Genomic DNA, 139,127 nt, shown 5'->3' with positions numbered 1-139,127 from the left:
TTTGAATAAAAGTGAGTTTATGTACAGCATTTTTATGCCATATGGATTTCCAAAAGTATACTTTTTTTATTTTTCTAACAGACTCTATTATACCTGTTGCATGACAAGGTTCCATCCAATGCTGACTGTATCGTTATACTCAAATCCCCGATATGATTGGTCTAAACTTTTGAAGAAGTGCAGATATACAAGTTTATTGATCTGAAATTAAAGCTGGAGTAATTCGCTATTTTGAATGAATTAACGGACAAATACATAGTATTGCAGCCAATTGACTTGATAACGCAAAACATGAAATTGATTCATTTGTGGTTATAATTCGATGACAAATATTTCATGCATGTCCAGGACACGAGCAAGGTAACATTTATAGATACAAAAGGAAATGTCTGCAAGGTGGTGACGACAGGGACAATTAGACTGTTACAGGAAAATAAAGAATATTTGAATATGACAGACACTTAGCAACAGAGAATTAATAAAAGGGCTCTATATCTTGCACTTGAAATAGTAGATTACTTGGAACTCTTATACTATATTTGAACTTTAAGTTGGACATGTATACAGAGTGAACATGTTGATTCATATTACAAATTAAAACCAAGTGGCAATAATTTTGGGCTGCAGAAAACGCATATAAAAGAGAATGAACCAATCAAAGCTACCATTACTTGAGAAAATTATATGGTATACAAATCGCTAAGTATTTTCATTTGGTCAAATTGTGTCTAACTAGTCAATGCATAATGTCATTAACTTTTCCATCATTGTGTCATTTTTATTTATGTAATATAATTTATATTTACATATAGTGTTGATGAAGTTTAATGTGATGAAAATAAGTAGAATTTGACCTTAAATGACTTCATATTTTTTCCAACGCTTTGTATGTACCTATATTGTTTGGTAATAATTCTCCCTGAGTAAAAATAACATTTTATACTTACGATTGTTCTATCACCTGCAAACAGCACAACAGCTGTGATCTGTACCAGCATGAGAACACTCAGTGCCACCACATACTGCAAATTAAAAGTTAACATGGTGGTTGTGACGAATGAAAACAAAACGATTAGTCCATGACACAAAAAAGATATTTAGTGGTGAAGTTAGTAGTCTATAATCCCGAAAAACATTATCGGTGCAAATTTTATTGTTCCAGATGCGCTTTTCTACAAAAAGTCTTCTTATCGCCCTTTGCGATGCCAAATATCTAAAAATCTAAACCTTATAAAAATGCTGATCGAACTAAAACGGACATTAAGTATACACAGATCCAGATAAGGAATCTTAGTCTAACATGACAGCGCTATATTTCTACTTTCAAATTTGAATTCATAGCGAGTCGACAATACACAATCAAACAATCGAATTTTAAGACCAAGCCTGAAGAAAACCTTAACCTGAACTTCGCTATCTGTTTCTTTGTTCAGTGGACCGTAAAGTTGGGGTCACAACTTTTATTTGGCAGTAAAATTTGAAAGATCACATAAAGGGGAACATATGTACTTAGTTTCAAGTCGATTGGACTTCAACTTCATCAAAAAAAAGCAGGACGAACGGACGCACGGACAAAGGAACGATACGACGAACAGATGGACGAACGAACGGACGAACGGAGGCACAGGCCAGAAAACATAATGCCCCCTACTATCGTAGGTGGGGCATAAAAGATTAGAGGAAAAAGAGGAAAAGCATGAATAGTTACATCCTCTTTTATCGGTGAATTTCGTTTCCATATGACCAATTATTGTAACAATATATTATATATTATAATCAACATAATAAATATTTGAGTACAACCATTGCATTGACTTTAGCGAATTCGAATGCATAAAAAAACAAGCGTGCAAGGGTCAAAGATATAATACTGAAAATTTACATCTACAGTTTTGTAAGCGCAGTTTGGGTGTGCGATCATCTACGCCAAATTTTATGGTATATGGGGAATTTGGAAGATTTCCACTTGAACTGCAGATTAAGTTAAAAATGGTATGTTTTTGGCACAAGCTAGCAACAAATGATAAAAAGCTATCGAGTAAACTTTATAAGTTACTTAGGTACATGCATGAGCATGAAGGTTGTAATTTTAAGTGGTTTAACTATGTAAAGTCTGTGTTTAATGATTGTGGCTTTTGAGAACTATATAATTTTCCGGAGCAAGTTGATTATAATTATATTAAAATTATTGTAAGGCATCGTCTCCAGGACCAGTTTATTCAAAAATGGGTCTCAGATATAAACAATTTATCAAGGGGGGAATTTTATCTACTGTAACAGTTTAAAGAAGAGTTTTGCTTGGAACCATATCTGTTGAAATTAAGACGGGGTCATAGAATAAACATATGTAAATTAAGGGTATGTAATACATAGTTTCCCATCGAAACAGGAAGATGGAGAAATGTACCATGAAATGAGAGGATTTGTCTACTCAGTAAATAAAGGCAACAGTAGTATACCGCTGTTCAAAACTCATAAATCCATGGACAAAAAACAAAATCGGGGTAACAAACCAAAACCGAGCGAAACGCATTAAATATAAGAGGAGAACAACGACACAACACCGAAACGCAACACACAGAGAAACAGACTAATCATCAGACAAAACACCACGAGAATAACAAATGTAACATGAAAACCTTAAAGCTGGTCTTGGAGATGTATACCACTATATATGTAAATGTACCAACTGTGAAGTTAAGGATTTAAGGAAGAAGTTCATACCTCCATATTATTTAAAATATCCATATGAAAAAAAAGTACTTGGCATGCTTAAATATAGTAATAGTAATGTGCTGTCTAAGCTGTCAATTTTTATTCAAAAGGTAGAAAAGATGCTTGTCTAATTTTAAAACTGTAATAAACACAAACTTATTTTTGAAGATGTATAATTTAAAAATGTATTCTGTTTGTATTATGAACTATGTTGTAATTAATATTGTGTATATAAATATGCTCCTGTCACGCAGTCTTCCGCGGCTGAGTTTTCTCTAATAAACTAGGAAAAAATGTATGATATTTATAAGGTAATCTGGATGTCCCTTGATAACATTTAGAATATAGAATTATCTTTCCTGACATTCGTACGACATTTGTAATGAGGTCGTGCTGAACTAATAAATCCATTGTTTTTAATTTAATTATCAACTTTTTCAAATATACAAAACGATTTATTAACGTATTCCACGATAGATCAGCAGGGCAAACAAATTCATATTAGAATGCAAAATTAGGATAATTGTGATATATCATAATGTTTGCTGTTGTCATAAATCATATGATTGCCTTTCAAAGTAAATGTGAGCTTTTATTTTATCTTTTTAAAACCTTTTTCCTTTATGGACAAAATGACTTTTTTCAAATTAAAAGAAAAAACTACACTTTGTAAAATAGCAGTATTGCACTATATGAACTCATCATAGATACCAGGCTTTATATTGAATTATACTATGACCAACGCGCTTTTCGTTTACAAAAGATGCTTGGTTAAAAATACATAAAAAGGCCAATTAGAGTTATATCGAATTGAGATTCTAAAATTTCGAACAATTTTACAAATCCAGCTAAAGAAATCCATTATTTGGGTAGAAAATGTAAAACTAAAAGTGTTGTTCAGAGTTAATTTATAATTAAGGCGATATCAATTACAACTCATGTCAACATAAAAGTTCTTATTACTGGGATAGTCAAACACATATTATTCCACTGCATCATGTTGATTTTGAAAGCGAAATCAACATTTGATTGGTGAAAATATCCCTCGCGACGTCGAACAAAACTTAATATTCCCTTCTGAGTATCATTGTCTTATGCGATGTTACCCACGGTCAATGATTTAAAAAGAAAATGATCGTTTATGTATAGAATAGTAGTGTCTTTTTGAAAATATTTCAGATCTAAAACCTTAAAATCGGTTCTGATTACCTTTGTACATGTAGAAAAAAAAAAACGGATAAGAAACCAATTATTTTAACTAATATGTCACCGTATAGCGGGTTATTTTCGCGGGGTGCAAATTTTCGCTTATTTTCGCGGATAGAACAAAATCGCCAAAATAAGTTCCGCCAAATTAAAGGTGTACATACAAAGATATGAATACAAGTTTTTAATCCGCCAAAATAATAACCGCCAAAATATTTCGTATACATTGTTCAATGAAAATCGCGAAATTTTACACCCGCGAAAATAACCCGCTATACGGTATGTTCAGAAGTTAATAAAGGTTTATGCAGCGGAATAAAACATTCATTTCCATTGCCTAAACCTTGTATGAAGATTTGTTAAACCTCGAAAAGTCATATTTCCCTCGGGCGCTCCCTTCGTATTTGACTATCCTTATATATCCCCCAGGCACGGAAAATAATGTATAATGACTACCTTAAATTACAACAAAGTTATATGTTATTGATTAAAGGTCAAAACAAACTGTATATAAAAAAAGAAGATGTGGTATGATTGCCACTGAATAACAGTTTTCTCGTATGAATTGTTTTACATTGTCATGTCGGGGCCTTTTATAGCTGAATATGCGGTATTGACTTTTGTCATTGTTGCAGGCCGTTCGCTAACCTATGTTTATTAGTTGCTATGTCATGTTGGTCTCTTGTGAAGAGTTGTCTTATAGGCAATCATAGCATATTTCTTTTTTATATGTATGCAACTGTCACTGCATGTTAATCCCTGTTTGCTGCTTCTTAGCATTTAAAGCTAAACTATTATGATAAAAGATTTCCTAATGATAAAAAAAAAATTAGAAAAAATATGCATCAATAAGTACCGTCATTGTCAAACGCCTTGACTTACGAAACGTTCCGACTAAACCAAGAACTGCAATTACAGAGATAACCACACCAAAAGTCAGGAGAAAATATCCACATGCTCTTACGAATCCTTCATAATTCATATCTTTCAGTGGTTCTGACATTGTAACATTTGGTGGGTTTATCATTTCTACACCTGGATACTTGTTGATAACTGAAAAATTTAATAGGAAAACAAGTTATTGCTTAATTGATGGATAGATTTTGTCATCATATAATGATAATTCTGCTTTTGTAGATACGTCAACTACGACCACACTTTTTTGTAAATTTGTGAACAAGAATGCATCATTTTACGGTAATATCTCAGTATATTCTCGCTTTAAAAAGAGAGGTAAAACGCAGCTAGGAAAAATTAACTTACAATGCCACCGCAAAAACAAATCAACTCCTTCATAAATACAAGGAACATATGGCGAAAATGTAAAATACGATATATTATACGTGCACTTATTGATCCTTTAAATAAAATTTTGTTGAAAGGTAATCAATTGACCACATTTGTGAAATCTTTAAGGTGGTAGACCTAGGTTAAGGAAAATAACTCTTAAAATCATCAGTACGTTTGTGTCAGCCATTTTCATAAATATGTTCTAAGCTTCTAGGATACATAGATTATTTTCAATCTGTTTCAGGTAAATGCTTAAAATACATTAATAAAACTTGACTATTACAAACGCATCACTGAATTAAAGAGTCATCTCCCTGGACCAAGGTCTACCCCCTTAAGTAAAGTTTTTTTTTGGTACAAAAATGTTTCTATTTTTAATTTTGAACATAACTAAATACATATTGCTATTTTTTATACACTAATAATATCCCATATTGCTATATATCTACAGCTTTGATAATTTATTATACTACTTCTTTTTGATACTGTTATCTTGGAAGAAATAATTAGTTATAAAAACTGGCTGTGTGATATCTTTGATAAGCTACAAGTACTCTAATTTTGGTACTCTGTTTCTATTGTTTTAATGTTAGTTGTTTGTTGTGCTTTTATAACGATTTTTCAGTTAGGCTACTGATTTTCGTAGTTTGTTCTTATTTTGTACTGAAAAACCACTGTTCCAGATTAGGGACATGGTTATGCGTTAACAACATTTTTAACCTGCTACATTCCTTATATGAGTGTTCTAAGTCAGGAGCCTTTACAAAGAACGGACACCCAATACTTTGGCAAGGGTTTTACTGCCTGTCGTAAGAAGACGATGAATTCCCCGGTCAAGCTTAGAGGTTTTTTTTTCTATACAACGTTCATCAAAAGATACTCAGACCATGTTCATTAATATTTCGTGTATGCTTAGCAAATGTTATAAGATGCCCTTTTTATAAAGATTCTAGATACTGACGTTGTAAAACTTTTTAATAATGTGTTACAGTGCTAATCTGAGTTAACCTTCGATTGTCTATATGCCATAATATATTAAGCTATATACAGATAAGTGTATGGCATTCAGTTTGAAAACTGACGTTTTATAACTCCTTAACTATGTATTAAAGTGATTATGTACAATGACATTATAGTGTCTATATGCCATATTACGTTACGCTATATACAGATTAGTGTATGTGATTCATTTTGAAAACTGCCGTTTAACATCTCAATATATATATATATATATAGTGTGTTATAGTGCGTTGACTTTAGAGTGTCTATATGCCATTAAATATTTAGCTATTTACTTTTAAAAAAACCTCACATAAATCATCAAAATTAAAAAAAGAACAAAAAGTAATTAATCTCAGAAAATTGTTTTGCTATCATCTATACAGTAACAGATTGCATTTTGTAAAGATATTACATGTAATTGTTTTTGAACGGAATTCCATGAACAATCCACCTCAGTTTTAGGCGGCGTTCGTGTTGCTCAAACGTTAGTTTTCTTTGTTTGGTTTTGAACACTGCTTTGTGTTTGTTGTGTTTATGCTTTTGGTTTCACCATTTGATTAGGAACTTTCCTCGAAGTTCACTAGTTTTGGGATATAACTTTGTAGTATTAGCGATGGCATGTCTTTTTTTTTCTTGTACTCATAATATTGGTTATCCCGTTGGTGCTGCCGACTCTCCATTATGAGTTATTATTGCCAAGCAATACCACCATCAAGAACTCGTTACGTAACTATGGACCTCAGAAACTAATTTATTCTCGGTTTAATCATTGCATAGAGGATCTTTTGAGAAAGGCAGTTATCATAAATCATAATGTCATTATTTTACTTCTATAAGTCATCATTCTTGCTCTTTGGTGTGATCCAAGGCTCCGTGTTGCAGACCGTACTTTTATATATAATAGTTTACTTTTACAAATTGTGACTAAATGAAGAGGTGTCTAATTGACACTCATACCAATCGATGTTTTATATCTATGACTCATTTTAAGGCATATAATTAATGAAATACATTGCACCAAAAATAATATAAAGATTTCGAAAATAAATTGATACACAACAATAAATCAGGCCTCTTTATATAAAAGATAAATGATACCAAATCGTAAATGGAAATTAACATACCGTTAAAAACCATTTACACAAACCTTTAATCATGGTTCTTATGTTGGTTTTAGCTTTATCGAACTTTGGATTGAATTTCTCATCCATTTTATCAATTCCAACAATAAGGTAAATCCCACCGCATGCTGTAACAACTCCAATTACCTAAAAGTGACAAAAACAAGTTGTTTTACACACGTTAAAGTTCATGACGGTTTTTTTACAGATATTCAAAAGTTATTTCAAATTTATATGATTACCTGCTTTGACTTTAGGGTGACTAATTTTCCTTATCACTTATTCCTATTGGTTATTGGAAGGCTTACGGAAAAATGTTTTTGTTGACATTTTCATCATGCTTCAACTTAACTAATTGAATTCTATGTTTCTATTTCAAAGAATACTGGTATTTTTTTCTAGGGAAATAAACAAAGTTAAGGACTCCAAGGTTTAAGGAGTGGAAGACCAGCAAAACTGACAAAATAAAACGTTATCAACAAACGAACGAGTGAAATACATCTTTTTAATTCCTGACTTGGTGAGGATTTTTTTCTGAAGAAAATGGTGCGTAAAACCTGAATGTATCCATAAACTCCATAACAATTACAGTTGTTTATTGTTCGGTTTTATTGTGAATGCACAACAAAAAAATAAAACTATATGCATCACTGACGTAAAACCTTACTGATGAAAAAATAATGAAAAAAAAAGGTTAGTAAATTTGATGAAGAATTTAGAATAACATAATTACAAAGAGACACAAAATGAAAACATTGATGCAAAACATCTCTTATGTCCAAATCACATCTTTCTTGATTTCATTTTGCTCAGTCTGAAGTATCGATGCAGTGTTTTTATGAGCTTGTTTGTCTTTACTTAGTTTTTGGTTTTATGCCATATCGTTGTCAGTTTATCTACAGCTCAGGAGTTTTGAATGTCATCCACCTCTTATTTTGTATATAATACCTTATATAAGGTATTATGTCTTAAGTTAGATACAGACAATATTTATTCAAAAGTGTTTTTTTAATTGAATTTAAAATTACCTCTATTATAGATATTTTCACATTTCATTTTATACTTACTAGTATTATAATATTGCAGATATAGACAAATTTTGCACATATATTTTCCATTATGACCACACCGATGTTTATATTTTGACTATTTAACACAGGTACACTTCGATTAAATATCTGTTATATTCACCCCTGCATGTGTCTGTGATTCGCCAACGTAACCTTTTTGATGTTGTATTAAATAAAGATAACGCGGTCTTTTGTGACAACAGTAAACGCAGACAGGAGGTTTTGTGGCTTAATAAATCTATATCTTTCTGTTGATCCCAACAGTTTTGTGACTGATTAAGGTTGTAAGTTAAATGAATTCACTTATCTGAAAAACGTTAAAGTATAAACTTCCTTTCGTAAAGTTCGGACGAAAAACAATTATCCGAGATTTTAGGATATCAAAAGGATAATTGTATTCTAGAAAGAAAACTATTTAATGATTTTTCACTTTTAATTGTTATGGAATTGCCTGACATGTGTCATTGTATATAGTGTAAACATAATACATCAATTATGATATGGAAAATTCCATTTAAAATAGAAACTTAACACTTTTTTGAAAGTAGCGTAAACAGAACAGCAAAATTCATCTGATATATTATTTGCCTGAGGGATTTGGAACCTCATTTGTTTTAATAGTCTCTAAATTTATCGACGACAAACATACGGAAGTATGTTATAAATCATGTTGGTGTCGATGCACGTAACAGGTAGTGGATGCCAAAAGCCTCCCCATTTTTTTTTTGGCTTTAGAGACAACAAACGAGTCTGAATTAAGTCTGACTGACTCCAAAATTTACAATTTTGTTGTTTTAAGGATGAACACCTCTGAGGAGCCAAAAATTTCTAGAATTAAACTTTTTTTCTTAACCTGATTTTTAGGTTTATAAGACTGTAACAAAACAATTGGTGAAGAAAAAATCATATGGTGGTGTGCTTCTTTTTTTACTACGGCCCTTTGCAAATGCCCAATTTTGATGATTTTCTCACTTTTCATCGATTTTTACCTATTTTTGGGCTATTCTCGTGAAAAAAATCACAGTTCCACAATTAAACTTTTTTTCATACTTTCCATAAAGATGAAGTGGACCAATCTGAATAAATTTAACTTACAAAAACTATAGGTAGGTGTTAATATAAGAAAGTTTTATCATATTATGATGCTTTTTTGTGTAAAATTTACCATACTGCCAATTTTGTATTTTTATGATTTTTCTCATTTTAAAGAACAAAATGCATATTAATTCAACTTTTTTGTTATAAATGATTGAAAAAATACATATCTTAGAAATTTGAAAAGACCAAAATGAGATGGGATGTATATTATTCTTGTAAAATCATTTTTTGTATCCCTCACCCATTTTCTCAAAATTTTGACTAAAAATACTGACTTGAATGGTCGTAAAATTTGAAAACTGGATTATTCAAAAACCGTTCATGGTAAATACACAATTTTTTCACAGAGTTATGTTTGATTATAATATTTTTAAAATTCATTGATATTTTCCACTTCTATCATATGTTTTGGAAAAAATTTAAGAACGAGATTTCAACGAGACTGAACGAGACTGAAAAGTCAGAAGAATACATCCTTAATATTAATTTTCATTGTAAGTAACTACATCGCATGCGTTTAACTCCATAATAATAAACATATAACAACACTTTCTACCCAAAATGACTATATTTAGTGTGCATTGGTCAAGATTTTTTTTAAATTTATATTAATATCACTCAACTCCATTTGTTAAGGTAGAAAAAAAAAAATTGAAAGCATCACATTAACAATGTTGAAGCGAAATGGCAAAGGTAGTTAAATGTTATCTTAGTCTTACGGATTCCACCATTTGTTAAAGACGTATTATATAAATATCTCAAACTTCATAAAAAGAATCTATAATTCAAATACCTTAATGACTTATAATTCACTAAGAGCAGCACCTACCTAGTGGTAGTTATGTCAATTAGTAGCATTAATCTGTGTAAAACATTTGCAACATGGCTAACATAAATCTTATTGCCTGTAAAAAATATTCGGCCTATTTTCTCGAGAAATGAATTGATGACATTTGTAATTATTTCAATTATTTTTAATCTCTAATCTACTCAAGACATAACACCTATTTGCAGTTTAAGATATATATTATAATTGATCTATTAATCTGTATTTGAGATCGATATGTGAATGCCAAAAATATGATGAGTGACATTTGGCAGCAGTACAATCTTGGAGTGACTAACAAAAAGTAGAAATAATTATACAGAGAAAACATTACTTAGGATGATGAAATATGGCTAATACTCTGTTCTAAAAACAATATCAGCTTTATAAAATGAACAAAAACATCCCCTTAACATGACAGAAATTGACTACATATTAAGCTCAGAGAACTCGAATAAAACTGTTCCCAAATAAGGGTAAGCAGCTATTTCTCAATTGACATGCTCTTGACACGTAAATATTTGGTGTTAAGTCCAATTCGGTAATAGGTACTTAAAAGAGGGCAGAATATATATAACAGTTTAACGTAACAGACGCAATTATGATCAGGTTTGTGATTTACAAAAGTTTAAATCCTTGGTCCAAAAGAGACTTTGCAAGCAGCAATCCTTTATCGTAGATATCATGATAAAACATGTATATACTTTGAGATAAATGTTCTATATGCAGGAGCTACTTTCATTTTTCAATAAAGTAATGGAAAGTACACAATAGGAAACTTGTGATAATTTTATTTGACGTTAGCTTACTTTCCAATTAACCCCTTATTGCTAGTGTCATATGTGAGTCAAAACTTGAAACACACGTTTCTTTCATTTCAAGTTCACTTGGTAATATGCGATCAATATATGCATCAATGATTTAATTATTCAGTGAGAGGAAATCACGAATATATTGGAACGGTATGGAAAAGACATGCCTAAATTCTGCCTATAGCAAATAAAGATTCAATCAGCAAATACGAGTACTAGTAGGTGTAATATTTAGTATAATAACAAAAATACCGAACTCTGAGGAAATTTTTAAACGGAAAACCTTAAAGCAAATGGCAGAGCATAAACGCATCAAACGAATGGATAACAAATGTCATATTCCTGACTTCGTACAGACCTTTTTTTATGTAGAAAATGGTGGATTAAATCTGGTTAGTAGCCAGATTAACTTCTCACTTTTATGAGAGGTTTAGCGAAGCCTTACAAATATTTTGTTAGAATTGAATATGCGTTCGCCATTGTTTGTTAGACCAATATCTTTCATTTTTAAATTAGAGCTGAGGTATGATTGACATTGCGACACAATTCAAGGACAATTTCTAAATAACCGTGCTATATCATCTTATTTATTTATCACTAAAATCAGAACTTATAATGATAGTTTCAAAACAGATCGGCAAGATAAATCATTACAGAAGCAATAAGTTGATTAATATATAAAATGAAATGGTTAATCATTTGATTTCAGGGGAGCAAAAATGAAACAGTTAAAAGATTGCACATGAGAAAGTAAAACGAAAATGCTTTGCAAGTTCTTAATTTAATAGCAACTTGTTAATAAATTTATAAATCATTTTGACGTATCAGCTTTAAAGTCAACTTCTCAGATACTTACTTAATAATCTTAGGTTAACAGGTAGTTGACAATTCCTTTGCACACCTTATATTAATATTTGCTGATTTAAATATGACGTACGTTTGACTCATAACGCTCTTTAATGTATCGTATTATTGTTTAAATAATGCTTTTACTTTTAAAATATTTTTAATCGTCTATTTGAAATGTCATTTTGTCCCTTGTATTGCTGTTACACATCACAAAGGTGATAAAATGTGTTTCAAATAGTATGCAGTTCTGTTTTTTTTTCTTACATGTTCATTGAAAATTGTAGTTTAAGTTAAATTTCAAGTTAAAACAGAGATTTTAACAATAACATTTCGCACTAGTCTAGCAGTTTTAGTGTTGCATTTTTGTAAACTTCAATGAATATTTAACATATGAAAACACAGTTGATATATTCAGTATAAAAACAAAAAGCAATTTTAAAATTATACAGAAAGCTACCAGTAAATTAGAGGAGAATTAATAGTCAAATAAAAACATTTGCTGACTTTTAATTTCAGTTGATACAATTAATTTATCAAACTCAGAGATATAATATTATTATGATTGTATGTAACGTTTTCATGTATGATCGCTGTTTATCATGACGTCACAAAAAAAAAAAAGTCAGGAAAAGTGTAAATCGAGTAAGAATTATAGAAATCATCTATAATACTAAAATTACGAGGTCCAATTTGTCAGCCGTCACCACGTAAAAACGACGAATCAAAGAATTCAACTTTATATATAACTAATATAGTACAAAGGTGTAGATTAAAAAATACACCACTCCAGGCTCTTTTGTTTTCCACGTAATTAATATTGCGAATAATTAGGAAGTGTATTCATGATTAATATGTATATACAACTCGTCTTAACATCAACCCAACAATGTTAGATCTGTAAATTTGCTTTCGCAAATTTTTGGTTCTTCCCTCGCCGGGATTCGAACCCATGCTTCTGTGATATCGTGACACCAAATCGCCTGCACTGCAGCCGTCCCGCTAGACCACACGACCACCTGGGCTCTCAAAAAAAGAGCTTTCGGTGGCCATATGTTACCTTTCCACGTCAGTTTTAATCTAGCGGCGTACTACAGTACATGATATATAAAGCATGAAGATGTTATTGTTACAGATCAGCTAAATTATCTATAGTAAAGGATCCTACAAATTAATGTAAGATACAGTCACAGAAAATAGTTATATTCATAAGTACGTCTGAGTCAGTGACAACCCTACAACAGATGTATGCATCGGATCGCCATCAATGATGGTGATACATGGCTGTGTACATAATGTATATACAACTCGTCTTAACATCAACCCAACAATGTTAGATCTGTAAATTTGCTTTCGCAAATTTTTGGTTCTTCCCTCGCCGGGATTCGAACCCATGCTTCTGTGATATCGTGACACCAAATCGCCTGCACTGCAGCCGTCCCGCTAGACCACACGACCACCTGGGCTCTCAAAAAAAGAGCTTTCGGTGGCCATATGTTACCTTTCCACGTCAGTTTTAATCTAGCGGCGTACTACAGTACATGATATATAAGGCATGAAGATGTTATTGTTACAGATCAGCTAAATTATCTATAGTAAAGGATCCTACAAATTAATGTAAGATACAGTCACAGAAAATAGTTATATTCATAAGTACGTCTGAGTCAGTGACAACCCTACAACAGATGTATGCATCGGATCGCCATCAATGATGGTGATACATGGCTGTGTACATAATGTATATACAACTCGTCTTAACATCAACCCAACAATGTTAGATCTGTAAATTTGCTTTCGCAAATTTTTGGTTCTTCCCTCGCCGGGATTCGAACCCATGCTTCTGTGATATCGTGACACCAAATCGCCTGCACTGCAGCCGTCCCGCTAGACCACACGACCACCTGGGCTCTAAAAAAACGAGCTTTCGGTGGCCATATGTTACCTTTCCACGTCAGTTTTAATCTAGCGGCGTACTACAGTACATGATATATAAGGCATGAAGATGTTATTGTTACAGATCAGCTAAATTATCTATAGTAAAGGATCCTACAAATTAATGTAAGATACAGTCACAGAAAATAATTATATTCATAAGTACGTCTGAGTCAGTGACAACCCTACAACAGATGTATCCATCGGATCGCCATCAATGATGGTGATACATGGCTGTGTACATAATGTATATACAACTCGTCTTAACATCAACCCAACAATGTTAGATCTGTAAATTTGCTTTCGCAAATTTTTGGTTCTTCCCTCGCCGGGATTCGAACCCATGCTTCTGTGATATCGTGACACCAAATCGCCTGCACTGCAGCCGTCCCGCTAGACCACACGACCACCTGGGCTCTCAAAAAAAGAGCTTTCGGTGGCCATATGTTACCTTTCCACGTCAGTTTTAATCTAGCGGCGTACTACAGTACATGATATATAAGGCATGAAGATGTTATTGTTACAGATCAGCTAAATTATCTATAGTAAAGGATCCTACAAATTAATGTAAGATACAGTCACAGAAAATAATTATATTCATAAGTACGTCTGAGTCAGTGACAACCCTACAACAGATGTATCCATCGGATCGCCATCAATGATGGTGATACATGGCTGTGTACATAATGTATATACAACTCGTCTTAACATCAACCCAACAATGTTAGATCTGTAAATTTGCTTTCGCAAATTTTTGGTTCTTCCCTCGCCGGGATTCGAACCCATGCTTCTGTGATATCGTGATTAATATGTTATATACACGGGTCATAATAACAGGGTTCACACTACTTAATTGTCAAATTGTTACCTATTGTAGCCTTTTAATCAGTAAGACCTTCTAAGACAAGAATACAAATACTAAAAATCTGGAATAAAAATAAGGCGTATAGGTACAGTTTTCAATTTGTTAGCGGGCATGACGTAAAACAGCGAATCAAAGAATTCAACTTTATTGATAACTAATAAAAGAAAATGCTGTTGATTAGAAAATACTCCATTCCAGGACCTTTTGTTTTCCAAATAATTAATATTACCGATAATTGATACATTCCAGTTCGACGGGTTCAAACAGAAACATTTGAAAGCAGAGAAAACTGTGTATCTTATAATCGGCATGACTTTATCAGATGTCAATACTAATACTAAAATAAGGCTTGCGCATAGTTATATACTTTAATTCAGTCACGGACCCCCGATATTACGGGTTTGTTCTAGTTGTATCAATCTCTTCAAAAGTCAATATTTATTTGTTACTATACTGAATGCAAATTTATTATATTATCTATTCATTGCACGGCATTTGTTAATTTTCACTAACATTAAATATGCCCACAGCATGTGTTAAAATCAAGAATTGGTGTTTATGCCTAAAATTCACACCGCTGAACCCGAAGTTTGCCGTTCGAGAACAATTTTAAAACACTTGCTCTTGTTGAAGTTTACCGATTCTTATTTTACCCGGGTGCCACATGTAAAGTAGTATATGTTTACCCTCCTAGAGCACCTGAAATCTGGCCCTGTTTTTGGTGGGGTTCGTGTTGCTTAGTTTTCAGTTTTCTATGTTGTGCATTGTGTATTATTATTTGTCTGTTTTAGCCATGGCGTTGTGAGTTTATTTTCGATCTATGAGTTTGACCGTCCCTATGGTATCTTTCGTCCCTTTTTTCTAAATCATTTTCGTCGTTTTTTAGTGTTATTAGCAAATCATCTTTATTCGTATAGTCAATGCAAGCATAAATTAATGATTTCTCCTACATTGTAACCAAAAAGCCAATTAGTGCATATCCTTATTTTCCTGTGAAATAGAAAACGAAAATCCATGTGCCTGTACCGCCTTTCTGGATTTTCTTTCATCAGTAAAGTTTAAACTCAAATATGTAATAGTCAGTAAAGCAAAAGTAAGTAGAATATATATATTATCAAAACGACTTGCATCAAGTTGCTGATTTGGCTAAGATCGACTGTGATAAAAGGAGTTGTAAACTATAAATAAATGAAATAGACTTCATTTGTTTTATCAGGGCCTTTTATAGTTGACTATGCGGTATGGGCTTTGATCATTGATGAAGGCCTAAGGTGACCTATAGTTGTTAATTTCTGTGTCACTTTGGTCTTTTGTGAATAGTTGTCTCATTAGCAATCATACCACATCTTCTTTTTTATATTTATTTGTTAAAAACCATCATTATAAATGATTATATAAACATTTTGGTAAGTAATCGACAAATCGTTAACGACCATCCAGTTACCAAGATGTTTATATTAATTTTAGGTATTTGAAATCACTTCAAACAGGATAAGTAATTGTAGTAATACCATGTTTAAGTATTAGATTACGAAAAAGAGACTTTTACAGGATTAAACAAACATAGAATGACAACAAACAGTGGTCCACTATAATTTGTCTTCTAAAACGTTCAACACGTCAGATCATTCAGCTGTCTAGGTGGTCAAATAAATTCTTAAGTTGCCAAATGAGAGCAAGGGAATTGATACTTTTTAATATATTTAGTTTGATTTAAAAAAAATAATTCAATTAATGCAAGAGCGAACGTTTATGGTATGTCCATTTTTTTTTTAATATTCTTCCATTTGACTTCATTTCAAGTGACATCCTCGGGTTTTTAAACTTCTCAAAGCAAAAACAGAAGTAACTTACTTCATTCAAAACGTAGAAAACACCTACCCTAATTGCTGTCTCATTTTACTTTCATATGAGTATGGTTAGTACAATAAAAGGTTAAGTAGGTATCAATCTGTGGTCAAATATGGAAAGAAATGCATCGTTTTGCAATGTGTAGGATTTTAAAAAAAAATCTATTCTCAACACATAAAAATATCATTTGTATTTAAAGTAGATTATGATTTTTCCCACAAAGGACTTGATTATAAGTAAAGAATAGATTAGATGTTTAAATGCGTGACACAAAAACCATACATGCCTTAATTTGTTTTTACATAAATGAGGCCGTTAGTTTTCTCGTTTGAATTATTTTACATTGTCTTATCGGGGCCTTTTATAGCTGACTATGTGGTATGGGCTTTGCTCATTGTTGAAGGTCGCATGGTGACCTACAGTTGTTAATGTTTGTGTCATTTTGGTCTTTTGTGGATAGTTGTCTCATTGGCAAAAATACCACATCTTCTTTTTTTTATATTATACAAAACTCAAATCAAAAGAATAAATAATTTAACAATCATCAAATATAGCAGGTGCATGTGTTTGTTTGCCGGACGCAGTTCTCGTCAAATATATACTTAATTAAACAATACTTTAAGTGAAAGTGACAAATTGTAATTGAGGGAAATTCACACATCATTTACATTCAAAACTGGAGTAGAAAATTCGGCTTAACAAGTCCAAATTAGACAATCAACATCAAGTCATTCGTATATATTCCACAGCAATGTATTTCACATAGATGCTTACCTATTCTGTTTTAATTTTTATAGGTTTTGTTACTTTTTTTAAAGACTTTGTTAACATTGCATGCTTATCAGTATTCTTCTTATACATAAACAAATTGCACTTGCAAGTATATTACATTTTAATCGTAAAAACATGGTCATAAATCATTTCAAAACAACCTTTATTACTTTATACAAAGTAATGGCTTTTCATCGCCCAAAATAAATTAACCTTCCACAAACCACCCATCATCCCTTCTATTTTATTAATTTTGGAAAATTTATGGCTTTAATATGTACAATAGGATATACTTGCTTACTCTTTTATCATGAAGTTCAACAAAAACGTGGAATAACGTTGCATCGCAGGTAGATATTTATTCATGATAAACAATAAACATATAATGATAGATATTTTAAGACTAAACTAAGGACGCCCAGGTCAATATATTATCGTTGCTTTGTATTTATAACATTCTTTAAAGTACGAAAACATCAATGCTCGTTTGCACATCTTTGTTCGGTATATTAACGTGTTATCGTTGGTATTTTATAACACTTTTAAAGCGAAAATACAAAACAATAAGATTAATTTAACTTATTTTTCTACTTACTTTATTCCTCTCTGGAACAGGCCAATTTTCTGTATCTGTAACTAGATCAAAGAAGATTGGGGAAAGATACCAAATCATTGATCAATTTGAAGCAATGAAAAGCTAGAAAGCAAGATCTAAAGAACGTTATCCTGATGTTATCAAATGTGAAAACATCAGGAAGAAGACATATTTCTCAAATAGAAAAAAATACATCAAAATAGTCGAAGATTTTAGAGGGAAAAATACAGTGTTAATCTTTTATTTTCAATCGACACAGATACAACTTTTCAATTCGTTAAGCCTCTGTCAACCTTAACGGATAGCTCGAAAGCATGCCGAATGGATTTTTTTTCAATCCGTTCATGTCCATTAGACGTACGTTCTTATCCGTAAGACGTCCGTCGTTCATATCCGTTGCATTTACATTTAAAGTACGTTTAATCCGTCGACGTCCGTTCTGTTCGGTGGAAAAATTTTAGCATGTTCAAAATTTTAAAAGGACGTCCAACGGATGAAATGTCCGTTGAACTTCCATTAGACGTCCGTTTTGTACGGTACTCGTCCGTTTCGTTTCCGTTATACATCCGTTGGAGGTTTGGCAGATAAATTCACCAACGGACTTCGAACGGACGTCTAACGGAAAAAACAGATGATAAACTGATCTGAAACGGATAAATGCTAATTGAACATTTCGCGTCAGAAATTCTAATTAGATTTCGTAAGGTTCATGAATTCTTATTAATTCAAAAAAACTAAAGACGCTAAGAAATTTTGAAAGATGTATTAATAGCAAGCTCATTTCTTTTTGTAACAACCATGATTTATTTACCATACTTATACTTATAAAAAGTATTTCTTTGTACAATTTCAACGTTTATATTTGACTGTATAAGTATATATATTCTTTTATATGTGTTGTCTTCCGAAATTTTTAATTGTATACATAAAATGCATTTTTATTTTTATGTATATTTTTTTTCAACTTCTCTGTAACCTTTGTACTTGCATGGTTTTATAGAATAAACTAGTTATCATCATTATTCAATGTCGATCATAGAGTAAGGGCACGTCTTTGATATCTTGAAGCTCTTATTCAGGCAAGACATTGTCTTTTGGCGGCATTTTGAAGAAAAAAACAAGAACAGTTACACAGAAACATTTTGAATATTTATGCGATTTACATGTATTATTATTGTCGCCTTTAATTTTTCCGTATATCTTGTTCATCCGTTTTATCCGGGACGCTTCAGTTAGGTGTCCGTTTAATGCGGTACTCGTCTGTTGGATGTACGCTCGACATCCGTTCTGTCCGTTTCGTTTCCGTTTCTCGTACGTTGCATATCCGTTGTGTGTCCTTTATGCATTCGTTAAGCGTCCGTTTTATTTGGTCAGTACATCAACGGACTTCCAACGGATAACAATTTTGTCAACGGAAAAAGGAGTAGGTCCAGTAAGACCCCTTTTTGGCCCCAAAATAGAGCATTTTTACAAAATTGATAAAATGTAAACATTTAGTTATTTATTGAACAGTAGAATGCGTCTGCTACATAAATACGGGCTGTTTTTTACAATACAATGCACATATATCAGGTACTATCACCATTAAGTCATGTTAAATTACTGAAATCTTCACAATTCTAGCATTTTAGTTAAATTTTAGACGGTTTTCGTGTGAAACGAAAGTAGCCGCATTCGTGTTCATCCTTAATTTTAAAATGTAAGTTGTACTTTATGATAATACATACCATATTTGAAGATTGAGGATGAACACGGATGCGGCCACTTTCATTTTTGACGAAAACCATCTGAAAAGTGACATTTTTCGGCATATTTGGTAGATTTTTCATATTTGAACTTGAATCGGGTCGTTTTTAATGACAAAATCAGTTAAAACCTCTCACATAAACTAATTGATACAAATGAAATAGACACTTTTAAGTCTCTTAAGACACTTAAAAAAGTCTAAAAAGTGGTCAAAATCTTTCGTCAGATGAACCTGAAATATGAGGCCAAAAGTAGTCCTTACCGGACCTAATCCTTTTATTTTCATCCGTTATACGTACGTTCGTGCTATCCGGTAAGGTGTGACCGAGGCTAAGTACTAAAAAAGGACAAAATTTTCAAATTGAAATTTCATGTGCAAAGAGCACAATGGTGTACTCAAATTTAAAAATCAGGTGTATTTTGTGGGATTGCAGCATGCTTAGGACTATTAATATGCAGCAAATTTAAAGTTATCTAGGTTTTTTAATTACAATATAATTTCACATGGTTCTTTTTCTAATAAAATGTTGATTTTGCATGTGGTATTCTGATAACAACGTTTAAAAAAATGCTTTCTGCGGTTGTGTAAAAATGACGCTTAAGGAAGTTCGCTGCTCAGTTTCAAAATATATTACTTTTCATGAAGCTAGTACATATTGATAGGTGTTAAATTGAGGTTTCAAAACAGCAAAATAACTATAAGGGTCAATGTGCTTGTTTTCGAGATATTAGTTATTGAAATTTTGGCGGGAAATGTTCTGTCTTGATTTTTTATAGGTTATCATAATGACATTGACCAGTTACAGTTCTCAAAAACTATTAAAGAATAAATAAGATTTTATAAGACTTTTACAAATGGCATATAAATATACATGTAAAAGTTTAATAAAAAGAAAAATAGGGGCCTATGGGAAAACTGTTTAAAGGCATCCGAATGGATAAAACAAGAGGATTGCGAAAATCTGACAAAAAATTCAAAACATTCTAAGCAAACGTCCTTAATCATTATCGTTGTTAAACTGATGATTTTTTCGATGTTTTTATACAAACCGACACTTTTCTATTGTTTAAGCGTCGTCGGTTTTGCCACTGAATCTCATTTTACATAGACAACGCATCTTCTATTTTCTTTTTCCTCTCAAGCAAATGCAGCATTCTTATTCCATTTTTATTTTTCAAATATAGTTATATTTTTAAAAAGTTAACTTTCCTTGACTCATATTTATAAATAAATATAATGCTTATGTCGGCTATCCCTACAAATAGATATAAAACACAAATCAATTACTTTGGGTTTTTAGGTAAGGCATTTGCTTGTAAAAGGCCTTAGAAAAGATACAGATACAAAAAAATGTTGATGACAAGAAGGTCAAATTAACTCCTTTAAGATGTTAAAATCTTACATTTTGAAAACGTTTCTGGCCTTATTTAAAACTAATTGATTCAATCAAATAGATAACTGTTCATATAAATATCAAAATTATTTTGTTTAGAATAACTTATACAACATATTTATCATTCATCGTCTATATATATCTTGTGTGTTTCTGACACAGCCAGTACTCATTGGGGTTGTAGACCCAAATTTAAAAAGACTCTTGACTATGGTTACGAGTATGCATGATGTCAAAAATGGTTACTCTAATTAGACAATATAACAGAATAGATACAAAAACAATCAAATAAAATATTCACTTCAATGAAAGGAAAACATTGTGGACATCAAAGATAAATAAATTAAGAAATGAAATTATCCCGATAATAAAATAAATGCAGTAAAAGTATGTGTCTTAATCACCAATTTTAAATTCTTTTAATTCTGTAGGGCTAGGCTTTGATACACGAGTAGGTAAATATCGCAGAGAGATTCATTAGATCTAGGGTATTGATTGTCGAGTTCTATAAATATATCTTAAAATTCCAAGGTGCATTAATAAGCTCAAAGATTATAGCATATTATAATTCAAATAAAAACTGTAAAATTACATTCATCTTAATTTCTTTTGTCAAATGCTGTATTATATAGATCACCTTCATTTGGCGTCCGATATACACACCGAAATAGGTTGTACCTCTAGCATATAAAGTTGTTCTTGATATAAAAGAGGGACGAAAGATACCAAAGGGACAGTCAAACTCATAAATCTAAAATAAACTGTTAACACCATGGCTAAAAATTAAAAAGACAAACAGACAAATAGACAAACAATAGTACACATGACGCAACATAGAAAACTGAAGAATAAACAACACGAACCCCATCAAAAACTAGGGGTGATCTCAGGAGACCGGAAGGGTATGCAGATCCTGCTCCACATGTGGCACCCGTCGTGTTGCTAATGTGATTACAAATCCGGTAAATAGTCTAATTCGGTAGGTCACATTCATGGAAGGGAAGGGGATTGTGTAGTTAAGACATAAGGAACATATCCGATATCACTTTGAAACGGTTATTCCAAAACGGTCAACCAACTCGTGATGGCGTCCGTAAAATGTACGAAGGGATATAAAGTTATAATTGGTATTTCTTAAAGTTTGTTGTTTATTACAGAATGCTAACTTTTTGCATAGCTATAGGTACTTATTTATCTCAGAAGATTATCTTCATTTAACCATGTAGTATATGTTTTTTAAAATTCTTTAGAGAAAAATCCATCTCCTCAATTATTCGATTCTTTAACTTTTTGTCGTCAAATCGTATGCAATTTATTTTTTAACTATGATAAATAAAACTTTGATAACGATTAAACTCTTTGCATGCTCACATCCAAATGAGGAGTCATATATCTTGAATCAAAGATAGTATTTCTTTATAACCATCAAATATGCGGTTATTTAATTATATGGAACTTATATTTTATCTTGAATCAAACGGAATTGAATTGTTGTTATGAATACAGAATACCCGAACAATATATTGATGTTGAAAACATTTACCATACTAAGAATGGTTCATGATTTGTCATTATTTACTTACCCTAAAATTAACAATTTTGAAATTTCGTAATGTTATGATTCTTCTGTGAAAGAAAACAATTCGGTCAAACATACTTAAAAGTGATGAATCGTGAGAGAAAAATAAAACGTGTACTGTAAAGTACGGTGAACTTCTAATATTTCTACGTTAAACCAATTTCACTAAATAGTAAAACAAGTCCACAATTTTTTTTTCGTGTAGCCATACTAAAAACAATTAACAAACAAAATTCTTGGTCTGTTCTGTAATATAAATATCACTATTTCTCTGAACTGTGATGATATTATAAAGCTGGGTTTTGTTCGTGATTTACTAACGTTTAACGTTTATCTATCCCAAATTCATTTATTCGGTTTTGATGTTATATTTGTTATTCTCATCGGATTTTGTCTAATGCTAAGTCCGTTTCTATTGTGTAAAATTTTGATGTTGTGTCGTTGTTCTCTTATATTTGATGCGTTTCCCTCAGTTTAAGTTTAGTTACCCAAATTTAGTTTTTTGTCCATAGATTTACGAGTTTTGAACAGCGGTATATTACTGTTGCCTTTATTTATCGCCAAGTAGCAAATTCCTTTGACTATCAATATCGTTTCGTCCCGAGCAAATCCGATCAACCCAATTTTTTTGGTGGAGTTAGTGTTGCTCAGTCTTTCTATGTTGTGTTTTGTGTACGATTATTTACCTGTTTATTTTATTTCATTTTTTAGCCATGGATTTCGTAGATTATATTTGATTTGTGAGTCTTTGTTGTCTCGTTCGCTTTTTTTCAAAAAGTTCATTAGGGTAACAAAAATGTGAACAATTGAAATGAAAAATATTAATTAGATATAAGAATACGTAGTTTGATGGTCAATGACACCTGTCTCCATTCAAGTCACAATTTGTTTTAAGGTTATAAATATGAATTAAAAACGATTCTACTACGAAAATTGATACAGATTAGAAAAAAACAAACAACTTAGTACATACTATCTTCTGTGAAACGAATATTCAATAACGACAACGGATGGCGTCCTTTAAATTTACGAAGGGAGGATTTCAATTTTTACAATTTTCAACTCTAGATTTAAAAGCTTTCTCGTAGACACCAACCCTCTTTCAAAGAAATTATGATAGAATGTACAAGCTCTTGATAATCATGTCAATTTGGAGATATAATCTCCGTATGCAGACGTTGCTGGAATGTTGCTTCATAGAAAAACAGTCTCCAATTTGGTAGCTGACTTTTTGGTCATAAAGTTTTCAAGCTTTGTTAATTGCTTGATGTTAGTCAAAATATGAGGTAGACTTAGCAGTATCTGTTGTATCCGTTATCTCATGTTAGATGGGATAGATGTGTTCAACATTGTTCACATTGTTACGGTCAGAAATCACTTTTAAATTGTAGCCAACAAAAGACACAAATCGATAATAAAATTTAAGTTTCATTATACAAAAGTTTACAAGAAGTATAACACAAATATTACGGTCAACTTAACTGTGAAAATATGAGTCCAATCTTTTATCTTTATCTATATCCGGAAATCTTCTTGAAATCCAATCTGAATATTACGTTCACTACTAAGTACACCATCCAGTATGATGTTGTTTGTAGAATAAAATTGTCAATCCAAATGCTGTGAATACTAATGTCTATTGATGTCTAGGTCTGAAAATTTAACTATAGTGTCTGTATATATACATAGTTGTCACGGAAATCTCTAGACACTCTAAACAAAGAAAGTCATAGAAAGCTACAACGGAAGTTTTTAGAAAAATGTAAAAGTTTTAAATAATGAATCTTTTCTTTGGATCATTCTGGAATCGTTATGTAAGTCAAATGGAAAGATCCAATCATTATATCAGTATCTGTGATTGTTCCAGTGATTTCTTAACTGCACAATTATAAGATTATTTTGTAAACAACTATTTATAAGGCCACACAAAACTAATTAGGCCAAGTTAAATAAATATAATAGTTACAATATCATAGCAATTGTCATTAAATTTAGAATATGTCCTCATATGACTTTCCGGTATGCAGTCAGACTCGTTATAAAAGAGGGACGAAAGATACCAAAGGGACAGTCAAACTCATAAATCTAAAACAAACTGACAACGCCATGGCTAAAAATGAAAAAGACAAACAGAAAAACAATAGTACACATGACACAACATAGAAAACTAAAGAATAAACCACACGCACCCCACCAAAAACTAGGGGTGATCTCCGGTGCTCCAGAAGGGTAAGCAGATCCTGCTCCACATGCGGCACCCGTCGTGTTGCTTAGGTGATTACAAATCCGGTTAATAGTCTAATTCGGTAGGTCAAATTCATGAAAGGGAACGGGAGTGTAGTTACGACGTAAGAATCATATCCGATATCATTTGTGAAACATAACATAAGAAATAGTCGGCAATAAACAACTCGTCAACCAACCAATACAATTATGTTGTGAATCAAAGAATCTTGATAATGTCAGTTTAAGAGAATTTTTGTTTGAATCATAGTGATTTTTTACAAAGGAGAATGTATCCCTCCATACGACAGGATACTTGTATCTACGTTGGCCCTTCTCTTTTATGAAACAAAAAATCCAACCGTTTAAATTTGTCAGTTGGGAATGAGGAATACTTGTAATCATACAAAATGTTCTGATTTTTTATTGTATTGATGTAATTTACTTATAAAAAAGAAGATGTGGTATGATTTCTAATGAGTCAACCGTCCACAAGAGACCAATATGACACAGAAATTAACAACAATAGGTCACCGTACGGCCTACAACAATGAGCAAAGCCCTTACCGCATAGTCAGCTATAAAAGGCCCCGGAATGACATTGAAAAAAATCAAATAAGAAAACTAAAGGCCTTATCTATGTAAAAAATGAACGAAAAACAAATATGCAACACATAAACAAACGACAACCACTGAATTATAGGCTCCTGAATTGGGACAGGCACATACAGAAATAATATGGTGGGGTTAAATACTTAGTCTAGTAATTGTATTGTTTGTTGCATAAACGATTTTAAAATGCAAAGTCAAACATATTTTTCGGAAATTACTTGGTTAACACTTCGTCAAAATGAACATAACAACTTGATTGATATATCTTTTTATATTTGTTACGGAATTGATAATAAATTATTCGAAATTAGCAAGCTTACTGATAATGAATTTTGAAGACGAAACGCGCGTCTTGCGCAAATACAAATTGTCAATCCTGTTATCTATTATGAGTTTTTTCACTTGGTTAGAAATATATTAAGAATGTGCATTCATTATTTGAAATAGATATGTTTAAATGCATTTGTTATATTCAACCATCAGTAATGAGCTCACGAGGTGTATTTTTCACAATTCAACTGTGTATAATGACTCGATAACTGAAAAGTTGCATAGAGTCAACCCGTAATATTCAATAGTTTTCAGAAAATTAGTTTGCTGTCAATTCGTTACTTGTCAGTAGTTTCAGAACTTTTCAGGTTACGTTCATGAATACAGATGAACGTCGACTACTTAACAGTATGAACATACACTGAAAAAATCTTGAAAAAAACCGCGTAATCATTATACGAGTGCAGGGCTTTATGATCCAAAAGGGACTTAAAAATAGCTAAAAATCAACTAAAGATTAACTTTTCTTTTGAGAGAGTTGAAACCTCAGTTTGTTTTATCATGTATAAGCTAACAATTTCAATAGCTAGTTATAGATAATCTCAGTACCGGATCACTGACGTCTGAGCTGCTGATACTCTCGTGAACTAATAGTATACCAGCAGAGGTATCGGTCCAGTATTGGAAAAAATGAAAACAACACGTCATCGATACACGCGTCCGGGACTCTTTTCTTGATTTACTTTTATTCAGAACGTCCATATTTGCCAAGGATCTGACAGAACAATATTTAATTTATATTAATATATAAGTCTGCGAACTGACTAAATAATTAAGAATCACAACAAATGCCACATGAGGAGCAGGAATTTGACAGTTGTGATCCATTAATTTGATTTTGCAACATGCTTTGAAAATTTCTGTTAGGAATTTCCCTCGTAGGTTGGTATTTTTTTTTATTTAACTTTCGGAAGGATGATTTGCTGTTTTACAAGATCAAGTGATCGTGTTTGCATACATATTCAAGAAGCTCCATTGATACACATTGCATTTTATGAAATAATTGTGTTATTGCATTTGTATTCCCTTGAAAAAGATGTGGGTCTGTATGATATGTATTTGGCGAATCATTTCGAATATGTAGTCAAAATACAATATTTTAAAAATTAACTTATAATATAAAAAAGAAGATGTGGTATGATTGCCAAATGAGACAACAGTCAACAAGAGACCAAAATGACGCAGACTTTTTTCTGACTTGTCAAAGGCCGTGTTCACACCAAACGCCGTGTAGAGTAAACATGTTTACAATTAGTTTAGTGAAGTGTACACTGGTTTCACGTTACATTTGTTCACATCTATACACCTTGTTTAGCTACCTGTACATAAGATTTGTTCCCACTTGTAAACTATATGTCATTTAAATGTTCATTACGTAGAACTGAATTCATAATTTTTGGAAAATTTTTCTAGCGGTAAGGGAACAACCATTTGACTTCAAAAAGGGGGGGGGGGGGGGTGGGAATGGAAATATTCCGATCCCCAATTTGATAAAAAAAAAAAAAATGGTCATACAGATGATAAAAAAAGTATTCTCAATCAAGAGTTTCCCCATACATTATAGTGTTAAATATTGAAAAAAAGTATTTGATCACCAGCATCGAAAAAAAAGGAATAAAAACGTACGCGCGAAAAAAAAACTGACTCAGATAAAAAAAAATAACCCTCCCCCTTTTTTTAAGTTAAGTGGTTGCTACTTTATGAAAGCCATTTTTATAATTTGCAGTAGTTTGAATAAATTAGAGATGTCTCGATAACGCATTAGAAAACGTTAGCTGCAACAGCGTGCTTACAGCCGGAAAAAAAGGATTGAGATATTAGGGATCACTACATTTTTATCTTTTCTGTTCGTTTCAAATGGTATTTCTTCTCCAAGGAGTATTTGGTAAAGGAATAGGGTAACGTTTTTTTTTAATTTATTTTACGTGTTATTTAACGGAACTGCGATACTTAACAAATATATCATTTACCTCATATTTTTTTTAGTCATTCATTTGTGCGTGCATCGTTTTTTGAGTAAAGACCAGTGGCGAATATTTCTGTGTACGTCAAGTCGATTCGGGAAGACCTTTTCAAATGAATTAGGCAGCAACTATTTACTTCATTTTTTGTGGAGGGGGAGGGGGCGTGAGCTATTGATTTTTTTTTCAGGACAAATTTTGGTGACAAGTCGAAATTAATTTTAGCATTATATATAGTGGCAGCTGAGGGTAAAACAAACAATTTTTTTCAGGGCCAAAAACTGGAAATATTTTTTGTTTCCAAAACAAAATCCATAGCTCACCACCCCAACCCCTTGCCTTTATGTTTTATACTCAACTATAATAGCCTCCCCCCCTCCCCCCGAAAATCAATTGGTTGCTCACTAATGGGTTCGGCAATGATGCTACTTTGAGTCTTGATTAGGGGTTAATAAAGTACGTAATTTTTTTTTAACAAAACAAAATCTTTAAAATTTAGACAACTAATAATAATCAAAAATATCAATTTTACCCAAAAATAGTTTCCTCCTTAAATATATACACGATAAAACTAAAGTCCTAAATGCCTAGTTTTGTGTACACTTAACCTACACAAGGCCTACATTGACTATCGACTGTGTGTAGGTAAAACATGATTTAAACTACATGTAAACATTGAGTTTTATCAATGGGAACGCAAATGTGTTTAGTTTACGTGTGAGTTACACTAACACAACACCGAATTTAGGTCAATGTGAACACGGCCTTATAATTGGTTTATGTGGTAACACGTGATTTTGTTAATCGGTCAATGACGGGTTGTTCTTCAAAACGATACAGCTAAACGGTATAAATGATTAAATGATGATAAAATATTAGTGTCTTAAACCCTGTGATATATTGTCAAATAAGTCCTATGATATCAAACAAATACCTTACTTGTGTGTCATCGTCTTGATCAAATTATCACAAATTCGTGTTTAACATTCGTATGATTGTCTTATAAATTGATTTTGATGTTTATTTTGATAAAGATTATAAATATACTATGTAACCTTTTTCAACATGATATATTTATCCAAATGTTGAGTGCGTATTTAATGTATTTGATTAATTCTTACAGTAACTATACTTGTTGATGTGGTTAATGAGTGTTTCTCGTTATTTATTTATAAAGATTAGGCCGTTGGTTTTCTTGTTTAAATGGTTTTACACTAGTAATTTTTAGGGTCATAATGTTGAAGACCGTTCTTCGACCTATACATATAAAAAAGAAGATGTGGTATGAATGCCAATGAGACAACTATCCACAAAAGACAAAAATGACACAGACATTAACAACAATTGGTCGTATATAACTACTTTAGAATTGTGAGTTGGATGGAGAGCTGTATAATTGACATTCATATCACATCTTCTTATATCATTATGCATGGACAACGACTATGGCTTTTGAATGTGCTTGTTTGACAGGTGAACCATGACATCCCCTTTCTTTAATTAATAGATAATGTATTTACTCTATATTGAGCTATTACGTATACACTAATTGTCTTGAAAAATATTTGACCATCATTTTCCTTAATATAGCATCAATTCATGCTATACTTTTTTCTAACAATCATGTAAGTACAAAAGTACTGCAATGAGATAATGGAACCCTAGGGGACTATAAAACAATAGCAGTGATAACGAACAAATGCTATTAAATGACAATAGCACAATACATTTCGTTCTTCCAAAATGCTTCTCAGAATTTACCTTCATCGAGAACGTTTAAACAAAATATTTACATGTATTGCTAGATAAATTATAGATCAAATTACTTTCAAAGATACAACTATAAAAGAAGATAAATTATTCCGACCTTAAACCTTTGATATATTGGTTAATCAGGCTTAATATATCAAACAAATACTTTTTCTATGGGTCATCGTTTCGATCAAATTCTCACAAACTCGTGTTTATAGTTCTTACGATTGTCTTATAAATTGAAAGAAATGTTTATTTTAAAAACTTTATAAATATTACAAACTATGTGACCTTTCCAACTATTAAGTGCAATTTGATTCCACTTGTATAGCTCCTTCAGCATTTACACTTAAGTGTATACAATATGATTTAATAGATTGTGTGTATGCTAGATAAACTATATATCAATTAAAATTAATCTATTGAAATTGTTAACTAATCATTGGAAAGGCAACTAAATGGCAACTAATTCAATTATTTGCTGCTGTATTTGATATACCTTGTGCGTGTTGCATTTGGTTTACCAAAATTACATGACAACTGTTATGCACAAAATAGAATCACACTCAAATAGATAAGCCGAAAAAAAAGAACAAGAACTTGTCCAACCCTGTCATAATTCAAACAGTCAGCAATACCAACATATATACAGTAAAACTTCTTTATGTATTTTTTTTATTCTAAATAAGTACCACGATAAGTTTTAATGCAAGAATAAGATTAATTGAATGAAATACGTGAATGAGCCAGAAATCGTAATGAAAACAAAACAAAGCATGCCGGTCTTCCACAATAGTCCAATCACTAACTAAATCTTAAGTTTGTAATGTATTAGTATCAAAAGTTGTCAATGAACTTAGTAGAGTGTTCGACAAAACTACCCTCAACATAGGATTTTTTTAGATGACACAAATCCTTAGATTTAAAATAAAGACATCAAATTACATGATGCCTGATATGGAGCATAATTAACATATAGAGTTGCTGACCTTGAATTATAGTATTCAGCATTCCTCATCTTGTCTTTATTATTTGAAATACAGACTGAACAAGAGATAACATATACATATCAGTCAGGTAAAGACAACTACTAAACGACATTAAACTGATATGGTCAATGTTATATATTTCTTTTTTATATATAGATATATATTTCACAAGGGGTCCTATCCATAAATGCATTTAAACACAAATATTGGTGTATTGCTATAAAATAATATTACTTAGCTTTTTTTACTACTTTCAATGAAAGAATCAATTTTTTATCCGTCCGGAATATAAATACAGTAAAAGAATTTGTCTTCAAACATTTTTGAAATGATTGAAACTGTGTTCACCCCTACTAAGCACATGTTTTTAAAGAAAGGATCGTAAACAAACAGTTGGTTAGTTATTCATTAGTGAAGCAGGGCTGTTTGAAATATTGTGTTCAAGAAAGTTTGTCTAATCTTAAGTTTCAAAAAATTGAGGCAATGCTTTTTTTCTGCTATGCTTTTAGTAATTGAAGAAGGAATAGGTAAATCACAACTAACAAGTTATAAAGTACAAGTTTTAGAACCTTGAAATCATTTAACATTATAAATGAATTAACTATTGAATACATGAAGCCTTAACATAGTTCAGTTTCATAACGACGTCTTTGCTTTTCTGATCTGAAATTATTCGAGAAAAGCTTATGATGATTAAACATTTAAATGATTTGGTCTCATTTACAAAGGTTAATCTGTTTCAAATACAATTCATTGATTTACCCCCTTGTGAAATAAAACAGTTATATATAATTTTTTGATTTAAGAAAGGTCGTAAAATAACGACGGGGGCTACAATGTGTGCGTCTGCAAATTGAAAAAGACATAGTTCTGTTGCACCAAAAAGTTATAGCATGTTCAAATAAAAACTCAAGTATACATTAAAAGCATATGTATTTTCGAACTAAAGAAAATTCTGTTTTTATATAAGTATATATCAACATTATAGTTTATTTTAAATGAAAACTTTAAGTACTTGAATTTCATAAACAACCTGATAAATTTTTATTGATAAAGATCCAAAGGATATACTTTTGAGATAAAAGATAATTGATGTTTGGTCCAATAAAACCTAGGAGTGCATATTTTATTTCACTTTCCTTTCATTAGAAATGAAACCGCATGTAGGGTTTTCCGTTATAGGAGAGCATACATATTTTTTGTATTCATAATAACAAATTAAAAACACATTTTTTTATATAGATTACACTGTTGGTTTTTCAAAGTATTTTTTGGGGCCCTTTATAGCTTGCTGTATGGTTTGAGCCAAGGCTCCGTGTAGAAGACCGTACCTAGACCTATAATGGAATACATTTATAAATTGTTACTTAGATAGAGAGTTGTCTCATTGGCACTCCTACCACATCTTCCTATATCTTTTGATCTGTGCTTTGACACACTTTAAACATGATATCACATAAGTTTAGTTTGAAATGAAGATGTCTATCGAAACCAAAATGAAGTTGAAACAGGGAGTAGTCCAATCGCGTTTTTAACTGCCTGAATGTTTAATTTTCGGCAAAATTTCCTTTTGAAGATAATTCCTTTGTCCACCTTCTTCAATCTTTGAAACACCAGATACGTGTTGGGTAAGATGGTTTTGTTCATTTTCCCAAAATCTAAAAGATTTCAATACTAGATTAGGCTTTATGTTTATTCAATTTCATTGAATGTAATCGTGGTAGCGTTATTGTTCACCTTGAGTGCTGGAGGTCGTATATTTGATCCCCGAACGGTTAACACCTATGTTGGAAAACTGACATTTGCAGCTTCTCCATTAACCATTTTTAAGTAAGGGTACAATTTGTTGGTTTAGAAACAGAATAATTTGTTCGGTTATGGTGATATCCCTTTCTGTGCACTCTTATCAGGTCATCCAGGCCGTAAAAATATTCGTCAACGTGTCATGCATGTTCAAGACAGGTTTCAAATAATTATACCCATTAACCTTTGTTAGTCCTTTTATTGATGTTATATTTGACATTAACAAATTCTGATCACACATCTTCATGTGAATATCAGCTTCTAAATACCTTCTCCTGTTGTCTTGTAAACTGGATGTCAAAAGAAGGGCGAAAGATACCAGAGGGACATCTAAGCAACTAATTTAAAATTAAATCACAATACCTTGCCTAAAAAAGAAAAACGACAAACAGACAACCAAAGAAACATATAGACTAAGCAACACAATCCCTGACAAAAGATGGGGATGATAGCAGACGCTTCGGAAGGGTCAGCAGATCCACTTCCACATATGGCACCCGTCATGATGCTCAAATTATGACAAACCCGATAATAAGACTAATTCGGAAGGTCACATTCGTGAAAAGGAAAATCATGTATTTGTAAATCATGACTTTGTATGCGGTACCACATTGATGGGGTAAAAAATTACTTTCACAATCTTATAAAAGTCGACAAGACCTATTTCATTTCAACATTTGATATTCATCTGAAACAAAAGTTTAAAAAGGGATTAATCAACTGTTCATTTTACCTAAATGAGATACACAGTAAGACAAATATGATCATATTTTTACCAGGGGGTCTCATCATGTCAATTAAGATATAAAATTTAAAGTACCAAAATGTATGATAAATGTCTTATTAATCAGTTTCAATATTTCATTTTTACATAAATCATATATCTGTCATCATCTATATTAAATGATCAGGTGACTTTAGCGTGTAGTTTAATACCAAATCTTAACAAATAACAATATCTGAGCAACCGTAAAAAAAGGAATTTAGACCTTAATACTATAATACTTTGCATACACCAACGTTATGTTAACAGCTAGACACACACAACGTTTAAATCTCATTGTTACACTTGCATTGTTAATAAAAGTCTTATTAATGGATTTATTTACTGTCATCTAATTATTAATAATAGCTTAATTTTTAGTTTACTTTCGATTGTTTTTACATATATGAAAAAAAATAGATAATTAATCTAAAACTATTACTTCATCCTTCAGTGTTGACATTTTTAATTTTTAGTTTTTATGATTTGAAAAATTGTATTTATTGAACCTTGCAAAGATTTTAACTCGAGCATATTTCGAAACAATCATATATCATCAAGCAATCTCAATTACAATTTAACACTGACATTCCCTTTCTTATAAAAGGCTTATGGATTCATTGAAGGCTTATTATTCAAAAATTTCGACGTTGTATTTCCTTTTTTTTTTTAACTATTCGAGATAGATAGAAACACTCTCTTCCAAGAATACATCACGTTAAAATCCATTATTGATATTGAAATTTTGAAATTCAAACTGGTTAATATCAACGATTTTCGAATGATTTAAGCTAAGCAGGAAATCGTATTTTCAAATTGGTTAAAAAAAATAATCTTTTTCTAATATGTGGTACGCACTGGCTACAATTTGCAATGATAAAGTTGATAAAATGAAAATGTAAAAAAAAACATCACATTTTCAGAAAGCTTCTGTATTGACATAACCACGTGGACTAAATGTCAGTCAGTAACAGTACCGAATTAGTTATTGCAGAAATAAGGAATTCGTTATCCCATTTTCTTTTCGTCTAGGCTCATTAGTTGGAGTGAAGTCGGCAGAATGCCTATTAATCACACAGTTGGAGAGCATTGTTAACCACAATTTTATAAAGTTCAATATAGGAAAGTTTATATTTTCTAGGTCATCATCAGTAAGACAAGCTTGTGATTTTGTACGCCAAATGCTCTTTGCCTACATTTGAACTTATCATTGGCTTCCGAATTAAACTGCAAGAGGCCTTAATTAGTTAAAATGTTGCAGAAAATTGTGCACCAAACAATGTTAATAAAACATATGTAACACATGAACAAACGACAATCACTGATAAACAGGCTCCTGACTTGACAGACACATGCATAAATGATGTGGCGGGGTTAAACATGTTAGCGGGATCCCAACCCTCCCCTAACCTGGGACAGTGGTATAACAGTATAACATAAGAACGAACTATAAAAATCACCTGAAAAAGGCTTAACTCATCAGATGGACAAAAATGCAAGAGGACGTGGCCAGGTACTTGTGCATCCCGACAACAAAAAGACACTCGGAACATATCTGAGAGTACTCACAGTTATCTAACAGATAGTTCAAAAACACTAACAACTAATAACAAAATCATGCATCTTAAACTAAACTATCAAACCGTACACATCCAACATCCAATGGATTTAGTGTAAAGGCGTCAGAGGAAACATGACCTAAGAGTCAGTTGCGTGTGCTGTTACTCATCATGACAGTAGTATGATCTCAAAAAGTAGATTTCTTTGGAAGTAAGTATATCAAAATTATTTTACTTCTACGTCTTACGTCTTCTTTAAGGGGGGAAATACAAGTGATACTATGTTACTTTATACATGTTTTATCATCAATTCATCAAAACATCGAACTATAAATGATTCTCGAAATGATCACATTTCAGTGTACCTTACGATCGATTTATTTTATGAAAAGAACAACTGCTTTATTTGGCCTGCATGCACATTAAAAATAAAGTTGTTTTTGTATTGAGATTTAATCTGGCTAAAGAGACATAATCCAGTGTGTACATCACCTATTACCAATGCGTTTTATGTCGTCTGACACTTACGTTAAGTATACATTATGCGTACTTTTCCCATTTAATAGTTAAAGAATAAATTGTTGATAGCTGCATAAAACTCAACAACAAGATAATGCAATTTGAGTTACAGATTGAGTTAATGAATATAACAAAAACAAGCGTTATGACGGAAAGACATCTATAACTCAAAATAAGGTCTTCAAGCAGAATAAATGTGTTTCTAATATATCTACACCTTAATTTTCAACATCCTATTAAAGTTTTCTTCGCATCTTTATTAAGCTACAAAAACTTTCATTGACCATTTGATTCTGGTACTAGTGTTTTGTAGGTTTAATGTTTTTATCAAGATCAATTTTCATTTGTTAATTGTTTTAACTACATTCAGGGTATTATGTTTTCTGATAATTTCCCATGAACAAATATTAAAAACAAATCGGAAATACAAATGACATAGAACTTTGTTGAACAATAAAATTGCACGGAAACATTCCAAAGGTTGTTTCCATTCTCTCTAGGGAAAATAATAAACACAACTTATACAGTTCTTCTGTCATATTTGTTGATGAGCATTACATCTTCCACGTTCTTACGAGCAGTATGTTTCAAATTTCTATCATTCTTGTCAGTGTTGTTTTGTTGACTGATTGTAAAGCCACTGGAAATGATACAGAAGCCACTGGAAATGATAAAGAAGCAACTGAATTTTATATAGAAGCCAGTGGAAATGGTGCAGAAGCCAGTGACATTGAAGTTCTTGTTAAACAAGTCGAAGATTTAAAAACTAAATTGAAAAATTTAAGTAAGTATGAAAAAAAGTTAAACTAAGCATTTAGTTTTGTTCGGTATGTGTTATTTACGAATTTCAAAACCTTATACTCTAAGTGTATTACCTAAAATACAAAAAATCAAAAAGTAATAATATATTTCTGCTGTTAACTTGATTATAAGTAAAACAATATACAATGCAGTTTTATTAAAGTAAAGTAAACCATGAGGGTCGGTTTAGTTTAAACATATTTTATTTGTTAAAGTACAAATTGGATAAGACACAAGTCAAACAGACTTATGAAGTCTTCTCCATTTAATATTTATAGCAATATAATACAAAAATATATGTATGAGCATGCATGTAAAGAATGGTATATCTATTTAGTAAATATATATATAAATATGGATCAAAAGACGGAAAATTGAAGTAAAAGAAAACAATAATAATACAGAAAAAATAAATAAAATAAAAATAAAAATATATAAATGAATAAATTATTTTGTAAACAAAAAAAAACCAAAAAAACAAAAAAACAAAAAGGATAAAAAAGAAAAAAAAAGGGAGAAGAAATCTTACTTAAATGATGATGATGTGTGTGCGATCATGGTTTGCTACCTACACAATTTGAAATCTTTCCGAACTTTTAATAAACTCAAAGACATTTTTGAAAATGGTTTGGTTTTGCTCTAGAGAAAGAAGACAACTACCCGAGGTCAGAAGTTCTATGTTAATTTTACAATCATTTGGAAGCCAGCGAAGACTTTCAAACATTGAATTTCGTATTTCTGAATAGAATATACATTTAAAAAAGAAATGATAGGAATCTTCACGATTAACACCACAGCGACAGGAAGGGTCAGAAATAATGTTGACCCTATATAGATCATAGTTTAAGGATGATGCAAAACATCGAAGTTGGGTGAGAATTATATTCAATTTTCGATTTCCAAATTCATATTGCTTCGGTGCAAATATATTACTCTGAGGATGACGGTTTTTTAGTTCAGTTTTAAATTTATTAATTGATTCCACATCACGAGTTGAATCATCAAGATTATTCCAAAGACGTATGGTTGATGGAATAAAAGAATGATTAGTTAATGCTAGTCTGCAGAATGGAATAATGATGTCATTTCAATTGCGTAGAGGGTAGACCGTCATACTTTGTATTTTTTGGGGAATTAAATTTGACAAATATTCTGGAACATTATTATTTTGAATATTATAAAACATTTGGATTTTTGCTTCTCTCTCTTTTTTCAGCTAATGTTTCCCATCCAAGTTCTGCATAAATAACCTTTGAGCTTGTGAAAATAGGTAACCCTGTAACTATCCTAGCAGCTTGGAGCTGTAATTGCTCCAGTTTATTGACATAACCTACCCCAATATTATCCCAAACCTCACTTGCATACTCAAATAGAGTTTTTCTAAATTTTTCCTGCTCAGTTTATATTTCAACTTCCTCAGCATATTTATATGTTTAGACGTGCTTAAGATAATATTATCAACGTGGGCATTCCATTTAGCATCATTGCTAAATGTAACCCCTAAATGTTTATGCATATTTGTAATAGGTATATTTTTATCATTGAATATAAAGTTCATTTCTGGGGTTTCAACATTAGAAAATAACATAATTTCTGTTTTATCTGGATTAAAAGACATTAACCATTTTTGGACCATTCGTTCAGCTGTTCTAGATCATGGTTTATCACAGTTTCTATCTGAAAAGCATCACGATCCGCACAGCTGAACGATGTGTCATCTGCGAAGAGTCTGCACAGAGAAATAAGTCTTTCTGCAATATCATTTATATATATTATAAAAAGTAATGGTCCAAGGACCGACCCTTGAGGCACTCCAGCTGAAATATTGCAAAGTTTTGAAGAAGATTGCTTGATAACCACCCTTTGTTTTCTATCACTTAAGGGTCGGTTGAAGACAAAACTTTACGACAAAAGAGATGATTTCAGCTTTCCAATTGTGAACTTTCCATTTCTAAGTAGCAACATTCCAGCAGCACGGGGTATATATCTCCCAATTGATACGATATTCCCGTGTTTGCATTTCCTATCATGATTTTCTTGATAGAGGGTTACTGGTCACAAGGAAGCTATTAAACCAAGAGTTCCAAATGGTGAAGTTGAAATCATCCCTTCGTAAATTTTACGGACGCCATCACGAGCTGGTTGACCGTTATGAAATAAACCGTTTCACAAATGATATCGGATATGTTCCTTACGTCGTAACTACAATCCCCTTCCCTTTCATAAATTTGACCTACCGAATTAGACTATTTACCGGATTTGTAATCACATAAGCAACACGACGGGTGCCGCATGTGGAGCAGGATATGCTTACCCTTCCGGAGCACCTGATATCACCCCTAGTTTTTGGTGGGGTTCGTGTTGTTTATTCTTTAGTTTTCTATGTTGTGTCATGTGTACTATTGTTTTTCTGCTTGTCTTTTTCACTTTTAGCCATGGCGTTGTCAGTTTGTTTTAGATTTACGAGTTTGACTGTCCCATTGGTATCTTTCGTCCCTCTATTAATCTTTAAGAGCTTAATCATGTTAATGTGTATACTTGTTTCAGTATAGAACGCTTCTGGACAATTTACGGTTAGCTATACCAAAACCCACTAATGGATTAGTGTATCTATCCCTTTGTCTGTCCGTCGTATCAATTACGGTGTTAACATGTACATCAATTATAAAGTCATTTTTATGAATTTACTGTTTGCAAAGGTATGAATTGTTGTAAATACTAAGAAAATCCCAGACAGATTACCCTAATCGTATTTGGCACAATCTTTGGAATTTTGGCTCATCAATGCTTTCATCTTTGTTTAGCTTTCTTTGCTATTTTGACCTGAGCGTCCCTGATGAGTCTTATGTATTAACTTTTAACTTGCCGTAATGCTCTATATATATATTGTATTGTGCATTTGTGTGTTTGTCTGTCCTGTATGTTCTTGTATTTATCTGTGTTATAGTCCTTTCATGGCATTTTGTCATTTTAATGTTAAATTTAATATTGCAAAACAAAAGGGAGGTTTGGCTGGAAAGATTCAGTTGATGTGTTTGAGCTTTTGCCATTTGCTTATGTTCTTTTTGTTTTGAACTTTGTTTGGAGTTTGGAATTTTTAATATTTTACTTTTGAATAAATATCATAAACATTACTCGAGCTATGGATATTTAAAATAAATTTTTATAACATTTCTAAATAATGAAATTTTCCTTACAGGTGATTACGTTACAAAAGACCAAGATGTGCTTTACGTTACATTGTCAGAGAGTATGAAAGATGTCAGTAATGAGGTGACTGTTATTTTTGACAGACCGCAGATAAACCCCGGAAATCATTATAATCCGAATGATGGAATATACATCGCACCTTTCTCTGGACAAGTCATGGTTTTCTGGACAATTGGCACTAACGAGACCGCAAGAACAGAACTCATGGTTGAAGATAAAGTTGTCGGTACTTTGATGACTGCTGCTAGTTCTGTCACAACCAACAATAGATATGGCAGTTCCAAAACTGTGAAAGAATCTACATCATCGACCGTGGCTGTGACCGATGTTCAAAAGGGAAACCATATATTTCTGAGAACTGCATCACATGATAATCACATTCTCAAAACTCTCTCATCCTTATTGATAAGACGTACGCTTTAAATACAGGAAATGAGTCAAACATTCTACATTGCATTCAGGCAATTTGTATTAACAATTGCGTCTCTAACCAATTTTATCCTCAAACGTTTCAGCTATGTTTTCGATCACGAATTAATATCAAGTGTTCGGGGTTTTTTTTCTTTCTATGACTCCTCGTGACAGATTATCATATTATTTAGTTGTTAAAACAGTTAGTTTTGCGCCTGTCCCAAGTCCGGAGCCCCTGGTCTTTGTTAGTCTTGTACTTTTTTAATTTTAGTTTCTTGTGTACAATTTGGAAATTAGTATGGCGTTCATTATCACTGAACTATTATATATTTGTTTAGGGGCCAGCTAAAGGACGCCTCCGGGTGCGGGAATTTCTCGCTACATTGAAGACCTGTTGGTGACCTTCTGCTGTTGCTTTTTCTATGGTCGGGTTGTTGTCTCTTTGACACAGTCCCCATTTCCATTCCCAATTTTAGTATTTGAGATACTCTGAACAAACTAAGTTTTCAGAGGTCAACATTGATTGAATGATACATGGGAGATATTTACGTCGCTTACTAGTACTTATATCGTTTTTTTTTTGCAACGTGTTGTATTTTGATAAATTTAAAAAAGGGGGGTATGTCTGTATATCCAATTAACCGAATTTGTTAGATTTTTTTAAAAGTTTCTACCTTATTTATAACTAAAAGAAGTAAATGAGGTTCATGAAATAATACCAATTTTCATTGACTATATGAAAAAAAGCTTGTATGCAAACTTTCGGTCCTTAACTAACATGTTATAACCTACAATATTTCAAAAGTTTTTCAGTTAACTTTGTGTTGTCTTTCATTTTTAATTAAATATATTAACTATATCACATCGTTGGTTTTGTTATTGGTAATCGACCTAAGTATTGACTTACAATCAGGAGTTACTTTAAATATACTACATGGGAAATACATGAGTATGAATGAATAGACCACTTTCGAGTTCATCCGTCACCGGCAAAAACTCGTCAATTATACACGCCTTTATGACGTCATTTACCAGATAGAGGGGCTCGCCTGTATCCCTGCACTATTTACGTTCTGCAAGCGTCTTAGTGATCGTCTTTGTGCAGGATAAACTAGAAATAATGGTTGCTCTGTAGGTACTTACTGACATTTCCCTAATGACAGCAGTGTTGATTGTCAATTTTGAGAATTCAATTTGCCGAATAATTCGTACAATATAGAATTATAGTTTTCCAACCACTCGCTCAACATTGGAAGGAAGTGACGACGCCCCTAAACGCACAAATGACGATGATAAAGGCGCGTATAATTGACGAGTTTTTTCCGGTGACGGATGAACTCGAAAGTGGTCTATTGTTTTGCAGTAAAGATCTTGTTGTGGGTTTTAATTTGAATCGCGCAATTCGTGTCTTTATTTTTAACAATCGCAACGTCACTCTTATTTTGTTTGTTATCATCTCTCTTCAAATATTTTCTACGTACAGACTACACAGAAATAATGCAAATGAAAAACAATTAACAAAAATCAACTCAGAATGATATTTCTAGGAATTAATATATGAAAACAATATTCCAATTATAAATTATCAAATCGACTAATGTTTAGGCTAAGATCTTAAAACAAAATAAATTGATCTGTAATATTATAGATCATGATTAAATAAGCACTGTATGATTCTTTTTTTTTATTATTTTTTAGAAGGTATCTGTTCATGAACAATTGTTAATAAGTTTAAATTTAGTGCTGTGTCAAAATTTCATTTACTATGCATTTGGTTCAAAATGTAAGTTTTCTGTTTCTGTGATATTTCTATCCTTTTATATTGCATGGAAAGCTGCAATAAGAGCAAATCAATAGATCTAAGAAAATTTGGTATATTTGCCAATGAGACAACACTCCATCCAAGTCACAATGTAAACTTATCAAAGAATTACTCAATAATACTAAAAGCAGTACAATAATTCGACAGTGGTATACAGATTACAATTAAACAATTTCTAATATATAGCTTAACAAAACGAAATTACAGAAAGAAGAGCTACGCTACTGAAAAAAAGTTTTCCTGCAAAGTGCTCTTTTGCTGATACTTGTCTCAATGACAATCTTACAACATCGTCTTATTCTTTTGTAAAAGCTGATGCGAAACAACGTATGCTATGCATACAAATGGAAAAAATAAACAATCGCATTTTATTGCATAGTTTCAACTAGGTACCGAGATAGTCATCAAAGGTACCAGGCTTATAACTCAATACGCCGGGCACGCGTTTCGTCTACATGAGACTCATCAGTGACGCTTAATTCAAAATAGTTATAAAGCCAAACAAGTACAAAATTGAAGAGCATTGATAATCCAAAATTCCAAAAACGGTTTTGCAAAATAAAGTTCTGCTCAACTATGCCTGGAATAAGAAAATCCTTAGTCTTTTGAAAAATTCATACTACTGTTAACAGGAAATTTTATAAATACGGGATTGATTCTCATATGGAATCCCTCGATACGTTGTTAATTCACTTATGTATTTTGTTTTCTATTCCAATTTCAAATTGATCTAGCGTCACTGATGAGTCTTATGTAGACGAAACGCGCGTCTGGCGTACTTAATTATAATCCTGGTATCTTTGATAACTATTTACACCACTGGATCGATGCCAATGCTGGTGGATGACTTGTCCCCGAGGGTATCACCAGCCAAGTAGTCAGCACTTCGGTGTTGACATGAATATCAATTATGTGGTCATTTTTATAAAATTCCTGTTAACAAAAGTTTGATTTTTTTCCAAAAACTATAAATTCTCTGATCTCAGGAATAGATAGCCGTAGCCGTATTTGACACAAGTTTTGAGAATTTTGGATTCTCAATGCTCTTCAACTTTGTACTTGTTTGGTTTTTACATTATTTTGATATGAGCGTCACTGATGAGTCTTATGTAGACGAAACGCGCGTCTGACGTACTTAATTATATTTCTAGTACCTTTGATAACTATTTACACATACAAATTATTAGCATATAGGTTGAAATTGACATGTTTGTGCATAGAACTTGGTTCAGGTTACCATATTTTTCTCAAAATGCCCTGTACCAAATCAGATATATGTCAGATGTTATCTAAAACTTCGGATTCATTTAATTTCATCGATATCAGTTTTCGTGAATTAAGGAAAACATGCAATTTCGTGGGTATTTGAAATCGCGATTTTGACAAGGTATGTAGAACTTTTGTGTAAAATATCTATTTCGTTGAACCTTTAATTTCGTGCTTTACCATTATACACGATTTCAACGAATATTGGTGTTCAGAGAATGATAATCATGATAATGAATCCACAGTAGTCCGTTTTATGTAATGTTGATGTTTGTTGTAATTTAGTGTTTCTGTTGTTCCGTTGTTTCCCTCTGATGGTTTATATGTTTCCCTCTGGTGTTTTTTTATTAGTAATCCTGATTTGTTTTCTCTCAATCTTTTTTTTGACTTGTGAACAACGGTATATTACTGTTGCCTTTGTTTACAAATATTATCAAACGTTCGATTTGTTTTGCTTGTAAACACATGTTTACAATAAAGTCTAATTAACAAACACAATTGATATTTGTTTATTTAGAATTGTTGCTTCACTAAAATATCCTACTAGAAAAATACTCATAAATAAAGGCAACAGTAGTATACCTCTGTTCAAAACTCATAAATCCATGGACAAAAAACAAAATCGGGGCAACAAACCAAAACTGAGGGAAACGCATTAAATATAAGAGGAGAACAACGACACAACACCGAAACGCAACAGACAATACACCACGAGAATAACAAATATAACATCAAAAACAAATACATGAATATGGGATAGACAAGTACCGTGCCACGTCTTATCTCAAAAATAAGAGAAAACAGAAACGAACAATATTATAACAATGGCCATCTTCCTGACTTGGTACAGGACACTTTTAAAGGGGAATAAAAGTGGTGGGTTGAACCTGGTTTTAAGGCATGCCAAACCTCGCACTTTAATGGCACAGTTAAATATAACATTGAAATGAAAACAAAAAATTACAGGACTACAATACAAATAAAAAGCAGAACATATTAGACAAAGAAAAGCATGATTAATAGATAACAAAAAGCATCAGGTTTAAAATTCAATACGCCAAAAACGCGTCTAGTCCACACGAGACTCACCAGTGACGAAAAAAATACAAAATTGTACAGCACTGAAGATCAAAAGTTGAAAAGGTTTTGCCAAATACGGCATTGTTTGTATGCCCAGGATAAGAACATTCATATTATATAAAACAATTCACACTATTGCAAACAGTAAATTTTAACAAATGAATATGAAAGAGATATACATAATGAAACTGAAGTAAAAACTAATTACAGAAAACTAAACCCGAATACATAACGCCCAGATATACAAGATCAAAAGTTGAAAAGGTTTTGATAAATACGGCATTGTATTATGCCCGGGATAAGAACACTATTATATAGAACGATTCATGCTATTGCAAACAGTAAATTTTAACAAATGAATGTAAAAGATATATTCATAATGAAACTAAAGTATTAACTTATTACAGAAAACTAAACCCGAATACATGATGCTAAGTTCAATACAGCATAGACACACCAGAATCAGTCCAGGCGTTAACGCAATTAAAAATATGACGTCACATACGATGACGAAAAGGCAAACGTTATGCTACATTTGAATTTATAAAATTTAGAAACAGCATAACGTCACACATGAATCCTGGTACTTTTGATAACTATGAAAAACTATAATTTAAAAGTGAGCTAGAATTAGGATTGCTTTAAGATTATATTAAAACTAAATACTGATAATTCATTAAAACAAAATGCATATTGCAATACTTATTAATAGCAATTAACTGTAATATATATATGTCCAGTTTGTTATGAATCCAACTTCAAACGTAATTAATCGTACAAAATTAAATATAATTAATAAAGGCGGTGATTAATTTTTCTATCCGTAACACCTAAATATAATAAAAAGACGTCAACACATTTGACAAAATGAGAAGATGAGAATTACAAATATAACATTAAACATATAAACTAAATACATGAATTTGGGATAAACAAGTACAGAAACACGTCTTATAGTAATACGAATTCACATACAGCAAAACAGTCACAATCGGGAATAAGTCACGTTTGGTAATTAAAAGATAAGACGACATAATGACAAACCACAATCTACCATATGGTAAAAATGTCCTTAGCTAGTTTGGTTAAAGAGACATCATATGGATCCACCAATTCGTGATGGTGTCCATAAAATTTACGAAGGGTCAATTTTAATCTGTCCTCCTCATAACTTGGTTGGAGCAGTTTCTGGAGCAGTTTCATAAGTCATAAATATTTCAGGATGTCTCATGACAAAAAATAACAACCTGATTCTTAATAATTGATAACATACGTTAAGAAGATATTATTTAAAAAGATATTTTGAAAACGGCGATAATCACTTGAACCATGCCCAATCGCCCATTACAAATAGGTTGTTTTTCTGACACGTAGGTAAAATTTACATTGTGTAAATTCTCGCTAGTTCAAAATTAGTTGGAATGATATCAAATGAAGAACAAAATCCAATTTAATAATAGGTGAATTGGTATACTAGTAGAGGTGATTTTTTTCATGAGATAATCAACGTAAATATCGATGTGTAACATCCATCTCCGCTTTAACACAGAAATACATCTAGGGGTTCTAGCAGATTTCATTGTTAAAAGCATTGTGTAAGTATTCAATAAATTAACGGAAACTGTCAATGATTGGACCTTATCACTTAAGTAACAAAAACAGGTCATTGACCATTGGATCCTGGAACCAGTGTTTTGTACATTTATTTTTTATATTGATACCTGTTTTCACTTGTTAGTGTATGTAGCATTTGATATGAGGTAATCTGTGACAAATTTTCCCATGAATGAAGATACAATACAAAACGGATATATAATTTGTGAAAATTGTTGCACAATTGAACTTAAACGGAAACGCTACAAATATGTTTCCCTTCTCTCTTGAGAAACAACAAACTTAAAATTTAGAATTTTTTTGACAATATTTGTTGAGGTTTATTATAATAAGCACGTACTAATGAGCAGTATGTTTCAAATTTTCATTGTTTTTGTGTGGATCGTTTTGTTGAATGATTGTAAAGCAATTGGGAATGATACAGAAGACAGTGCCACTGTCGACCTTGTAAAAAAAGTTCAGGATTTAGAAAACAAATTGAAAACTTTAAGTAAGTATAACACTTTTTTTACTTCTTTTACTACCCTGAGCTCTTATTTAGTAGTTGCGTAATTTAAGACCTTACACTTTTAGTCCATACGACTCTCATACTTATGACATGTTTCGCTAACTATAACCCCAGTTTTAATATACCTTTGCTAATTACTCTGCCTTTTTTATTTTGTAGTGTGGGTCTTGATTAAATATAGGTTGAGTAAAAAATGTATAAGACGTTTGACTGTGCAACTGTTTTTTATATCAACTATATAGTAACTTCCTATGTTGCAATTATTTGTACATATATTTTTATCATAGTCATTGAACATGGATTTTTTTGTAAAATTTCTGGTTTGCATTTAAAAAAAACCAATTCTGATACATCAGCGAAGATCTTTTGAATATTCAAATCTGTATTGATCAATTATTTTATACCGTATCGTTAACATAATTGCAAACCTTTGTTCCACAGCCAACACTAGAGGAAACTTTGGAGCATTACTAAACTAAGGGGTAATTAAAGGAAGTGATATGGGTGAAATCTTATACGACATTGATTGCAAATTTTAGTTCTTTCAAACTAGAAACTCTTTACATGAATATATGTAGGTAACTATTTTCTTGATATTTTGGTTTGATTTATTATTAGGCGATTACATCACAAAAGACCAAGATGTGCTTTATGTTACATTATCAGAGAGTATGAAAGATGTTAGCAATGAGGTGACTGTTATTTTTGACAGACCGCAGATAAACCCGGGAAATCATTATAATCAGAATGATGGAATTTACATTGCACCATTCTCTGGGCGAATTATGGCTTTCTGGACAATTGGCACCAACGAGACCGCAAGAACAGAACTCGTGGTCGAAGATAGAGTTGTTGGTACATTAATGACTGCTGCAAGTTCTATTACAACCAGCAATCCATACAGCAATTCCAAAACTATGAAAGAATCATCATCATCGACCGTGGCTGTTACCGATGTTCAAAGGGGAAATCACATATTTCTGAGAACTGCATCACATGATAATCACATTCTCAAAACTGTTTCGTCCTTACTGATAAGACGTACGCTTTAAACACAGGACATGAGTCAAACATTCTGCATTTCCTTTAAGCATTTTTTATTAACAATTTTTTCGCTAACCAATTTCATCTTCAAGTTCATGTTTTAGCTAATTTTTTCGATGGGGATATCATGACATGTGTCTTATGTTTGCTTTTCGTTATACTCCTACCGTCGACTGATTATCAAAGTGTTTAGTTCAAAACACAGATTTGTTTATGATATACTCTTAACAAACAAAGTATACGGAGGTTTAAAATTGATTGAATGATATAATACATTTTCTTGGGAGACAATGACGTCGCTAGCGTATATCATTTTTTTTTATTGCAACGTTATATTAGGAAACGCTATGTTTTCCACTTATTTTAATTTTGACATGAATATCGATAATGTGGTCATTTTAATAAATTTCCTGTTACAAAACTTTGAAATTTTCGAAAAACTAAGGATTTTCTTATCCAAGGCATAGATTACCTTAGCCATATTTGGCACAACTTTTTGGAATTTTGGATCCGTAATGCTCTCAACTTTGTACTTTTTTGGCTTTATAAATATATTGATATGAGCGTCACTGATGAGTCTTATATAGACGAAACGCGCGTCTGGTGTACTAAATTATAATCCTGGTACCTTTGATAACTATTTAATCATTAGCTGTATAACGAGTACGTAGCCCATTTGTTAAAGGACGGTTGTTTCATTATGTATGAAGATTACTTTTACCATTTTTTATGAACAACTTACTGATGAACTTTTTATTTAGATAAATTCAACAGAGGACTCTTTCTATAGTCATGAAAATTTAATAAAAATGTTTTATTTTTAATTTATTTCTGAGCTTCGTATCTAAAAAACGATATTCAAATTGCATTCTAAAAAGCTGATTATGTGTATCTTTTAAATCAAAAAGTTTTATATTTTGCTAAATTTTTTTTTAAATGTTTAAGTTCAATCTAATTTATCACTGAAAAAAAACATAGAGATGCATAGAAAATAATGCCAATTTTAAAAGCCTAAATGAAACAATAGCTTGTGAGCAAATTTTCGTCCATAACTAACATGTTATAACATACAATATTTTTAAATTATTTAAGTTAACTTTGTGTTGTCTCATATTTCTAATTAAATATATTATCTATATCACATCGTTTGTTTTATTATTGGTAATATACCTAACTATTAAATATTGGCTTACAATCAGCAATATTAAATTTAAATATACAACATAGATAAAGCAAGATGTGGTATGAGTGCCAATGAAACAACTCTCCATCCAGATAACAATTTATAAAAGTTAACAATTACAGGTCAAGGTACGGCCTTCAACACGGAGCCTTGGCTGACACAGAACAGCAAGCTATAAAGGGTCCCATAAATTAGTAGTAAACCACCATTCAAACGGGAAAACCCAATGGTCTAATCTCTATAAAAACGAGAAATGAAAAATACATATGAACTACATAAACAGACGAAAACTACTTTACATCAGATTCCTGACTAAGGACAGGTGCAAAGATGACAAGTACACAATTATGAATGAATTGTGTTACAGTTAAGATCTTATTGTGGTTTTTTATTTGAAATACGCAGATTGATTCATTACGGTTGATCGTTTATTTCATTTTTAAATTTTGTTTTATATTTCTTATCCTATTTGATCTCGTTTACACATAGTTTTAAGCAAATAGGTCAAACATAGGCATGTTTTGTATATAAAACTTGGTTCAACCCACTATTTTTACTAAATATGTCATGTACCAGGTCAGGAATATGTCAGTCGTTCTCAAATACGGGTAGTCCGTTTGTATGTATGTTTGCTTTCAGTTTCTGTTGTTCCGTTATTTTCTTCTGATAGTGCATGTGTTTCCTGTGGTTTTAGTTTCAAGCCCGAATTTATTTTCTCGAAATCGTTTTATAACTTTTGAACAGCAGTATAATACTATCGCCTTTATTAACAAAAAAAAAACAAATATTCGATTTCGATTTGCATGTAAAAATGTGTTTACAAAAATGTTTTATGTAAAAAACAATTGATATACATTTATTTAAATTTCTTGCTTCACAAAACTATCCTAGACACAATACTCGTAAGTCATAAATATTTCAATGTGCCTTATTGTATTTTTTTTGTGACAAAGGGTACTAATGTATTTTGTAGTTCGCGGGTATTTATTTTCGCGATTTTATAAATATTGCTTTTCAGTTGAAAGGTTTGATTTGGATTCGCGTTTATTTAATTTCGCGATAATAAACCAACTGCGAAATTCGTTAAAAATAAATACACCGCGAAAAAAAGTACAATTTCAGTATACAAAATACAGAAGTACCGTTTGTAACAATAAAAAATTACAATAAGGCACACTGAAATATTCATGACTTACGAGTATTGTTCTAGTATGATATTTTGGTGAAGCAAGAAATTTAAATAAATGGATATCAATTGTTTTTTCATGAGACTTTCATGAAAAAATGTTCAGTGATCATTTGATCTAGGCACACGTGCTTAGCACTTGTAGTGTTGATATTGACACCTGTTTTCACTTATAATTGTCTGTACCACATGATGTCTATAAGTTTGTCTGACAAATTTCCCACGAATAAAGATACAAAACAAAACGGAAATATAGATGCAAAATTGAGTTTGAACGGAAATACTACAAATATATTTCCTCTCCCTCTAGAGAAAACAACAAACTTTTATAATACAGAGTTCTTCGACCATTTTTGTTGAGGTGTATTTTACCTAGCACGTAATACCAAGCAGTATGTTTCAAGTTTACTTGTTTTTTGTGTGGACATTTTTGTTGAATGATTGTAAAGCAATCAGGAATGATACAGAAGACAGTGTCTTTGCCGACCTTGTAAAACAAGTTGAAGATTTAGAAAACAAATTGAAAAATATAAGTAAGTATAACAATTACTTTACTAAACTTTTTTCGTTTGGTTTTAGCTCGTTATTTAGTGTTTCCATATGTCTAAACCTTAAAATCTCAGCGCACACAACTGGCATACAAGTGAGAGGTTTTGATGGTTATAAAACCATGTTTAATCCACCATTTTCTTTAAAAGACAATGACTGTACCAAGTCCGGAATATGACAGTTATTATCTTTTCTTTTATTGTGTTGTAGCTTTTAATTTTGCCCTTTGTTTGGGGACTTTCCGTGACCAGTATAGAAGGCTGATGATCATTTTTGACGTTAAATTATACCCTTGATCCTCTGAGTGGAGAGGTTAAATAATATAACTTTGTCTGTCCGTTTTCTGGAACAATATTTCAAATTGTTCTGTTTTTCTAAATAAGAAGGATTAGATTTTTGATTTGGAATTGATTATGTGTAAGGTAAAAAACAAAGGAGTTGGTTCAGTAAGACCGCTTTTTGGCCCTAAAATAAAGTATTTTTTAAAAATTGTTTAAATGTAAATTTTCAGTTATTTTTTGGATGGTATAAAGCCTCTGCTACATAAATATGGGCTTATTTTGGCATTTAAATGCACATATATCGGGTACTGGCATCATTAAGTCATGCTAAATTACTGAAATCTTCACAATTTCAGCATTTTAGTTAAATTTTAGACGGTTCCCGTCTTAAATGAAAGTGGCCGCATTCGTGTTCATTCTTGATATTGAAAATGATAATACATACATAACATATATAAAGGTTGAGGATGAAACCTTTGTTCAACAGCCAACACTCTTGGAGCATGAGTAAATTAAGGAATACTTTGAAGAATATCAAGTGATTTGTGTTAAATCTTATGCGACCTTGCATGAAATTTTTGTTCTTTCAGACTGGAAACTTTAGATACAAATATTTTATTTTCGATTCTAGCGTCACTGGTGAGTTTTTGTAGACGAAACGTGCATCTGGCGTAAATATAAAATTTCAATCCTGGTATCTCTGACGATTTTATTTACCACCACTGGATCGATGCCTATGCTGATGAAGTTTTAATTCCCCGAGTGTATCACCAGATCAGTGGTCAGCACATTGATATGTTCATAATTAAAAAAATAACTGTTAACAAAACTTAGAATTTTTGAAATTCTACCTCAGAAAAGATTACCTTAGTTGTATTTGGTAAAACTTTAAGGAATTTGTGGTCTCTAATGCCGTTCAACTTCGTACTTTATTTGTCCTTTTTAACATTTTTTTATTTAAGCATCACTAATGAGTCTTTTGTAAACGAAACGCATGTCTAGCGTAAATATAAAATTTCAATCCTGGTATCTATGATGAGTTTATCTACACATATATTTGTCATTGTTTTATGAATATTGTGGTTTGATTTTATTAACAGGTGATTACATCACAAAAGACCAAGATGTGCTTTACGTTACATTATCTGAGAGCATGAAAGATGTCAGCAATGAAGTGACTGTTATTTTTGACAGACCGCAGATAAACCCCGGAAATCATTATAATCCGAATGATGGAATATACATCGCACCATTCTCTGGACGAATTATGGCTTTCTGGACAATTGGCACTAACGAGACCGCGAGAACTGAACTCATGATTGAAGATAGAGTTGTTGGTACTTTGATGACTGCTGCGAGTTCCGTCACAACCAACAATAGATATGGCAGTTCCAATACAGTGAAAGAATCGTCATCATCGACTGTGGCTGTTACTGATGTTCAAAAGGGAAACCACATTTTTCTGAGAACTGCATCACATGATAATCACATTCTCAAAACTGTGTCATCCTTACTGATAAGACGTACGCTTTAAATTGAATAATTGAAACCAATATTCTGCATTTCTATTGTAGTAATATCTATTTCCTATTTTGCCTTAAAGTATACTTCATTCTCAAACGCTATTAGCTAATTTTTTAGCGTGTAACTTGCTTTTGTTGTAAGCATGCTAGGTAAATAAAAACAGAAGGAATCTGATTTTTTAAAGAAGAAACCTTCGGGAGAATGATACATCATAATGAAAATATTATGATCTAGAATATGTATAACATATTTGTTTTGTAATTTTTTATTTTTTTTTACGATAGCCAACTCTTTTGTTATGTGCCACAAAAAAAAAGAATTCGGAATAAAAAAACATCTGATCTCGTGTAACTGCTACCGATAATTTAAAAAAAACTCAATGTGATTTCATCGTTGTTCGTCCAAAAAAAAAATATTTACAGAGCAAAGTCTAAGCAGAAAGATAGCTAACAAACAAAATATATATGATCATTGTGTAGAAAGAAAAAAAAAGTGTTTGGCAGAAAAAAAATCAGTATAGACAAAAAGATGTGAAAGGACAAAATGTGGTCATACAAACTATGCGGTATGGGTTTTTGGTAATTGAAGGCCGTACGTTGACCTATAGTTGTGAATTTCTATTTCACTTTGTATCTTGTGGTACATTGTCTCGTTGGCAATCATACCATATCTCTTTTTTATATCTGTATCACCAACACACCGGATATAATTCATAATTTGATTTTGAATTGAAACAAATTGAAATTCTAATAAGAAAAAAATGTTACGTAACAGATGAAGTACCGTAAGGTCATCATATAATGCATGTAAGTTTACGATAATGATAGAGACAAATTTGTGAAGTTAGTAATTTGAGTCAACATTGGAAACTTACTGTTAGTTTGAATGTTTTTTTATATTTATATTTCTCCGATATATTTGACTATGAATAAACAGTAAAATACACGTAGTTCACATTTATATTTGTATAAAGTTTTCTTTACTCTAAACCTGTGTATAAACTCGTCATAGATACTAGGATAAAATTTTGTATTTACGCAAGATGGGCGTTGCGTCTCCAAAAGATTCATCGGTGACGCTCGAATCAAAAGTTAAAAAGGCCAAATAAAGCACGAGATTGAAGAGCATTGAGGACCAAAATTTCTAAAGTTTTTCCAAATGCAACTAAGTTAATCTATTCCTGGGGTAGAAAAACTTTTAAAAATTCTAAAGTTTTGTAAACATGGATTTTGATATACATGTATATTTGTTCTGAAATGCGGGTATTTAATTTAAACTTTGAAAGTAGTGTATATGAGCAATGGCTTAATTGACTCGTTCTTTTCTTGACTTGAAATGTACATGTTACATGGTTTACAGATTTTCAAGACGTTGAAAGTTTAAGTAATACGCAATATATTATTCATATATATTATCAATATCAAAGTATTGATATTACTTTTCAAATCATGTGTTTTCATAGCAAAAGAGGAATGTTCCCTCTTCACAGCAGAAGAACAAAATGACATTGTTTCAAATCAAAACTTATAACAGATTTCGTGTGCACATTGATTTTTACTAGTAGATATAATTTCTCGAGTTTATTCATAGATGTATATTATATTTTATTTGCATCAAACATAAAAATTCAGGACAATTTTTTTCAGTATTAAACAAAAGAGATGTTTCTTACAAACCTTTAAAGAAAATTAAAACATCAAATAAAGGATAGAAAAAGAAGAGGAATGTTTACTTTTCTTTAATACTAATAGATCAAAGTAACTATATGAATAACTTCCAAAACATTACAATTTCAAATAAAAAAAAAGAAAAACACGAACTGTTCATTTTTTACTTTTCTTTCGTCCATTTTGAAAATTAATGGAGAGTAAAAAGTAAAATATTGAACTGATTTATGTAAATGAATGACATTTTGACAAATAAACAACTTTTGTAAAAAAATAAAAGGAATTACGTCATATAATTGTTTAAAATGCGGATTACGGACACTATCGGAGAATTAACTTTGCTTTTGTTGTGTAATAGTTTTAACTGCTGTACTGAGACTTTAGATGACAGGCCAAATCAAATCAAGTTGGAGTGCATTAATGTAATCTTATTGTCTCATATTGTTACACGTTCAAAAAAAATTAGGAGAAAAAAAGTAATATAGTCCTTTTACATTACGTAACATCATTGAGCAAATAAATTGTTCTGATTGAAACAATCGAATAGACAAGAGATTAGAAACTGTATTTGTAAAGGTTCTTCAATATTAAAGAAATATTCCTAAAGATTAATATTATCTCATAATCGGTCTCCCACTGTCTGTATACCTCTGCTCTTAATAGTTTTGCATACCAAAGCTTTGTGACGTCAAATACGTTGACCCGGACATATCCTCGACGTAAGAATGAATGAACTCATCATGTTGATATTATCTCATCGGTCTCCCACTGTCTGTATACCTCTGCTCTTAATTATTTTTGCATATCAAAGCTTTGTGACGTCAAATACGTTGACCCGGACATATCCTCGACGTAAGAATGAATGAACTTATTGTGTCATCCCCCGGTTTGCCGAAGAAAAAAAGAAAACATTTGTTTCTATCCTGTACTGTAAAATACCAGCTACTCAAACCAGAAAATATCACTAACAAACACAATGGGTATTCATTTATTAGATAATCATGTGTATCATTCAACAAGTTAACATACATATATTTTGGCACATTAAAATAAATTTAACCCAATAGATAACAAAGATTAATTAGCATTTTTAAGAATTCGGGAATCCGTAAACGGAATGCATATGCTAAAAGCAGCTTGCGCATATGTGTCAAACATTTTTTCTTATCCATGTATCTACTTTAAAAAGTTTAATGAGTAGAAGAAACAAGATCCTTGTGATACATCAAGATTTTCATTAAAAATGCATTAGATATGAATGAACATTGATGTCTAACCTGTTCTATCATTGTCCATGTTCAGTGAACCGTGAAGTTGTGGGCCTTATTTTTAAAAGGATCATTTCGTGGGTAACAGTGTACAATGTACTAAATGTCAAGTTCATTGGACTTCAGCTTCATCAAAAACTACCTCAACCAAAAAAACGACGGACGGACTGATGGACTAGTACATTGAATGAACGGATGGGTGCATAGAAAACAAAACTTTAAAAGGTAAGGAAATAAAAAAAAGTTATGGCATGTTGATAGATTATGGTAGACCATAGACGTTTGATGATCATGGTTTAAAGTAGAATTGTTGACGATTGCACGTCCTTCTAATTTTGTAAAATCTGAACTTTGAAAAATATCGATTGTATAAGGAAATGTCTAATTGGCTCTTCCTTCGAATGATACATGTATCATCTGACTTTTGACTGTAGACTTTGACACATGGGAGGTTTCAAATACGACGAATAAACTTGTTGTTCCCATAATCTCTTTATTGTCAATGGATTTGGAATATCGGAGTTTGATACTGTAATTGTTCTACTTGTTTGTTTACATTCACGTTATGATAGTTAGAAAAATAAGATAGATAAAATTTAAATGATAGATATTATAAGCTATCGTTTCCAAAAGAACACATTCCGCCATCAATTAATGTAAAATTAATAACGTTATTTTCTTTTATTTATTTGATCGGTTAATTTTGTCATCCTATATCATAAGTTAACGAAAAACTAAGAAAGGAATGCGATATTAGCTATTAAGTTATTTCAATCACAGAGTATGGGATTGTGTTATTCGTACGGCATAGAACCACCAAAATGTGTCAAATCTTTTTAAACATTTTTCATACAAGAAGACGATAATCATTGTCATGATATATATATTTAACAAAACAAATTTTACATAATTATTGTATTAAAAACCTTTCCCGTGGTAAATCATTTTTTTTTTAACTTTTCCGCCATCATGAGAACTTGATCAATACTAATTTATATTAACACAATCATAAACAATACAAAAAATGAACAAAATAAAATGTGTAGTTATATAGACCAGCTATATAACCATTTTCCAAAATAGTGCTGTCCTATTATCAAGACTAATCCGAAGGACTGACTTTACCATCTCCTTCCTTACAAGCTATCCAGCAACCAAGAAATATGATGACAGCCTATTTATAGAATTAAAAAAAAAGTTGAAAAGGCACGTACAAGAAGCGAGGATATTTTCTTCATAAGTTTTGTAACACTACAGTTATTTTTTAAATGCCAGTTTATGTTTACTGGGCTTAACAGTAGATAATAGAATTGAAACTAAAAGAAGAAATTAAATTATTTTTTAATGAAGTTTCTTTGGAAATTGCCTGTATCAGGTGAGGAGTATATCAATTGTTCCACATGTCATGTTGATTGCCAGCGTTTGATTTTGTCTGTTGAATAGGCTTGTTACAACTCTGTTCATTAAAGTTGACATTTATTTATATTTGAAGCAATCGTCTTTTTTTTTCTTTTTAGTGTGCAAGATGGAGATATTTAGAAATCTTACAATATTACTTATACGTTGAGATATTTTTAAATTTCACTGCGTTTATTCAGCTCACATAATTGGGCCTATCAGTGATGCATTACATACACAGCAAAGTGGCCCTGCTGATTAGCTTGCTGTTTCAATATTCATAGTACCTCTCTTTAATACAATAATAAATAATGGACAATATATAATGCTGAGTTTGTCTAGCGCATATATTTTTTTACTACTAGATTCAGTTTTGGTAATTAATAGCACTTCATTATACTTATCTAAAATGTATATTACGCTCACCTCAATCAATGACATTAGTATTACAACAGTCATCACAATTTTATTGTATTTCTCCACATATGACCACAGTACGTCATAGCAACCCTTTAAAATATTCAAAGTGTTTCTTAGTTCTTGTTGCTTTGATAGGTACTGACAAATTATATATTACAAAAACATTAATATCTGTATTTTCAAGCGTCGTTTTCTTTATTAAAGTTAAATAGTTGTTTCGGGGCTTAGGATTTTGGTTTTAGAAGCAATAAAGTGTATGCCTAGATAAAACACATTAACTCAATTAACCATAAAATATTTGTTAAATAATGTTCAATAAAAAAGTCTGAAAATGTCTTGTTTCTCATGTACAGAAATTACGATGATTAACTGTTCTTTCTTTTGACTGAATGTTTCTAATTAGCAGGGTCAAAATATAAATCTCAAAGAATAGAGTAATAAAACGATAGTTTAAAAATCCTTATCTACGTTTTATACAATTAAAAAACTTTTTTTGTATTGTATCCGAGTTTATGGTGAAGGTATATTTGAGACGCAACAAATCAATATTGTCTTTTTTTTCATATTTTACCTCTGTTATTTAATCGGGACGTTATATTATCCTTTGTGAAGTCAGGAGTTTCACTTCGAAGTTTGCATTATATTTTTTGCGATTTCTAATACTCATTTTCAACAAAATGATACCTAAACTTATCTTTTGAAGTTATTAAGTACTTTTTGAAGACTTACAGTTTTGGAATTGGAATCTGCTATCTTCGGAGAAATAGCACAACTCAGAGCATTTACGTTTAGACTCGTTGCAGTTGGGATAGTCTTACAACATGCTAATGGTGATGTTAAGTCTTGCGATACTGTAGACACTGGTTTCTTATCCCAACTGGTACAAACCTTAAAATCATCACTACTATCAACTCCACAGCAAGAAAACTAAAAGAGATAAATTGTACACAATGTTTTACTTTAAAACTCTTTCACATAATATAAAATGTATAAAACATATATATTTTGATTTGATTTCTAATTATAGCAAATGACTATAATATAATGTTGCCATTTTAAAAAGAAACAAATATTCATTATAGATAGTTAGCTATAAACGGATTATATAATTTTTTTATAAAATAATTGAAGAAATCAAGTAAACAGGTAGACATAGCTATTTCATATCATTCAAAATAGACACAGTTTATGATTTCTTTAAACTCCGGTCTCAAAACTTGATAACGTTGTCCTAAACCTTATCTGTATTTGAATTTGCAGTGCTGAACAACATAATATAAAGCAATCAATATCTGGACTAAGTGTCCTTACAATTGTCTTCAGCTTTAATTGCATGAAAAATATAAACTCATCAAAAGTAATACCACAATTGTTTTTCCCGTATAAGTCTTTGTTAAATTTGCACTTTTTGAAAAAAAAATAAGAATTTATCTTTCAAATAAAGAAATACATGGCATGAGTAAAGGTTAATCCTGTCCAGTACTTTAGATCAAATTTTACATAACATTTCATTGCATATAAGAAAATAACTGAAAGTCAAACAATCAATTGTTCATTTATTGTATACATTTGTACATGGTTTAGTAACCATGGTGACCAAAGAAAACAAATAAAAAATAATGGTGCTTTGAAGCACTCAAGATATGTTTATGATTCAGTTGCTGCAATACAATTGGGATTAATTTCCTACAGCTGTCAAATTCAAGAGAAATGTTTTGTTGACACTCTTTCGTATGCACCTGGATGTGTCGTACTATGATTTGGTGGTATAACGCAATCACACATACCAAAAAAGAAATTTCGTATGCCAGACGCGCGTTTCGTTTACTAAAGTCGTATAAGTTAAATAAAAAATATTAAAACGCCAAATTAATTACGAAGTTGAAGAGGATTGATGAATTTACAATTTTTCTAAATACAGCTTGTGTTATCTATTCCCGAAGTAGAAAAGCCTGAGACTTTCTAAAATTTAAAGTTTTCTAAACTTTTGACTTTTAAACATGACCATATCAATGATAATTTTTGTCAACACAGAAGTGTTGACCACTAGACTGGTGATACCCTAGGAGAGAAAGAAAATTCCACCAGCACTGGCATTAACCGAGTGGTTATAAATATATTCAACATAGATAACAGGATAGAACGTTTGTATGTTAGTCGCGAATATCGCGAACTACAGAATCATCAGTAACGCTTGAACGAAATAAGTTCTTTTAAAAAAGCTGAAAAAAATTAGATGTTAAGAACAAAGGCTTTATTTCGCACCCGAACTTGCATTCATAGTCAACTCATTCAATTCTTTTAACGTTTTGTTAATTTGATTGATATTTAAAGTAACCAGTTGCATTATTTTGGAATATTATTTGCAGTAACATAATTTTTATGTCACTAGGACGACATATTATTATCAAAATTTCCACACTTGACCTAAAATGGACATTTTTCGTCGTTGAGCAACATCGTCCCCTCAAAAGATACTGTATGCACATTAATATCTTTGTAAAAAAAACATTTGATAGCACAATATCGATTTGGTTACAGCTCTTGCTTCTATCTAAATATTATGATATTATTTCGAAAAGACAAAGTTGGCAGGATTTTTTTTATTTTTTACTATATATGAAAAGAAAAATTAAGCTCAGATGCGAAAGTTTCATGATGTATCTATTGATGTAATGAATATGATTTTTTAACAGGTCTTGTTTAATTAAATGATAAAAAGGGTACCATTAAAAGGTGAGACGAAAAACAATCACATATAATGCAAAATAATTTTATCAAACTTTAGTGCCCATTGCCTGATACTAATGTCCCAAACCACTAACCTACCATGATTTTAAGTCGTTGTTTGTCGGTGGAAATGATATATAGAAATCATGAATTCTTCTCTTAAAAATCAGTTCGGAATATTATATATCCGTTGGTGTATTAGTCTGCTATATATCGCTAAATTAGGAATAAAATCGATTGTATATAAACATATTTGTTTTATTTACCTGCTGCATAGCAAAGTTCCATGCCAGACTTATGAAATTGACGCCCTTTAAACCTTTATATGAATCTTTAATTGTTGTTTTCAGAATTGGCTTCACTTTGTTGTCGATCTGAAAGCATGTTCTTATATTGTTATCTATTGTTAGATTTCGGTATATAAATAACATTAAACAAATAAATTAGCAATAAACAAAAATCTGTTACAAACTTACAATTTGATGCGAATCATTATGAAAATAAGCATTTAATTTATAATTTTATAATAAACACCACAAATTGGTCCGAGATACCAATATCAGCATGAGGGCCTTTAGTACCGAGGGATAATATTGGTCAAGGGTGATACAGCATGTGATACAGATTTTGCCATGTTTTATACGCTTTATCATATATTTCAACAGGAGAGTATATATTAAATGCTTTCTGGTCCCTATCACCTGGGTAAACCTCACTTGTACTTTTGTCTTGTTTTAAAAGCTATAAAAAAAAATGCTCATTTTCTACTCCGAAGCACTTGGGTTACCTAACAAATTGCTTGTTGTTTATTGTATTGTTTGTGTGTGTTTTGTATGGTATTTTATTGCGTTCTTTTTTTTTAAAGTTGCATTTCGCAATGGTGTGCCAGGAAATATAAAAACTCGCCGTTTGTGGTGTCACGTGACAAACACTGACGTCATTCTATAAATCGCGACACGCCCGAATAACGGTTCATTTAGGATATATTTTACGGGAAATGATTTCTTGAAAGGTTGCATAAAAAATAGGGGTATGATCAAGCGTGGGCATTACAGTTGTGCGATATAGATTAAACTGCAGGCTATTTATCAAATATTCAAATTTCTGTATTACTACTAAATATATGATAAACGAATATAAAGTGGGAAAAAGCTTCATTATCATAAAATCATGAAATCAGTACTTGTTTATCTCAATACAATTTAATATTTGAATTAGTACAAAGTTCGCTTATGTTGAAAATTAGATAATTTGATTAATAAGAAGCAATTTCTTCTTTAGATAAAATTTGATTGTGAATATAGTTACACCGTAATGTAATTAAATTAATGATTTCCTATACAATTAATGATGCTGAAAAAGAAAAGCAGAAATTTTAAACTTACTATTTCTCTTTTGTTCAAGTACAAACCCGCCACGGTAACCATGGCTACCAAGAGTATGAATATTATTACACTGTACTGCAATATAAGTATGACATTTCATTATTCTTATACATGTAGTTTCTAAAAACATATTTATTATTAGTAATTCTAGTACTCTTCAATTGTTTCGGGATTTTTCGAGTCAAAATATGAATTAACCCTTAGAAATATAAACAAAATACATACAATTGCATTAGTGAAACCCAAAATCTCGGAAGCAGTCCAACTGGACCTATTTGTATTATCAAATAGAAAAGTTCGGTTGTTAAATATTGTTTTTACTAAATAGATCTAGGATATTTAAGGAACAGTAAATATATCAAATTGCTTTAAAAGACAAGAAAAGAAATTTAAAAATAATGTTGGAGAGAAATCACCCTAAATTAGTGTAATTAAAAAGGAACACATATGCATCGATTGATATGAAATCACTGGTTTCCAGCAGTATCTTCAAACCAGCGTGTATATATTATTTCTTATTCGTAGAGTGTCCTTTTAAGGAAAGAGATATTTTTAGAATATATTCTGAAAACGATCATTTGACTCTGTGATTGTAAAAAATAACAGATTAATCTCTTTATGACTTTACAATTAGCAAGTGATAATTTTAAAATCGAAAAGTAAGCAAGCGTTTTCTTCTGAACACGCTTTTGTTTACTACTCAACCTCTCATTTTTAGTTTTGCTTCCTACTTTTATCTTTTGATCTTCCGTTCTTTGAGATATATGACAAGAACTACATTGCATTGTACTACTAGAATTGATTAAAGGACTTGGTCATGAGTATTTAGTAAAACTCCTGACCGATAATATTAACGATATTAAAGGAACAATGAACAATAACCGGTAACACACTTTCAATTTGATGAGACCTCATGCTTGCACAGAAATATAAGTTACAGTACGTTCATATTTGAAGAATGAAAACTTACTAGAAATAGGAATATCTTGATTTTGTAACAAGCTCCACAACATCCAAGCAATACAATAATCAACATTACAGACCCGACAATAATCAGAGCTATAGCCACATCTTTTAGAATGCTCTCTGCTATCTCCACTAACTCGTCGATTTCCTTCAAATCACTGTCAGATGGTGCATGAACACCTAAATTTCCAGAGGCTACGAAATGGAAAAGTTATTGATTACATTTTCAAATTCAGTATTTATTGCATATCAAAACAATAAGATGATAATGCATGTTAACAAGTGGAGAATATGACCACCGGTAACCTTTTCTTGTTATCGTCTGTACTTTCATTGACTAAAACAGTCTTTCGGTTGTCTTTTGATCCTTCTTTTTCTTTTCCATTTAGTGCATTAAATTTGAAGTTAAATTAATTGCGCTTTCAAATCAAAACATTGAGTTAAATCTATCATTTTTTAAATAGAAGACTATTGGTTTTCCTGTTATAAAAAACCAGCATAATATGAAGGATAATATTTGGCTCGTGTGGAAAGACTGATTCGATAACCATAAACTTTTCACTATCACAACCGAGTCTTTTGGAAATAACAGTGCTTACAGAGGCTATATGGACAGTTTCATAATTTTGAAGTTACCTCTTTTAAATGCGCGTTTAAAAATGTTATTAAAATTATATTCTCATCTATATTATCATTAGTGTACGGCATTAAATCAATTGCATAAACATAATTAACATTGTAAGAATACGGCGTTTATAATTTTTCACTATTGCCATATTTCCTAAAATTGGATCTTATATATATACTGGTCTTCTCATTATCTGACATTTATTATCGATATTTGATTATGAAGAAGAGGATGTGGGATGGCAGACATCTGAAATGATAGTTTGGTTTACACCATAAATAACAGTCTAAACCTTTGTTATTTAAGATGTTTTAAAGGTCCGTGTATAACCTTTTTAGGAACTACAACACCCCGTATAACCCCGATACAAATGAATCCGGACGTTGACGCGTTCGAAGCGATAATCAGGACAACATTTGGGATGACAATTACTTTGAATGCCTCTCTAGAACTTATTTGAGTATATATAAATATGTCAATGAGCATGTTAGTATCTTTATTCAATTATACAGTTGTTGTAAGTTTTAGATATTGTATAAAACGTTTGATTAAACTGCTAGATGCAAAACGCACAGACATGGTGCAATTTCATACGGTTTACGATGTAAACAATGCTGAATATCTTTTCGTGCATTCACCTTTGAGAATTAATACCTTAAGCAATACTAAATAACTATACATTGAATTACTACGTGCCTTCAAATGTGCCCTAGAACTTAGAATAAACGCAATATCATACAAAATAAATTTTCTCTGACTGTATTGTTCGTTCCACCAAATGTGTCGCGTTCGTTGTGCGTTTTGAAATAATCACTCTACAGTTCGTTGAAAAAAACCGTGATAAACACTTTCTTGTCAAGGTTTTCGAGATGGTGTCGGCGACCCTTTTTCTGTATTTTATTGTAAATGTTTATCTGTTAACTTAGTCAAAGTAGTTGAACTTAACATATCTGTCATACAAAGCCAAAATTGAAATATGTAACCCGCGTACATCTGCGTGGAATGTTTCTATTGAAAATTGAGACTTTAAATGTTTTTCCAGATGAAATGAACAGTTAATAAATATATTCCAGAGGAAAGAAAGTTTCAAAAAGTATAGTACAGTCATTAAAACTTTAATGACTTCCTTTTCACAATTTGAGGCTCTTCCAAATGCCGGTGTTGGTCCAAATTCGCCTAGACGAAAGCAGACATACATGAAGGAGCTCGTTGAACTTAATTTGCCGAATGCCATAGATGACATTCCAACTGCTTTAATTTTTTTATTACTTTTGTTTACATGTGGAGCTTTGTAGATGTGATGTGATGGCCAGTGAGACAACTGTCCATCAAAGTTTAAATGAAGTTGGCGTATAAACTATTATAGTCCAATGTACAATATTTAACAATGAATAAAACCTATACCATACAGTCGCCTAAAAAAGGCCCCGATATGAAAAAAAAATATGAAAAAAAACGATAAAACTAACGGTTAATAAATTATAACTTATGAACTATGTAAAGAAGAAAAAAATGACAGATCTATATAACCAATGTACTACAGGATTCTGAAGTTGGACCGACAAAACCAAGTGCGGCAGGTTTAAACATGTTTGCCCCCAACCCTCTCCTTAACCTAGAACACTGGTGTAACAGCACAACATGATAAAAAAGTTCAGTTGCAATTAGCTAAACTCAAAATGTCGGTACAAGACACAAAAACCATATACATAAAATATCGACAAAGGAGTAATTGTAGTAACTGATAGTTATTTCAAAGCGAATTACAACTAAGAAGTAAATCGTGTATCCAAAGTGTTTTAATCAGTATATCCTACGCTTTTAGGTAAAGACGTAATAAAACGCACGAACTTGTGCAACGCCAAATATGAACAGTATCGAGAGCATGTATGGTATTATGAGTTCTCATAAGTGTGCATGAATTGAAATAATGTTAAGTGACCCCTCTTAAGTGATGTTTTGATTTAACAGGTAGAGCAAAACTTTCTATATTGTGGCCAATTGTTTTTTATTTATGAAAGAATTTGGTGAAGGGTGACTGGGAGATATACTATAAGTAATGATCACTTTGGTCTTTTTCCGATCGGCAGTAAAAACTGACTGAAGTTGGCCACCCATTTAGTTGTGTGGGATGTAACAGTACACAGTCACGTCCTGTCCGAATGGGAATATAAAATTCAATGTCTCGTGTAAAGAGAGTACCACGCTAACTACACAGTACGAACCCCTGCAAAAACTTCAAGAGAGGTCTATAAATAGCCTGTTGAAAGGCACCATTTGTGTCCTTATAAAATATACATCATTTTATCCAGTGGCAATCCAAACATCCCTGACGTAATTCCGGAGGGTCTCATCACAGGACTTACATGTATGTGTTGCTACTTTGTGCTTATTCTGAACATGCATGGCATATTTGCAAGTGATCGTTAAGCAACCAACAATCAGCCATTACGTACGCGTGTCATAAACAAATAAAAGGGTCCATATATTGTTAAGTACCAACCCACCACCTAACCGTACATTGACTGTTGTATGGTAAACACTTTCAAATATGCTATGAAATTAGAAATCGGACGTGTGTATCTGTATGCTTTGTCATAGTTGCATCTGTTGAGTTATTGTATTTTCCTACCAATTCACACTTTTGTATACATGAAGATTTTTTTAAATGTAAAAATTTCCTCCAAGTGTTTTTCGACAATACAACTGACATTATGGGTTGATGTCTGCATGTTATGGTGGTAAATTATTATTTTCAAACATGCATATTGGTTATAATCATATCAAAGCATAATCTAATACATGCAAAATTCATTGACAAACGCAATATTTTGTCAACGAAGCGTACAGTATAAAAAGGTGTAATGACAACGAAGCGTACACAACATGAAAATAGAGACATTTTTAAACGTGTATTTTTTTGTTTCTAGATACAATATAAACAAACGATCTTTATAAGTTTGTTAATTTATACTATGAAGTTTTCAAAAATGTATGTTTTAAAAACTATGAGGTACGAGAAACTTTAAGTTTTGAATGTTTAAAAATACCAATCACGTTTTATCATTGATATCGTCGTGCGTTTTTTTATGTTTGTATAAAAAAATGTCACATTTTTGAAAAACCTTTTAGTAACTCATGAGTATTATGGCAAAGAATATATTGGCGCGAAATATACGAAGAATAGATATTTGATTGTCTTTAAAAGTATGAATTCCTTACTGTCTGAACTCAGTGATATACGGTGTGCTCGACTCGAACGCGTCAACGTCCGGTTTCATCTGTATCGGGGTTATACAGGGTGTACAAGGTAAAATAAAAAGGTTTAAAAAAAGAAGGTTGCCGTATGTAAGTTGCACAAGTACTATATTTTGAACAAGTTCGAAAACGATAAGAGACCTCCAATTACATTTTGTTTTATACTTACATTTCATTATTTCCGAAATGCCACCTTTCACAGTATTTAAAGCGTCATCGAGATATGGTTTGATTTTTTCAAATCCAAACTTCAGTACCATTCCAAGTGCAAATATCACAAGTCCAATAATCTAAAATAAATTTAGGATAAATATACCTTATTCAATGAAAATGATATAGCAGGGACACCTTAAATGATTACTTTTCAGTATAGATTTGTTTCTTCATATAACTTCATGTTTGTATATGATAGTGAATATAACAGCTTGCCAAAAGAGACACAAGGATTAAGATACATTAACGGGAGGTCACTGTACTGCCTCAACAATGAGAAAAGCTTATAAAATAGTTTGATATACAATGCCCCGACACGTCACTACGTAAAACAATTCAAAGAATAACACCAACAATTGAAGCACGAGTAAAACAGTTTATGAAAAACAAATATTTCGGTATCCAGTACGGACAACCACTGAACTATAGATTCCTGACTCGGGACACAAATAAAATATGTTTAGAAATACTAATTTAATAAAGTTACTTTTTGATAACCAACACCAATAGTGTAATGCGAGTGTTTTTTTTTTATAGATTTTATTTGTTGAAAGCTGAAATACCACGTCGCACAACCTTAAAATGAACAAATCGGTTCTTCGCCATGATTAACTCTCCCACTGGTAATGACTGAATTATTCGGTTCAGGACCAAAAAATGAAAACAACACGTTATAAATGTCATGCGTATGAGGCACTTTTCTTGATTTGCCTTCACCAGGAACGTTCAAAGTGAAATTTTTAAACGCCAAGAAAGTTTTAGGACTGAAAACTGAAAATCATTTTCATCACCAAAAACTGATGAGATGAGTTTAGCAAAATAATTTATTTGCTCCTCTCCCCCTTCATTTTTTAGCCTCTTTATATACCCATACATATCTTTTATTAATTCACATTTTCCGTTTACTTTCTCTTATCATAATACATTCCTACAGAGGAACAAAAATTGTTTATTTTGGTCTAAATCTTTAATACTTTGATGTAAATTCAATATTTCAAATACTTTGATATTTTACTAGTCATATACATGTATTTCTGTCTATCTCCCAGTGAGAGTCTTATATATCTATAATAGGGATTAACTGTGTACACTGAGATATGAAAAGCGATAATTTAATGATAACGGCGTGGCTTGTCACCGGTGGTTACCTGTTGTTAGAGGACATTCATTTAAAGTAATATCAGCCGTGAATCGTACTGATAGTTTTGTCATCTAAGGAGAACTTAGAAACAATCGATCATGTTCCGGCAAAATATGATATTTTGGGGGGATTATATACATATACATGTATATACTTCAAACCTGTACAATAATCAAACCGTATAATTTATAAACAGAAAATCTATTGTGCTTTTTATGCTAATAAGACAACAAGAGACCAAATGACACACAAAATAAACAACGTCTGGTATATGTCACCGTGAAGGCATTTATCAATGATCGAAGCTTATACCGCATGGGACAAAAAATGACAAAAAATGGAAAACAAGTCATACGAGAAAACTAACGGCCTGGTTTATATAAGAAGATAATGCCAGAAAAGCAAATATTTACACAGCAACAAACAACAACCACTCAATTAAAATAGCTCCTGTCCCGAGACAGCCACATTACAGAATGTGGCGTAAAGGAGTAGTGTGCGCAGAACCCTTTTTGAACATGGCACAGTGGTGTAACAGTCCTCTATAAGAGCAACATAACTTGTGCTTTACGTTTAAGATTAACACAAAGAATAAATACATCAAACAAAAACAAAGAGGGGACGTGGACTGGTACCTGTAAATCCCAACAAAAAAAGACATTAACTACAGATATAAAAGTACCCGCGTTCTGCCGACAGCTGGTTCAAAGCAAATAACAACTTATATAAAAAAACATGCATCTCAGACTTAATTATCACTCAGTATACATCTTACATCCAATGTATTTAGAAAAGATGTCATAAACATTCGGAAAAAAATTCAAAGTAAGTTCCTTTTGTTAAATTTCTGCAGTATATTTAGAACATTCTTGATTATTCAACGAAAGAATATTATTAAGATATCGCAATGTGTTTAATTGAATTCAGCTAAGACGGGTCTTCATGAGGTTGGTCGAAAACTGTGATTTATAACAGTCTAAAAACAAGTCTGGTGCAAAAAGTGTCAATAGGAATACCTATAACCTGCCTATAAGCTTTGTATAAGTATGTATATAAACTCATCATAGATACCAGGGTTAAATTTTGTATTTATGCCAGACGCGCGTTTCTTCTTCAAAAGACTCATCAGTGACGCTCGAATCAAAATAGATAAAAAGGTCAAATAATGTACGAAGTTAAAAGCATTGAGGACCAAATTTTCTAAAAGTTTGCCAAATACAGCTAAGATAATCTATTCCTGGGATAGAAAAGCCTTAGTTTTTCAAAAATTCAAATGTTTTGTAACCAGATAATTTATAAATATGACAATATCAATGATAATTCATGTCAGCACAGTCTGTGCTACTGGGCTGGTGATACCATCAGTGAATTAAAACTCCACCAGCAGTGGCATCGATCACGTGGTTGTAAACAAACTCATCATGGATACCAGGTTACATTTTATATTTTATCTATAACTCTGAATAAAGAAATTCTAACTGTCAACATCAAATTGGTCTTTGTCCTAAAGATAGTATGCACAGTATAAGATGTAATCCTCTCTATTAATGACCTTCTTAAAATTATTTGGCAAAGACATGTCCTTCATGTCGATTAATTACAACTATTGTGAAGACTTCTTTCCTCCCCCTTAGCTCAATTGGTGACTGTTTAAATCATTGACTGATCCTAACAGCAACCTATCAACATTTACCTCAAAAACAACATTGGACCTAAAAGATGATAGTTGAAAAAGACAATCCTCTACAACGTTTACGTTCAGACGTTAAAATATACTTGCACAATGTTCTTTATACAAAATACACATTTCAATTTAAACAAGATAAATTCCATGACGATCAGTACTAGTATAGAGCAATTTTCTTTGCTGATGATACTGTTGATCCCTCGCGATCGCAATACATTGATGTCGTAATGTATTCATTCACGATTCGTTGTATTGTGTGTTTTCGTAATAACAGTCAGGACACTGAATATGTTTTTTCATCTATGCAAACACATGCATACATAATATATAATGGATTGTTGTAACTAAACGTATTGATTAAATGATGTTAATATAAATGGATGTCGTTTTAAAATTACTTTATTTTAAATTTCCCAGAGCCTTTAGATATGTTTGCTATGTTTTTATACAGTAATAAAATCGATCTCGGTTAATTCATGGGTCCATTAGGTGTTTTGTTATACTTCTGACACAATACTCTTCTTTGTCTGTTGATTTTAATTTGTTATATTTATTTGAACCAATAAGAAGGTATAATCTTTTTGAATGAACAGTGAACATCTATAGCTTTGGTTTAATATTTAAAAACTTGGTGGTTTCGCAAATTTTGCATTTTGTTAAAACTTAAAAACTAAATAATGAAATTCTGGAACATTGGATTATTACTACAATTGCTTACATTTATTAACATTGTTCATGCACAGACAAGTGCTGATTTGAAAGCATTACATACAGATTTATTCAATAACTACAAAAAAGAGGTGCTTCCAATAGAGAATACTTCTAAACAGTTGGAGATAGATGTCGTTTTTTACTTGACGTCGTTGAATTCATTTAACGAGGTAGAAGAGAGCATTTCTGTTACAGGAGCATTGTATACCAATTGGACAGATCCGGACCTCAAGTGGAATTTAACTATGTACGGAAATGTGGCTTTCACTGTTATTGATTCAGAATCTGTATGGCTACCATCAATGTTTCTTGTCAACAGAGTCGACTCAATGAATCCTGTTGGAGATGGTGTTAAATTCCCGGTGACTATTTCATACACAGGACAAGTAGCTTACAACACTGGTGGAATTCTAAATGCTAAATGTCAAACTGATATATCAAAATTCCCATTTGACAGACAAACATGCACTCTCGTCTTTATTCCATGGGGGTTCTATGCGAATCTGCTGACACTTAACTCCCTTTCCGACAAGGCTCTATTGAGTTTTTTCTCACCAAATTCGGACTGGAAACTGGAGGATTGTTCTACAAGAACTGTTATAGAAAAAAATGTATACAGTCTATTTTACGTGGAACTTACGATCAAACGCGAACCATTATATTTCACAGTAATGATAATTGTACCAACTTTTTTATTTTCGTTGTTGAATCCTCTAGTATTTGTACTTCCGGTCGAATCTGGAGAACGGGTGTCTTTGTCAGTGACTCTTCTACTGTCGTACACCATTTTTTTAACTCTTGCATCAGGTTCCATTCCGACTGCTTCAAAACCGATGTCCGTTTTATTGAAAGTGATGGTAGTTCAGATCGGAATCAGCGGAACAATTGTAATTGGCACTATCGTCAGTGCAAAATAATTCTATCTCGAAAATGACAAAAAGATAGGATATATAATGAATTATGCTATTTCGAGATTGAACAAGAGTAAGAAAAGCGTTGAACGGGTAGATGAAAATAAGGAACCTTTTATAAAAGCGAAGTACGGGTCGGCCGTAGTTGATTCCTTGTTTTTCTATGGAACATACATTGCAATTATTCTCATATTTTTTAGTTATTTTTCTTATGTGCTTCTTTAAATATCATCTTGACCTATTTTTTGTACTCCATTTCGTCTTCAAGTCCGTTTTCGATATGCTACAAATCTTGCAACGACTCGTGATTTTTTTAAAATCAGTTTTGCATTTTGTATTATTCTTAGACAACAAATTCATAATCAAGACACCGTTCGGAAATGACACAAAGGTCAGATGCAGAGAAAATATTCAGTAACAAAGTAATTCTCAATTATAAACCAGGACATGTTAAAATTAAGTTTAACTGTGGACTATCCCTTTAAGTCTTACTTTATTTCAATATAATATTAATCAATTACATGCTTATATTAAATATACATATTTCCTTGGCTTTGTTGGAATAGTCATCGACGTGCAGCAGAATATAACGAATGGATGATTCCGTTAAGTGAAAGCCATATTCATCATCAAAAATTTCACCAACTGCTTGTCCCCTTATTTTTATCGCCTTTATCTACCAATGATTTATCATTTGTTATTCGACATTTTTCATTTACTTTCTCTTATCTCACTATGTAACATACAGGAACAAATATTGTATACTTCAGACTAAATCATTAATACTTTGATGTAAATTCGATATTTCTAATACTTTGATATGTAACAAGTCATATACTTGTATGATTGTCTATCTCTTGGTGCGAGTCTTACAAATCGATAAAAGGGATTAACTGTGTACACTAAGAGACATGAAAAGCTCCAATTCAAAGATAGCGTCGTGGCTTGCTACTGGTGGTGTACTGTTCAGTAAGAAACATGCATTTACATACATATCAACCGTAATCTAAACGGATGTTTGTTTAATCTCTAAGGCAAATTTTAAAACAACCGACAAATTTTAGAATATAAATGATCTTTTTTCGGAATATTTATATTTACTTCAAATGTAGAAAAAAGCTTTATAATATAAGTATGTATTACATCTAAAATTGTAAATGAAGAGACTTGGTTTTTTTTAAAATAGACAAACTGCCGATTGGAATTTTTCATCAGTATATCATTCATTCCCTGTGTGGTTTGTCATCCTGACTTTTAATTAGCTGGGTTTAATAATTTGGTGAATATGCCAGAAAATAAGGTTATTTCCGAATGTCCTTTGTTTAATCCAGTTCCAATTAATGTAACGACTTTCGTCACGGATTTCATGTGAACAACATTTGACTTTCCGAAAAATAGTTCCCATATATAAAACCTCTTCGAACAGCAACCTAAAAACAGTGTCCTAACAAAATTGAAAAAAAATCAAATAACAACCAACTGCAACGGTCTTAAAAGAGTAATACCAAAATACAGCTTCCAAACCAAATTAAAATAAGTGAAGTTTATAAAAACTGACAGAAAAGTTTCTTTTTCCAATATTCATATTTGCTACATTTACTTAATGCTTTTTAAAGGTTAGCCATGCATAATTTGAAAATAAACATATTAATCAAATTCACAAAATCAGCCATAACTTACTGGCTTTTAGCAATAATTAAGTAGTATTTGTATGAAGCCATTTTGATAGCACGCGAAGAAAATGATGTGATGGTAAAAATATGACAACATATTCAAACATAAAACTTCCCTTCCTCTTTCCGCCACTAAAACACTGAATGTAACAATTAACAGAATGTGTGATTATCATGAGCAATACGGCTGGTTACATGCGTGAATCGGGATCTGTTTACGCCATTCGTCACCATTCTGCCGATTGAGTACCTTCATCTTACCTTCGTCACAAGTCGGCTGATTAAGTACCTTCATCTTACGAAAAGGAGAGTAGCTGGTTCACCCGTGGATTACCAGTTGCTGCTTGCCCTTCCGAGACACCAGAGATCAACACAAACTTTTGACTTTCAAAAAGCCCCATAGTTAAAGTATATTAACTAGTATAAACAAACTAATTCCCTTATCATAAAATAGATAAAGGAAGATGTGGTGTGAGTGCCAAGGACCAAATGCCAATTTATAAAAGTTAACGCATTATAGGTCAATGTACGGCCTTCAACACGGAGCCTTGGCTCACCATTAAAGTCTTGTTTTGCAATGACCATTACTATTTGCGTTGAATTCACCAAATCCGATATCAGATCACTCGCCATCGCAATCTATTACTGTCGTTACATCTTCATTCACGATTATTTTTTATCGTGTGTATACGTGATAAAAATCAGGATGCTGATTTTTTTTTAAACTATGCAAACACAAGCATAATGTAACATAGAGTGATTAGTTGAGAAATCCCGTATTGATCCCGTGTTGTTGATGTAAATCTAAATGGATTTCATGGAAACACTTCTATTGTTTTATCCCAAGACCCTTTTAAAATGTATATTCTGTATTTTGTACAATCATAAAATCAATCAAGTTTGTATTATGGCTCCATCATGTTTTTGTTACATCTCGGGTCTGATTCAATTTTAAAGGCGGTTCTTTCGTTGTCATTGTTCATTTTTATTTGAATGAAACACATACATACTGTAAAAAAAGGTTAGTTTGACGTAAATCTAAATGGATGTCATGAAAACCTTTCTCTTGTCTTATTTTAAGAACCTTTTAAAATGATTGTTCTTTAATTGTAGTAATAAAACAATTATAAAATCGTTGTAGTTTATATCATGGCTCCATCTTGCTTTTGTCCCATCTCGGGTCTAATTGTATTCTTAGGCGGTTCTAATGTTTTCATTTTCATATAAATTTGTACCAAAATTCAAGTAGAAGAGTGTTGTCACTTTAGCTAAACAGCTAACATCGTGCAATTCATTTCGCTTTATATTTAACAACTTGGCAGTTTGGCAAATTTTCATTTTATAGAAAAAACTATAAGCTAAATAATGAAATTCAGGAACATTGGATTATTATTACAGTTGCTTACATATATCATGATTGTTCAAGCACAGACAAATGCTGATTTGAAATCATTACATACAGATTTATTCAATAATTACAAAAAAGAGGTACTACCAATAGAGAATCCAACGAAACGGTTAGAGATAGGTGTCGCATTTTACTTGACTTCATTAAATTCATTTAACGAAGTAGAAGAGAGCATTTCTGTAACAGGAGCAATGTTGTTCAATTGGACTGATTCGGCACTTAAGTGGAATCCAACTACGTACGGAAATGTGAGTTTCACGGTTATCGAATCAAAAGATTTATGGCTTCCATCAATTTTCCTTTCTAATAGGGTCGACTCAATGAATCATGTAGGGGATGGCTTAAAATTCCCGGTGACGATAACAGCCACAGGAGAGGTGATTTATTTTCCTGGTGGTATTCTAAATGCTAAATGTCAAACAGATATATCAAAATTCCCGTTTGACAGACAAACGTGTACTCTCATTTTTATTGCATGGGGATTTATGTCACAGCTGGTGACACTGAACTCTGTTTACGACGAGGCTCAATTGGTTTATTTAACACCACATTCGGACTGGAATCTGGAGGAATATTCTACAAGAACTGACATCGATTTTTATGGGTACAGTCTATTTTTCGTGGAACTTACGATTAAACGCGAACCATTGTATTTCGCAGTAATGATCATTGTACCAACTCTTTTATTTTCGTTATTGAATCCTCTGGTGTTTGTACTGCCGGTCGAATCTGGAGAACGCGTTTCTTTGTCAGTGACTCTTCTACTGTCGTACACAATATTTTTAACTCTTGCATCAGGTTCCATTCCGACTGCTTCAAAACCAATGTCCTTGTTATTGATAGTAATGGTAGCTCAGATTGGAATCAGCGGAACAATTGTAATTGGTACTATCGTCAGTGCAAAATACTTCTATCTCGAAGATGACAAAAACTTTGGATATATTATGAATTATTTAATCGAAAGATTGAATAAGAGAAAGAACAGTGTTGAACCTATTGATGAAAATAAGAATGTTTTTAAAACAGCGAAAGCCGGTTCGGCCATACTTGATTCCTTATTTTTCTACGGAACCTACGTTTCAATCTTTCTTATATTTCTCAGTTATTTTTTCTATGTGCTTCTTTAATCGCCGTTTTAAGCTATTTCTATTCAAGAGATAATGTACTTCGTTTATCGTTTGTTGCGATCACGTCTTAACTTATTTCTTGTGTATTTTTTTCATTGTGTTCTCCTTAGTTTGATGTGTCAGACTTGCTGTTTATATTTGAATATATAGCAGTCCCTTTTATTACTATGCGGAACTGCTACAATTGGAAAAGTGAACAAAATGATAAGCCACAATGGTTTAACAATAAATCGGGAATTGACTTTTTTCCAGTTTTGATCTTTCATATTTCTTAGACGACAATTCGAAACCAAGATACGTTTGTTTTGATATTTCTCATGTGTCGTTCTTGCTGAAATCGATATTTCTTAATCGTCAATCCTCGGGTGTATCTGCTACTCTCGATAAATGAAGTTACGGAATCAGCCGAGTTGTGACGGATGCGATACTTCTGTGCAGTGCTTGGAACTGACACAAAAGTAAAGTGTAGAAAAAATGTTATTATTTCAAATCAGGTTATGTGAAAACAACTCTTCATTGTAAACTAATATTTTAATCCTAACTTTATTTCTGAATAATTTTAAACATTATATGCTTTTTGTTATCAGTGAAAATATGCATCATGTGCAGATTTCAAAAAATGTATACAACATTAGTGTGCATTGACTATAGCAGACATTTGACAATTTTCTAGTTATGTAGATCTTATACAAAACAATATTTCAATTACGAAAATAACTGCTAGTATAAATATTGCATGTGTATTGTGACCGATTAATAATATCAGTAGTTTTTTCAAAAGCAATACAGGTTAAAAAAAATTACATATACAATAAAATAGCATCAGTCATATCGACATGTGTTATACAATTGCAAACAGTTTGTATCATTGAATCATTGACGGAGAATGACAACAACTAATAAAATATTGAAATATGAGCGTTATATTATGAATAACGATATCATTAGCTAAGACAAAATCTATTTTCTAATTTGTTGATCTCCATACCTAAAGTATATATCAAGGTTAGAATGGATGATATTTCAGTGGGCAATTATTATAAGATTATAGATGTTAAATTGTCTTGCCAATGAGCTTTGTGTACACCTAAGTTGATCAGTAATTTGGTGAATCAATTTTCAATAACATCCATGTCAAATATATAGTAGGAAAATGTCCTGCTATCTTGCACTTGTCTTTGAATTCTTTTAGTGTAAGACATTCTCTTGATACAAAATCTTTTTTAAAACTGAGAATATAAAAAAATTGGCCTTATCCTTTTTATATGTGTAGAATTCCCTCCGATTAAATAGCAGGGCGCTGTTATTATCAGATTGTCTGTGTTTGGGCATTTCTAAAACGCTTCCTGTAATTTATTAGGCCATTGTGGTCATTATGTGGTGGTGTGACTAGTATCATCCAGTTAGCACGTCAACACATTGTGTCTCTTGTCTCTTGTTTCAAGTTTTTGTATTTTCATACATCGTTATGGTTTCCAGATTTCTTTTTTTCATTTAAACTTCTAATCCCGTTATTCCTATAGTTGTTTCACCTTTCTATCAAGCCATTGCAATCGATTATAACTTACCGTTTGCTGTTTTATTAGTTAAGTTGCTTTTTATATTTTTTTCTTAATTTTATGAACTAGATTCCACGCATTTCATTTGACTTTTATTTCCTTGACATACATAGAACTATGCAATGGATGGTTGTGTTGTCATTTCTTTCATTCTCTAATGTGGCTTTGTCATATCATAATAACTAACGAGTTTTTTTCTGATGTCTAGACGATGTAATGTTGATTTTACTATATCAATTTCTGATAAAGGTGGTTTGATCTAATTCCTTCACCGGTTTTGGCTATACCTTTTTATTTTGATCATTTTGTTGGTTTATAGTTCTCCGCCTCTTTAATAACCTGTTGATTATCAAATATTTTGGCCTCGAGTACCAATGCAGAGATATAAATTGTAGAAATGCGCATATCGTGACGAAAAATTGGTACCGTTTATGTTAAACCTGGTTTGATCTAAGTCTTAAGTAATCTGCATGGATGGTTTGCAAGATCTATTTAGATGTGACTGCCTGACTGTACTTGATGTTTTAAAACTAACAAATGTACAGACTTTAATAAAATATGATAAATTAAAAAAAAAAAAAAAGATGTGACTGCTTCTTGTTGATTCTTCGGCTAATTGAGTAAAACCATAATTGTAAACTTATGGTTTATGGTAAAATACTGGTTACTAGTATTCGTTTTATGGTATTTTTCTTCCAATCCAATCCTGGTAGGATGAAATTTACAGCAGATAACATAAAGGCATGCATTGTTTCTTATCGATGCTCTTTCTTTACTTCGGTGAAACTTATTACTGTTTTTTCGTTTGGTGCCATATTCCTGATTGTTATAATTATAACATGTAGATTGGTTGATTGTTAAACGCCCTGCGGCTACATATTCGAGACATTTTCTACATCTTCAGGACAATAACACATGTAATAACATAACGCCTTGTAATAGAGGCCGTCAGGGATGAAGGTCGGGGCAATTAGAAATGTCCATGGAAAATTATGCTATATTGGACAGAGGAAGAAAGTTTGTCTTGCAACAAGCACTGTATGAACATTTCAAATGTTTCACCAGTCCTTACGGATCCCACAAATTCAAAAGGAGTATGTTAAATGCGATTTGCAAGGTCTTGCGCATAATAACAACTGAAATCAAGTGTTCGGTTTTACAACTTTAATACCGATTCTAAAATCGTATACAATACGCAAGAATCTATTCGTATAGTTCTCGTTATTACACGAAGAGTGCTCGTATAAAATCGTAACAAACATGTAAGCTGAAAAGCCAGTCAAGGTCGTTAAACACTTCCATATATATAGCACTCGTTATAATCCGTAAACAAATCGTTAAGTAGTTTTACAGAATATGAAGCTCACATTTTGCCACTATAGTATGAGAAAATCTCAAATATCAAAATTCAACCAAGACATAATTTCTTAAACAGATAATGACGTCTTTATCCCAAATCCATTGAATGTTGGATGAGTACTGATTGATACTGTAGTCAATCTTAGATTCATATTTTAATTAATTGCTATTTGCTTTAAACTAGCTGTTTGTAACTGCAAGTCATCTCAGAAATGTAATCATAGTCTTTTTTGTATGGATGTAAAAATACTCGTGTTTTTATTCGATATCTTTCTGTTTTGTATCGATATGATGAGTATAGAAAGTTTCAATCGATTTTAATAGTTCTTGCTTTTGTTGTAAATATTACACCACTGTTAATGCAGAGTTTGCGCCTTCAAACTAGTTAAACCCTGTCATACCATGTAGGTGCCTGTCCATAAGTCAGGACCCTGTAATTCAGTTACCGTTGCCGTAAATCATTTTTGTTTTAAGTTATGTACATTTTTATGCCATGGCCTTGTATAGCGGCTATTCGGTATGGATGTTGCCCATTTGTGAAGTTCGAATAATGACCTATAGTTGTCAACTTTAATTTCATGTGGTCTTTTTGAATTGTTGATAGTTGTCCCATTGCCAATCATACCACATCTTCTTATTTTTATATATACAAAGTCTGGTCTTCATGAACTGGTCATGACGTTACAGGAATGATGTAATCGATCATCTACAGTCACCGATATTAGAGTATAGGCCTGAATACTTACTAGTGTTTCATACCAGCAGATTGACATGCATCGCACTGGCCGATACTTTGTTTTAAATATTTGTATATATGCTATTTCAGAGCCTTTTATAGTTTGATATGTGGTATGGTATTTGCTCATTGTTGAAGGCCGACGGTTCCCTATAGTTGCTTACTTCTACACCATTTGGATTCTAATGAAAAGTTGTAGTATTGGCAATCATACCACATGTTCTTATATTTATAATATTTTATTTTGACTATTTTTACCCGTATGTTTGTTTGTTAAATAAGTCTAAGGTTAATTAAATGGTGGTCACTTCCTGTTTGATAATATTTTCTTGCAAATAACACATTAATTAACAATTTTATCATATTCAACCAAATAGTGACTTAAAATATACATATTGTGTCTTTATAGTTTGTAGATCCTTGCAAAAATACAAAATTCTTTATTTTCAAAAGATTTTCTTAAGATTTCTTGTGTTTGATTTTAACCTTACAGTATAAAATTCTACCACAAGCGGATAACACCTCTGGCTTATATGCTGAAAAAGGCACAGAATGGCATAAATATGTCTTAGATCTGGTTTCAACACTCGATCATTTTCCATTTAGTTTGTTTTAACTTTGGATAATTTTGTTAGACCAAGTCATACCTGTGTTTCATTTTTTGGATTGTTGATCTCTATTTTATCTGCTTTTTATTGGGTGTTTGATACAATAAAGGGTAACATATATAAAAGATAGCTATAATAGTTAATGTCTAATTGTAAAAATAATGTTGTTTAGTAATCGAAATGTGTATAGTTGCAACATTGCGTAGAGACCCACGGTAAAATGTTTACTGGTTAAAGAACCAAATGTTTCAAATTTATGTGGCGGGGTTTATCTTTTTGCTATCATAAAACAAAACACATCATGAAGGCTGTGCAATATGTACCAATTAAATTAAACGCGTGGAAAGGATTCATTCAACAAAGGAGTAACCTAGAAAGGATAAATTGTGTGAAGACCTCATAAAATTGCATTAAAAAGACATCTTTTAAAGTACTTACCAAAAAAATGACATTTAAAACAACAAGTAGTATTCGCCCACATTTTGATATATAGTCCATGATTTTTTGGTAAAATGTTATGATCTGCTTCTGGTCGTAAACAGTGGTAAACAAAAGATAATTGTCTTGGTTTTGCAAATATTGAAAATAATGATTGTCAATGTATCAATACCGGAGATTAAATTTGGGAAAGGTAAATCGATTGTGTTGAGACACTTTGTTTAAAATGAAAGATATATTTATCAAATTTAACACCTGATGTCTTATTGACACAGGAATGCATAATTTCTATATTGTTATGACTTGAAAATTCATTATTCTCATATTGGTAATACACGGTAGGATGCCAGTTTTGACGGTAGAGAAGCCTGGGTTTTTTTTATAACAGGACAGCACCAACCAAAAATTTGAAACTGAACCAATTTAGGAGCATAAGCAAATGTCGGAGTCAAAATAATGTGACTTGGTTATATATCAAATATTGAACATAGTAAATTATTCAATATAATTCACACCATTTTTTTTAGATTTTTTTTCTCTTTTCTGTAATGCTATCTGACTGTTGATTGCTTCGTTTTTCTTTTGGTCCTAGTGTTTTCCGTCTTTCTTCTACTTTTACGATTGCCAACTTGGTATCATTACTTTTTAATAAGATGTGATGAATCACTGTTAAGTTTTTTTTTATTTTTTTGTCAGTGAAATTCAATTTTAAAACTGATGTTAGTTTAGCAATACAATAATATTTCCTATAACTACTAGACATTAGTATATAGCATAAAGTGGTATGGTTACTGTCCCCTGTATTGTTTACTCTCTTAAAAATACTAATTTTCGAATTTCAAAGAGCTTATATTTTATTCTCACACAAATTATCACCTATTTTACTAAGTTCAAATAAAAATGTTGAAAATGCTACACATTTGCTGTTAAAATCAATATTGCACATGATAAATGATTATGTCTAACCAAATTAAATTTAGTTGTCTTCAAAGAAGAATAACTATGTAGCTCTAATCATCTGTACTATGGGTGTTCTTCTCGTATATTTTTTTTTATTACAAACTAAAATTTGAGAAATTTCGTCGCTTGTTCAAACAATGATGTAGTGTTAAAATCTTAAAGTAAAATTGAGAATGGAAATGGGGAATGTATCAAAGAGACAACAACCCGACCATAGAAAAAACAACAGCGGAAAGTCACTTAAAAGTTCACATTTTATGTCTGATACTCTGAATTTTAGAAAAGATTGAAGAGCATGTTTTCATTTATTTAATACAGCACTGGCCTACATGTATTAGCAGGGGGGAGACATGCCATAACGTAGAAGCCTTTTGTGGAAAACTTATCTGAAAATTCCATAATACCAAAATCAAATGGATTCAATCATTCCTCTTTCACACAGGCAATCAAATTTCCGTATCTGTTACGATTTACAAGATATTAACCTCGTGTTATGGGTTTTCGTGCTAAATAAATGCATTGTGACTATAAAAGCATGCCATAGTACGAATTCATTTGACGAACGAAATATATTATCTGACGATATTATTTCCATTTTATCCTTATCCCGATTTTTAGATGTTTAGCCGCTTTGGCCATGTAAGTTAATTGACAGTGAAATACACTTTCTACTAGAGAAATTGAAGCTTAAGGTTGATATGTGTCCAGTGGTTGCAGAAAAGATTTTGGTACGGTCATGACTTCCAGTGGCAGATATGACTTGCATGTTCAGGATGAGAATGTAGTAACAATATACTTGTATACAATAAGTAGGTTCTGCAAGTTATGAGTTGATTGGAATAAAGGGAAAATAGGGTGTATCGAGTAGAGACAGACATTTTGCCTAGAAGCTTGCAACACGCCACCTGCGAACATGTAAGAGTTGTTTCAATGGTTCTTTGCGTTGGTATATTCTATAAAAGTCTGTGTCACAGTTAAAAAATAAAGAAAAAAATGATTCATTTTGTAAAAGATTTTATAGTTTATAGCCTGGTTCCTTTGATAACTATTTATTGTCATTGTTTTCTAATCTATAGTAATTGATTGAGCATCTCTTGATCTTGACACCATTTTCCTGAACATTTTTTAATCCATTTCATGAGTTATAACATCGATCTTTAAAGCTGTAGCATAATAAAATTTGTAAGGGTTCCGCGGAACCCAGTGTCTCGCCTATTTTTGCTGTAAATCGCAGGCTCAACAACAATGAGGAAAGAAATCAATAAAAATATTCCTCTTGTTACTATTTGATGATTGTAAGAAAATCTAAGTCCATTTAAAAGTAAATTACAGAAAAAACGGAATAATCTTTTTACAAACTTTACTTCTGGATACAATCTTATGATCATAAATAAGCTTCTGTCCAAGTTTGGTACAAACCCAGGATAGTTAAAGAAAGTTATTAAAATTTTAAAAACTTTAACCACAGAGTGAATGTAGTGGTTCCCCGCAGAAAAACTAAGTCCATTTAAAAGTAAAATATGGAAAAAATGGATTTATTTATTTATAAAATTTAAATCTGGATACTATCTTATGATCATAAACAAGCTTCTGTCCAAGTTTGGTACAAACCCAGGATAGTTTAAGAAAGTTATTAAAATTCTAAAAACTTTAACCACAGAGTGAATGTAATGTTTCCCTGCAGAAAAATCTAAGTCCATTTATAAGAAAAATACGGAAAAAATGAAATTTTATTTTTACAAAATTTACTTCTGGATATTATCTTATGATCATAAACAAGCTTCTGTCCAAGTTTTGTACAAACCCAGGATAGTTGGAGAAAGTTATTAAAATTCTAAAAACTTTAACCACAGAGTGAATGTTTTGTTTCCCCGCAGAAAAAACTAAGTCCATTTATAGTAAAATACGGAAAAAACGGAATTTTATTTTTACAAAATTTACTTCTGGATACTATCTTATGATCACAAACAAGCTTCTGTCAAAGTTTGGTAGAAATCCAGTATAGTTTAAGAAAGTTATTAAAATTTCAAAAACTTTAACCACAGAGTGAATATTTGTTGACGCCGCCGCCGACGCCGACGGAATGTAGGATCGCTTAGTCTCGCTTTTTCGACTAAAGTCGAAGGCTCGACAAAAATCAGGGATTTTCTTGCCTTTACTTTACAGCATAGATATTGGTATATTTTTAGAATCTATGACTTTTACTACAACTATTGCATGAACCATACATGACCCCTAAAATGAGGCCAAGGTCATATAGACCAAACAAGAAATACATGGACACCTTACTTTTATTTATTACACTAAATATAATTGATGTATTGCTTATAGTTTCTAAGAAACAGACTTAACCAAGAAAACTAAACATTGACCAATAAACCATGAAAATGAGGTCAAGGGCATATGAACCATGCCAGACAGACATGTACACCTTACAATCCTTCTATACAACAAATATAGTTGACCTGTTGCTTATAGATTTAAATAAAAACAGATCAAAACACAACCAGATGCTCCTCAGGGCGCAGCTTTATACGACCGCAGAGGTTGAACCCTGAACGATTGAGGAAAGTATGGACACAACATTCAAGCTGGAGTCAGCTCTAAATTTGGATTGTGATTAAATAGTTGACACAGCATAGGTTTCTGACACAGAATGAATGTGGTCTAATGAACTTAAAAAAAATAATTTGCCTTTGAGCAATTCACTATGCTGTTGAATAATAATCCTCTCAAAAAAATATTTCAAGAAATTTTATTTTTATTTATGAAATCTGAAATGAGAAAAACTTTCCCTTATTCCAAAACTGATCTCAATTCAAATTTCTAATGGAGTTTGCAACAATAACTGTCATTTAAATACATCATAAAATATTAAAATGTAAAAAAAAAAGTGCCTGTTATCACTGAATGGTAAAGATTGTTTTAATTTATCAGTTGGTAGTAATGGTGAAAATACATGGATTATTGTATAAAACAATGATTTAAGTTGATTCAAATACTATTCTGGACAAAGAAAGATAACTAAGATTTACAAAGAATATTGAAAATATCTTGCTTTTGCACAAATATCTATTCTGGACAAAGAAAGATAACTCCAATTGAAAATTGATTGCTATTGCATAATATTGTGGAATTAGATATTTCTTGCTATTGCGCAATACTGTAAATTGAAGATTTCTTGCTATGAACAATACTGTGCAATTGAAAATTTCTTGCTATTGCACAATACTGTACAATTGAAGATTTCTTGCTATTGCTGAATACTGTGCAATTGAAAATTTCTTGCTATTGCACAATACTTAAAATAATAATTTTGAATCCTGATTTGGACCAACTTGAAAACTTTGCCCATAATCAGAAATCTAAGTACATGTTTAGATTCAGCATATCAAAGAAGCCCAAGAATTTAATTTTTGTTAAAATCAAACTTAGTTTAATTTTGGACCCTTTGGACCTTAATGAAGACCAATTTGAAAACGGGACCAAAAATTAAAAATCTACATACACAGTTAGATTCGGCATATCAAAGAACCCCTATTATTCAATTTTTGATGAAATCAAACAAAGTTTAGTTTGGGGACCCTTTGGGCCCCTTATTCCCAAACTGTTGGGACCAAAACTCCAAAAATCAATCCCAACCTTCCTTTTGTGGTCATAAACCTTGTGTCAAAATTTCATAGATTTCTATTTACTTAAACTAAAGTTATAGTGCGAAGACCAAGAAAATGCTTATTTGGGCCCTTTTTGGCCCCTTATTCCTAAAATATTGGGACCAAAACTCCCAAAATCAATCCCAGTCTTCCTTTTGTGATCATGAACCTTGTGTTATAATTTCATAGATTTCTATTCACTTTTACTAAAGTAAGAGTGCGAAAACTTAAATTATTCGGACGACGACGACGACAACGACAACGATGCAGACGACAACGCCAACGTGATAGCAATATACGACGAAATTTTTTTCAAATTTTGCGGTCGTATAAAAACTGAACACTTATCAAGGAACTGTGTTAATGAGGTCATGGTCAAATAAAGCATGTCATGCAGACTGACATTTACATAATTAAATATCTCCATACACCAAATATAGTTAACCTATTGCTCATAGTATTAAAAATCAAAGCCTGAAAGGCTGTAAAAGCAATTGCTGCCATGTGTATGTTTTGGGGACTTTTTTTTCATCCACATATATTTAAGAATTAAACATGACAGGAGTGTTGTCTAGTGAGAATTAAGAAGGTTTTAACTTTATATCAATTAAAGACTTTAGCAGAAAGTCATTTTTAATATGTTTTATATTTCACAAGGAGACAACACGTTTACCAGGCTAAAGTTGGGGTCAAATATACATGTGCTGAAACATATAAACTCCAAGAGAAATTATTGTGGATTATCCCCTAGTAGTGTTTGTAACTGGGCAATAATTTCCTTTATTGATTTAATTTTCATAATTAATTTAAATTTAACACTTCAGTTAAAACATTTCAACTTTCCAGACGCAAATGTTGAAAAACGGGAAAGAAACAAAATATTTTACAAGACATAAACATGTAAAAAATAAATATATATTTCAGCTGACTAAAAATATTTTCATAATGTTACTTTGTCATCATTTCTTAAAAACTAAGTCCCAAACATTATTGCTCAGTTGATATGTGTCATCCTCATGCGGTACGAGATAACTATAATTCTCATGCAATCCCGAAAAGAGGGGCCGGGCCATCACAGACAAACATGACATTAAATCGTCATTATACGAACAAGAACAAACAGCTCTAAGTTGCTTTGATATTTATCCAATTTTCAGGAAACATTGTGAAAATGATCTTCAATATTTCGAAAACATGTGAAATAAAATTGCAAACACGGTGGACCGTCGAGGGTCAACAAACGTAGTAGACTCGTCCATTGGAAAGACGAGGATAATGGTTTCATCATTTGTCATGCATACCCAGTTTTGAATATGATATCCAAAAAGGATGTACTTTTTTTAATCTATGAAACTAGAAAATTCCAAATTGTAAATATCTCTTCATCTGGACTTGGCATCTATCACTTTTGGACGGGTCCATTTCATTAGTAAGGTGATCGATAAATCTTACGGAGTTATGACAAAAAAGGAAAACAAACTTATTGTTATGTGTTTCAACAAGGGTTTCGTTCCTCCAAATTATTTGCGCAAACAAATCAACAAAATAGGACATTTTACTTTGTCTATTTTTAGATTACAGGTAATCATTTGACACTACGTATGTCGTATAACCTGATAACCTGTGTAGTGATTTTGATTTTACGATAAATTTATGAATGAACGACAATTTTATGAATGAACAAGAGCACCTGACCTCTTTCTTAAAAAAACACCAATTAAACATATGAAACCGTATATTATAAAAGATAATTGAGTCAAATTTTCAATACTAAATCAACAACTGAAATGATTCCATATTTTGTTGAAACATCGTACGAACGGAAAACGGAATCGCAGGTATAAAAATGCATTTTTTCACTCGGACGTCTATGTTTTTTTGATAGTCAAACGGTTGTCCCCCTAAATACAAAAATACATCTACAAGAACGTATGCTGAACTTTCTTAAATCCACTAACGTTTTTCAAAAGTTTCAAGCTATGTATTGCATTAGAAAACATACATAGGTGTTTAAGAATGACAGACCAGGAGCCTGTTTAACAAAATACTGTAACGTGTAACCGGGCGATCAATGGATCCGTATCTGAATAAATCAGGATTTCAAGTGTTCAATTCAATTTTTCACCACAACCATTTGTCCTATTCAAAACAATTAACACATCCTTAAATTGATTCACAACAAAAACTATATACACAGCACAATGCACATAAATCAAAATGCAAGGTGAAGTAACTCATTCACAATCCATAAACACACTGTATCATAACAGAATACATATACACAATGTCACTATGCAATCACTATGCAACATGTATCAGACCGATTTATTCACAATGTTACTAACAGATTATTATGCAACATGCATACGGCCCTTTATTACACCATGTCACCAACAGATTACTCTGCAACATGCATCAAGTACGTATCACACAAAACGTATGAACACAAAATCACATATATACAACTTCTATTTACAATGTCCACCAATATGTAGTATCACCTTGCTAGTCTACAACTAACCACAATAACACAATGACACCTTTACACATGCACAAATCCTTCAATGCACAAAGAATATATATATAAACACAACTGAACTCACGTACTAACTATCACTTTCTCAATGAGTTCCCACACAATGAATATTATCCAACTGGTAAGGTTTAACACAGTGCACTTTCACTAATACACTTCCACAATATTACAACTTGCAACACCAGCAAGTAAACACCTTGTATTCTCACTAATACACATCTATGAAGTATTCACACTTCCACATAGTACAACTTGCAACACCAGCAAGTATACACCTTGTATTCTCATTAATACAAATCACTTATATATATCAGATTCACTTTATACATTGTATCAAAATCACTATTGCAACATCCACATATAAATCTGAACACTATTTATATATCCTTTGGAATCACTTATTTCACTCTACTTACCAGTTGGAATATTTAATCCTGATGTTAACACTTCAACGGTCCACATATAACTGACAAAGTTTCTCTGTCTTGAGCTGGCTTATATACTACCATATGGAACGGTCCATTATACTTGAAGGGGTGAAAATCAAGACTATACCAATTTTAGGGGTGTTTTAAGTAAAAGATGGTGCTCCAACTATGGAGAAACTTGTATACATATAGAAACGCAATTAACAGGGAAAGACAACTGGAGTTTCACATCAAAATAAATAAACTATGACCGATTTTCGTTACAATACTATGGCTTGATCTGGGCGGAGTCTCTGATCTGGGTCACAAAGATGGCCATACGCGACGGCATGAAAGCAATTGCTTTAATAAAAACCAAAATAAACTCAAAAAAATATCTTTGACCACTGAACCATGAAATTGAGGTCAAGGTCAAATGACACCTGCCAGCTAGACTTGTACACCTTATAATCATTTCATATACATCCCTGGTTCTTAGTATCCTGAGAATGATAAATGAGTGATATAAACTATGTTTGCATTGGCTCATAAATTCATAATTGATTGAAAGCTAAGGAGAGATAGTGCTCCAAGAGAACAACCAATCTGCAGCAGGAAAACTGTCAATCCTAGTCTATAAGGATAAGAGTTGATGGGTCAGACTTATAACCTCATGAATTCATAGTCCGTTTTGAACATTTGAAACATTGAAAACCTTAGCAGTTAAAATCAGTTCAAACACATTACCAATATATATAACTAACACAATTATATTGTATACATGTTTTTATTTATAAATATACAAAACATTTTTTCCAGAAATTGTTTCAAAGAGATTGTTAGATGTTTTTTTGTATTTCAACAAATTTAAAGAATTTCAATTTTAGGGGGTTATAATGTGAAAAATTTCAACACCATCTGAAAATTGTAAACAAAATATGGAAAGAAATATCAAAATAAAATTTTTGTTGCAAAAATACAATTTAAAATAAAATGTGTACCTATTGAAAAGTCAGTTACGATAACAATTGGATTTTGATTTTTGGTGTTTTAACGCAACTTTTAAGCACAATATTTAGACTTTTTCATGCAGTCAGTTTTTATTGGTGGAGGAAGCAAAAGTACCCAGAGAAAACCACCAACCTTCAATAGGAAAACTGACAATACTAGTCAACTAAGATTGGAGCTGAGTACATCCACACGAGCTGGGTTTGAACTCAAACCTCAGTGTTGACTGGCTAGTGATTACAGTAATAACTACTTAGACCACTCAGCCACCTAGTTCAATTTCAGATATGTACAAAATTCAACTTTTTGAAACCTATACCTCTCTTGAAACAATTACTTTGTACATGATATTTTTCTATGTATTATACTACTCAATTAAATCTTCAGTGAGAAGGAAGTAACTGCATGTAAAACTGGACAATTTGGAGTATATACAGTGTATCTAAATAACTATCTGACCATTCATCAGTATTTGAAGAAATAAAAAATATTTCCTGTAATGATATAAATTTCATGAATGCATGATTTAATTTTTCCCTTTTTTTTCTGTAGTAGAAAAACCGGTTTGCAAAATGTTTCAAGAAAAGCACTTTTGAAAAAAATAAAATTTGTAGTGTTTTTTTCCTTTTTTTTGCTGAAAACATGTGATCTTTTTGATTTACAATGAAAACTTTTATAGTGTGCACTCTTTGTTCGTTAGTTAGATGAACCATAATTTCTTTTGAAATAGCCATTTTTAATATAGACTTGTAAAAGGGATCACTCAGCTATCATTTTTTACTTGTTCTTTAATTTGATTGGCCAGTAAAAACTATTGTCTTTTTCTATGATAAGCTTTGAGAGAAGTGACATGATACTTAATATAATTACTTATTTGACTTATCAAACATCCATATAATACAAATCTAAGGGGATGTAACCTGTGTTACAGTTATTTTTAGCTTAAGATTTTCCCAAAAAAGTGGAGATAACTCAATGTGACGAAAAAAACAATTCTCGCTACATTGAAGACCTGTTGGTGACCTTCTGCTGTTGTTTTTTTTATTTTTTGGTCGGGTTGTTGTCTCTTTGACACATTCCCCATTTCCATTCTCAATTTTATACAAACAACAAAGTGTAAACTGAAGTTCTGGTCTTGCAAATATTAAATGTGCTTGTTTTGTTAAACAACTTATTAGTTGACATTTGGTTTGGTTAATGGGAGATAATCCAATTTGAACATGTTGAACTATTTGAACAAATTACAAGTGCATCTCCTAACTTTGATAATTTCCCCAAGTAACTAAACGAAAAAGGAGAACACATATAATTAGAAGATTTATATGTTAACAAAACATAGCACAAGGACAACAATGTCCAACCTTAGGGGAAATAACTCAAAATTATAAAATCAAAATCCAAGTCTGAAATATGAAAATGGAATACTGTGTAGAAAAGTATAACTTATGTATATATTATGTCACTTCTTGTATGAAATAAACAAAAGTTAAAATGATTTCTTGGTCTACTAACTAAACTTTACTTCATCTCTCTTCTTACACACTTAAGTATGTTATCTGAATTGAAATATATTTTATAATAGTATTTACAATTATAAATGAATAATATTAAAATAATTATACAAAATCATTGATAACTATTTGATCTTAATATAATCATAGAAACAATGATTTGACTGAACCCTGTCATTATTTATGGCTTAGCAAGCCCATGTTATGGTATAAATGTTGATATCACTATTACTCTCTCAGCTAATGCAATGGTCAGTCATTTGTTTTTCTTTCCAGGCTCCATTATTTACAGAGATGTTAATTATTATATGCCTTCAGGCTTATCAGCAGTAAAGGGGAAACAAAATCAAAATATACAACCTTACTCAAATATGAATATGATAAAAGGCAAGATAAAAAATGATTATTAGAATGCAAGGTATAATAGCCTTTTCTCAAACTTTGATGAAAGTTTGAAATCAATTAATACTTTCTGAATTTACAAAAAAATTAAATACTTTAAGAAATAGATTTGTTCTTAAAAAAAACTTGCCTTGGTGTAGAAAATTTCAACTACTTTATAAACCTTAAAAAAATGGATGGATAAATGAATTTGGTTTTTATTTATTTCATCACATTTATATTCAGCAACTTAATTTCTATAAGTTTGTTAGATCAAAAACAAACATGTAATACAGTGAACATTAAAACCTTGAAGCTGAACTGATCTTCAACAATGAGCTAACAAACACAGATGAGTAACCAATAAGGTCCCCTCTATAACAAAACATGAATCAATACAAACATGAAAACTAATGGCACATGTAAGCTAACAATATTATATGTACATGTATATGAAAAATATTATGACAACACATCAACCAACAACAACCAAAATACTTTAACATTTTTGGTGTTTCCATTATTACTTCTACATATAGCAGGGTTAAGAATGTACTTAGGTGAGGTTAGGTAAAAATTAAGAAATTAAGAAATTAAAATTGATACTATAAGCTTGTAAAGCATCTATTAAGGATAAAGATAAGCTAAACATGTTGATAGGGCATGGACCTACTTTTCGAGATATTTGAGATTTAAAATATGGCGGGAAAAGGCTGACTCAGACATTTACCTTATACATACATGCATTGGTAATATTTTGGTCTCAAAACAAAAGAAGGAAAATTAAGAATCTTCTAAAATTTTGGTAAATGACCTTTCATGAGCAATTAAGTCTTACGGTATATGAAAAAATAAAGGGGTGCTATGGGGCAAAATATTTTACATTGTATTGTATGGAAAAGTACCAAGTAGTCCGAACATTTAACACAAATTCAAAAACCTCACCTAAATACATCCTTAAATGTTTGCGAGTTGTCAAAACTCTCTCTTACCTTGGACAACAGTTTAACAGTAATAAAATAGAACAATATATTGTAACATACTTTATCTATTTCTCAAAAATAAATCTACAGGATAGATAAATATATTATATGTATAGATAAATAATTATTATATAAATGTTATTCAAGCACTACAAAAATAATCATCACAAAAGTTAAAAAAAATCAAACTTAATTATTTGTCTTTTTAATAATTGTACAAACATACAGGTACTGTCAATAAAAAGGTATATAAAATTTATATAAACTGACAATTGTAACTTTGTATTGCTTACTTAAATTGTATACCAAAATTAACTGGTACGTTAATGTGCAATATCAATAGAGAATGTTGAAAAATATATATTGATATCAAAGAAAACATTCAAGTATTTTTTTATATTTTTGGAGATATTTTTAAATTTCTTTAAAAATTAGTACAAATGCATAGGATGCATTTAAATGTCACCCAAACAAATATTTTGACTACAAATTGAGTAAATTGTTTATAATAATTATTATTTTATACACATTTGTGCCTCCAATCTTTAAAATTTGTTATATTTCATAAAAGTGACATATATAAAAATAAATAAATTGATAAACATGTAGCTATTTCCTCATGCTCTGGTTACAAACAAAATGTCATTATAGTCCATGAGATCACCAATTAAGTACCTATAAGCTGAAATCAGACCTTATTGCAGTTCATTAATTCCTTGTTTAGCCTTTAGTTTCATAACAATCAATTTAGGTTCTTCCAAAATTAAATCAATTCCAACATTTAATGAAAGCATGTCCTTTTAACTCATTTTTAACAGTATATTTTTTGGAAATAGTGGCAACACACTTTCTGACCAAAATAATCATGAGATCAAACATTTTACAAAGGTAAAGCACATACGACTTTTGGTCAGGGCATGTAGCCAATGTTTCGAAAATTAACAAATCAACAAAAGCTGTTTACAAATTACATTTTTATATAGTGATAGTATGCAATTTGTGACATTATACATCATATTAAATCAAAATGTTTTTTTAAATAGCGTTCATGTACATCATCAGCAAGATAGCCTCAATTATTGTTGTGCAAAAATAATGCTGTTATTACCTGTTTTTATTATTTTTCAGTACCACTAGCAAACTTTATAATATTCATTCAGTTCTTCTGTCATAAAAATGGTCTTCCTGATCGAACATCCATAACACATGTACAACTGTGTGTTTTGCTCAACTTGTCAAATTAACATAGCAAGTTTCAGTTCAAGGCAACATTATTGGCATTATTTACATTAAATGCTTTAAACAAATTCACTTGCTAACAAATCACTTTGCGAAATATATATTTCTTTTTTCAAAAACTAAATATTTACAGTAAACATAAGTAAACCAAATATTATTTTTATGGTAAAAATGGATGCAAATTGTGTAATGTTTTGATATTACTATATACAGAATGGTCTTATGGTTTCTGGAATGCTAATGTCATGCTTGAGCAAATTTATTTGATAACTTACATTTTAATGTTTTAAATGAATTTTTGATTTGTAGTGTAAGTAAGATATTTTATGCTGACTTTGAAAATATTAAAGTTAAAAAAAACATTTTTGAAAAAAATAGACTGTGCCTTTATGCCCCTATCAACATTTGCTAAATTAATGAATTTTTACAGAAATTAACAGATCAAACCCCAAATAATTTCAACTAAGAAGAAAAGTAGAAGTCTTTTGATAATGGGCACACATCTTAGAGGACAAACTATTGGACTACCAGAGTACCAGTATTTATTTTTCATCTTAAGGCTAAGGCTTTTAGATACTTAGCTAAGCGCTATTAAAATATTTTGAAATTATTTCAAGAATTAAGAAATCATCTAGATTAGAAAACACTAATTTCAATTAAACACTCTTAAATTTTAGTGAATTTAAAAATTCAGAACAATAACTTTTAATGGAAGTTAATGAATATTGCAAACATAACTATCACAGTCTATCATCTTACTACTATACTGTACAAATCACTAACAAAACAGGAAACAAATAACTGTACAAAATCAAATAACTATACAAAATCAGAAAACAAATAACTGTACAAAAATTAAGTAGTTTTAACAAAAATGTTGATTCATTGCTTAATATTTCATTGAAAACAATTTTCCTAGATTAACGAAAAGTTGTACAACTCTAAATCTGTGCCTTTATAAATTTGAAATTTCATTCAACATTGTAATCTGTGGTTTACCTGTACACGACAAATCTTGGGAAAATGGTACGCAATGAAAAAACAAAGAATCGTCACAGAAGTACAAAAATGTAACAAATAACAATCATGTTTATGATCTCAGTAACATAGTTGGTAAGTTTGGTAGTCAGGGTCTGTCTCCATATTAGTTCTTTGTCTAACATTTAAATGCTTCTTTCCACTGAAAGTAAAGATATCATAATCACTTAAATACTTTGTTGATATTCCTCAGGTGTCAATGTTAGATAAATCATCAACCATTAATTGATACTTCAAATTTATTCATCCATAGTTAATTTATCCCCAAAAAGGAGTTTGTTTGAAATATGATATTTAAAACTTAAATGTAGTAAATGACATTAATGTGTATTCTATTTGTGAAATTTTGTACATGTAGAGTGTCAGTTCATACTTGTTTCATTACTACTGACAATGGATTGACATGTAAATGAACAAACAATGTATGACAAAACATAGATGATAATAGTGAAGCTGTATGTGTATTTATAGTTGTGAATTGTATATATCATCGTGTAATGTGTTTTCGTACTAATAACAATTTTCACTGCTTACAGTTTTCACTGTTGGAGTTTTTATTCCGGTGTTTACTCAAATTTAAAAAGCATGTCCTGTAGATTGATTTAAGGTATCTAGATTTTTTTTCAATGCTTACTACGATTTTTTACTGTTTCCGATTACTTTGCGATTTTTGTATGTCAAAAAAACGGCGTCATATGTTTTCGTATGAAATAGAAATTGGATAAGTACACGGACAGGAAATGACTACAAAATCCGGAAATTAATATTTTCTAAAGTCGTGGTTCTAATGATCGCTTGAATCATAAAAAAAGTAAATAAATACTTTTCAGTACTAAAAATTACTAGCAAATAGTTTTAGGTTGGTAAATTGTGTGCTGAAATTTTAAGATTTTGATTAATTTCAGATTGGCACCTGGTTTGTACAAAATACATTATTTTTTCTAAAATAAAATGCAGTTTTCAAAATTTAGGATTAAATATAAAAAGTCAAGACTGTTTCATCTTCATGAATCAAGGATGTATACAAAAAAATTATAAATGAAATATTGAATAATTAGATTTTGAACAACCATTTTATATAAGAACCCTACTAATTTTAACTCACTGGTTTGTAATTAAAACGGCCCAAAAAACACATGACAGTCATATGTCTTGAAGATCCGGTATCTGACTTGCAAAAAACATATCTGGACTTTATTTTAACCCTTCAGAATTTTTTTCTATAGCTATTCTAGTGATGCATATTTTTGACATTAAATAAAAATGGCTAAATAGGTCAGTTTTATTTAATTTGTTCTAACGTCTTTAAAAAGCGACGTTGAATATGTTTTAAATATGTCAAGTTGTAGTGGTGTTGTTGTTCTAAATATAGAAACCGAAAAACACGCCACAATGTACGCGTATGCAGCCGAAACCGACGAAATGTGGTTGATACGAAAACATATGACATACGAAAACATATGACACGACGATACAGAAATTATTGCAATGTTTGAATTTTTGCAAAAAATGCAACAGGGTTATGATCGCAATAATTCAAACTCGCAATTTCAAATTTTTCATATGAATTAAACTAATTTTTACTCAATATCGCAAAATATAAAATCGCATTTTAAACTAAAATGACAAAATAGCAATAATAAATGCATGCAATAATTTCTGAATTAAAAGTATCTTTAAATAAACCAAATAATGAATGATTTGTAACATTTCTTTTTAAATACCTGTACTTAAAGTATATATTTGTCAGAGTTTATTGTCAGGAGGTGTTCCGAACGTTTTGACTTCTAAAATGTGGCAAAGGATCAACACAATCATGATATTTTGCAGTAGAAATAATGGTATAGACCATAAGAAATTCATTTAATAAGATGTTTGTTTGCTTTAACATATTTCTAGATTGCAAATAGATGATAAATCACATATAAAGACTTTATTCTTTCTAAAAAAATAAATCATAAATCACAAGTAAAGACATTATTCTTCCTGAAATAAATCTTACCAGATCTTTAGTTGTAATGCTTTCTGGTTTCTCTTTTTCATTGTTTTCAATACTACTGTCTGCTCCACTGTTGACAAGAAGTCGTAACAAATTGCACTTCTTTTTACGTTCGAAATTAGCACCCGCAGCGAAGTGTAACGCGGTGTCACCTGACCGTGTTGTAGCGTTCATCTTTGATCTTATTGTTTCTGGGTTTTTTTCTGTGTCACAATTGATAAAAACTTTGACCAGACTCAAATCACAGGTATCAATGACCAACATCAAGGGGGTTTTACTACTTCTATCTTCCTGTTGGAGAAAATTAACAACTTGCAATTCTATATTTAAAATAACAGTATGCAACAGGCAAGCAGTCCAGCTTACAAACACATTCAGTATGACTTAGTAAAGTATATTTAGCAGTATATATTATCTATATTTGTCTGCATTTACTAGTCTAAATTTCAGAAAATGTTTTAATATTGCAGTACTTGCATGGTTAAAGTAAAAAGCATAAATTACAATTGAATAAAATATTTGTATAATTTAAAAATGTTTTACTTATTTCACTGTAAAGATTAAATGCAATTTCATCAAAGAGACATGCCATTTAATTCTTTAAATGTCTTTTATATCTTAAACAAATATCAGCTTTCTACTCTGAATAAGAACAACTGGTTATACAGTATTATTTTGACATTCCAAGGCAGGTTTATATTCAATTTCCAAACAAGTGAGAGGTTTGGCTAGCTGTAAAACCAGGTTAAATCCTTTATTTTCTACTTAAAAAAATGCCTGCACCTAGTCAGAAATTTGAGATTTGTTGGCCATTTGTTTATTGTGCTTCAGCTGTTGATTTTGTCATATGATTAGGGACTTTTTGTTTTGAAATTTCCACAGAGTTCGGTATTTTTGCGATTTTACTTCTTCTTTGTATTTAGGTCTCCTCATTTTTTTAGTAGTGTGGATGCTAATTGCAAATAGATATTCATAAATTAAGAAAACATGTGTGTACTTTTCATTACTATACAAAATTAGTTATATTTTTTTCATTGTATGTTCTGCCTTATCAGGTATAATTTTATATGATATAAATTTAAAGTACCCCTAAATCTGTGTCGGCCTCATTCATTATCAACAGCTTTACTGTTTTTGTACAATCCAGTCCTCCACGGTTACTGCTGGGTAATCTGTGTGATTTCAGAGCTATATGAAGTGCTGTTAATCCTGAAATGAAAAGAATTTACATGACTTTAAAGTTCTTGATATTAGAGGCACACAATTTTACTTTACATGTTAGTCTGTATGTTCTGCTTCAATGACAGATTTATTGGCAAGGGATGTGTGTAGGGACAATGCTCACACTGGCGACATACAAAATAACCTAAAATGAAATGATCTTCAGGCATGAAGTAGAATGAGCTTTCAATGTACACTCAAATTATCATTTTACTGTGGATTCATTTATTTTCGTGGGTACCAATTTTCGTGGATTGAGGAAAACTTACATGTTTGTGGATATTTGATTTCGTGGTTTTGCATAAGTCTGCATACAAGCCTATTGAAAATTTGTCATTCGTTGAACATTTAATTTCGTGGTTTAACTGTATCCATGAAATCCACGAAAATTGGTATCCAACGAATAATAATGAATCCACAGTAAATAGATTGTTTTGTGAATTTCATAAACAAATAAAAAAAATAACAAGGCATAACTCCTCTTTTGTAATGTGAAAACCTTAAATATAGAACAGTATCTTGTTCTCTTGGTAGATACATTTTTGTTGTAATAATGTAAAACTATCACTGAAAAACTATTTGTTCTGAAAACAGATTTGTGTAGGCTTTCTAGTCTTTTAATGAAAAATATTGATCTTACAATTTCATACACAGCCAACATAATTAATTATTGAAAAACATGTATCAGTCCACATGCTCCATTTCATAATAGATAGAACTGTAAAGCTCAAAGCCAACGAATATTATGATTTCTTGACTTTAATCATTTAGAGACATTAAGAGCATTACTTTAGATGTGTATTTTCGGCAAAAGTAAGAAATCAGACTTAATTTGTATGAAATATTTTCAAAGTAAATAATTATGTTTCTTGTAATTCTCAATCCATTTCATTTGGATAAACTTTGAAAAAAGGTTTTGCTTGTTACGATATCTTCTAGCATTCTAATAAAATGTAAATACACAATTTATCGTCTGTTTTGTTCTAAGACTTACTGTCACTTTCACTCCTACAGTTGATATTCATGTCTAGTGATTCCAGTAACATCTTAGTTATCTCTAAAGAGTTATCTCCCCTCTCTACAGACAACATTAATGGTGTCCTTAGGTCATATGTGTCAGCTGAATACTGTATCTGTAAACAAAAGCAAAAATTCTAAACAAAATTCAAGAGAATTTTCAGAGTTTCAGCTTTTACTTACATCATTTCCCACTAAAATCTGTTCTAAATGGGAGTCTCAAGAGCATAGTGGTCTTGTTCAAAATAGGGGTCTCAAGAGCATAGTGGTCTAAGTAGTTAATTTACTGTATCACTGTTAATAAACTACTTAGTCCACTATGCTCTTGACCCATTGGTGGCCTTTGGCTGTTGTCTGCTCTATGGTCAGGTTGTTGTCACTTTGTCACTTTGACACATTCCCCATTTCCTTTCTCAATTTTATTTACTCTATCACTGGTCTGTCAATTCTGAGGTTGTAAGTTTAACACACACCTCCCTTCCCACATCGCAGGTATTAAACTTAAATCTTAATTGACTTGTCAGTTTTTCCTACCAAAGGTCATAGTTACCTCTGAGCGCTCTGGCATCCGAAGAGATTTTTGTTTAAACCCAATATACAAAATGTACAAAGTGATAAAAAAGAGTCAAATGTTAATATCAATGGTTTTTATATAAAAGAATTTCTTTAATCATATACTGTAAATTAAGAAATTATCGCGTGCATTTATTTTTGCGATTTTGTCATTTTAGACTTAAATGCGAGTTTAATTTTTACGATTTTGAGAAAAATCCTATTAAATTCATATAAAATATATCAAAATGCGAGTTTAAATTATTGCGTTTACAACTCAGTCGCATTTTTCACAATAATAAAAACCTCGCATTAATTTCTAAATTTACAGTATCTAAATTGCATTCCTGACAAAACAGTTTTCATCTTTAGAGATATACATGTGTGCCTGACAATTTAAGGGAGGTAATAGATTTTTTCTATTTATAGTACATTGTATGAACTCATTTTAAAGTTGTAAAATTTAGAATTACCTTTCCCTGTATGTTTGGATCTGCTCCATGATCTAATAAACACTGAACAAATTCTGTCTTCTCTGATAACACAGCCAAGAACAAGGCAGTCTATAATAAAAAAAAGATTAGTTTACAAAATATTTACACAGATGACAGGATCTTTGTAAAGGACTTTGTCAAACTTTCTGTAAACATGTATTATGGGAATGCTAAAATTGTTGTAGACTAGTGTTAGATGATTTTATAAATGTTTTACTGTTAAACCACTGTCCCAGGTTTGGGGAGGGTTGGGATCCCGCTAACATCTTTAACCCCGCCACATTATTTATGTATTATGTATTATGTATGTGCCTGTTCAAAGTCAGGAGCCTGTAAATTCAGTGGTTGTCGTTTGTTTATGTGTTACATATTTGTCTTTCGTTAATTTTTTTACATAAATAAGGCCGTTAGTTTTCTCGTTTGAATTGTTTTACATTGTCTATTGGGGCCTTTTATAGCTGACTTTGCTCTATGGGCTTTGCTCATTGTTGAAGACTGTACGGTGACCTATAGTTGTTAACCCTTACCATGCGGTACCCGTCTTTTGACGGGCAGACCCTAATAACCGTTATTTGGCTCCAATGGTGTTCCATACTTTTAGAAGTCCACTTTATGATACTTATTTTAAAAGTTATGCATGTTCCGTCAACCTGAGGCTATCCATATTCACGTTTCTCATGTATAAGTAGCATTTTGAGCACAAATACGGACTTGGAAAATTGAAATTGGCTAAAACTCGGTTTTCTGGAGGGGTAGGCTTTACATCTGTATCTTACACAAGACGTTCAGAGGCATAAAACTGGCAAAGATAGTGCAAACCCACAGCCATATAACTACTGATCATTATTATTATTGAAATACGCATAGGAAACAACTACTTCCGGTTTTGGGTCTATTCGAAGTCAAAAATCGGCAAAAATCGTGAAATTCGGTATTTTGAGTCCAAATGACCTTCTGTAGACTGATGAATCAAGATCAGATTCACTCCGACCTAACAACTGTTGGGGTCAATTTGTTCACTAGGGTCCACTCTACACGCAGGCTACAGCTGGATACCTTAACCAGCAACCCTGGGTCTTCTGGGTCAAGAGAAGAGGTGAAAAATCGGAAAAATTGATGCTTTTTGCACCTGTTGACCCACTTTGGGGCAAATTCCCGCCAAAAAAAATATTTTTATATTAACTCCGTCTCATTTTTGTGCCTGTCCCAAGTCGAGAGCCTCTGGCCTTTGTTAGTCTAATATTATTTTAATTTTAGTTTCTTGTGTACAATTTGGAAATTAGTATGGCATTCATTATCACTGAATAAATATATATTTGTTTAGGGGCCAGCTGAAGGACGCCTCCAGGTGGGTGAATTTCTCGCTACATTGAAGACCTGTTCGTGACCTTCTGCTGTTGTTTTTTCTATGGTCCTGTTGTTGTCTCTTTGACACATTCCCCATTTCCGTTCTCAATTTTATGCTATATATTGAAATTAAACAAGAGATGTCAAGTGTTCACCTACCCTCCACATGTTGTTCTGTTTGTCAATTATATCTGATAACTGATCAGCCGAGTCCAGTTCCAAATAATACAAGATCTTCTCCATGTCATCATCTGTAAAGTCATCAGCAATCACCAAAGAATGTAGGACACTGCAACAGTAAATGAAAGTCATCATCAGTCAAAGAATGAAATGTACAGAAAATAATAATTGTGATCTTTGTCATTCAAAGTAAACAAGAAATGTATTATCATAAAGTAACTCTCTATAGGACATAAAAGCAAAAATAATTTGTCTTCATCATTAAGATCCTCATTTTATTGCTGGAAAATAAGAAAGTATTGAAGAACGATAAGTCATTTTCAACTGAATTTAATCATTTGTTTTTATAAATAATGTACATGTACTGTTAAACAAATACCCTAGGTAAAGGGGTGGGTAGGCAACACTTTTAACCCCACTTCTTTCTTATATGTGCCTCAGTGGTTGTACTTTGTTGATGTCTCTCATATATTAGTTCCCCAACAGTTTTGTTATAAATTAAGCCTTTACTTTTCTCAATTGAATTGTTTTATATTTTTCATGTTTGGGGCCTTTTATCATGTTTATAGCTGACTATACTGTTCTTTTCTCATTGTTGAAAGTTGCATTAATGCGTTAAATTGTTTACGTCCACTCCATTTGAACTTTGGTGTATAGTTGTCTCATTGGCAATCATATCACATCTCCTTATCTGTATACATGTGTTGTATATGACTTTAAATAATTGACTGTTTCTAATTCATAGGCAACCACACAAAACATGTAAAGGTTGGATTTCACAAATAAGGAAAAAATTCCTCTATTCATAGAAATAAATACAAGGAAATTGTTTTACTTATTAAGTAGTGAGAAATGTAAGGGAAGTTATACATTGATTTTTTAAGTATTTGGCTAAGTATATCCCAATATTCTGATATTCATATGCAACAAACAACCTAATAACTAAAACTGTATTCAACATTTTCAGTTTCAAGTTTGTCCACTTTCTCAGAAAATTAAATGTTTTTTCAGCATCACAGAATAATTTCTATAGTATCAAATTTTTAAGGCAAGTCAAGTGCCAGAACTCCAAATTTGATCAACTGTAGGAGTTTAACAAAGACCTATTGTTACCATAGTTACCTGTCGCCATCTTCATCAGCATCGGGAAAGTCAAGATGAGGTTGTTTTGGTGGAGATGGTTGTCCGTCCTGGCCTCTCCGTTTACGACTGGGGTCAATGACTTCAACAGTATCAGGTGACAAGCGACACTTTTCCAAGGTTGTGACAACTTTACTGCTTGGACTTGTGGTATAAGAGTATTCATTGATGATGTTGTTGATATCATTCAGATCACTGTCAACGTGATTATTTAGCGGGGAAGGTTGACTATATGGGGAATTTTGGCTAAACGCATCACTGCTGCTAGAATTACTATTCTCATTGATATATTCAAAGTCTTTTGAACCTCTGTGTAAATTAGTGATTTCTTCAAACAATGGAAACTGCTGATCTGTTAATGAACGGAGGAAAGGGTCATCTAAATCATATGCTGGCCCATAGGGTACTTCATCTGTTTCTATATCATCTGAAATAATTATCATATTAGAAGGATTAAACAAACACATTTATATGGCAATGAGACAGTCACCTACCAAACGGAATGAGCCTATCAAAGATTCATAAATTGTCAATATATATCAAAATGCTGCGATGTTGGTTTTTGTTGGTGCTATTTTGTTCTTACTGATTTTGTTGAAAGCTACTCAATATGTTCACTGAATTGTAAAACATCTACTTGTAGGTAGTTCCTTCTATTTTAAGCCATAAAAATTGTGTGAGCCATTACTTATTTCCTCTGGGTTACTATATATAGCTAGCATGACTAGTGTTGTTTCTTTTTGTTATTTGGCACTTAACAGGAACAAAGTAATAAATATTATGTATGTGCAAATAAACTCCGGGTGCAGGAATTTCTAGTTGCATTGAAGACCTGTTGGTGACCTTCTGCTGTTGTCTGCTCTTTGGTCAGGTTGTTGTCACTTTGGCACATTCCCTATTTCCATTCTCAATTCTCTACTGAACTTTTTTTATCTAAATGTGTGGAAACAAAATAACAGCTATGTTTTGTTCAAAGATATAATTCTCAAATTGCTCAAGTTCATGCACTAGTCCTATTAATCTGTATCCACATCTGACATGAGCTGCTGTGATCCAAATATAACAATGGTAAATACCTTTGTCAAAGTAAAAAACCAAATAATTTAGTCATGTTAGTGGGAACTTTGTTATTAATCCCAAATCTTCTAATGCTTAATATAAACTTCCAACCTTGCCTTGGTATTGTGTTTGACTTTTGCTGTCTGAATAATGTGTGCATTGTACAACACAAATATTTTTTTAATAATAACTGGAAATTTGAAATTATTTTTTCACTTCAATTAAATTAAATATTTAAAAAACAAATTAGGACTAAAATCTTACTGCTGCTGGATGATTTACTCCTGGATCCTGGTCCATCTAATATATCAGGTAGCATGTTATTGCTCCTACTTGGCAAATTAACTGGTCCATCACTAACATTTGGGTCAGATCGACCTGGTACCGGCCTTGAACGTCTGTTATATTGCCAATACGGGTAGTTCTGTCGTTGCCACACCTGACAACTAAAGTCTACACCCTGAACAAGATTATTTTGTGGTGGGAACTTAGGTATGTTCTGATGGCCTATGTGGTTATCATTTGGAAAATATGGAAAGCCATCAGGGGAATCAACTTTCACAACACTACCATAAAGTTCAGAAACTTTTAAATCTGGGAATTGCCAATCTGGAAATGATCTCTTCTGAATATAGTTTGAATTTACTGGTTGTCTAGCCTGTGGCTTTCCTCTCTGAATTAGTCCATTCTAAAATGTTAAAAATGTCCAACAGATACAATTTTGTTCTACATATTCTTAAAAAAAAACTGACAAAAATTTACTCAGATTTTAACAAAGTTTAACAATTTGCTTGACTGCTTACTGTAGAATTATTACATACATGACATAAATCATTGTAATTAAAACTAAAAAAAAATGTCTTGTCATGTGTAATGTACAATATATGTCCATTTAGTTTAAATCATATATGCAAATCTGTCTATATATAGACAATACTGAAACAGTTTGGATGTATATGATAGATGAATACAGTTAAGTGGAAAATACAGTAAATTTAATGTACTGTTATAAGCAACTGATACAATGTATGCCTTTGATACTGCATTTGCATCATAACAATCATGTTTAAAAATACTGAACTCTAATGATAATTAAGCTTACCGGTCCTTTCGAGTTAAGTTTTTCTATTTTTAGACTCAACAAAAGGTCACATAGATCTTCTGTACTTTTCTCTCCAGTCTTTCCATTGTTTTCAGTAATTTGTAACTTAGTCATGCCTGTAAACAAACAAAGACTGTAAATTCTGCAATTTATTTGTGCATTTAATTTTATTTTTGTGACTTAAGAAATAATTGATGCAAGCTATACTTTAATGTAGTTTTAACATGGGCATGATGGGTAGGCATTATAATATTTTCGTGATTCATTTTGCCTGAGTGATAGTGAGGGCTAAAATAACACAAACAAAAAGCCTACCCATGTTTAAACTAAAATAAAGTATAGCTTGCATCAATTATTTTGAATCTAATAAGAATAAGCAAGTATTTTTATAGTTCTAACTATACAAATCCTTGGTATAAGTGTAGAGCGTTTGTATGGGCTCTTCCATGAACCTCCCTTTTTTGTTTGTAAACAAGCAATGTCACAACTGGCAATGTGATTTATCAGAGGGAAGAGTTTTGAACAGCGAAAATTAAAAGTGTAATATGTTTCTGCAATAGCTCTCAAATGTAACAGTCATTACAGCACATCATACATATATTGAATTACGTCATTGTTTGTCAGGTCACGTCACAAATGTGAACGGTAATATTATCTTTCTTATGAAATTATACAACGGAACCCTGAAAAACAACTGGCAGCAAAAGGGTTAAGTTCACCTCAAGTAGAAGAATTAGGTGGGAGGGAAAAGGGTGGGGTTGCTTAATCTTGAGTTTTCTGTAAAGTTATGATTTGTTACCAATCATGTTTCCTGTTTGTTTTCTTCCTTTTGGCTAGGGTCATGATTATGTGGTGCCTTCTTCTAAAGGGCTGTTGTGTGATTTTTTTTTATCATGTCATTAAAGATGTTCTTTACTTAATTTTTGTTATATGAATGTATTATTGTGAAGTCAAACGTTAAGGAAATATCCTTGACAGTAAAGGTAAACACTCAAACAGGTGAAGGTTCACTATATGACTATGACAGTTGTTGTCATTCAGAAGAAACAAGTCATACCAGAAATAAAGTCTGAATGTTCTACAGGTTCAGGCTTAATGTTCTTTCTTGTCTGAAATATTTCAGACTCTTCAAAAACCATCTTCAACAATTATTTCTTCATTTCATGTAAACAGGAACATATTTGGAATGTTGTCATAAAAAAATTCTTGTTCCGAATGGATCATAAGTTATCTCCCATGGAATTCCGATCTGAATACGACCAACTTTGACAGTTAACAAAATTGCGTTTTAACCACATGAAAAAATCTGTAATCATGCTGTATCGCTTTTCTGTTCATTTTAAAAAGCAACTCTTGAATGTCTATCATCATATTAAGCGCAACAGTAAAGTTTTAGAACAAAAAATGATTGTAAAACTTGATTAATAGGATGAGTTACGAGATGCTCCGAAAATCGGGAAGTGCTGGGAATTTACCGAATTTATTTTCTACTTAACCTTGTCGTAAACAAAAGTTGATTGATTCTTGTACTGCCTTAACTTTCAATAAATTAGAATGAAAGGAAAATAAACAGATGAGTTAATGCTAATACGTATTAAGTCTAAAATCCAATCGACTCACGACCAAAATAATTGTCGTCACTACTGTACAGTAGACGTCCGGTACGGTCCGTGACACAAAATGTCATAAACTTATAATTTCTAAGTAGCTCAGAAACTTCAGTGCCTATTTGCCCCCTTTTTTGCATAACTTGGAAAGCGTGATGTATCATCGTATACGAATGCAATTTACAAATACAAATATTTTTTTATCGCCAATAGTTTGAGCAACGGTTATAAGCTAAGTTCAATTTCATACAAGTGATTACATATATTGATTACATTGATTATTCAAATATTAAGCAAAATAACTTGAAGTCTATATCAGCAGAGTGATTTCTACAGGAATAATATACATCAGTGATATATAGTTTTACAATCATATGATAATATAGATGATCGAAGGACTATATAACTACCGGTGACTAATTAACTGTATCTAAAATTAATTTTCTCCCTTTGAATGAGAGTACACAATAATAAACTTACTTTTTAATTATAATATTATTCCCAGATGACATTAACCATTTTAATTTTGATTTATTTTGGAGGCTTTTAAAGATTTTGTATAACTTATTTAATTCGTTATATATTTCATATCTTTTATTTTCTAAAACAGGACACTGAAGAAGAAAAATGAATTTCATCTTCAACTTCAGTGTTGCATAATTTACATAATCTATCTTCCACTCGAAGCCCCACACATCTGCCTCTTTCAATTTCTAATTTATGTGCACTGACTCTGAACTTTCATCCTCATTCAAAATTAATAAGTATTTTTTCCAGACTTATATATTGCGTGCCTTTGAACTTTAAAGAAATAATCTTTCAAGCAAGTTAAACTGTCACGGCCGATTATTTTTGGAAAAGTATAAAAGAGAGAAAAATGATCATCAATGCAAAATCTTCAAAAGTGCAATTTTAATAACTGGCATCATCAATTCTCATCTTATGATAGAAAAAAACCTGCATAGATTTTACTGTGCGGCGAATTATATAACAATCTTGGTTTACCAATGTGGTCACCGTGACTTAAATGGAACTTAGGATTTGAAGTGACTGGCTGAATAAACTTGTATTACAGTATAATGTTCCTAACGGAATTTAACACATGACATAGGTAACATCTCTTTCTTCTGACTGTGCAATAATCTGAATAATTCACAGCTAAGGTGTGCGTTAAATACCTCAGATATACCGCACAGTTCAAATCTATTTTTACCTTTAGGGGTGTTTCCTAGATTTTTGAAAGGGGCGTGACATGTATTCTATAAAATTAAAAAATATCATATCAACGATTGTAGCGAGACTAAAAACGATTCGATTCGTTCTCCGATTCAATGATGAACAGCCTACGCGACCCTCCCCCTAAAAAAAAAGCAACAAAAAAAAAACGACAAACAAAAAAACGAATCCGCCATCTGACTTTAAGTTACAAAATAGTTGATTAATTAAACACTTTGTACAAACATCGTAGTTTCAAAATAAGAAACAAATGATGGATTGATTGTTGATGTCTTAACGTCACTTTTAAGCGCCACATTTCGGCTATTTCGTGGGGCCTGGTTTTCATTGGTAGAGGGAGCCGGAGTGCTCGGAGAAAACCACACAGATTTGATAGGAAAACTGAGTCCTAATCAATTAATAATTATAATCTTTATTCTCATAAACCATTATAGGTACAATTAACATTGAATATTAAAAACCCCAGCACGGGCGGAGTTTGCCCTCAAACACTCTGTTGACTGTCTAGTGATTACTGTAGAAGAACTACGTAGACTTCTTGGCAAACGAGGCCCCTGATCAAAAAAGAAAGGTTTCTCCTTCCTGTTTATTATCAAAAATGGGACATGAAATATTTTATTTTATTTTGTCTACAAGGTGTAAATCTGAAATCATTTAAACTGATTTAATTTGAAAAACGAGTGCATGGACCCCTATTTTTCAAAACGGCAGTTTGTTTCATTTTGAAAGGATATTATGTGACTCATATTTTGTAAAACTGTAAATAGCGCAATTTTTTTAATTTTGATAAACATTGAAGCAAAAAATGACGTTTTTCCTCTATTCCTGAACATTTGATAAATATGAGTTATTGTTGAATAGAAATTGCATAATTTTTAATGATACTTATAAAATACAGAAATTTCCGATTATTTAACCAAAAAATAATTTGTGTTTATCTTTTTGTGTAAAACAAAAATGTTATGTCTTTCTTTCGAAAAAGAAAATACGGACACAAATCTGAATTTTGAGCATATATACAAAATTTCGACCTCATTTTACACAAAAAGTATCACATGAAGGTATAATATTTATTACATATTTGATTTAATCGGGTAAAAAATAGCCTGTATCGATGATGGAGTACTGGTAGATTAGTTTAATAAACAAGTTATAGTTATTGACCAAACAAGTCGGTATATTGGATTTTATCTGCACGCTCGTGTGACCCCTTAACCCGAACTCCTACGTCGTTCAGGTTCATCAGGGTCACCCAAGCCGTGCAGATAAAATCCAATATACCGACTTGTTTGGTCAATAACTATAACTTGTTTATTAAACTTTTTCGTAACAGTTATTACATGATTTGGCGAAATCACGTTTTCTTTTTGGATCAAAACATTGTATCCAACTAGTTTCTCTTGCATCACGGGTTTCCCGGCCCTCGAGCTTGACCTGTACGGTTGTCAATCTCTAGCAAGTGGGTTCATTTTTGAAGTCACGTACTGCTTACGAAAAGACTGTCACGCAACGAATAAGAATATATATATACGGGAAGACAATAATTCAAAAGCAGTACATTTTTGACGATTTTGAGAAGATATTTAAGATTTTCTTTGAAATGAAAGTCACGCAAAACTGCTTAAATTTAATTTTAAGAGTTTTAAAATTTTCAAATTTGAACTTGCATATGACTTTAAATGTAGCAGAAAGAGAATCCCTTGTAGAAATACATTAATGCTGTGTTTATATACACACATTCTTAATCCTTTATGCCTGTAAAATTAACAATAGGGAATGAAAAATCATCTCTTTTGTCCTAAATTTAAGTATTGAGTTTCCCCTTTAGAAATTGAAATGTCTAAATCTAGACTGAAAGGACAACTGCATCTGTTCAAGTTAGATTTAGTCAGAGTAAGTACGTTTGAGTAAATTTTAGTAGTACAATTAGAGAACTCTGGATTATTTAACGAAAAATATCACCAAGATAACGATAGGTGTTGAATGTATCAACCAAATGTAACAATGACATGTCTTTAGTTTACTGAGTTTGCTCATAAACTGAGATTGAATAAATCTGATACTAAATGGTCGCGGTAAGTGTCTGATACGGTGCTTTTTGTCCGCAATTCGCTTTTTGTCCGCTTTTGCTTTTTGTCCGATAATTTTGCTTTTTGTCCGAAACTTTTGCTTTTTGTCCGTTGCTTTTTGTCCGTTTTGCCTTTTGTCCGATTATTTTGCTTTTTGTCCGAAACTTTTGCTTTTTGTCCGTTGCTTTTTGTCCGTTTTGCCTTTTGTCCGATTATTTTGCTTTTTGTCCGAAACTTTTGCTTTTTGTCCGTTGCTTTTTGTCCGTTTTGCTTTTTGTCCGATAATTTTGCTTTATGTCCGATATAAAAAGGGTATATTTTTGGCAGGTTTCATTTTGAACTTCAAAATACCATGTCCTTTTAGTAGTTAAATACAGACCATACTCACATTATAAATGATTTGTACATGAAATTTCATGTCTTTTACAATATATCGCATTACCTCTAAAATGGCTCGAAGCACTAATATCTTAGACCCGTAGGTGTTGGTCAACAGAGGACAAGGGGGATACTCTTGTATATCCCTAAGTCTAAAAAACAACTATTGAAAGCTGGCTAAACTAAGACATACTCCAGGTAGGCCATTATACCAGAAGAAGAGGTAGTCAAACTCTTATAAATGGCTTATAGCACTTATGTCCTGGATCTACACGAGTTTATCAGCAACGAATTAAAAGGAGCACGAGTTTCGCCGGTATATCACGTAGCAAAAATAAACCTCATTATTGCCAGCTCTTCAAACTAAGAGATTCTCCACGTTGGCCATTATACCAGAGGTATAGGTAGGCAGTGCCTCTTAAATGGTCCATGGGCCATGCATGGCACTTATGTCCTCGACCCGTACGAGCTGGTCAGAAGAGGGTAAGGGGAATACTCTAGTATATCACACAGTCCACCAAAAATAGTGACGACTGCCCAAACTAAGACATTTTTAGGTGCGCCCTTATACTAGATGTTGGAGTAGTCATTCTCTTAAAAATGGCTCATAGCACTTATGCTATAGACCCGAACGAGTTTGTCAACAATGAGTTAAAAGGGGGATGAATTAGCCCGGTATATAACGAAGTTGAAATAAACTGTTGCCCGCTGGCTAAACTAAGAAATTATCCACGCGGGCCATAATATGAGAGGTAGAGGAAGGGATTGCCTCTATAAAATGACCATGAGCACGTATGACCTAGACCCGTACGAGTTAGTCAGCAAAGTGTAAGGTTGGTACCCTAGTATATAATAAAGTCGAGCTAAACTATTGCTGGATGGCTAAGAGATTCTCCGCGTGGGCCATGATACCAGAGGTAGAGGTTGTCATTGCCTCTAAAATGGCCTAAATCACTTATTCCCTAGAGAAGTACGCGGTATCATCAAAGGGTTTAAAAGGGAGTTGGAACCTCTGTTTACAAAGAAGTCGAAATAAATTATTGCCGACTTGCTTAAGTACGAGATTCTCCAAGTTGGCCATTAATCCTAGGTTAAATGTGTGCATTGCCTTTTAAATGGCTGATAAAACAAACGCCCTAGACCTGTACGAGTTTGTCAGCAAAAGGTTAAAGGGGGGATGCGATGCCTCTTTTTACAACGAAAATATAAATTAAGCCGACTGGCCTAACTAAGAGATTCTATACGCGGGGTATTATATCAGAGGATGAGGTAGGCATTACCTCTAACATAGCCATAACACGTATGCCCCAGACCCGTGTTATTTAATCAGCAAAGGGTAAGGGGGGTACCTAAGTATATCACAAAGTCGAAATAAACTATTGCTGGTTGGCTAAACGAAGAGATTCTCCACATGGGCCATAATACCAGAGGTAGAAGTGTTCATAGCCTCAAAAATGGCCACTTATGCCGTAGACCCGTACCAGTGCTTCAGCAAAGTGTTAAAAGGGGGAGGTGGTATCTATGTTTACAACGAAGTCGAAATGAATTATTGCCGGCTGGCCAAACAAAGAAATTCTCCACATATGGCCCATACTTCTTATTCCATTGATCTATACGAGTTTGTCAGCAAAGGGTAAGGAGGATACCCTGGTATATAACAAAGTCGAAATAAACTATTGCCGGATGGCCAAAAATAAAAGATGATCCACGTTTATCATGATACCAGAGGTAGAGGTGGGCCTTGCCTTTAAAATGGTTTATAGCACTTGTGCCAGCAAAAGGAAAGGAGGGTATTCTAGTATATCGCAAAGTCGTTATGAAATATTGCCGGCTGTTCAAACTACGAGATTCACCACATGGGCCATGCTACCAAAGGTATAGGTGGTCATTGCCTTTAAAAGAGCCTATAGCACTTATATGGCATTTACCCGTACGAGTTTGTCAGTAAAGAGCTAAAATGAGGAGGTGGTACCTCTGTTCACATTAAAGTGAAAATAACTGTAGCCGGTAGGCCAAACTCCGGGATTCTCTACGTGGATCATTATACCAGAGGTAGAGGTTTATTTCGACTTCGTTGTAAACAAAGGTAACACCTTTTATTTTTAACCCCTTGCAGGCAAAATCGTACAGGTCTTTGGAATTAGTGTTATATGCCATTTTAAAGGCAATTACCATATCTATCTCTGGTAAAATGGCCTACGTGGAGAACCTCTTAGTTTGGCCAGCCGGCAATACTTTATTTCGACTTTGTTGTAATCAGAGGTATCATCTCCCCCTTTTGATTCATTATTGTCAAACTCGTACGGGTCTAGGGCATATATAAGTGCTATAAGAAATGTGTATGGCAATGCCCTCCTCTATCTCTGGTAAAATGGCCTACGTGGAGAATCTTTTAGTTTGGCCAGCCGGCAATTATTAAAGTGTATTTCGACTTCGTTGCAAACAGAGGTACCACCTTACCCTTTTAATTCATTGTTGTCAAACTCGTACGGGTCTTGGGCCTAAGTGATATGTGCCTTTTTTTAAGGCAATGCCTACTTCTACCTCTGGCATCATACCCCACGTGGAGAATCTCTTGGCCAGCCGGCAATTGTTTATTTCGACTTTTTTATATACCAAGGTACTTCCCTAACCCTTTGCTAACTTACTCGCTGGCTTATCCCTTATTGTAAGTAAGTAAGTTCAATAAATATAAGACTATATGCCAGGTCTTTCTGACAACCAATTACAAACAAATTGGGGTTTATCTAATGAGGCTTTTCCCAGGATGCAATTGCTCGTAGACTGTATACAGTTGACCAAATAATCCACAAATTCCGCAAAAGGATCTTTTAATTATAGGCCATGTCCATTTAGACATTAAGCAACAAAAGCCCAGCATGACCGATGCATTTGTCTTTAACATCTCCGATATTGATTCCGCGTGGCCTTCCAATTGACATGAGTGTCCATTGGTGTTCATTGTTAAACCTTTGGAGCTATATCAGTTTGTGTGGAAATTTAGAGCACGATGACCTTCCCTTGGTGATAACAACATGACCAACAACCATATCGTGTGTTACCAAAAGCCGTCAGCGATAGTCACACCGACAATTTGCTACCTTCGTGGACAAAAGCCTGGCTTTTCGCTGGATCCTAATTAACATCTAGTGTTGTCACTACCATTTGCTGTAGTGATTTAGGTGCACAACATAACAGAAACATTCTTTGTAAATACTCTATGTTGATATTTTGACATTTGGATGGTTCATATACCAATTGTAGCCGAAAATGATAATGAAACATTTCTGTTTAAATAATATCGATCTATTGTTGGAATTGTAAATTTTCATATTCAATTTTTGTTTGTTTAAAGATGACTATTTTAAATAAAGATTTTATTTTTTTAAAAAGCAAGTGTTAGACTTGTGCTTTTATTGCCACTCAGTTCATATAACCTGTCATTTTAGTCGAGCCTGTAACTTTTGTTGCAGAAAGCTCGACATATAAATAGTGATCCGGCGGCGGCGGCGTAAGTTAACTTCTGAAAAGCTTAATATTTTAGAAGGTGGAAGAATTGGATGCTTCATACTCTGTATATAGATGCCTCATGTTACGAAGTTTCTGTCAGTCACATGTCCAATGTCCTTGACCTCATTTTCATGGTTCAGTGATCACTTGAAAAAAAAGTTAGAATATGTTTTGGTGGTCAAGTCCACATCTCAGATAATATAAGCAAAAGGGCTAGTATATTCGGCGTATGGAAGGACTGTAAGGTGTACATGTCCAACTGGCAGGTGTCATCTGACCTTGACCTCATTTTCACGGTTCAGTGGTTATAGTTAAATTTTTCTGTATTGGTCTGTTTTTCTCATACGTTATGCAATGAGTCTACAATATTTGTTTTATGGAATGATTGTAAGGTGTACATGTCTAGCTGGAAGATATCATCTGACCTTGACCTCATTTTCATGGTTCAGTGGTCAAAGTTCAGTTTTTGAGTTTTGGTCTTTTTATCTAATATTATATGCCAAAGGTCACTATATTTGATGCATGAAAATATCTTATGATCTATATATAAGTCTCTCAGGTTTTATTTGACCATGACCTTAATTTCACGGTTTATTGCACAGTGTTAAGTTTTTGTGTTTTGGTCTGTTTTTTTAAAACTATAAGTAATAGGTCAAGTATATTTGTTGTATCGAAGAATTGTTAGCTGTTCATGTCTGCCTGGTATGGTTCGTCTGACCTTTACCTCATTTTCATAATTCATTTGGTCTTTGTTTAGCTATCTTGGTTAATGTTAAGTTTATGTGGCAGTTGTAATAAATCTTTATACTTAGGGCTATCAACATAATATTAATGATGAGTAAAGTAGGCGAAACATTTCAGTGTGTGCACTCTTGTTTAAATGTGCTTATTTATCCGAGTCCTGGACTGCATTCCAGTGGCTTTCATTCGTTTACTTTTGTGTAAATTTTATACAGATCAGTATTTTTTCAAATGTTTTACCAATATTTTAGCTGCATGTAACATCTTGAACACTCAGAACAGCAAAACAAAATTTAGATTTCAGAAATAAATAGCCTTTAGTCATCGACGAATAACCGATGACTTCAAGAGTTGTTTCCGTTAAAGGATGATTCCTTTTTTTGTGTGCAATACTTGCTCTTTCGGAGGCTCGAGGGTAATTTCAGCAAAAAAATTATCATTTTTGTTTTCATTACAAATTTTATTTATTACACTATTTGTTATAACTTTATGAATTGGCTCAAAAATCAACCGAAAAATCGAATGATTTTGGTCTCAGATTTATTTTTCAAATGTTTATATCACTGTAAAAGCTCCAAACTGTCTCCCTTTAGTGCAATAATGACATTTTGTTTTGGCATTAGAATTAAAATGTCTTTTTCAACTCATCGGTGACCTATAGATATTTTTCAAATATGCTTTATGTAAACTAAACAGTTGTAAAATTAAATCGATTTCTGTAATTTAGTTCTTTTTTTATTTCGATATATATATCTCTCCATTTCTCCTATTAGTTCAACTTAAAAAAAGTACCTTAACAAAAATGGTTGCTTCTTTCGAGGGCAGATTGTGAGCTTAAGTGAACAATAACCCCATGTTTTTATTTGATTTTTCTATTTAGTATATGATAAAAGTTCATCTATAGAAAAACAAGCAAAATCCTACATGTATATTTAAAAAAATAATGGATTAATACCCTCCAGTCCCCTTAACGCCAAACAAAATAAATAGAACATTACGTTTAAGTATCACCTACAGTATTTTACAACCTCCATTGGTGATACAATATATGTATTTCTGCTGTTGTTTTATATCAGTTATTGTCCTGAATAAACATCTTTATGCGTTTTTGCGTTTTTGCGTTTCAGTTTTTATTGTGAAATTTCTTCAATCAGCCAAGACAAACTTTAAATTTGATTCGCCTTAACGATGTTTTCGCGAGAAATCCATGTATTATTATCGAATTACTACAAATTTAATCATTGTCTAGTGCCCTAAAACGAGATTTTCCGAGACGCTGGGTTTGAAATGGGATACCCTATTTAATTTAAACAATATTTACAATCTTTTCAAAAAGATGCAGATGGGAGTTTTCGTTCCTAATGAAAGTGTTCGCAAGGAGTTAAATTATAAACTCCTTATAGGATTATCAAAAAGCAACTATTAAGGACCCCCTTGGAATAAAGATGTTCCAAGACAACGTGTTCGAGAGTTTGAGTTCAATGCATGACTTTTAAAACCTAATGGACGGAGCAGGATTATCTGACTCTTCCAGTTAACCATACATCATCACAGTTGCATTGGTTCTTGTTGCTCTGATTTTAAATTTCAATGATTTCGTCCGAGACCACAATTGTCGTACCTTGATTTTCGTTATTAGTCCCTAGAGATAACAGTGGGTTACTTGTAAATAATTTTGATACCCCTTCCAAATTTATTTCTCCTTGTTTAATGCCTCAAATTGTAGGTAGGGGGGGGGGGGGGGGTGAAATTACACTGTAAACAAATTTGGGTCCAGAATTTTACAGGAAAGTAGTGATTTGGTCCAGCTGAAAAAGGTTAAAAATTAGCACTTCGGAAGCTGTCAAAAGATTTCAAGACACCCTTAACACAAAATTGTCCATATTTTGAGTTAGACGCGATGAAGTTTTCTATAATTTTGATATAATTTGTCCCAAAATTAGTACAACACACTGTAAAAGTTTCATTGAGAAAGCGCAGGTGGGATTTTTTTAATTTTTTCATTTATGTTCTAAAAGAAATGCACTACGAATTAATTGTGTTCTCGGACCATTTGTTTTGTGGACTGTTGTGTATCTTGTTTTTCATTCAGCTGCGGCTTTGTTGGTTTGTTTCAATCCTTTTTAGTGTGATTATCCTTTGGTACACTTTGCCTCTCTCTTATATATGATATCGCAATGATTATATAGATGTAAGCGTTCATATACATTTATATGGATACAATATTGAATTAAAATAGACATAATAATTAGATGAGTGAAAAAAAGAAAATGAAGTAATAATTGTACGTGTGAGGAGTTGGCATTCTTATAAAAAAGAAGATGTGGTATTATTGCAAATGAGACAACTATCCACAAAAGACCAAAATGACACAGACATTAACAGCATTAGGTCACCGTACGGCCTTCAACAATGAGGAAAGCCCATACAGCATAGTCAGCTATAAAAGGCCCCGATAAGACAATGTAAAACAATTCAAACGAGAAAACTAACGGCCTTATTTATGTCAAAAAAAAATAAATGAAAAAACAAATATGTAACACATAAACAAACGACAACCACTGAGTATACAGGCTCCTGACTTGGTACAGGCACATACATAAATAATGTGGCGAGGTTAAAGTCTTTAACACTAGAACTATTTTAGATCTTGTTATACATGTATAGACTAATTCTTATTCATTCTGGTCGTAAGTTAGTCTGTCATCCTCAAACGTGTGAGCAATGGTGTACGTACACAATTTGTAGAATACATGGGATATTCAAAGACTTAAACGAACGTTAGTGGCTTTGAAATAGCTGTCAGATAACTACGAGTACTCTCAGATCTGTTCATTGTGTCTTTTTGTGTCGGGATGTATAAGTACCCGGCCACGTCCACTTGTATTTGTGTCTATCTGATGAGTTAAGCCTTTTTCAACTGATTTTTATAGTTCGTTCTTATGTTGTACTGTTATACCACTGTCCCAGGTTAGGGGGAGGGTTAAGATCCCGCTAATATGTTTAACTCCGGCACATTATTTAAATCTGTGCCTGTCCCAAGTCAGGAGCCTGTAATTCAGTGGTTGTCGTTTGTTTATGTGTTACATATTTGTTTTTCGTTCATTTTTTTACTTAAATAAGGCCGTTAGTTTTCTCGTTTGAATTGTTTTACATTGTCTTATCGGGGCCTTTATAGCTGACTATGCGGTATGGGCTTTGCTCATTGTTGAAGGTCGTACGGTGACCTATAGTTGTTAATGTTTGTGTTATTTTGGTCTTTTGTGGATAGTTGTCTCATTGGCAATCATACCTCATCTTCTTTTTTATATGCTCGAAACTTTAGAATAGTTTAGAAATTTATCAAATCAAATAATCCTTGAGTGATGGTTTCGTTATTGAAATTCTAAATTGATGTTTAACCGCGCTAAATATTATATATGATAATCATACGAATAAGTCAGGAACGGAGTTTCAATCTGTAATTCAATAGTTGTTGTTTGTTTCTGTATTTGTTTGTCGTATAGTGTTTTGTAAATCAATGGTTTTCTCGTTTGAATAGTTTTATCATTATGTTAAATGGTGTCGGCGTTTGCTACATGTGGAAGTGCACATATTTACGACATGTTATTGCTTAAACGCACAGTTTCTTCTTCCCGCTAATAATATATAGTCATCATTTGCACTTATATGCGAATGGCCGATTGACAGTCGCTCCAAAATATTTTGCAACATTTCAGTTAAAAAAAAACTTTTTTAAGTCTGGTAATATTTTCGTCATATTTTCAACAACTTTATTTTTCTTAAACATTACAAATATTACAAATATAACAAACAAACAAACTTCATTTTTGGAACACTATCACAAAGTTTAGTAATACATGTGTAGCTATTTATTTAGATAAACTGTATTAATCCATACATTTCGGAATTATTTAGCAACTATATCCAAATGACGAGGAAGTTCGAGGTTATTCAATTAATAAGATTAAGGAAACTTTGGCTAACACAACAGCATTTTCAACAAATTAGTTTATTTTTCTTTGACAAACTCGAAAAGAGGGGGAAAAGTAATAAAATGGTTACTTAAGCATTTACTTAATTTCTATCACGAAATAAATGCGTTTAATATTTTAGATACAGATACACTATAGTGCATTCGTAAATGTAAAACACTTTTTAATAGAAAATTTAAAAGAGATCCATCAACAGTGTTTATTTTAGAATTGCTCAAGTCTGTAGGGCTTATTCCCGATTGTCCCACATTTTTTGAAATTAAGAGCTCATATTGTCCCACATGAAAAGTTCTGACTGGTCCACATTATTTTATGAGGCGAAATGTTCTTATCCCTTGTTAGATTGTCTCTATGGCTTTGTTTCAGATATATAAGCCAAAATCTTCATTTTATGCGATGTTCTATTTTTAGACATTGCGGCCATCTTAATTATTGGGCGGGGTCATCGGATACTTTTTTGAAACTAAATACCCTAAGGATGATTTTGGCCATGTTTGCTTTAATTTTGCTAGTAGTTTCAGAAGAGAAGATTTTTGTAAAAATTAATGACGACGACGAATAATGAGAAAATGAGAAAAGCTCACTTAGTCCTATGGTCCAGGTGAGCTAAAAAGCAAAACGGACAAAAAGCAACGGACAAAAAGCAAAAGTGTCGGACAAAAAGCAAATTTATCGGACAAAAAGCAAAACGGACAAAAAGCAACGGACAAAAAGCAAAAGTATCGGACAAAAAGCAAAATTATCGGACAAAAAGCAAAACGGACAAAAAGCAACGGACAAAAAGCAAAAGTATCGGACAAAAAGCAAAATAATCGGACAAAAAGCAAAAGCGGACAAAAAGCAAATTGCGGACAAAAAGCACCGTATCAAGTGTCCATTAGAATACCTACTACCTGTCGATACACTTTGTCGCCGAAACGTATATATAGTCCGGAAAATATATATTCTCCAGGAGAAGATATAAAGCTTCAATCATATCTCCACATTTCCATTAAGTATAGCTTGTATACTACTTTCCTTTTTCGTTACAGAAAAGTATTTAAACAAGTTACAGCAATCCATTTGCAAAGAGATTTTTCAAAAGAACATTTTATTAAATATGAAATTTTTGTCTTGGTAGGATTGTGTGGAAGTGTAGTGTAGAGAGTAGAACAATTATAACTGGTACTGAGAGCCGTGGTGTAGTGGTTAGTGCATCGGACTACTAACAGAAAGGTTTCTGGTTCGATTCCCGTTCGGGATGAAAATTTCAGGAACTCGATTTTCGGCTCTCCCTTGACATCATTTGCGAGTATGGTCTTAAGAAAACGATGATAGTCCGTCGGAAGGGGACGATAAATGGCTGACCCGTGTTAAGAGAGAGCCATATCTCTTGCACGTTAAAGACACCCTTGTAGATTTCGAAAAAGAGTAGGCTAATGCCGCTACAAGGCAGCACTCGCACCGGCAAAGTGGAAAGGGATTAATATAAGTTGCAAAACTTGTTTCCCAATCCACTATAAACATATATGTTTAAACTAACAATTATAACTGTCAACTGATTTAAATATACCATCAAAAGAATGCATTTTATCTAAAAAATCTAAAGAATTTCTAACAATCTAAAATGATTAATCTGTATTGTGAATAAAATAACAAGAGGCTCTCAAGAGCCTGAATCGCTCACCTTAATATTTTTGGTTAAATCTCTCATCATTGATTATTTTGGCTTTTCAATTTATTTAAATGTTCTTTGAATCGTCCTATTTTCTTCAAAAGCAAAACAAAATTTATGTTATCCTATGTTCTATTTTAGCCATAAGAGCTATGTTTCTTGACATACAAGGAAATAAAATATAAAATTTATACTAGATATATATACTCTGAAACTCATTTAGCCTAAGTTTGGCCGAAATTGATACAGCAGTTTCAAAGGAAAAGATTTTTTAAAGTAAGTATGATGAACAAGTTGTGAAAAAAAGTCTTTAAAGGGCAATAACTCCATAAGGGGTCAATTGACAATTTTGGTCAAAGTGACTTATTTGTAGATCTTACTTTGCTTGACATTTTTGCTATTAACAGTTTATCTGTATCTATAACAGTATTCAAGATAATAACCGAAAACTCCAAAATTTCTTTAAAATCATCAATTCAGGGGCATTATACCTGAAAAACCAGTTACCCAATTGGGCTGAAAATTCCAGGACAAGTAGACCTTGACCTTATAAATACTTTAACTTCTTGTCTTATTTGCTCTAAATGCTGTAGTTTTTGAGATATAAGCCAAAAACTGCATTTTACGCTGTGTTCTATTTTTAGCCATGACGGCCATGTTTTTTTGACGAAATAGAAAATGAAACACAAACTTTATTTAATACACCCTACTGATCATTCAGTTGAAGTTTTGTTGAATTTGGTTAAGTCATATTAACTTATTTGTAGATCTTACTTTGCTGATCATTTTTGCTGTTTACAGTTTATCTTTATCTATAATAATATTCAAGATAATGACCAAAAACTGCAAAATTTCCTTAAAATTACCAATTAAGTGGCAGCAACCCAACAATGGGTTGTTTGATTCATCTGAAAATTTCAGGGCTGATAGATCTGGACCTAATGAACATTTTTACCCATGTTAGATTTGCTCTAAATGCTTTCGTTTTTGAGATATAAGCCAAAAACTGCATTTGACCCCTATGTTCTATTTTAAGCAATGGCGACCATGTTTGTTGATAGATCAAAACTTCGGATACAATTTATAAACTAGATACCCTAAGGAACATTCAGTTAAAGTTTGGAAGTATTTGGCCTAGTAGTTTCAGATGAGAAGATTCTTGAAATAGTTTACGACGACAGACCACGACGACGACGACAGACGGCAGACGACGAACGACGGACGACGACGGACGCCAAGTGATGACATAAGCCAGGTGAGCTAAAAATGAAATTGAGTAGACTTTAAAGAGATTTGGCAGACAGTTTCAAAAATTTCCTTATTTTCCCTTTTTCTAAATTTTTCTGAAATCTGACAGAAATGGGTCACAGACTGTCATGACCTCGTGTCATCCTACTGCTTTAATATCTGCTAACATTATTATACTGTTTCGTTTCATGATATAACTGATGGAATATGCCAATAATATTTTTTGAGACTAATAAGAAGGGTTCATGGTTTGAAAAGGGGAACCAGAGAGAGCATACATAATTATTTTTTTTAAGATTCGTTAAAATGTTATCCATTTATGTTGATTTGTTAATATGTCAAAAAATTAATACAGTTTGAGCATATCTAACTTGCTGAAAAGGATAAGCAGGACAAGTTATATCTATAATAATTTTTTGTACTTTAATAATTATGGTGTATACTAGTAATTAAGTCAACATGACCGAAATCCTCAATTCACCCTGTAGAGAGGTTTTTACTCTTTTAAAAAGATTTTTACCAACTTTTGTATTCATGTGGAAACCACAATAGAATGAGAGAGTTTTCAGCACTGTAAGATCTTCAAATAAGACTTGACTGCATGGCCTAAATTGTCAACAAACTATTTACATATTTATATTGCAATTTTAACACATTTTGGGACATTTGAAAAAAATATAAAGTAAATAGAGAGACCATTTATAGAGCAAAAATAGTCAGCATAGTGAAATCTACAAGAAAAGCAATATCATGAATATGGTTAAATCGTCAGCTTCCTTTTAGGAAGTTTGATTTTTTTTATCTTGAAAACAATTTTTAAAAAAAGTTAAAAGATAGGTAGAAACAGAATGCACTATCACTAATAGGAATTCTACTAGGAAATTTTTTACATTCTGTAACCAAATTAAGTGAAACGCCTCATGTTAGAAATTTCAAAAACAAAAGCTTGTCTTCATGTCAAATTATTCAGACGGCGAGTCCTTTGCAAGAGGCAAGTTAAATATGTTACCCTCTGATATAAATCCCGATATTTGGGAATCATGTTTCTCATTTATTTTTAGTCTTTATTGTTATTTGTCTATTGTTTGTCACTTTACCTGATTCCCACTATGACTTGTAAGACCGGGCGTATGACATCTGCGCCGATTTTGAAATTTTTCATTCTTTCATTTGCGCCGATATCATGTTTTCATTTGCGCCGATTTTATATTTTTCCTAATTGGATTTACAGGTAGGTTACAGGTAAGACCATACTTTTACAGTGGTTGAGCAGAGAGTATAAAGACAAGTCAAGTGACATTGCAATTGGTAAATGGCTATCCCAATGTTTCGGGTTACCATTCCTTTCCCTAAATGAAATCGATGACTGCTTTACGTTTGACATTGCCTGACGCTCCACTCCTTCTGATGACAAATGTCATACATTCTTAGACAACGTACAAGTACCCATTCCGCATAATGGTAAACCAATTCGTGATAGCGTCCATAAAATTAACGAAGGGATGAATTCAACTTCACCATTTGGAACTCTTGGTTGAATAGCTCCATTGTGAGAAAATGCTATCTCTAGAAATACCCCCACCAGTACGTATGTCAGACAAAGAAAAGGTGGCCTTCATTATCGACAATTACGCCAAAAATAGAAGAGACGAAATCATAAGAAAGATGTGTTGTCTAAACATACTCGGAAAGAACAGATTTATGATTTGAATGTATTCCGTTTTTATGGATTTGAATGCTGTACATATTTTTTTAATTCGTCATTTTAGTATAAACAAATTACTTTTATCTTAGGTTTTTACTTCTTGATTTTAAGCAGGAGACAACAGTTATATACATGTTATGATTGCATGACAATTCATAACATATGTACAACTGGCTAACGGAATAGGTCTTTAATGATAAATGAAAATAACATTACTGGGATAAAGAGTTGTCTCATTGGCACTCATACCACATCTTCTTATATCATTTCACCTGCAATTTACCTGTTATTTACCTGTAAAAAAATCGGCGCAAATGGAAAAAAAAAAATCGGCGCAAATGAAAAAAAAATCGGCGCAAATGAAAAAAAAATCGGCGCAAATGGAAAAAAAAATCGGCGCAAATGAAAGAAAAAATCGGCGCAAATGAAATGCAGATCGGCGCAAATGCAAAACGCCGGTAAGACCGTATATTCAATCTGACACTACTTAACTATAACACATTATTATTGTTAAAGTACTAGTAGTCTCAAATTACATATAATATTTTAAAAACTTATTCTAAAGTTAGAATACATTTTACATTTCGATAAAAAGTGATAATCATCTTCTATCCCACCCGATTATAACTTACATTGCAAATTCGTTCATCGGTGGTAAACCTAGCTTACTAATGCCCTTTTCCTGCCATGGGCACGATTGTGTGCTCTCAATCTTAGTTTACAAAGTGTGATAACCCTTTTGATTTGTTCCTTGTTAGATATTGTGTAATTAAACATTATTCCAGGGCTAGGCTTGAAAATCCAGTATTGCTTAAAATATGTCTTAATCAAATTGACTGAACCGGCAAAGATTACTGAGTCCATATACCCTTAAACTGATATTTGGGTTTAAGCAAAGCATTACGCATACATGTCAATTTATTACATTACCTGACAGGGTTTTATTTTAATCAAAGACGGGTAACGTTATGTTCTTCTCATCTATTTCATGATGGTATAACACTAAAACCCTAACTAGAGGGAGTGTGCCTGATATTCATATGATGAAGACATAATCTTTCAATCAGTTTAACTTAAGGTCTGGAGCTGGCATGTCAGTAACTGCTATAGTAGTCTGTTGTAATGTATGTGTCATTGTCATTTTGTTTATTTTCTTTTGTTCATATTCTAACATCGGACTCGGACTTCTCTTAAACTGAGTTTTACTGTGCGTATTTTTTGCGTTTTCTACATTGGATAGAGGTATAGGGGAGGGTTGAGATCTCAAAAACATGTTTAACCCCGCCGCAATTTTCGCCTGTCCCAGATCAGGATCCTCTGACCTTTGTAAGTCTGGTAATATTTTTAATTTTAGTTTCTTGTGTATATAATTCGAAGCTTAGTATGACTTCCATTATCACTGAACTAGTATGCATATTTGTTATGGGCCAGCTGAAGGACGCCTCCGGGTGCTGGAGTTTCTTGCTATAAGACCCGTTGGTGGCCTTCAGTTGTTGTCTGCTCTATGGTCGGATGGTTGTCCCTTTGATACATTCCCCATTTCAGGGCCATTTTCAATTCTATTACATTTAAAATTAACATGAATAAGAAAGAAAGAAATGAAACTAATTTTTCACAAACAATTGTTTTATGATTGTCACATCATAATGATAAATATTTCTAAATTATTTTCTAAAATATCTATTTTTGGTAAATATATTATGCGTGGTTCAATATCAGCCCATGAGCCGCATGAACTTTTCACCTTTTGAACTTCTATTTAGGAACTACGTAAAATGATCAATATCTAAACTATAATGTTTCTCCACTGTTGAAGCATATGATAAAACGATCATAACATGTCTTTTTCCATATCGCATGATTATTGTATCATCAGCCCTCTGTCAATATCAGCCCTCGAGCCATATGCGGCTCTTGGGCTGATATTGAACATAGGGCTATACATGCGATATGGAAAATGCCATGTAATGATCTGATAATATCACATTTGATTTTAGTATTACAATTCGAAAACTTCTGAGAGCAAATTTAGAAAGTGTTACATGTAACGATGGCAGTTTTCAGATAATAACTATAAAAAGAAATAAGAAAATGACTATAGCAAAATAACCACCTATCCTATTTATAGAACAACTCCTGTTTTATCAAGCAACAAATAATCACATGATAAAACTGGAAGAAATAAGATATGAAATGTTTATATTTCTTTCAATTGAAATAAGGAACCATAAACAAAAATCTGAAAAAGAAAAAAATATATTCAATTAATCAGTTTGAACTATATGATGAATAACATGGCGAAGTCTATTTATAGACATGTACCACGACTCAGTCCGATTGCTATTAGGGAAATCCCCGAATTATAAAATCTAGAGATTGTGATTGGTTTAAATGATCACATGGTGTAGGGATTTTCCCAAGATGCTTTATTTTACCATGGAGGTCAAGCAGATTATATATTCTAGCCAGGCTTGTTAGATTTTCTGGAAAACCAGGCTTGTTTCATTTTCAGATGTGACAAGATATTTGCAAATGGACAAAATGAATAAGTATTTACACATGTGCACATTGTTCTAATATTGAATATTTACACAAAATGGCCACCAGACGTAAATCGAAAAAACAAAATGAGGCGACAAAGATCGATGAAAAAGAACACGCAGATCGTATTGCCGCCGCGGAGGCAATGTCATGCTTATCATCTATGGTTCTTTTGCCATCAAATTCAGACGAATTATTTTCTTTAAGTGTTGGGTCAAACGTAACTGTACCGAAAAGTACACCTGTTGGTACAAAAAACAATGCTAAGTCAGCAACAAGTAACGCCAACAAAAAGGGAAAAACCAGAACCAGGGCGACCAAAAATTCCCAGACTCCATCAAGTAAAAAAGCCCAGACTGAAAAAGACAAAAATGCAGCATCATCAATAAAACAAAAACAGAAATCACCAAAATATGCTTCCACTTTAGCCGTTTCAAGTAGTAAACAAACCAAGTTACCAGACCAGGTTTTATCATTGACAATTAATCCAAGAAACCCAAACCATGAAATGAAAAAGGTTGAAACCCCAAAATTACACAATAAAGAGCCAAAGAAAGTTGAAGATCAAGTTGTACAGCAACCAGACTTGCCACCATCATATATTCAAATTGAACCGTTAATTGCACCGCAATGTATTATACAAGTGGATCACAACAAACCAGGCCATGGACTTTACAACCTGTCTAGTAATGACCTGAATAAAATATTAGCTGGGAAATTGCCATTCCAAGTAAAATCTGACGGTGTGGATGGACAAACCATAGTTACTAAGGAGATTGCATCTAAGCTTGTTAATCTGGCTAGTACTGAAAGTGTTGAACTTTCTCAGTCAGCAGTTGATTCAATATTAACTCAAATGGCATTGAAACAAAAACTTGCAGTGACTACTAAAGAGTCTTCAGAATCATCTTTGCCTTTAAAGAAGCGGAGGTTACAAGGTTATAAAGAAGAAGGTGCACCACCTCCTGCAGAGGAATTGTCAGTAGAACAAGATCCTGCTAAGTTGGACGGTAATACTTGTATACATAATTATATTCTCATTGTTTGAAGAATTATAACAAAAACAAACAATGCATCAAAACCAAATATGGAATTTAAGATTAATTTGCTACTGTTTTGATTAACAAGCACAAGAAAAGTAATATGAATTGAAAAAAAATGGTACATTTTTTTAATGAGACAACATACATTTTATGTATACATGAACATGATGAAAATAATTATAATTAATGGAGATTGTTAGTAATACTCCAAAAATTAAAATTTTATGACAAACAGTAAACACTTTTGTGTATTACAATGTATTCCAAATAAAAATAAAATTACTATACTCAGACAATGACATATATGGTAAATGGTCATATGGTGTTATATCATGTGCATATGTACATTTGTATATGTCTCTGCTATAATTTAAACCTGAAATTTTCTTATGAATAATATTCAAATATTATTTTAACCCATTTAAGAAAAAAATATTGGTTATTGCAAGATATTTAAGTTATTTTTGTTGTTCATATTATCAATCATAAATCATATAAAAAACGTGATCAATATATATGTCAGACAGAGTTCAATATACATGATAAAATTAAAAGAATAACTGTATTCTTTATAAAAATGATAAATATTGAACACAGATGGGAAAAGTATAAATTTCTATACAAACTAACTTTTACTTTTATCATGTTTTATTGCTTACATGTATATTTCTGCATTTCTGAGTTATATGTATTAACAATTTTAAAGTGTTGAAAGATGAAAACATGTATATTTAATACAGTTTGAACTTTTATGAATGTACATGTGTACATTGTAGGAAGCATGTTTTATAATTTATCTTATTAGATAAATACTCTTGCATATATTTCCTTTTAAAATCAAAACTTATGAAACATTAATGAAAGGAATCTGATAAAAACTGAAAGATACATTTATCAAATTCAAGCTGTTGATAACACTTACATTATGTAATTAGTATCTTAAGCTTATTTAAGTAATTACATAACATTTGGTTCAATCTGTGTATTGATTTCAAAGTGGATTCCCACATGTTTACAAATACTATATTTTTCAAATCTTTACTAAGCATTTACCTTAACAACAAGGACGTAACTGGGTTAGCCACTAAATCTACACATATATACTTAAATGTACTTCATGTCTTGTATAACATGTATAACATAATTGAACAGAAAAGTTTATGGGATCATTTTCATAGTTCCAAGTTTTATGTTGACAGTTTTCGAAACAAAAGAAATTAATCAAGAACAATATTCATCTTAAAAACCTTTATCATTGTAGTTTAACTACATGTACAAGTTACATATGAACTAAGGCCAATAAATAAACAAAATACTGAAAATGAAAACTTTGTCTCCCAAAATTTTCTTGTAAATAATTGCTTCTGGGGCCAGGGGGTACTTGAATGTTCAAAACATGCATGTAGGTATACTATTAGTATTTGATACTGAAGATTAATAGTTGAATGGTCATGATGGTAGCAAAGGGCTATTACATTTTCACAATCTTACTATAAAGTTTTTATTGTATTGCCAAAAAAAATAAATTTAATTTTCAACATGCTCAATTTTGATTCTTAATTTTTCTTAATTTCTATTCAGAAACCCTTCATGTGACATACATGACATGAATACATTGTAGCATGTATTTAATTGTGTTAGGGTTATTATCAAGTATATTTGACATTTTCAGCTTCAGCTGTTCAGAATGCTTATGAACCAAAAGAAAGAGTGAACCCAGTAGCTGTAGATCCATCTACGAGTCTGATGTTACTGAATGAGATGCAGGTAGCTCTACAACAAGATGATGATGGGGATTTGTAAGTAGCTCACAAAATTAATATACTGTTTACTCTCAAAGGAGTAGGTCTGGTAAGGTCCGATTTTGGCTGCAAGTTTCAGGTTCATCTGACGAAAGATATTGACCACTTTTTAAACGCTTAAGTGTCTATTTCAATTGATTCAATTGGTTTAAGTGAAAGATTTTAACTAATTTAGTCATTAAAAACGATCCCATTCAAGCTCAAAATGAAAAATCTACCAAATATGCCCATATGCCGAAACATGTCACTTTTCAGATGGTTTTTGTCAAAAATGAAAGTGGCAGCATCCGTTTTTATCCTTAACCTTTATAAATGTTATGTATTATTATCAAATACAACTTACATTTCAATATTAAGGATGAACACGAATGCAGCCACTTTTGTTTTACACGGAAACCGTCTAAAATTTAACTAAAATGCTAGAATTGTGAAAATTTCAGTAATTTAGCATGACTTAATGAATGCTAGTACCCCATATATGTGCATTGTATTGTCAAAAACAGTCCATATTTATGTAGCAGAAGCATTTTACTATCCAATAAATAATAAAAAATTTACATTTTAACAAATTTGTAAAGCTGCTATTAGTGCTATATTTTGGGGCCAAAAAGGGGTCTTACTGGACCTACTTCTTTGTTTGATGTAAATTTATTGTTGTCAGAATTGTGAAAGAATAAGTTTATATATAACATGTATAAGTTTCATTATGATTTTTACCAATTCATATTTTTGCAGCATTTCTTTAAGTCACAATTATTAATCTTACATTTTAGTCTGTTGTTCTACAATAGCAATAATAATTGCACTAAAACAGAAATATATTTGGAATGATAAACAATTGATAAACACTATTGATTTATCAGAACTTTCATTGCTTGTACATGAACTAGAATCATGTATGAAACTCTTTACACAGAATGACAAATAGAAAAAAATATCATGTGCACACAGTTTGAAGTTTGATAATTTAATTTCAAGATCATGATTATATAAAACCATGGCTCATTAGAACTTTTTATTGTCCATAAAAATATATAAGTTCACTAAATTATACATTTGTATTATTTTCTTTCTGTTATTTTATACACATCACTGAGGTACACAAGAAAACATTTTCATGGTCTATAGTATGCCCACATGTATTTGAGGTATACAAGAAAACATTTTCATGGTCTATAGTATGTTAACATGTATTTGTTTTATATTTTCAGACCACTACACATTGCTGTTGTTCATGAGAATATTGTTATGGTCCAAAAGTTTGTACATTTGATGAGTATATCTGGTAAAAGTGTTGACAAATTCAACAAAGCACAACAGGTATTAAAAATGTTAAATGCTGTTTCTTAATTTTGTTTCAGGTTTCTAGATCTATCTGCGGTCACACCAATTTAATTTACATGTATTATTTGGAAGATAATGCTCTCATTGTTTCCATGAAATATCTTTCCTCCACCAAAAGACTACACGTCTTATACATGCACATGTATACATTTTGCACTTTGACAAGTAAAAAGGATAAAAATTACTCACTCTATTAACTGAACAGGAAAATTAGTCACTATTTTTTTTTCAACGCAGAAAAGAATAGTTGTTTTTTTAGAAATTACATCTGACATTAATTCAAGCACTCTACGTAAGGAACAAATAGGCTTATACCTAACTATTGGACATACATGTACCCAAAACATTTGTCCTAAGGAAGATATTTACCAGATTGTTTTGATAATGCACATTCAATATGCAATTTAATAGTAAACATTTTCCCTTAAGTGTATGTCATATTATGCATTTTTTCCCCCCCACTCTATACCAGATTTTCTTAATTTTCTATATAAAATCTGGTTTATGTATGATATATATCTAAAGATCCTCTTAAAAATCCTCCTAAAAGCAAAACAATTTCAATTTTAGAGCATTTACTTTTTTACAGACACCGTTGCACATAGCAGTAGAGCTGAAATTCATACAGGCAGTCCATACATTGTTGCTAGCTGGTGCTAATCCTAATCTGGTAAATAAGAATGGAGAAACCTGCATCCACATAGCTGTCAAGTCAAACTCTGTTGACTGTCTTCATCTCATCTTTAAATATACAATGAAACCAGACCTCAATGCAAGAAACTTTGATGGTATGTATATCTGATCATTTTCATTTTGATTTTTGATTCTGAATATTATGTATTCATACTGTAAATTCAGAAATTAATGCTAGCATATACTTTTATTTTAAATCTGGGACTGCTATTGTAAAAATTGTTACTAAAATTAAGAAACAAGTTTTTATTATTGCAAACTTGATATTGTAGTATTTTTGGCATTAAGATTAAAGCATTGCAATATTTTCTGAATTAACAATATTGGGTTCACAGAAATTGGTTTGATCAAAAGCTATGTTCATTATTTCAATGCTAGTGGGCTTGGTTGATATTCTTGCTGATAAAAAGAGTAAAAAATGGCATTATTCTATAAATCAACACTAATTCATAACCATAACTTTTTTTCCAGTTGGAAAACACCTTCTTTGTTAAAATATGGCCTATTAATTATAATGATTTTTGCAGGTCTGGCTCCAATTCACATAGCTGTAATGAAGGACAATATGGAGATTGTTCGGTTTCTCCTGGCCGAGAGAGCTGATGTTAATATTCAGGTACTAAGTTATTATGTATAATTTGACATTGGATAAATACATCAAAATTGAATATACCACATCTTTTCTTTTTTTCCCTGTTTAAACAATTGTTTTGATTTAACTGCATCAGGAATGCTAAGCATCAGAAATTTGGAAAGTGAAAATAGTACCAATTCATTGAGTGCAGAGTTTCTGCTGGCGGTCGCGATTTGCGAAAAAATAATAATTGTGGCGATTAAAATTCATCATTGGCGAAAGAATTTGGCGAAAGAAATACATATAACGATTCATTTTCAGCCATCTTGTTTATTTACTTTTTTCGGGTTTCTCTGACTTTACCTCTCAGACATACTCGGAATTCACCTTGAACTCGTTAAGATTTTGACAGAAAATCAATAATCAGCTGATTGCATTAATAGCTATCGACATCAAAGGACTAATTAATAAAGGTGTTGATTATATGATATGACAAAATGATATGGTTAAAAGGCTTCTGCACATGTCACAAATGAATTTATTTACCGCTTTGCGACGTACGTGTTTGAAGCAAAATTTACGCTTTATCTCCTTCTTATGAAAAGAAAATTGTTGTTATAAAAATGTTCAAAAGCTAGAAAGGTCTCTGATTTAAAACTTTATCATATAACTTTCATAAAGATCATTGATTTGAGTGGGTACTTCAAAGTCGTTTCTGTAAGACACGTGTTTCAAGCATATAGTTTTACTTATTTACGATGGTCTAGACAAGAAAACTGTCGTTATGAAGAAATCTATTCAAAAGGTTGGCATGAGAGTAACCCTTCAATGTAATGACTACACCTTACACGAGGGATCAATTCCAAGTGATAAGATTCTTCGTTTTGTTGTAAAAAACACTTCTTATTTAAAGGAAGGGGGAGGGCTGGAAAAAAAATTGAAAAAAATATAAAAAAAAAATATATTTGGCGAAAAAAATAATAAAGTGGTGAAAAATATATTGTTTTGGCGAAAGAGGTGGCGAAAAAAAATAATTGACCCATGGGAAACCCTGATTGAGTGTATTTAAAAGATATTTTTATAGGTAACCTTAATTTATTGCTATTTTGTGCATTTTTCCTTTGATCGTTTTTTGTGATAATTTTCATATCATGCTTTTCGCTTGAAATGGAAAAATTATCGCTAGAAACTAAGGAGGCCACATGTCGTTGCTAATGAAATTGACAACGTCGTCATAGGTAAAATAGCAACAAACAGATTATCATTGGTCATCTCAACTCGATTGTTTTTCTCACTTTCGCTGTACCAGCTCAAGCGAGAAAATCAATCTCGTTGAGATGATCAACGATAATCTATAAGTACATGTTTTTTTAGAAATACAGAGTAGACCCCTATTGACAGATAATATAGATACACTAATACCTTGATGATACTTTGTGTGTGAAAAAGACAATAAGAAAAGTTTATTAATGGTTAAAAAAAGATAGATTTTTTTTCTCTCACCTTTGAACATGGTCATCAGACATTGCAAATTGTATAGAATGCCCTGAATGGACATACCTACTATAGATCATACCATGAACCATTCAGTACTTATAAGATTCCTACCTCTATCCAGTTGATTAAACTATTTCAGGATGGTAAAAGTGGAAGAACTCCATTATTTTATTCAGTTGAAGGTAACCTTATACCCATGGTTGAGTTGTTTCAGAAAGTTGGAGCCAATTTAGATCTTCCTAACTATGCTAGTGTTACTGCTGTTATGGCTGCACAAGCCAGAGGCTTCCATGAAATAGCTTCCATGCTCCTGAGATGTATGGACTCCAAAGCTTATCTGGAGATGAAGGAGAGAGAAAAAGGAACACCTGTCAAAAAGGTATAGCTATTTTTCAAATGAGTTGCAATATTTTCTCCTTTAGTTTAAGATATTGGTATAGTTTTGTAAGGCACTTAAGCTTCTTAACTCCATTTACTGGATTACATTTTGTAGTTGATTTCACATCTGTAAGAATTTTTTTTAAGGCAAGTTCCTTGGGTAAATCAACTGGACATAAGTATTTAATAGATATACATATAAGAAGATGTATATATGTTGTATGAGTTCTCCATCCAAGTCTCAATGTGTATAAAGGTCAACCATTATAGGGTCAAAGTACAGCCTTCAACACAGGGCCTTGGCTCTCACCGAACAGCAACCTATAAAGGGCCCCTAAAATTACTAGTGTATAAAATGGTGTAATACCATTCAAACAGGAAAACCAACCATCCCATGTATATTAAAAAAAAACCAGAAACAAAAACACTTATGAAACACATCAACAAACATCACTACTCAACTACAGATTCCTAATTTCACAATAGGAAATTAATCATGGGAGATGAAGAAGGATAAAAAAGATGTCAGAAATACATTTTCTTTACTATTTTCTGAATTATATACGAAATCAAGATGTGTTCTCTATGATGATAGGTTCATTAGGTTGGGGTCCTAGTGACCTGTCATCAAACATATTTAAGACATTTTTTTACATTGCCTCATGAGCAACTGCAATTTATTTCTTTGTCAGTTTTATAGATCTGATATAAATAAAATGAAAAACTTATAAGAGGATGCATGGTTAAGGGTTATTTTCGTTCAATGTATGTTGCCTTTTTTATTTCATGTGCATCTGTGAAAAGATTCATTATTCACTGTGTTTCATGAAATCAGTCAAAAAAACAATGTACTAGAAATGTTTAATTGTTTGTTCATCTTGAAATTGCAATTTTATATTATATTTTCCCGTGCAGATACCAACCTTTACACCCATCTTATAAACTTATAGTGTTATAATAATTTTGCTGGTTCATTTTAGGTTCCCATTCCACGCATTCCAAGTAAATCCCATCTGATACAAGGTATAGACAGTAAACCAATGTTGGTAGATTTCCAACAGTTAGCAAACTCAGATTCTAATGACTCATCACAATCTTTCTCAGTCATGAGAAAACGAGCAAGAAGTACAGATGGGAAAAAAGAAAAAGACTCTAATAAACAAGATACAGAGAGCAAAGGAGAGACAATAGAAATAGAAGAAAGGACGAAAACTGAGGAAGATATGAAACCTGTCGAAAATGGCATTCCCCAGGAAAATAAACTAGAAGTGGCCATACCACAACAGCAAAATCAGGTTCTAATTCCTAGGGAATTGTTGGAGAAACTTCAAAGTACTATGTTATCTCTACTAACTATGCAAAAATTACAACAGGCTGCTGGCATTGATCCGAGTTCTCCCACCTCCTTACCAAGTGTAGGGAATTTACCAGTACAAAATGCTTTATTGCAACGTGACTCTTTACAAAGTACATTACTGCGGAATGCAATACAGAATGCTAATTCACAAGGTCCAATGGTTCAGAGTTTTGCATCTCCAAGTGTATCCAAACAAAATGGTGTACCACAAAATGTGTCAGTTCCCAATAGTACACCACAACGTGTATCCATTCCGAACATTACGAAACAAAGTGTATCAGGGCAGAATAATACAACACAGGGTGGTGTACCCTTGCAAAATGTGACTGGCATGAATCTATCCAGTATTTTACTCAATGCTATAAGTGCTAATATTCTGAATACCCAAAATAAAACTTTGGAACCAAGTCCTGCTAAAAATAACATGATAGAGAATGACAAATCGAAAACTAGCATAGATACAAATAATAGCATGATTGAAAATGACATGCCTAAAAAAGGTCCACTTGATTTAAAAGTAGTTAAAAATGGAGGTACCAATGAGAGCAAAAAGGATAGCGCTAATTCTAATAAAGGGAATGAAAAGTCAAAGGAAAAGACTAAAACTAAGCATGCTGTGTTACAGCAATTACTGAATGTAAAAAATAATGACGCTGGAAAAGTGACAGAAAAGAAGCAGAAAGTTGTGGACAATATAAGAGTTGAAGAACCAATGGAGGTGTCAGATTCTAGAAGCAGTACTCCTGATAATTCATTTAATAGTGCAACAAAAACTGGCAAAGCAGTCGGTCACGCTGCAATGAACCAGCTTGGGCGAGTGACAAATGTTTCATCGTCATTACAGGCAACTCTACTTCAGATGCTTCAAGCTAAACAAAATAAACCATTAAATTTAAGCACTGGGAAAGATAGCAGCAACACCTCATAGTGATTTTTCATCTATATACAATATGTTTAAACAGATTTTTGTGGCATTCTTAACTTTTTTATTCAAATTCTTATTGTCTATACTCATTACAAGTTGCCATTATAATCATTTTTGTGTATGAACTTTTATGTCAGATGATTCAAATGTTCTATACAGTAGTTCTTTTCTTAAAAAGATATTAGGAGGAAAGACACTTAAAAATTGATAAATATTTATGTATTAAAGACAATTATTACTAACGTAAGATATTTTGTGAAAAGATTGCATTGGCACAAATGTTATTACAGTAGAACTTCATCAATGCTTCTGCTCACCTGTTCCTTAATTTATTAATTCACGCTCATCGCTGCCTTAATGTACTCATTAAAAATCATTTTTATTTTATACATAAACCAATTTTAATGCAAATGGTCTGTGCAAAAGCATTTTGATTGTTCAGTTAAAATCAAAATCCATCAAATGAGAAAGGATTGATTGAGTTAATAATCGTAATAAATACGGAATATATTTTTTATAAGTTGTGAATGTGATGATATGGTTGAAGACATATAATCCATTTGAAAATTCCAGTAAATATATCCATGGCACCATTTTGACTGCTTTGTTAAATATATATATATATATATATATATAGGTCTTTAAAGATACATACATGTATACCTAACAAGCTTACATGCAAAAAGGGAATTTTGTACAAGCATATTAAAATCTGTGGCAATAAATGTAGGACTGATGTCAACAAGATATTATGTGTCCTATAACCAGTATCCAGTTATTTTTTTTCTGTTTGTCAGAAAATGGTGAATAACGCAATATTTTGTGTGCTACATCATGTATACAAATCTCTTCCCTGAAGTTGTTTCAAATTCTTTAACTGTTAAAGCTTATACCTACATTTCCTAAAGGTTTTATCCTGAAGATATTGGAAATGATACGAAGAAATGATTTTGACAAAATTAGATTATTGGTCTAATTCTAGCCTGAAACAATGCCATGTCCAGGTTAATGTATTAATATTTCAATTTAATTTTCATCAATAGATCCTTTTTACAGTTTAAAGCAAGCAACTTTTATACTATAAATTCACTAGAAAAAGGAGTGGTGTATAATTTTTCCCGTAACAAAAACTTGAGTTAAACAATTTGGCTCAACTATCATGACTTATGTTTTTTGTTATCTTTACACAAGTACTTTTGTTTTTGTTTTGAAAAATTATAATATTCACTTTCAGATACATATTTGTTAATTAATTTAGATTGTTTTTGGTACATTTGCATAAGATTTACTGTTACTTATGTAATTATAAGATTTTTATTATGTTAAAAAATAAAGATGAAGTTAAGCTTTTTTTGTACATGAGTACAGTAAACGAACGAATTATCACCTTCAATGTGTCATAGGAAGTCTACCAACCTTGGGATCCTCACATAACTAGTAAATTTGCAACATTTATCAAACAAATTTTATTTTTTCTTATATTTGCCATTTCCATGATTTCATCAATATCAGTTGTAGCTTTGATGGTTGCAAATTAATTTTTTGTGTAATGCATCATGTTAGCAGAGCAAGTAATTTGGAAATTTGGAGCTACATTGTATTAAATTTTAAATTGATATCATCACCATTACATACATTATAGCTAATCCTTTTGAGTGCAACAGTGTTAAAATAATTAACAAACTTTACATGTAATTGGAAGAAAATGATCATACCAACTGCAACTGTGACTAAACTAAAAAAATTAAAACTTTAAAACATTTTTTTTATCGATTAGACGCAAAAGACTATTGAAAAACAAGTAAAATGTGGCTTCCACTTTGAATTGCTATCAATGATTTTCATTCCAAAGTTCTTAACTTTGCTTTTTAGAAAAGTTTAGTACATGCTTTATTAGTTAATTTATAAATAGTTTTCTCACTGATGGTTGATGGTATATTGATGTTAAGTTTAAGATCCTTGTAGAGTAGAATACTTATTACATAGTAGTCTAGATATGTAATCATCATACTGAAAATGGAATGTTTGTTTGACTAGGAGATGTATGCTGTTGGTATAAGTGTAAATGCATGTGTAAGTTAATAGAAATCTATAATTAGAAACAATTTCATTATACATGTTATAACCTATATAAAATCCCTTTTATACTCAGCATTTTAATTTTCAAGAATCTATTTATAAAGATTGTTGCCCAACAAATTTCTAGTATTTTCAGGGGTGGACCAAGCCATGGATCTGCCACTGATTTGTTTGTAGTTTTGGCATTTATTTTTGGAGAGAGAGAAAATGAAAAGATAATTATCTTAAAGATTTTTACAAAGGAATCTATTCTATATATTTCGTGATTACATTATTTGTGTGAAAGTTATCTATGTGCAGACAATGTTGTTAAATTTTGATTAAAGTGTTAGATATTTACCAGCTGCTTATGCAATTATATCATGTCATAAACATACTTAAACATGTTGCTGCTTATAAGTTTGGTAATAATAAGCATAGTAGAGTTATCAAATTCTGGTACAAATGTAATGACTTACTATAGGTTTGATTATATTTTCAGATAACTGCCATATTATTGGGAACCCAATCATACTTTTCCACAGATTCACTTGATAGTTACCTGTCCATTTAAAGTTTTGGCAGTTCATTTGTCCCATTGAACAAATACAAAAGAAGATAATTTTTTTGATCAGGTGAATTAATCAATGAGCAAGATTCCTCTTAGAAGAAATTTAAAGGTCCCATTGAATACACTACGCAGAAAACAATAGCTTTTGTATTTGTTCAATGGGACAAAACAACTTGCAAAAGTTTAAATGGACATGTAACTTGCAGGTGAATCTGTGGAAAATTATGATTGGGTTCGCAATAACAGTATTCACATATCTTTACTTATATATATATATATTACCAGATTTACTACTACAGTATGCTTGAATGTGCTGTATGTCTGGTTAACCATTAATTTGTTGGCAGCATTTTATGTTGCATTTAAATTTTGTTATTGCATCATTAAATGTACATTGTGAAAGTTTTTGTTATTTATTTTCACTCTTGTAAATACTTGTTGCTAAATCTGAAGCAGCAAATATTTAATGCACATTCAGCAGCAGTTATTATTGGTTGCAAATTATTTGCTGTTTGTAGTATTTGTTTTTTCATTGATTCTTTTGTCATAAATCAGGTTGTTGTGTTTGTCTTATGAATTGTTTCACATTTTTTTCATGTCAGGTCTTTAATAATACAGATTTTGCTTATTGTTGAAGGCAAATAAAAATAAAATATTGAAATATGACTGCTTCCAATAATTCTGAATGTGTTATGAAGTTTTGATGAGTACAAGTTTCACTAATTTAAATAATCATGCTAGTGTTTCGATGCTGATGCAGTTAATATACTAGCTAGTAAATACTCTACGAATCTCTAGAGACCAATAGAATGTGTCCCCATGCCTGCTGTTCCAGGTTTCTTATAAAAAAAACTAATATTATATAAGAATACCATTATTTACATATTTCTCCAGAATAGAATATATTTTTATGAAGTGAGCAGATTGGCTTTGATGACTTGTTACATGATCACTTTTGGACTTGTCTGATATCTACTAACTTCCTGGTTCCTATACTTAACTTTACAAACAACACACATATTTTTTCTCACCTAGTGCATGAAATAGTGATTACAATCCATCTAAGGCACACACTATTTGTATAAAGCTTGATATTTTAGAGGGAAGAAGACTGGGCACTTCACTATCTACACTTATGTCTTTGGATTTTAAACCAATAAAAATTACTTACTTACTTACTTACTTATGTCTTCAACTACTAAGTAGAGGACCAACATTCCAACATTTTTCTTGTGTCTTAACAAAGTTTTGCTGAAACTTTCTTGTTTGAAAAAAGTGGTACCAATCTGGGTTAGCAGAACAGTGACAAACAGTGCAGACTGCTTCATGCCTTATTTTACATCCACCTTATGAAAGGAAGTTCCTGTCTGTCATAAGTCCATTGTCTTTGACCTCATTTGTAAGGTGTACATGTCAGTTTGGTAGGTTCCACCTGACTTTGACCTCATAATTTGAGGCTCATTTTCATGGTTCATTACTCAATATGATTTTTTTTCCAGATTAGTCTTTGCTTAGATACTGTAAGCCATATAGGTTAACTATATTTGTGTACATTTCTGTCTGGCATGTTTCATTGTTCATTGGTCAACAATAAGTTTTCATGTTTTTCATGGTTTGTTCTGTATCTTGTAAACTATCAAAGATTATTGTATTGAATGATTAAGGTGGTACCTAACACTACAGGGAGATAACTCTGTAAAATCAGCAGAATGTTTTAATGACGTTGTGTTCTTAATGGATATTAAGCCTCTCAATGATCAAAATAAGTGTTTGTCAAACTTCTATATAACAAGTGTAATTTTTCTGATTAAACAGTTGGTTCAATTTTTTTGATTTTTTTTATATTTTTGTCAAAGGGTCAAAGTAAATACTTTGTCAAAATTTTAAGAAAATTAAACGAGCCAAATTAATTTTAGTTCAGGTGTTAGGTACCACCTTAAGGTGTTAATGTCTGTCTGATAATGATCAAAGATGCCAATAGCTTTTACTACATAAACCAGAAGAGCTAACAAAGAGATTAGAAAAGAAGACCCCCAAGCATTAACAAGTATTCAAAAACTGAGAATTTCATTTGACACAATAAACACAAAATACACAACGGGAAGAACAATGCTCAGATTTTTTTGTTCAGTACAAATAGTTATCTTCATTTAACTTCTATTTAAGCCATAAATGCCTTGTTTATCAAATAACAAGTAATACTAACAAAGAGATTAGAAATATAAGACCAAAGCATTTTAAGTATACACAAACTGAGAATTTTTAAACTGGACACAACAGAACTTATCACAAAACAGTGAAAGTATGAAAAAACAAAATACTGCACAGAAAAAAAAGCTTAGAACAATTAAACTTTTTAAAAAGAAGAAGAGACATCAAATACCTTTTAAAGGTAGTATCAGGTATGAGTATAAGCAAGCTTCAGCTGAGTCATTCATGGCCTCAAACACATTCTTATTTATTATTGTTGTTTGAAATTTTTTATTTGTTTTGATTTTGCTTATAAAAAGTCTGGCTTTTACTGGTAACTTTTATTCAATTTGCAATTTCTAAATTTCTACATGTTTTTAGTGACCTACAAGTGTAGACACAGATAACACCAAAAAGAAAAGTTGTTATATATCATCCACCATTATAGAACTTGTCTGAGATATAACTGATATTAACCTGTAGTATAGTTTTAAAATAAATTGGTAAGAATTGTACCCATGAGTAAGCTTACCGGTACAATATAAAAAAGAAGATGTGGTATGATTGCCAATGAGACATCCACAAAAGACCAAAATGACACAGACGTTAACAACTATAGGTCACCGCATAGTCAGCTATAAAAGGCCCCTATGAGACAATGTAAAACAATTGGCCTTATTTATGTAAAAAAAATTGAACGAAAAACAAATATGTAACACATAAACAAACGAAAACCACTGAATTACAGGCTCCTTACTATGGACATAAATAATGTGGCTGGGTTAAAAGGCAATTTTCCATAAATTTAATATTTCCAAGGGGCATAGCTCTTAAACAAAAAAGATGAATGCACCATAATAAAATTTGTCCTTGATATTGCTGATATCAACCTATATAGTATAAGTTTTATAAAAATCTGGCTCGAATTATACGAGGCAATTATCCATTAAAATAAGACTTGAAAATACTCATTAATTTGCATACCAAATATAATAGGCTTAACATTTGCAGTTCATCTTACACTGATCAAATCACAAACTAATACATATTGTACATATAAACTAAGCAAATGTTTCAAACAGCATACATATGTCTTGCTTTTGGGCTATGTCAAGACGAGACAATTATCTGGCAAGTATTGTGCCAGTGAGAGTGCATTTAAGAAGGTGGAGTATTGTTATTAC

General features: G+C 31.9%; 5 protein-coding genes across 7 annotated transcripts; 3 read left to right on the top strand and 2 right to left on the bottom strand.

Annotated features, from left to right (window-relative positions):
• Nucleotides 1-35,785: 35,785 nt before the first annotated feature.
• LOC134723240 (uncharacterized) lies at nucleotides 35,786-40,230 on the top strand. The gene is made up of 2 exons (XM_063586862.1): nucleotides 35,786-36,014; nucleotides 39,231-40,230. Exons 1-2 carry the CDS (start codon nucleotides 35,813-35,815, stop codon nucleotides 39,662-39,664), a joined length of 636 nt encoding a protein of 211 aa, XP_063442932.1. The 5' UTR covers nucleotides 35,786-35,812; the 3' UTR covers nucleotides 39,665-40,230.
• A 5,348-nt stretch (nucleotides 40,231-45,578) lies between these two features.
• LOC134720888 (uncharacterized) lies at nucleotides 45,579-51,959 on the top strand. Of its 3 annotated transcripts, none has more exons than XM_063583440.1 (2): nucleotides 45,579-45,924; nucleotides 51,286-51,959. In XM_063583440.1, exons 1-2 carry the CDS (start codon nucleotides 45,777-45,779, stop codon nucleotides 51,717-51,719), a joined length of 582 nt encoding a protein of 193 aa, XP_063439510.1. In that variant the 5' UTR covers nucleotides 45,579-45,776; the 3' UTR covers nucleotides 51,720-51,959. The 3 variants fall into 3 exon arrangements, with proteins under 3 accessions (XP_063439510.1, XP_063439509.1, XP_063439511.1); XM_063583439.1 differs by lacking the exon at nucleotides 51,286-51,959 and adding an exon at nucleotides 46,561-47,313 and having other exon boundaries at nucleotides 45,651-45,924; XM_063583441.1 differs by lacking the exon at nucleotides 45,579-45,924 and adding an exon at nucleotides 49,616-49,888.
• A 2,390-nt stretch (nucleotides 51,960-54,349) lies between these two features.
• On the bottom strand, nucleotides 54,350-79,175 carry LOC134723239 (CD151 antigen-like). The gene is made up of 8 exons (XM_063586861.1): nucleotides 79,001-79,175; nucleotides 65,599-65,719; nucleotides 61,548-61,738; nucleotides 60,578-60,652; nucleotides 59,459-59,566; nucleotides 57,192-57,389; nucleotides 56,469-56,552; nucleotides 54,350-55,818 (listed from the first exon to the last, which is right to left on the bottom strand). The coding sequence occupies exons 1-8, from the start codon at nucleotides 79,058-79,060 to the stop codon at nucleotides 55,747-55,749; spliced, it is 909 nt and encodes a 302-aa protein (XP_063442931.1). The 5' UTR covers nucleotides 79,061-79,175; the 3' UTR covers nucleotides 54,350-55,746.
• Nucleotides 79,176-92,251: 13,076 nt separating this feature from the next.
• Nucleotides 92,252-104,035, bottom strand: LOC134720887 (uncharacterized). The gene is made up of 10 exons (XM_063583438.1): nucleotides 103,885-104,035; nucleotides 102,828-102,943; nucleotides 101,990-102,413; nucleotides 100,649-101,093; nucleotides 99,506-99,635; nucleotides 97,979-98,068; nucleotides 96,931-97,069; nucleotides 95,803-95,924; nucleotides 94,719-95,006; nucleotides 92,252-92,858 (listed from the first exon to the last, which is right to left on the bottom strand). The coding sequence occupies exons 1-10, from the start codon at nucleotides 103,964-103,966 to the stop codon at nucleotides 92,835-92,837; spliced, it is 1,860 nt and encodes a 619-aa protein (XP_063439508.1). The 5' UTR covers nucleotides 103,967-104,035; the 3' UTR covers nucleotides 92,252-92,834.
• Nucleotides 104,036-123,416: 19,381 nt separating this feature from the next.
• LOC134720886 (uncharacterized) lies at nucleotides 123,417-134,732 on the top strand. The gene is made up of 7 exons (XM_063583437.1): nucleotides 123,417-124,521; nucleotides 126,227-126,353; nucleotides 127,568-127,676; nucleotides 128,290-128,488; nucleotides 128,921-129,009; nucleotides 130,604-130,843; nucleotides 131,823-134,732. The coding sequence occupies exons 1-7, from the start codon at nucleotides 123,567-123,569 to the stop codon at nucleotides 133,125-133,127; spliced, it is 3,024 nt and encodes a 1,007-aa protein (XP_063439507.1). The 5' UTR covers nucleotides 123,417-123,566; the 3' UTR covers nucleotides 133,128-134,732.
• Nucleotides 134,733-139,127: the final 4,395 nt, after the last annotated feature.

Source organism: Mytilus trossulus, chromosome 6, assembly GCF_036588685.1.
Source record: "Mytilus trossulus isolate FHL-02 chromosome 6, PNRI_Mtr1.1.1.hap1, whole genome shotgun sequence".
In the NCBI taxonomy this organism is placed as follows: Eukaryota; Metazoa; Mollusca; class Bivalvia; order Mytilida; family Mytilidae; genus Mytilus; species Mytilus trossulus.
Note: the sequence above shows the minus strand (reverse complement) of the source record. Positions and strands in the feature narration are given on the sequence as shown.

Bases quoted from the DNA above. Each gene is read 5' to 3' on its own strand.
- LOC134723240 (XM_063586862.1), top strand. From the start codon at position 35,813: ATGTTTCAAATTTCTATCATTCTTGTCAGTGTTGTTTTGTTGACTGAT. The intron at 36,015-39,230 runs GTAAGTATGAAA...TTTTCCTTACAG, and splicing joins AACTAAATTGAAAAATTTAA to GTGATTACGTTACAAAAGAC.
- LOC134720888 (XM_063583440.1), top strand. From the start codon at position 45,777: ATGAGCAGTATGTTTCAAATTTTCATTGTTTTTGTGTGGATCGTTTTG. The intron at 45,925-51,285 runs GTAAGTATAACA...TTTTATTAACAG, and splicing joins AAACAAATTGAAAACTTTAA to GTGATTACATCACAAAAGAC.
- LOC134723239 (XM_063586861.1), bottom strand. From the start codon at position 79,060: ATGGACTATATATCAAAATGTGGGCGAATACTACTTGTTGTTTTAAAT. The intron at 57,390-59,458 runs GTAAATAAAACA...TATCTCTTTTAG, and splicing joins GGAACTTTGCTATGCAGCAG to TTTTCTTGCTGTGGAGTTGA. The intron at 56,553-57,191 runs GTAAGTCTTCAA...AATATTTTAAAG, and splicing joins CAGATTCCAATTCCAAAACT to GGTTGCTATGACGTACTGTG.
- LOC134720887 (XM_063583438.1), bottom strand. From the start codon at position 103,966: ATGGTTTTTGAAGAGTCTGAAATATTTCAGACAAGAAAGAACATTAAG. The intron at 102,944-103,884 runs GTATGACTTGTT...GTTTGTTTACAG, and splicing joins ACATTCAGACTTTATTTCTG to GCATGACTAAGTTACAAATT. The intron at 101,094-101,989 runs GTAAGATTTTAG...TAATTATTTCAG, and splicing joins GAGTAAATCATCCAGCAGCA to ATGATATAGAAACAGATGAA.
- LOC134720886 (XM_063583437.1), top strand. From the start codon at position 123,567: ATGGCCACCAGACGTAAATCGAAAAAACAAAATGAGGCGACAAAGATC. The intron at 128,489-128,920 runs GTATGTATATCT...TGATTTTTGCAG, and splicing joins CAATGCAAGAAACTTTGATG to GTCTGGCTCCAATTCACATA. The intron at 129,010-130,603 runs GTACTAAGTTAT...AAACTATTTCAG, and splicing joins GAGCTGATGTTAATATTCAG to GATGGTAAAAGTGGAAGAAC.